The 102,994-nt window shown below is 45.3% G+C and overlaps 3 protein-coding genes across 5 annotated transcripts; 2 read left to right on the top strand and 1 right to left on the bottom strand.

Moving 5' to 3' along the window:
- Positions 1 to 2,265: 2,265 nt before the first annotated feature.
- Positions 2,266 to 41,865, bottom strand: LOC146195746 (uncharacterized). Its single transcript, XM_084597896.1, has 11 exons — positions 41,640 to 41,865; positions 41,476 to 41,567; positions 41,281 to 41,390; positions 31,084 to 31,270; positions 26,937 to 27,041; positions 24,999 to 25,075; positions 18,988 to 19,101; positions 9,993 to 10,095; positions 7,656 to 7,824; positions 7,382 to 7,473; positions 2,266 to 2,616 (listed from the first exon to the last, which is right to left on the bottom strand). Exons 1-11 carry the CDS (start codon positions 41,680 to 41,682, stop codon positions 2,464 to 2,466), a joined length of 1,245 nt encoding a protein of 414 aa, XP_084454022.1. The 5' UTR covers positions 41,683 to 41,865; the 3' UTR covers positions 2,266 to 2,463.
- Positions 41,866 to 44,403: 2,538 nt separating this feature from the next.
- Positions 44,404 to 55,370, top strand: LOC146195745 (meiotic nuclear division protein 1 homolog). 3 transcript variants are annotated; one of them, XM_084597893.1, is made up of 6 exons: positions 44,404 to 44,513; positions 44,691 to 44,756; positions 45,085 to 45,258; positions 46,180 to 46,287; positions 47,732 to 47,891; positions 55,243 to 55,370. In XM_084597893.1, the coding sequence occupies exons 1-6, from the start codon at positions 44,511 to 44,513 to the stop codon at positions 55,344 to 55,346; spliced, it is 615 nt and encodes a 204-aa protein (XP_084454019.1). In that variant the 5' UTR covers positions 44,404 to 44,510; the 3' UTR covers positions 55,347 to 55,370. The 3 variants fall into 3 exon arrangements, with proteins under 3 accessions (XP_084454019.1, XP_084454020.1, XP_084454021.1); XM_084597894.1 differs by lacking the exon at positions 55,243 to 55,370 and adding an exon at positions 50,758 to 51,770; XM_084597895.1 differs by lacking the exon at positions 44,691 to 44,756 and having other exon boundaries at positions 44,410 to 44,513.
- A 2,361-nt stretch (positions 55,371 to 57,731) lies between these two features.
- On the top strand, positions 57,732 to 63,483 carry LOC146195744 (X-box-binding protein 1-like). The gene is made up of 5 exons (XM_084597892.1): positions 57,732 to 58,108; positions 59,006 to 59,102; positions 60,135 to 60,305; positions 61,484 to 61,788; positions 63,273 to 63,483. Exons 1-5 carry the CDS (start codon positions 57,909 to 57,911, stop codon positions 63,346 to 63,348), a joined length of 849 nt encoding a protein of 282 aa, XP_084454018.1. The 5' UTR covers positions 57,732 to 57,908; the 3' UTR covers positions 63,349 to 63,483.
- The last annotated feature ends 39,511 nt before the right edge of the window (positions 63,484 to 102,994 follow it).

Here is a 102,994-nt window from a genome sequence, read left to right as displayed (position 1 = left end):
CATGTAAAACAGGTGCTATTTTCCTTTGTGTGCCTCGTGGCGCAACCAACCACACCACAGCTTGCAGGAATTTTGAGAATGACGTCCGAAAACACAGCAAGCGCCGCGCATCTAATGAAAACGACCCGAGCTTCTGCCTACACCACGAAAGTCACTGCTGTCGCTAGCGCCGCCGTATCTCCACTGCGTCACGGGCGCATCTCTTGTCCGACTCACCGGGAGAATGTTTTTGCAGAACGTCGATGCGCAATCACGTGACACATGGGTGCCGTACGCGTATCTCGCGGAGTCTTCAGTTTGTTTTGTCCACGCCATGGCTCCTCCTCCAACAGTCTTCTCCCCTCCCCCATGGCTTCAAGCAGTAAACAGAATTTTCCTCCCCCGAGGGAATGCGTGAGCGCAGATTTTGTGCGTTCACAGTCTTTTGCTTTCTTTCTCTTTCTTCCGCTAGTCTGGCGGGGTTAGAGCTGGTATTCGAAGCAACGCAGGGACTTCGAGTCGCGAGTCCGCTTCTTCGCAGCGCGCTGCAGGGATTGCGAGTTTGCTTCCTCACTGCAATGAAAACGTGCAAGAGTACTGACCTTATGTGGGGCCTCAAATATATTGAGTACCTGCGCATCGAGTTATGTGCACACACGCGCGCCCACACACATGCAGTTTTTTAGTGGCAAAAAGCAAATAATTAACTTTACAGCATCTTGCGCATAAACGCGTTGATGTTTGAAATTAAGCTGTGAAATTATACAAGATGTTACTTAGCTTACGGATATGTCACTACATACATATATGCTCCGCAACAATATATATATATATATATAACTGTGCTCCGTCGATGGAATCGAAAAGCTAGGTGCCGGTGTGCTGTCAGCGCACGTTAAAGAACCCCAGGTGGTGCAAAATTTCGAAACCCTCCACTACGGTGTCTCATATACTGAGTAGCTTTCAGACATCACACCCTACAAACCATTTCAGCCCGTTCCAACTTTGTTTGTGCCACAGGCCAAACAGTGAAGATGCACGCGGCTGCCTACACCTCCGGGTCTCCGATAAATACCCGTGACGCCGTACTCTCAATTCGCAGCGTTCTGTTCTGTTCTTCCCGTCGCCAGCCTTCCTAATATAAGACAACTGTGACGACGCATTTCCCATGCAGCTGCTTGCATCCGGGAGAGAGAAAATTTTATTTTCGGGAGTAGTGTTACTAGCCAAGTTGCCGTTAGCTGGTGGCTTGCGGCGACTTCTTCAGCGCGATTTACAGCGCCCAATTGTATATCGGGGCTCGCGTTGCGCAGCACTTCCAGGTTTCAAGAGAGGGAGCTTCTATGAGAGCCTTGGGAGGTGGGTTCTCTGAGCAATCCCATAATATATGATTAAGGTCGGCTTTCTCTCTGCACCTATTGCAGGATGAGCTTATACTGTCCCGAAATGTGTGCGTAAACCGCAGGGTTGAAAAGGAGTTCATTTGTAGTTTCCTCCAGACAATTTCTAGTTGTCTTGTTAGTGATTTGTGTGGTGGTGGGTATACTGTCCTAGAGAGTTTGAAGTGTTTTGTAAGGTCGCTGTATGTGAGCAATCCTTCCATTTAGAGTTCCCCAGCATTAGGTTTCACCACTGGACTGACAAAACCTCGAGCGTGTTGATGAGCAGCCTCATTGCCTCGGTTCCCTGAGTGGGTGGGCGTCCATACGAGTTCTATCTCTCTGCCCAGCCTGATATCCGGGAGCTCCTGCAATATCTCGTGGCACCTAGTGACAACTTACAGGAGGGATGCATCACGGAAGCTTGTAGCCGCTCGTCGGGATTTTGACTGCGGAGCGGAGTTTACAGTGATGCCTCATTCACTCCAACCAAACTGCAGGGTGACAGTTCTCCATATACAAGATGCCATGCTACCGTCGTAATATATATAATCCCCCCCTCACACAATGCTCCCTCCTTAGAGCCTGTGAGGTGATATGAATAGTTAATATACTTTAAAGCATGAAATGCTTTTAGCTCCTATTGTGACCTTGAGGTGATGTCGAGCCAGAATGAGAGCCAATATATGGGCACTAAACGAGATTTAACGAGATGAGTTCTCCACTCTATAAGGCATGGAGCCTGATGGCAGAAGAGGTAGAAAGCGTCTTGGGCAAAATCAACGCTTTGCAACTTATATGCTACAGCAGAACACTGCTTGACCCTGCCGACAATGCCATCAAGTGGAGGACATTTAACTACACATACCGTTAAAAGAATGTATAGCCAAACATTCACCACCATTGAGCTAACTGTTGCGAATTTTATTATAAACATATCCTACTGCACAAAACATGCTATTCACAATTAAAAAAGGCAGGGAGGGGAAAGGGGATGGCAGGAGGGCAAGGCACAAAGGCTGCAGGGACACAGGAAATGCGTCACGGCACTTGCTGTACTCTACACAACCCTTATAAAATGTCCTGCTATGAGCAAACGAGCTTGCTAGGGAAGCTGAAGTATTTCCATCAACTTTTGGCATTCGCTTTGGTGCTCTGGAGTCATTTGCTGCAGTTGTGCCAAGATGGCCAAGTTTCCCTTGAGGCTGTCTCTGAAGGCTGGCAGTGATGTGGAAAGCCTCTGCAACAGAGTGAGGACCTAGGAGGAGGAAAAAATCAAAATTGGCGTCGCAAACATTTTTTTGCCTACAAGGGATGCGATCATATCACTGCAAGCTCTTTTTATGACAAGTGCGACAGGACTTTGTAAACTGTTCTGCTTTCCAGACATTCAGCCCAAGGAAAGTCCCTTAAAGGATTACAGGCACCAAATATTTTGCTGCGCACATTGTTTTATGGAATAACAGTGCATATGAATTACGAATTATGACATGGAGTTCACCAACACCAGCTAAAGAATTCATAATCTAATTTTTTCTCCTGCAGTTTTGATTTTAGTTTCAGTCAGTGAATGACGGCAGCTACATCAGAGACTTATTTGGTCATGAAAAAAGCTGCTGCTATATATAAACGGTTGCTTATTAATTTTTTTTAATTTTTAACTTCACTGTTGCTGCTCGTTGCTGTCGTCTGATGCTGCAGTCATGTTTCTGTTCGGCCGAATAAAATGGGAAATGGACTCTTAACCTCAACAAAATGTCTGAAAGGGAACCCGCCGGGGTGGCGCAGTGGTAAGACGCCCGACTACTGTGCCGGAGTTCCCGGGTTCGAACCCGACCGCGGCGGCTGCGTTTCGATGGAGGCGAAACGAAGAGGCGTCGTGTGCTGTGCGATGTCAGCGCACGTTAAAGATCCCCAGGTGGTCGAAATTACTCCGTAGCCCTCCACTACGGCTCCTCTTTCTCTCTGTCCACTTTCATTCCCACCTTCCTCCCTTCCCTTACGGCGCGGTTCGGGTGTCCACAGAGCAAGTGTGACAGTTACTGCGCCTTTCCCTTCCTGTGAACCAATTTATTATTATTATTAACTTACTGCATACGACAAGGATGCTAGGATAGAACAATTCGCTCGCAAACTATTGATGCCAAAATCCAGCAGATGCCCATAAAAGCAAAATTGATGAGGAAAAAATATAAGATAGTAGAACAAAATGAGGACAGTTGGCCAGTTTCATAGAAAATGTAAAATAAAAATAAAAAATAAATAAATCAAAAAGTAAAAACATAAAAAACAACTAAAAAAGAAAACAAGCAAAATGTAAAAACAAAAGCTCCATATTGTCACCTAGCAGTTTTGGTTGGGAACAGGAGAATTTTATAGATAGTTTCTGGTTGGAAGAAGAATGCCAACAGTACAGAGCAATGGTCAGAGCAGAACTTGTGCTCTTTCAATACACAATCAAGCATGGCATATGAGCCTCGTGGGGAGCAGCGATGGCATTCCCCATTTCAACAAAGAAAAAATACGCCCACCCAATGTTTTGATAAAAAAAGAAAAACAAATTTAGTGCCACTAATTAGGTCCTGACAAAAAGTAAGGCTTCAACAAAATGATGTCATTGATCTTGGGTTGCTGCTGACAATGAGCAGTCCTGGAATGCCCATCTGTAAGAGCTCTGTAAGTAACATCGCTTAGCTGAAGCACTCTGTAAGGGCCAAAGTAGCTTCAGCAGTTTGTCTGAAAGACCTCTACAACCCATGCACACATACTGTCTTCCAGTGCGGACATCACCACTCTGCGACAGTGACTGCAATGGCTAGTGTTGCAGGCGCAGTACAGTTAAATTTCGTTACAAGAGACACTGTTACAAAAGACACTCGGTTATAAGAGACATTTGAAAATCATTTGGTTGGTTTTCCTATGTCTGCCATGTTAACAACATTGCATACAAGAGACATGGTTACAAGATACACTTCGGATACTAAGGACAACTTTTGCAGGTCCCTGGAGTAAAATCTTCACTAGTTAGAAGACAAAACCCAGGTGTGCTCATGCAATGCAGCTGAAGCGTACCAACTCATACATGATGCACTTCAGATTGCCTTAGCTAAATTCTGCTCCATATCAGCATCCTTTTTGTTGCAATATCTTATCTCAGGAACTAAGAAGCAGCGCTTCCCGATGATCGGAAAGTCAAAACGACCTCGCTGTTTCAGCCACTGGCATCGCATTACTGTCACCTACGAAGCACATCAAAATGCATGAATGACATCCAGCATTTTTAAATCCTCGCTGTTAACATGTGATCACAAAATTAAAGCTCAGAATCCTCTTTCTCTTTGTGGACAATGCTTCTTGCAGCACAAAATTTCTTGTGCTCAAAGCCACCAAAGTTATTTTTTCTCTCCAAACTCCATACCCGACCTTCAACCAATAGACAAAAGCATTATGCACTCTGTCAAGTTGCTGTACAAAACAAGGTTGGTAGAACGTCTCTTGCTCGACAGGCAGCAAGACTGTACAATAGTAATTGATGCGAAGTTTGCTGTTCAGGTGATTTCAGGTGTCTGAAATGGCCTGAGAAGTGAAGCTGTGAAAAACTATTTAAGACAAGCAGGCTTTAAATGTAGTGACATGATGTAAGAGGGCCCATATATGGATACTGTGGAAAGCTTCCTTGAAGAAAAAGCTTGGGCGAGCATCCAAGAGACTGCTGAGGTATCAGAATCTTTTGAGGAACTCGTATCTGCAGAAGCTTACAGAGTGTGCAATTCTTACGCAAGTAAATCGCACATGTGCCATAGAGGATGACTACGAGGAAATTTCAGAGGAAAAGTGTCAGCATCTGAGGGTGACGAGCACGTGAGAGTGCTTCAAAGGTATTAGAGCATAAGGAAGACTTGCAAAGTGAAGTGCTTTACCTCCGAAATTTGGGAAAAAATACACTCTGCACTCACAAAAGTACATCAGTATAAATAACTTCTTTAATCTCTCCTGAACAATTTGCATATAAATATAAATTTATACGCAAATGTATATATAAATGCATTCATATGCATGCATATAAATGCATTCATATGCATGCATATAAATGCATTCACATGCATTTATATGTTGATGTGCAGTAAACTGATCAATACAGTGCTTTCAGAATTTTTGGTAACAAGAGACCTTGCTTACAAGACATCTTTTTCGGGTCCCTTGAGTGTCTCTTGTAATGAGGCTTAACTGTAGTATGTGATGCCTCATGCTCATACTATTAGGTGCGGCCTGTGCTTTATTGAGAGGCATACTTTGGGTAGTACACTATAATCCCTCCATACTGTAATACTGCTCAGACTAACAAATCTTTTGCTATTACAATTGTTGAAAATGGCTTGGCTCCAAGGGTGCTCTGAGCATATAGCGTTGGTTTAGAAATGAAACACATAGAAATACCTTCCATCCTGCTCTAATCGTCCCATTTTAAACTGAAAGCTTTACCAGCCACACTGATCGAAAAAGCCATCGGCAACGTTGCCATTTTCGTGGTTTGATGTGGGGAAAAGAGGTTGATGAACTATTTTAACACAAAAAGTAGCAAGCATAAAATGAGAAAACTATTCCAAAATTGTGTAGTCCAATCCCTTAGGAGCATGCTGCCATTAAAATTATTTCTTTGTCTGTTCTAGATGTGAAGGTATCCTCCTTGCAAACTAGCAAACCATCAAAAATTTGTGTTTTGAGAAAATGAGAAATACAGTAGAACCTTGCTGATACATTCCCAGTTCATACGTTTTCCCGTTTCACACACTGAAAATCGTGGGGTAGAACCTTGCCGATACATTCCCAGTTCATACGTTTTCCCGTTTCACACACTGAAAATCGTGGGCAACAAAACATCTCCCGTAGAGTTACACTATTTTTCTCCGGAATAGTATGTTCTCGAATAACATAATTTCATAATTACTACATCCAAAATTTCAACAAATTGCAATTGTACATTATGTTTTGTGATAAACCGGACACGTGCTAACTAGTGTTCGCGACATGAAAAACTGATCAGCGGTGCTCACCAGCAACAGTCGGTTTCCTGCAGTGCCTAACGTGCAAAGGGGCGACGCATCAAATAAAGCCAACGTACGAGATGAGGCACCCGTTCCCGCGGAAACATGACTTCGTGAGGAGAAACACAGTGGCTTCTTTGCGGTACCTCAGGGGCATAGGGGTGAGCCATTTGATAATTACAACTATTTGCTTGCATGCGAGCGGGCCGGGTCTGGGGGATGCAGCATGAGCAGCCGCCACGATGGCTACTCCATGTGTCATTGGTGTAACGGGCTGACGCATCCAGAAACAACCAAGGAAGCAATACCAGCTCGTCATTGCCTTCTACAAACAGGATTTAGTATTATTAAATCTCTTCCGTGCTTAGGACAACACAAATACGGACTGAATTCTGCGAGAGCTAAAAAAAGAGCTGTGAATAATGGGTGTCTAAAGTGCTAAGTACACTTCTATGCAATTTTATTAAAGTCCTTTATGCAACTCTCAATTCTTAACGCCATTGTATCAAACTCAGTAGCTAGATTTTTCATAATCAGGCAGTTCGGATCATACGTTTTCTAACAAAATTTTTTCCTGCAATTTTAAAAAAAAATGTATCAACAAGGTTTTACTGTAATGAATAGAGATTGGATTTATTCAGCTTGTTTGCACCTCATAAAGTGGAATGAATGGCCCAGGGAGTGAAAAAATGAGTAGGTATGTAGGATAATGGGCTGTAGACTTTCAAAATATCATCTTCAAAAAGTTGCCTTTTTTGCAATTTTTGACCCCTCAAGAGCCTTGTCATCTATGGAAGACCAAATGTGACCACAGTGCAAATGGCCATGGAGACAGTGCAGCATAATTTGCTCCAACAAATTAAAAGCAGTGCATTTTGCAACCTGTACAGGCGCTATCAGAACCAACAAATATAGCAGCCCTGACCACATGGGGGGTGGGTTAGTTAATGAAACCCGTACTGGGAGTGAGTAGCACACCTGAGACACACAGGCAGCTCCAGGGGTGAGCAGAGGAACAATGCCACTGATGGCAGCAGAGACGTCGGTCAGGTCGTGCGAGGCCAAGACACCTGAGAAAAATAGAAAGCGACGCAAGTTCTGCTTAAATCCAACGTCAAGCAGCATGCGTATACAACGCACTGCAGTCAGGAAGATCAGTGACGCAGCAGAGTGCCCCCAAAAATGCTTCCCTTTCTCAGGACTACAGCACAATGTTGCGTGACCTGATCTCGCGACTTAAGTGACTACTCACCCGAGAGGCACTGCATGAGCCAGAGGGCCTCCCTGCGCAGGTGAAGAAAAGGGGCGTTCAGCAGGCTGCCCAAGGTGGTAGTTATGCCCGGTGTTCTGCCCACCGTCACCGCCAGCGTCTGCCACCGACAGCTCCAGTCAGCCAGGCACACCACAAGGGACGTCAGGGCCTGCAACAGGACAGTGCATGCGTCAACCTGCGCAGTCATTTAAATTTTGACCTTCTCCGAAAGTTTGCTCTTCTGTTGTAGGATCTTGACGATGGGAGTTTCCCGGGGTCGCCATCACGCACTACCTCTTACCGCTAGCAATGCAAACTGCATGACTGGAAATCGTGGCGTCGGCCCTAACCCAAATTCTCTGTCATGCTGCTTGTTCCCCTTCCTGCTCTTCTTTGGCTACTGATGCCAAGGCAATGGAGAGAGTGCTGCTATTAGAATGCCATCTGTAGTGGAGTAGGAGCGTGTTCGGAACAACCAGTTTTGTAAATTGTTAAAAATTTACTTCGGCCAGGGGAGTTATGACTTAATTTAATCCTAAAATTCGAGTCAACTGTGCTTGTGTTGTCAAAATTGTACGCTTTGCTACAATTAAGTCTCCACTAAAGCTTCAAACTGAGATCATACCTAGAAGTTCAAACATCCACAATATTACATTCCAAATTGTTCAAGCATTCACTCCTGAAAAAAACAATCAACGAAAGGGTGCTCATTCTTATTACAAAACTAGCAGGTTTCCGACGGTACACAAATTTGATCCATCAACAGGCCATTACTCTGCTCAGGCATCACATAAAGGAAGTGTAGCACCTAGGTGCTACACTTTTTTCAGAGATTTGAAAGATTCTTGAAAGATTTTTTTCAAACATTTTCTGCGGTGGAAAATCACTGAAATTGTATAGAGAGAGATAAGGGAAAAAAATGCCTGAGATAACATCAAGCCAACACTGCCATTGCAAAAAAATATGCAAGGAAAAACAGATGAAGTAAAATATGCAAATATAAAACAAAATGCAAGGTTCTTCACACATCCTCATCTTCAGCTTAGTCCTGCTTCGCTTTATAGAAGCATCACCGATCTCAAAATGTGTTGCATACTGACTTAAAGAGTTGACTCTAGTTAACTGAAATCCTGCTTAAGTTGTTTTGGTTTGGTTTGGTTTAGGGGTTTTAACGCCCCAAAGCAACTTAGGCTATGAGAGACGTCGTAGCGGAGGGCTCTGGAAATTTCGACCATCTGGGGTGCTTTAGCGTGCACTGACATGGCACAGCACATGGGTGCCTTGCTTTTCACCTCCATCGAAAATTATGAAGAGAACAATTAATAATTGGCTTACAGGAAAGGAAAGGAGCAGTATCTATCACACTTTTTTCATGGACACCTGAACTGCTTTTTAAGGGCAGGAAGGAAGGTGGGAATGGAAGCGGAAAGAGAGAACGAGATGCATATGGAGGGCTAGAGAAAAATTTTGACCACCTGGGTATCTTTAATTTGCACCAAAATTGTACAGCATACTAATACCCTCTTCGTTTCACTTCCATCAAAACACAGCTACCGGCAGACGGGTTCGAGTCCACCCACGGTGGGGGATGAAGAGAAGGTATATAATGAATTTAGGTTTATTACAGTACAATTCTATTTTTCCAATTCATTTTGATTTTTGTCATTCATTTGTGTGCCTGGGTGACACCTGTGACAGCTAGCAATAGTATGGGGGAACAAAACAAAATGAAGGAAACAGAAAATTAGAATGAAATCAAAAAATAATTAAATCATTATATACACCCTCTCACTCTGCTTGGATAATGAGGGGCCATATCATTGCACTCACAAGTCATAAATATGGCTTGCATAGCAAAAATGGTCACAAATTGCATTGCACTTGAAATGTGCCTGTCAGGGAAGTGTGCTCTGCAATGGCTAACAAATAGCTTCTCATAACTATGTAGGCATGCCTAATCAGGGGAAATTATATTTTATAGGCTCATAAGTCTATATCGACTGCCCTTTCACTCTGTGGCAAAGCTTTCCACTGCAGCGTGGTTGAAGGTTGCCATTTCCATTTTTGCTGTGTATTGCTGGCACCAAAAGACTTATGCGATGACATCCATCAGCTCTTTACAAGTGGAAACACCCAGGCAAAAGCACTCCCAAGACATATTTTTACCGAAAACTCAGACAGCAATGGCTGAATATGCCGGCAAACCAACCACTTTTGCAGTGAAACAAACCACATGGCCTACGTGCTTGTGCTGATCCGTCATAGATTAGCTATCGATACTGTCACAGCATAGCGCCAATTTCATAAAAGTCGTCAAAATGGACAAAGTCCACTTACTGGGGCGTTTTCCTTTGGCGCTGCACTGTACAGAACCATCCTGTTTGCCACCAGATGGCACAGTCTCCCTGTGAGTTCCAGGTTTTCAGACTGCATGACGCCACTGAGAAGAAAAACAAGAAATAAAGACGAATAAGCCTTTGCCATTGCAATGTACCTACTACGCAATTTGTGTCGTGAAAGAGTGAATGAGAGGAGCACTCAAAGGCAGAGAGACGCACGAGTCCAGTGTCTGCACTTTACTCTTCTAAATGTTTTTCGTTCTAGAACCGTGGCATATTCATGGAATGCCAGAAGGCTGACTCTTGTGACGAAACCTGCACACAGACAGCTATAGAGAATATTACACAAGAGCAGTAATTAAATTTTCATGCAAACCATACAAATATGAGTCTTACATACAAGCAACGATGTAAAGTGTTCATCATACATGTTATTTCATCATCAGTGAACTCAACTTACTGAGACTAGCACATCAACAATTCAAGGAGAAATTGCCAAACTGGGTGCTTTAGTGAATCACATTGCTTCTCTTGTAGGTACTCGACTTTCCAACAAATCTCCTTGGCAAAAGAGCCCAGACTGCACAGCAAAATCACGCCTTTTCTCCCTACTTAGAGGATCTAGACCTAGCTATAGTTATTATTTTCCTTTCAGCATATAGCTAACTTGTTTTTTTTAAGGCACGTTTCCAACATCAAAATCCTTTTAATGTAACGAAGTCAAAGAAAGAACAGCTTCTTTAACTACAATGAATTGCTTAGGTGTGACTCACTCTAAGAAGCTTCCCTAGATGGCTTAAAGGGCAACTCCGGTGGTTTTTTGACATTCGAATATTCAATTAAAAATTTTACTGTAGATTCTCCTTTCCGTCCTGACGCATTCTACAAAATTTGGGCGCCGTACGATAATCCGTTCGCGCGCAACACGGCTTTAAAATATGCTGTTTTCATGGCTTAAATTGAGACTATTTCTGCCGGCAACACTGATTTTCTGACGTCACAAACAGTATACCAGCGTTACTGTCCACTTCCCGCATGATTATGAAATTTTGATACCTATATTGAACTACCTCAGACATTTTATGCAATGCTTCATGATTTCCATGCTTTATTTTCACCATCCAACGCAAGTACGAGTGTTTCTTTAATACTGAGTGTGACGTCACCATTTCGTCACCTGGGACGTAATTTCTGGCCGTGAAAGCAGTTTCGGTTTCGATTTGCTGTTCATTCTTTTTAAAAATACTTCTAATTGGAATTTCGAAAAACGGTTTTTTATGTTCGAGTCAGGACGTGCCGAGGATTTTAATTCAACCAAAAACACAGAATGATGAAAAAACCACCGGAGTTGACCTTTAAGCTGCTCCTGTGACGAAGTGAAAAATCAGCCCGTGAGCAGTGTGTGAAGGTGCCGTTGTGCAGCCAAACTATTGGTGGAGTGAAAACAGATACACAGTCTCCACCCTTTGCCTTTCCTTTTATTGCCCAGAAAACCAGTTTTCAAGTATAGCTATTCGTTTTGTTCACTAAGGCTTACGTGCAACTGCACATATTTCTCGATAAAAGTGACGGCTTGTGACCAGCTTTTTTTCCCCTTCCACAAAAATGCATAGCGTACAACTCATCAATACTGATGATGACGATGCATATTATCCCGTGGTGGTGACAATGGCGAAATAAACAGATGATGAGAAATATTGCACTTAGATGAACTCTTTATTCGGCTGACTTGCGTCCGCAAAAGAACTAAGCAATTCAACAGTGGCCATAACGAAAAACGTGCTCATCAGTCAGTCATCAGAGTGAGAAAGCCTGTTGCTGGCGGTAGTGCTCAATTTAAAGTCTGCGCAGAAACATTTCGATAAACCAGAATGGACACTGGGAAAGTCTGGAATAACATGGAAACTGTTGTTGTTGCCTGCAGCCCCTCCAGAATAATCTTGGTGCATCTCGCGCTACAAAGAAAATAATAAAGGGCCATTTTGCGACACTGAGCATAAAAAAACAGAGAGCATAAAACCGCTCTGTGCACTGCAATCACAATGGCAGGGTCGTATGCCGGCGGCTGTTGAAAACAACAAATGAAGATTTGTAACCTTCGCGGTGCAGTGCTTTGATGGGTGCTCCTCTCAAACGCTCAGGCTCGTGGTACAACATTGAGCCTTGAATGAGCCTGATCAGGCTTTGAGCCTTGAATGAAATTTCGTTACACTGAAAGCCCAACGAAATTTATTTCATTACAGAGGGGCTAAAAATACATCGTGTGCTATGTACTCGAAGTTGCAGAAACTGAACTACTTCGTTACACCGGGGATTTCATTAAATTGAAGTTCGTTACATCAAGGTTGTGCTGTGCCAACTGTGCACAAGAAGGTAACAAAAAAATTTATATTAACAAAAGCTGCCACAAGCATTACAGTAGATCTTTGTTAATTCGAAGACACTTAAACCACAAAAAATGTTTGAATGAACCAGGCTTTAGAATAAACCAAAAATAATGCAGCAAAAAAATAAACAAACAAAGAAAGAGCCCAAACAGACAATTCTGTTGCAGGAATGAATTACTTTTAGTGGACAAACTCTGTGACTAGTGTATAATGCTACATAAAATCGACCCCACAACTTGCATCACTTGCTGACCAAGGAAGTTGACTTCAAACATAACTAAGACGACATACAGTAGTGAGCTTTATGAAAGGGAAATATGAGCGCACGTCAGACAGCCTTGTCCTGAACGAGTGACGAAGCGTGCCGGCGGCTATGGAAATAAGTGGAGAGAGTGGTGTAGTTCCATCTGCTGTCTGCACCCCCTTGCACTATGAGGAATTGTTAACACTTGCCTTGCTAGCAAAAAAACCGAGCAGCAGTGTGCTGCCACAGCATCTGGTATCACCGCTCGCTTAGTGCGAACAAGAATAGAGCTGATTGCGGTGAAAGGAAGCACTTTTTTTTTTATGCTGGTTAATAAAAAAGAAACAAAGAGCAGCGATTCGCCACTCGCTGTAGCCCCTTAAAGACGAAGAAAGCTCTACAATTAGGATTCATTCATTATCAGGCACACTGGGCATCTTTAAAATCTAAATTTGCTTTAGTAGTCAAGAATCTGGCATTCCGTGTGCCACATTATTCCGAGGCAATTGCTAGCGTATAAAAGAAATGGACGTCTTCACAGCATCAGACAAAAGAAGTAAATGCAGATAAAACCACTCAACACTTTGCCATTTTCAAGAGTTTTCATGTGCAATTCTTTGTTTCTTTTTCATTTGCAAGCGTCAAATCAACATGGTTCCTTTTTTCACTATCAGCCGTTGTCTTGATTTTGAGCGAAGTAAGCCAACAGCACAACATTATACTGATTTTCAGCTGCCGATGCAAAAGTTCCGTGTAGTGCATGGAGTGGGGTCAGCAGACGGAATAGCATTTCCAATGCTGCTGTTTCACCAGGGTATACCATCATCATCATCATGAGCCTGACTATACCCACTGCAGGGCAAAGGCCTCTCCCATATTACTCCACTTAACCCGGTTCTGTGCTAGCTGCATCCACTTGACCCCTGCGAACTTCTTAACCTCATCCGCCCACCTAACTTTCTGCCGACCCCTGCTACGCTTTCCTTCCCTTGGAATCCAGTTTGTTACCCTAAGCAACTATCGGTTATCCTCTCTTCGCACTACATGTCCTGCCCATGTCCATTTCTTCTTCTTAATTTCCACTAGAATGTCAGTAACTTGAGTTATTTCTCTGACCCACTCTGCACGCTTCCTATCTCTTAATGTTACCCCTACCATTTTCATTCCATAGCCCTCTGGATTGTCCTCAACTTAAGTAGAACTCTCTTGGTTAGCCTCCACGTTTCAGCCCCATAGGTGAGTACAGGTAAAATGCAACTGTTGAATACTTTTCTCTTGAGCGATACCGGTAAGCTGCTAGTCATAATCTGTGAGTGCTTGCCAAATGCGCTCCATCCCAATCTTATTCTTCTTATTTCCTTTTCATGGTCCGGATCTGCGGTTACTACCTGTCCTAAGTAGACATATTCGCCTACTACTTCCAGTACTTCGCTACCTAATGTAAACTGCTGTTCCTTCCCGAGGCTGTTGAACATTACCTAAGTCTTTTGCATATTGATTTTCAAGCCTACCTTTCTACTTTTCCTGTCTAGGTCATCAATCATTATTTGCAGTTCATCCCCCGAGTTGCTTAGCAAGGCAATGTCATCAGCAAATCTCAGATTACTGAGGTATTCTCCATCTACCCTTATCTCTAACTGCTCCCATTCCAAGTCTCTGAATACTTCCTCTAAGCAAGGTGGGGAGATTGTGTCTCCTTGCCTAACACCTTTCTTTATGCAGAACTATGGTTGCTGTGCAGCCACTATATATATCTTCCAGCACTTTCACGTACAGCTCGTCTACCCCCTGATTTCGCAATGCCTGCATCACCGCCGAGGTTTCAACTGAGTCAAATGCTTTTTCATAATCAACGAATGCTATGTATAAGGGCTGGTTATATTCCGAGCATTTTTCTATCACCTGATGGATGGTATGGATATGATCAATAGTAGAGTACCGTTTCCGAAATCCTGCTTGATCCTTTGCTTGATTGCAGTCTAAGGTTGTCCTGATTCTATTAGCGATTACCTTAGTAAATATCTTATACGTAACAGACAGTAAGCTGATTGGTCTGTAATCTTTAAGGTCCTTAGAGTCCCCTTTCTTATGAACGAGGATAATGTTTGCATTCTTCCATGGTTCCGGTACCGTCGATACACCAGGCACTGCGTATACAGGGTGGCCAGTTTTTCTAGCACAATATCACCCCCATCCTTCAGAAAATCTGCAGTTATCTTATCCTCTCCAGCTGAATCCCCCTTTTCATAGTTTCTAGTGCTTTCTTGACCTCGTCCTTTGTCACTGGTGGAACGTCTGACTGTTTTTCTCTACCGCCAATCTCATTACGGTCCTGACTACTTTGGCTACTGTAGAAATCTGTATAGAACTCCTCGGCTACTTTGACTATCTTGTCCATATTCGTGATGACGTTGCCCGCTTTGTCCCCTATCGCATACATCTGGTCTTTTTGTTGCCTATGCCGAATTTCTTCTTATCCGCTTTAAGGCTTCCCCCGTTCTTCACAGTATGCTCAATTTTCTCCATGTTATACTTCCTTATATCGCCACCTTGCGCTTATTGATTAGCTTTGATATCTCGGCCAATTCGATCTGGTCTGTTGGATTGGAAGCTTTCATACTCTGGCGTTTCTTAATTAAATCTTTAGTCTCCTTAGACAGCTTACCGGTATCCTCTCTAACTATCCTACCGCCTACTTCTACCGCGCACTCAGTAATGATATCTCTGAAATTATTGTTCCTTGCTTCTACGGTAATGTCGCCATCCTTGGTTAGAGCTGAATACCTATTCTGTAGCGAGATCCTGAGCTCTTCTGCCCTCCCCCTCAACACTAATTCGTTGATGGGTTTCTTTCTTACTAATCTGTTGCGTTCCTTCTTCAGATTTAGGCTAATTCGGGACCTCACCATTCTGTGGTCACTGCATCGCATTTTCCCGATTACCTCTACATCTTGCATAATAACGGGGGTTGAACACATTATGAAATGGATTTCATTTTTAGTCTCCCCGTTAGGACTTTTCCATGTCCATTTCCGGTTCTTCCGTTTGCTGAAGAAGGTATTCATGATTCGTAAGTTATTGCGCTCTGCAAACTCAACTAGTAACTCCCCCCTGCTATTCCTAGAACCAATGCCATAGTCACCTACTGCCTTGTATCCTGCCTGCTTTTTCCCTACATTGGCATTGTAGTCGCCCATTAGTACAGTATACTGCGTCTTTACTTTTCTCATTGCCGATTCTACATCTTCGTAGAAGCTTTCAACTGCCTGGTCATCATAACTACGTGTAGGTGCATAGGCCCGTAGAACCTTCAGTTTATACCGCTTATTAAGCCTAATTACGATGCCTGCCACCCTCTCATTATTACTATAGAATTCATCTATATTACCCGCTATATACTTATTGACAAGGAAACCTACTCCTAGTTGTCGCCCCTCTGGTAAACCTCGATAACACAGTACATGCCCATTCTTCAGTACAGTATATGCCTCATTCGGCCTCCTAACCTAAGCCCTATGACATCCCATTTCATACCTTCTAGTTCCTCTAACAGCACTGCTAAACTAGCTTCACTAGCTAGGGTTCTAACATTAAACTTTGCCAGGGTCAGTTTCCAATGGCAGCCTGTCCAGCGGAGCCAGGCATTCTAAGCACCCCCTGATAGTTGCCCACTGCCTGGTCTCCTGACTGCTTTTTCCCTACCTTGGCATTGTAGTCGCCCATCAGTACAGTATGTGTTTTTACTTTCCTCATTGCAGATTCTATGTCTTCATAGAAGCTTTCTACTGCCTGGTGATCATGACTACATGTGGGAGCGTATACTTGTACAACCTTCAGCTTATACTGCTTATTTAGCCTATTTACGATGCCGGCTACCCTTTCATTAATGCTGTAGAATTCATTTATAATACCAGATATATCCTTATTGATAAGGAAATGTACTCCTAGTTCTCATCTCTCTAGTAAACCTTGAAAACACAGTACATTCCCTTCTTTCAGTACAGTATATTCCTCATCCGGCCTCCTAACCTCACTAAGCCCTATGACATTCCATTGCATACTCTTGAGTTCATCTAACAACGCTGCTAAACTAGCTTCACTAGCTAGGGTTCTAGCATTAAACGTTGCCAGGGTCAGTTTCCAATGGCGGCCTGTCCAGCGGAGCCAGGAATTCTTAGCACCCCCTGCTGCGTCACAGGTCTGACCGCCGCCGTGGTCAGTTGTTCCGCAGCCGCTGGTGACTGAAGGCCGGGGTTTTGTGGAGCTTATCATGAGAGGTTGTGGCCAATTACTGCACCAGGGTGGCCAACTCCTGTTCTGGTGAGGGAGTGCGTTGCCGGAAGTGTTCACCGGCATCAGGTCGCACCCCAAACCTGTTTATGCAATTCCATCAACACGCGGATTTTTTTTTTTTTTTTTTAATCCGGTGGAGAATTGCGCGGCACCGGGATTTGAAGCCCGGTCCTCTTGCATGCGAGGCGATGTTCTACCGCTACGCCACCGCTGCACCTTGCTATGCACCTGCATAGCAAGCCACTATTTTCAAAATCCCTGACTTCTCCAGGTTTTTCCTGACTACTTCAGGTCAAATTCCCTGAAGAGTGAAGACGCTCAAAAGTGTACCTGCTGATAATAATGAGCGAGCTGGCCGCTGCCGGTGTGGTTATTCCTGGTTTTTGTCGCGTGCTACTCTCACGCAGTGCTTCTGTATATTCTATTGAGTACCCACATCACGTGCGTATTGATTCTTTTATTGTGGCAGCTCAGCCATGCGCTGGTGTCAAAGTAACATATCGCACCTTGCCCTGCGGCGCGGCCACCGTGGCAGCTGCACGCTGATGAGACAGCACAAAAAAAAAAAAAAAAAGAGAAAAAAATCTACTTGCTCTGCGCCATCTTAAAATGAAAATGCACTGCAGAATATATCATGCGATTTTTCCAGACGTAGTGAAATTTTTTATGGTTTCCCTGACGTTTTTCCAGGTGCATAAAGTTTCCTTGACAATTCCCGGTTTTCCTGGTTGCTAGACACCCTGCACTAGTTCTGGACGAGGCAACCTACCATGTGCTCATGTGTTCCCTTTCACGACTGTACATACCCCGTCACCACACTCCACATTGTCTCTGCACCTTATTTTGTAGTTTCCTGCAAGATAGCATTGCAACGTGTGTGCAAATCAAAGCAATACACAAACACATAACAATGTTATGACCGTCACGAGGTCAGTGTTTGAAGACAATACTGGTCTAAAACAATGAAACAGCCCTTCATCATACCTTCCACACCACACTAGTATGCATCCTCAGTGACAAGAAGTGGCAAACCAAACTGCAAATGATTCTATAGTTTTGGATTCCTGTGCGGCGAGGCACACCCCACAGATGTCGAAAGCTTGCTCTCCCGATACCTATAGCTTGTCTGAGGAAGCAACTCCCGACACAAATGAGCTTTCGAAATTCGAATTTTCTTGAACCTTCGCTAGACCCAGCCATGACCACGGCTAGAATGGAGAGGACCTATGAGCACGCGCACACCAGACTCTAGTCTGGCCGTGCCTTGACAAAGTGGCGAGAGCACATTTAGACATTCACTCTGAAACCGGGATCCACAACTGCATAGAGGTGAATGACGCCTTTTCCGTGCTTCAGCAGCAAGCCGTACCAGAGTTTGATTTTTGTGATGGGAGTAATGGTGCTTTGCATACCAAGCATTAGCACTCTTCTGCTGCAGCGCCTCGCTGCTCCGAGATGCCATCACTTCTGTTTTACAGCAAAATCGAAATATGGCATTTCCGCATAGCACTCCAGATCTCAGAACTGACCAGGCGGATGAAAGCTGCTGTTATGAATTATCCAGTCAAATTTAAATTAGAAAACATGGGACTGCCGAAGATTTTAGATTTACCCAGGATTTCTAGTTAACAGAGTTATCGAGGTTTTACTGCAAGCTGCTCCAAGATCTAATAAAAATGTAGCAAGGCAAATGTGCCTAAATTGCAACAGACGCAGAAAAGTGCAAATCGAAATTAGCGCAAGCAGATTGCAGTGTTTCTAAGTCTTTGAAGACTCGAACTTATCATCCTTTTCGGGTACAGCACAGACAATTCTCAACTGCAGGTGTGCTCTGTATTCTGCTGCATATTATATACGTGCTCCACTTTGCAGAAAGCGCTTCATAATATGTATGCTCGCTTAAAATAATTTGGCAGCTGTGAGGAGCCATATTGTTAGAATGCACGTGCAGTGATTGCAATTGAAAAGACCATCCCACTCATGAGCATGCTGATGATCTCATCACTACAATGGTGTCAGAAGTGCTCCATTTACATGCAGTGAAACTTACAAGTTGCGTGGAATCTCACCTGCTGTACACATAAAAAACAATCCAGCCTAGCTGGGCGATGAAGTCTGGCTTTGCTGACTGCCGGTCAAACAAGGGAAGCAAATGCTCCAGGAGGCCCCGGTTGACTAGGTCTCTGCAAGCAGACAAAACACAGCCCCCTGATCAAGTTTACCAGTGTTTCTTTTTTTGTTTTGTTTTGTTTTGCCATTCATATTAACAGTTCTGATTCAGTGACAAAAAAATTTTTACACACAAAGAACTTTCTTGAAAGGGTCAGTGCCGTATATAATCAAGTAACTCACTTTTTCAAAATAAATTGACATCATATGAGGGGGAGGGTTCAATAAGCAGTTTTTTTTTTTATGAGAGTCCACCAATCCTCAATAAAAACCTTATTCATGAAACGAACAGGCTCTTTCTCTCTTTCCCCTTTCACTCCCATCTTCTTCCCTTTCCTTACTGCTCAGTTCAGGTGTCGACAGAGCAAGTGTGACAGATACTGAGCCTTTCCTTTTATTTGAACCAATTATTATTATTATTTTTATCACAAGTTCCAACGATTTCTGATTTCGTGGCAGTGGATGGTGCCCGCCCCAGTCCCAGCGTCGTAAAGCCAAACATATTGAATACTGGGCTTGCGCAACTGGGCGCCGAGAAAGCTGCCACCGGCAATTCTGTCAAGGCCGCTGGCACTCTACCAATTACCCCCCCCCCCCCCCCTCTCCTGACCGCAAGAGCTAAAGTGAAAAGATACAACACCATGATGATATCACTATGCAGCATCATGATACACTTCCGAGGGATGTGTTGTGAACTGCAACGATGATGGCGCGAAACTGAGGGAGAACGTGCTAATGATTAAATCCTTCTAATTTTTTAAATTCTAAGCAACAAAAGTGGGGAGGCTGGGTTCACAATGCGAGTGGGTTCATTACGAGAGTAAAATGCAACAGTACCTCCTTTTCACAAATTCCACATTTATTCATACCCGTGTCATACGAGCAAGCAAAAACTCTTTCACCTCAGCGGTCTTTTAGCGAGTTGAAAGACCTGTATTCAAAAGGAGTTGCATAGCAGACACACGGCGCTGGCGATCTCTATTTAGCGTTTCCTATCCAGGATGCTATCGAAAGCGTGGCGCAAGATGTTCAAAACAAAACCGCTCAGAATAAGCTGACGCATTGAAACATATAAATCAAATATGCGTGTTATCAAACGCTGTTTATAGTATATTTAGCTGCAGTATGTTCACAAACGTTAATTTAAAGAAGATGGTGCCCATCCGCATTGGCGCTAAGCATTATCACATGATATCTTCCAAATACTTACGAGAGTGCTGTAGAGAAAGTGCATTATTGTGCCTAGTTAACCTTATGCAAAGCATAAAACTTTTTTTATAATGTGTAAACGTGACACAAAATGCACATTTGCTTCCTTTCTTTATTAAAAGGTAATCACTGCTGTCCACTGAGTTGGAGGCTACGCCTTTCCAGCTGTAACAGAGATCAGCGATCTCCGTTTCCGGAAAAGACCGCTTCTGGAAAGACAATTGAACTCTGTCGTGTGTCTGTGGATGAAATTCTTTTTGGGGAGGTGTCTTTTTATTCAAACGCCTTTACAGTACCTGTGTGACACGGGTATCAAAGCAATGGGACTGTTACCCATTTTCCCACCACGTTACACTGTGACATTCTCTTGCATTTTACTATAGTGGGTGTCCCAGGAGAGCCCATTGTGCCATCACATGGTCTGCAAATGCATGAGCACCCCCCATCTTTCTATCACCAACCCACACAAGCACTATGGGACCACTGTTCCTAACCATGCCAGGCCACCAGCTTCTGTCCATTGGCCATGTGCAGCAGATTGCAGGTAGTGGTGTTGGGCCTTCACTTTTGAAGTTCACCACTAAAGATATGAGTCCACTGTAGTAAACCTTCCTATCTTTCTCTATGCAAACATGTTTGAAACTTGATCATGAAATACACATAGAATATAGAATACGCAGACAGAATAGAAAATCCTGTCAGGAACAAAATGTCAGCTATTTTGGTTAATTTATTATCAGTTATTTTAGATATCATGCTAGTACTTAGCTTGGAAATTATTTGATATGTCACAGTTAACTCGTGGCCAGGACCAATGACCAACTTGTAGCTGCCGACAAGACAACGCCATACCAGTTTCTAAAATGATGGAAATTTCATTATCTGGAGTACTTTATAAAGCAGCTAGAGGGCAACAGTGCTGCTTTCTTTTAACATAGTCTGTTAAGGGCTGGTTTATATTACAGAGAGTTTGCTCACCACAATATGCACCTTCATTAATAAAAAGAAACACAAAACAAACCCCCCAATTTCAAATAACAGAGAGAAAAGAAAAAGCAAACTGAAATCAGAACTACCACGCATGGCTTTGCTAGCAGTTTCGGTGCGCATTACTGTGCTGCACCATAACCAAGTTGGCAACAAAACAAAAAAAGCATGTACGAAGACAGACTTAAAATCACTGCTTCTTTCTCAACATCTCTGAAAATGCGAGTGATAACCCTGTAGAGAGCTTCAGTATATGTGACTCAGTTTCACTTATGGCCTGCTGTCACAAGAAAGGCCGGATAATGACAATGCTTGGTGGGCACAGCCTATCACACTTTTTTTTTGTTATGCTTTAGCATTAGAACCCTATCTATCCACCTAAAGTCTCAGTAGGCAAGTGTCAAAATGGAGAGAAATTTCCCTCACCATCTTTAGAGAAGAGGGAACATGAAGAGAAAGTGGGAGGCAGGTGGAGGAGAGTAGCAATGGGGCACGGAGTGCTGCACTGCAAATGCTGGATTGGGCCGGGAGGTTGCAGCGGGGGTGCGGCGTGTCACATGGTGATGGATGGAGTGGATCACGCAACCCGATTCTGTGGTCAGAACCTGGAGCTGCGCCATAAGGGTTTCCCCTATTCGTGCAGCAACAGCAGCAGCAGCAGAATTGGGTTGCCTGATCCACTCTGTCAATTAGCATTACTAAACTAAACTACACTAAATACTAAAGCAACACCAACGCTAACACATTGATCATAATAGCTAAGCCACAATCACTCATAAATGGAAGATAACATGAATTTTCTGAGCCAGGGGTGTGCACGAAAAAAAAACAGCACGAAGGTGTGAAAATTGCCCAATGTTGCCATTTCAGGAAACTTGCAACGATAATGTTCATGCGCATCCAACAATGAGAGTGAAACATCTTCAGTGCACGTTAAACACTAGAGTTACAGTTCTTGAAAGCTTTGTCTAGAATTTTCCGCATGCTAGCACGTTGGCACAAGCAGCATATTTCAGAAACTTCACCTTCAGGAATGTTTGATGCAACAAAAGTGGTGGGGATGCTGTAGAAATGGAGAAGGGCAAATTATGCAACACTAGCAGTCGTCACCACTCAGGCATGTTGGCTTGCAAGTGAAGTCAAATTTCCCAAGGTAAAGCAGAGTTTTGGAATCAATTTATCTCATAAAATAAACTTGCTGGCAGCTGTCAGTAACTGCCTTAGTTTTCAAGTTGCGATCGGGTAGAACAGATGGCTGCAGGTTGTTGCAAAACACTTTAAAAATGCTTTTTGAAAAGCTCTCTGCATGTCTGTGCCCCTTACGAGTGGTATGCATGCAACATAAATGCTTTCGTTGCACTGTGCATCTGCGGACAGAGCTGCAGTCTTAAATGCTGATTCATGTTTCCATCTGTTTCGTTTGTGAATTACACATAATGTCCTTTTCGCAGAAGCACCATGCATTTTCGCTTATGCTGCTCTTGTACAAAACTAGAGAAGTAGTGCTTAAAACTTACGCTTGACCTCGTATTAAGTTACATACACTCATTCCAAGGCAGCAAATGACAAACTACAGAAGTTGACAGCTTGGCATCTGAGCTAAACGTAACAGCAGACTGACAAGAAATACATATGACCAGGCCATGTGGTTGGACTGAACTGCAGTTAGGTGAGTACCAGAGGTGTGTGGGTTATTATGCGCCATTCAGTAAGCGGGACTTGAACACAATTGCCTGCTGGCAGGTGACCGACTCAAAATGAGATAGCGGAGCTCACAGTAGAAGATTTGCGAGCATAACAGGATAGAAGTATCAAACAAAAACCAGAGGTCTTTCGGGTTGTAATTATTAGGAGCATGCGGTTTGGCCACCTCGCTGTCACCACGTATGTGAAAGTCCACTGGCAAAATTTAGCACGAGAGCCAAATCCAACAGTGTCCGAATGTCACCTGTCTCCAACATAACTAGCGGAGAACAAAAGCAAAGGGGACACTTTTGTACTGTTCTCCTGGCACCTAAAAGTCAATAATTTCAAAATTTAAATCCCGGGGTTTCACGTTCCAAAGCGACATTGAGTGACATTATGATGGATGCCATAGTGGAGGTCTCTGGATTAAGTTAGACCAATGAGATATCTTTAATAGTCGAACCCGGGTATATCGAACTCGAAGGGGATCGCGAAATAGTTCGATATATCGATAATTCGATATACAGAAATCGGCTTGTGACGGCACTTACGATGCGAAAAAACGATACCGTATTTGTCGCGTAATCAACCCACTCGTATAATGAACCCACCCTCCACTTTTGCACCCGAGAATTTGAAAAAAAAAAAAAAATGCGTTAAGGCTAGCTCGCTCACATGCAAGCGACGAGCGGCAGCGACAGAGCGAAAATTTTCAAACTTGTTGCAACTGCGTCCCTCTCTCCCCTCGAGCCACCGCGGCAGCTCAAAACAAGGTTTCTGTGTTGCATGTCGATGGCGCGCGTCAGTCCGTTTCGGCAGTCGCATCCACAGCTCACTGGCAGCGTGCCAAGATGCTGCGCAGCGATAACGTCAGGGCGCGTTTATCTTTTTATAGCTCCTGTGGTGGCGGGGAGCGAACTTGGCAGAGTGCCCGTGGTTCGATTTATCACGCCGCGCGCTTGGGACGGGCGTAACGATCGCAGCAGCTGACCGCGTGCTTTCGCTGATTCATACATGCAAGGATAAACGATAAAAAAAAAATAATAAAACAATCCGCAAAAAAAAAAAAAAAAAATCCCTGCCGCTTTTTAACGTCCGCAGCCGCCATATTTTACGCTACGCCGCGCGTACAGCCCAACGATAGGAAAGAATGACTCTCGCAAAAAAAAAAAAAAAAAAAAAAGAAAAAAGAAAAGGAAAGAAACAGAGAGCTGGCGCTGCTTAACATCCGCAGGCGCCATAGCCACGTCCGCCGCCGCGCCGCCGCCGCGCCGCCGCACGTAGCACGTAGAGGGTTCGCAACACACGCTGGAGAAAGCGTCCCACGGCTGTCTGAAAACGGGCTGAGCTGGCTTGGCGCATGCTTGCGCGTGCTGAAGGAGAGGGATAGCTCAGCAAAAGAATGGGCACACCCACGCACATGGCTTGCAAACGTCATGTGTTGGCGCGCGGGAAACAACTGCAGATGCGCGCGCCTTTGGGGAATGGGCGCGGCGCTGCCCAGACCAGCCGTCGCCGAACTGAACTGTCCCCTCTCATTCCTTCCGCGCGTGGCTTGAAAACGTCACGCGGCAAACGGCCAAGGGTAATGCGACCGTCTTTGGGGAAGGCACGCTTTCCAGTGCGTGGTGCGGAGTTCGATATATCGAACGACCGGTGAAATTGAGTTCGATATATGACGCGGCTTTCCTATACTTTTACATGGAATTTTCAAGGGGATATTTCGTGAGTTCGATATAACCAAAATTCGATATATCCGGGTTCGATATAACCGGGTTCGACTGTATAAGCTGACATCGCACAGCACATGGGTGTCTTGTGTTTTGCCTTTATTGATATACAATACGGCAATAAATTCCCATTACAAGACGATGCTCATGACATACCATGCAGGAACACTGCAGCAATAGAAAGACAGCAGCATTGTTTGTAGTGCATGGTTTAAAATTGGGTCTTAGGAAGGACACTTTCAAGAAAATGAAACAGCAGGGTTCTGCTGTATTGCAAAAAAAATTAACTGAAAGCTTACCGGGCAATGTCCGCAGAGTACTGAGCATAAGACTGAAGTGCAAATACAGCCATGTCGACGACCTGAGGGTGGACACTCTACAAGAAAGCATAGGAACAGAAAGGTTGCAATGACTTATATCTTGCCAAGAGGCAAAATAATGCATGACAAATGATCACCGCTTCAGTTTTCTGAATACACATGAAGCAGTGCATGACATCAACCATGCTGATCATGCCATTACCATGGTGACTGCATAAGTATGTCATCAACATTTAGCTGGAAAACATGTGAATGCTAAGGCTGCTGAAAAATGTATTATATAGCCATAGGGGCAAAAAGCTTGCACTGCTCGTTGTCCCTGTGAATAATATGTTGAGAACTTACGATGCTTAAAAATTTCTGTGATGCACACACTTATTACTGGCATACGATGTGATCTATAGTTAAATAGTTGCTGTTTTATGACACACAGCTTATAAACGAATCATGGATAAAGTGGTCAGCTTGGCAGGTACATGACTGTGAAGCTTGCAAGCTCGAACTTTTTAGACCTGTTAACACGAAAAGCAGAAAAGATCCCTGCCTACAGAAATAAACTGCTGACAGAAACAAGTGTATGTACAGTGCTAACAAACTGGACAGAAGAGAAGAATACAGAACACTGTCCTTTCCATCAGTATGCACCAAACAGCCCAACTTTGGCCTGTTGAAATCACAGCCGTCTCCGTCAATATCCACCAGCAAGCGCAATTCAACCCTCTAATTGAGACCAGGGGTTGTTAAAAATAGACAAATCTGCACAACAAAATTTCTCAACTGGCTGATATTTTCGCCAAAATTAAAAGAGACACTCATAACTTGACATGCATGGGGCTAAAACGGCCCAGCAGCACTGCGGTGCCCCCTTTTAACACTAGCTGCTTAATGTTTTTAAAAAGGCAGCTTCTCTCTCTACTCTTCCATGTTTTCTCAGCTATTTCCTGCCTTATACGGAATGCCAAAAATCCCAACCAGCTCCTGACACTAAGTGCACAGCACTCATCACTAAGCGGTTTGAGGATCTGCGTTGCATATGGAGTTTGATCCACAATACTGGCCAGTACTCACTGGTGATACAGTGAGCACGAACTTTCCCCTGGCCACGGTCCGTATTAAGGCAAAAGCCTTTAATGACTCACACTGTCGGCGTTTGTTCATCCGGTGACACTATAGCTGTCAATCAAATGACATCATGATGACATCATCAAAAAAATAAAAATCCCATCTCCACCGGGAATCGAACCTCCTTCCCTCGGATCCCTAGCAGAGCGCTTTAACCAAATTCATCATGCCCGGGATCCTGAAGCACACATCATAATTCTCCTTGTCTACTGTGAGGATAATAGTAGCAATGGTAATGATGCTGCAATTTAGTGATAATGAAAATGATGACATTAGCAATGAAAATAACGGTGCACTCAGTTGATAATGATAATGAGAGCAAACATGATGCACCGTGTGCACCAGCAACGCTTCAGCTTTTGCATTTCTGCAGTGTAGATTCGACAGTGCTCTAAGAATTTTTTTCGGGTGTCCGTTGTTAAACGTGTCGCTGTCTCCCTGACAACGAGTCGTCTGATCGTTGTTAACACCGGAACCGAGCGTCGCAACCACTTCTGGTTCCAATGCTTCCACCAACTGGATGACTCGAGGTTGGGGACACTGCGATACGTCTGATAATGATTCAAACTCAGAATATGCACATTGGCGCTCATTCTTTCTTTCTTTCTACATTCCTTCCTTGCTTGCTTGCTTGGAAAATGTCTCTGACCCCTATCTTGGGTAGCACACTGCTCTTTGCCCAACGCAGCCCTTGCTCCATGAAAATCAGTTACTATCATCCTCACATTCAGCCCATCTCGGTAAAATGAAAAAGAGGGTGGTGGAAGAAGACGGGAAATTCCGAGCCCAACTGACCTGGAGCGCCTTGACAAGGGCATGGCTCGCCCCTTGGCATTGCATCAGTTCTCGGCACTTGTCACAATCCATGGCCACGTTGGCCAGACACCAAGCCGACTGTTCCTGCACAAACGAAAGCCCAACAAATTGCAGAGCCACACAGGTCTAGAGAAACCTGTACTGAGCGCTGCCACCACATTTTTCAATGCGCAATGTCACAATATTTTTGTGTGACTTATACAACCGCACTCCGCGAGCCTTGCAATGCAATGACGGCATCGTTAATGTTGTTGGTGATTTATAGCAGTTCAATGCTGCACGATACCCACTACAGAAAGAGGTGACAAACTTTTGTGAAGAAGGGCCCTCCAGACAAAGTGTGCAAAGCGATGCACTTGACAAAGAAGGAAAAAAAAAAGTGTTTCTCACTTCGGCTTCATCTCAAATGAAGGTATCCAACGTGCAGATGTTCATCAGATACAATTACTGTAACGCAAACGGTTTTCTGCAGTATTTTTTTAGCCCCATTTGATAATTTGAGCTCTTTGGTTAATTAGGACATAATTTCCAGCCCACAGAAAGCCCAATTAATGAGAGTTTTCTGTATTCAGGAGCAATATGACAGCTTCACAGCTTCGTGCATGCCCTTCCTGAATAAAAAAATGGAACAGAATTTTGTAAAAATTTATTCTGCATTTTCAAGTAGTGTGTGTGCACTTCTGTGCAATTTTAGTTCTTTTTGCCTTACCATGTAATTATGGAATAAACAAGCCGGGTAATTTTTGCTACTTTTAAATTTTTCGTTCATCTTCACTGATCAGATATTAAACAAGAAGCCATTTCTTTTGCCCATACAGTCAAACCCGCATATATCGAACTTACAAAAAAAAAAAAAAAGGGAAGTAATGTGATAATTTGTAATTTGATATAAATCATTTAAAAAATTTGACAATTACAAACCACACCTCATTAGAAAGCGTTCTTTATTTGTTAAATACAAGTACCGCGGGAATATTAGCGCAAGAAATAGTCACCCATCTTCTTTTGGTTTTTAACATTGAAGGCATTACTTAGTATGCAGTGACTGAGAACAGCTGAGCCCACATCCTTCTATGCATGCACAGTAGCGGCAAACAACGCTCAGAGCATGAAGTGCATCGGAATATAACAGTGGGCCTGAATTCGTTGGCTCCTCGCAGTTACTGTCGCCAGAGCCAGATCAGCAACGATGTCTTCATCAGCGAGCTCTCCGGTAGTCGCAATACAGTCGTCGACTGAGACAAGTCTGTTGCTGTAGTCCCATCGCAAACGGCACCTGGGAACTCAAACAGCTGGCTAAACAGACCACGTGCGGTCGAAGCTTGGTTGACCCGTCGACAGAGGTGGCGGGTAACATTGACATTCGGGCTTTATTGACTTTTTCACCGTGGGCTTTCTCATCATGACGACAGGCCAGCGTTTGTTTGGAAGCATTTGCCAGAACAAAGTAGTCTCATCGACATTAAAAATATCATGGGGATGGTACCTTGTCGTAATGTCCCTCCAGTTTTCTTCAATACACTTGTGCATGCTGCCGACGCCCACCACCAAGCTTTCATTGATTACAGCACGGCCTATAATACTGTGATGCTCTTTGAAACGCTGCAGCCAACATGAGCCATCTTTGTTGGCTGAGCATGGTTTGTTGAGCATGAAAGCGAAATCCTTCCCTTTCTGTTCAATCACTGGGCCAGAACAGCAATGTCTTGCGACCTGACATCCACGAACCACTTATACACTGCTGCCTCCACGTCTTGATATGAAGCCGTCTGTACTTGTCGAGCACTGGTAGCAGCAGGGCTCTTGTCTGCCTTAGCCCTAATGTCTGCCTTATTTTTCAGTATCATACTCAGCGTGTTTCCAGGAATGTATATGCTGCGTGACATCCGACTTCTTTTCTCTGTGTCCAACCCTTCTGATAATCTCGAGCTTTGAGTATCAGCAGGTTCTGCCATTTCCCAGCAGCCATCTCTAACGGAGCGAACGAGTACTGCGCTTCCAAATCGCAATGAAGTGCACAATCTTTAAATGAGGCAGTTGGTGAGGCCATCGCACATAGGTGTATGTGGCTATGAGTGAACACGAGAGAAAAAGAGAACGGTCGAACCACTTTTGCTACGGGGTGGCCGTGTGGCAGTCTGAGGGAGCAAGAGAAGTGCAGCACAAGTGCAGTTGGATTAAACCCCTTTGCGAGAGGGGGGGGGGGGGTGCTAGCGAAGGTTGCCCGACCGCCACGTGAGAAAGCCAACTTCTGGGGCAGTTTTGCGTCGCCTGAAGTGCGATATATTGCGCGCGGCTGCTACGTTTGTTCTACTTATCCATACTTTTTGCTATGTATTCTCTCTGTAACATTATGGTGTTCATAAATTGTTTGATATACGGGCAATTTGATGTAAATGGGCTCAATATAGTTGGGTTTGACTGTATTCATATTCAATTTGTATTTGAAAATTTCGATATTCGCACACCCCTCAAGGCCTCAAAGCAACTCAGGATATGAGAGGGGCGTCATAGTGGAAGGCTATGAATTTGGACCATCTGGTGGTGTTTAGGGTGCACTTACATCACACAGCCCATGGGCACCTTTTGTATTTCACCTGTCGTGGCCAGGTTCGAATCATAGCGTTAGCCGCCGCTTGCTTTTTTTTGCCGGATGCAGCACCAATGCCAGATGCAGCACCAATAGTAGCCCTTGTAATTTAGCAAGCAGTCATGTCTCTCTGCACATTTTCTTCACAGGTACCCTGCGTGGGAGATGGGGTTAATCCCTTTTCCCAGTGGCGATCACTCGCATTAGCAATCCTGACATTGTTAAGCCACCACTCATTTCAAAATAAAAAGTGCTCACACCTGCCTGAGGCATTTGCATTGTAGGCAGAAAGGTTTCCTCGCATGTGTACAATATAGAAGCAAAATGGTCTATGACCGCCATCGTTTGCCCGCAAGCGCTCGCTTACCGTTGGAGGCTACCTTCAGGTAGGAGCCGGCCCGTGCGTAAGCGTGCACTAACATTGGCAGCTTTCGGAGAAGTCAGTCATGATTACCTGCAAAGGGCATCATGACGCCTTTTTGACAGAGGACACGGTGTTACCGAAAACGGCAACTCATCCCTGTCTCTTCCACGAAGGTTTTGATGAACCTGGACGGTAAGTGAATCGCCCTTCACACACAACGTTCAAAGTTTGGGGACGACAAACATCCTGTTTACTGTGTATTCACCGCCACCCTCACAACAATGGCTTTGTGGCTTCTCCCTGTGACTCTTTCCTTGTTTTTGTTGAGGGCTGATGAGCGGGAGCAAAACAGGTTTCAGGAATTTCATGAACAACAAGAGTGTGAAGAGGGGTGGCGGCATGGGGGATGAAAGTGGGAAGGAAACCCATGATGGGAGGAGAGAGTAATGTTTCATTTTCTTTTTGACGGCTGTTTTATCAGTGGGACCCTGGGTTCGAGGCTGAGCCCAACCCACAGGGTGTGGAGAGGGGTGGCGGCATGGGGGATGAAAGTGGGAAGCAAACCCATGATGGGAGGAGAGAGTAATGTTTCATTTTCTTTTTGACGGCTGTTTTATCAGTGGGACCCTGGGTTCGAGGCTGAGCCCAACCCACAGGGTATGACCGCCTCACATGACCTTTTTTTGATCAGCTGACTGACACATGGGCGGGGCCACTGAAGATGATTGCCCCTATTCCTTTGTCAATGAAAGGGCTAAAAATGAAACTGATCCAAGACATTTGTTTAGACCGAGGCTCCGCGCTCGGCAAATAAGTCTACAGTGCCTAGGCCTTAACTGAAATGCTCAGTCAAAAAGTAAGATACTGTAGGTAGATATATCTGTGCGAGACTGGATTATTTAGCTATTTGTCTGTGTGACTTCACTTCTGCAACTTGCAGTTTGTGCTGTTGTAAATACTGCGAATGTATTTCTGTCATCTACTGCACCATCACCTCCTGCTTCAACGCTGCTGAATAACCATGTTTGGAGAGGTCTTAACCTCTCAGAAAAAAGGGAAAAACCACCATAAAGTTATCCCTAGAATTCCGGCTCAGTAGCTGAGTGCCTAATCGCTGAGCTTCCATAGCAGGTGTTAGAGTGGTACGACTCTTGCATTTCCAGCTTGCTTACCTGGAGCATTGGGTTGCTTCCATTGAGGAAGGTGACCAGGTAGGGCCCAGCCGCACGCAGCACTCGGAAAGTGGCCTTGTGATTCCCACAGGACAGATTGGTCAGGCAGGCCAGGGCTTCCAGCTGGCATGACACTTCGGGGCTACGTACGGCTACGGAGAGCAGCTGCTCCAGGGCATGACAAGTCCTTGCCGACAAGAAAGAAAAAAAATGAAAAGCTAGGATGCAGTTACAGTTACGGGGCCCTGCTCTGCATGAATATGTAACTGGACAGGTGTTCACGGCAAGACTTGACCAAAGTGAGGGCTCACACAGGGTGTCCAAGCTATCTATAGCAAAGGGTTAAAAGATAAAACATTTTAGTTAGACTAGAGAAACCACTTGTATACAGCTGTCAGTGACCTGGCGCACCGGGGGGAATTTTGTAATTTACAATTAACTAATTAGTAATTAAGACAACTTTTCTAATTTAATAGCTATTGCATAAAGACGAAAATGAGATTTTCAAAGTTGGAGAGCAGCTTCTGAGATCCCCCCCTTCCATTTATTTCTGACAAAGAAAGCCTCGTGCGTATCATTTCTCCGAACTCTAAAGAAAGCCTGCAAAATAAAAAAAATATCACGTGACTGGTGCATTTGAACGTGGTCCGAGTGAAAGAAATCAGCTGTGGCCGTGGATCCATGGGGGTCGTTGCAGCGGCAGGCCTATATGTCTGCGATGGTTTCTGCATCTGCTTCAGGCAGTCGGCACACGTAACAAAGCGAGTTGCAGTGAGCTCACTGCACTCGCTGCAACCATCGCCAATATATCAGTCTCCTGCTAGAAATGGGCTGTCAAAGTCACGGCTACAGCTGATTTCGTTCATGCAAATCACAGTTGAGAGCACCACAATCGTGGTCTGCAAATGTGCCAGTCACATGATATTTTTTGTATTTCGCGGGCTTTTTTTAGAATTTGGAAAGACGATATACGTGACGCTTTCTTTGCAGGAAATAAATAGAACAGAGGTTTCAGAAAGTGCTCTCCAACTTTTCAAATCATGCTTATTGTCTAAAGGCAATAGTCAGCCAATTAAAAAATTATCTTAATTACTAATTTGTTAATTGCAAGATAACAAACTGGTGTGGTGCGCCAGATGGCTGGCAGCTGTATACAAGTGGTTTCTCTGGCCTACCTCAAATATTTTATTCCTTAAACCTTGGCTAAAATTAGCATGGACACTCAGTATAACCAAAGTAGTACGCCTCGTAAGTGGGTTTTCCTTTCCTTCTAATCTATTAATAATTAAGAGCAGCACCTGAAAACAAGTTCAGTGAACTAGCTTTAATTAAGCACTATTAATCAGAATGAAATTAATTAGAACATTTTGAGTAAGCTAGCAGAGCGCAGACTGGGCAAACAAGATCATCTTTACAGTATATAACAGCCATGTGCATTGGAAAAGCAAAGACCTACTCATGCTCTCTTGAATGCCTCATCCACTTCTTCCGCTGTTGCTGGACCAGACACCCAAGCATCACTTCGACTAACAAATGTAATATTTCTGATAGTATCTGGCCACCTGCCTGCGGCATAGTTTGTTTTCTTATGTGAAACTGTAACTTCAAATTCTAAAGTTAAAGCTCAGCTACTTTGGTCATCTGATGAGAAGAGAGGAGTCGCTGGAGAAAGATTTGATGTTGGGAAAGGTTGAGGGTCACTGGAGAAGGGGTAGTCAGCGAACACGATGGTTAGATGGCATCCTCGAGGCGCTGCAGATGAAATTATGTGATGTTAGGAAGATAGTGAGAGACCAGAAAGCGTGGCGTGATATGGTCCATAGGTTAACGAAGAGTCGGACACGATTGAACTGAACTGAACTTCAGCATCTGTTTAGTCCACCTGGATTTTAATAAGGCCTATGAATACTATAACTTTTTTAACTTTATTTATCATTTTTCTTTTCTGCATTAGAGCTCTGTTGTTTTCTAGCTGTAACACTGCCTTAGTTGCAACTAAAGCTTCATGGCAAATCTGCTGCTCTGACACTGCCATACTGTGCAGCTTCACTCTTTTGAAAGTAATGCTCGAAGCAGAACAAGGTATGCTAATGCAATGCACCACCTGCTGGTTACAAGCAAGAATTCAGCAAAGAGCCAGTTAAGAGAGCAATGACTGTCACTGGCGCAACTTTGTCCCAATTCATTGTGAAGATGAAAAAGACACCAGCTGCTGCAGCCATAACAAAACTATCAATGAGCTCTGCAAAATTTTTTTGCAGGAGTATGTTTCTTGAACGATGTCTCACATCTACCAGAACGAATGTAATTTTCAATCAGAGAGGAATCAGCCCCTCAACCCCCTATTCCAATATTTTCCGTCTTAATTACTCAGACTACACCAACTATCATCATCAGCCGGACTATACCCACTGCAGAGAGAAGCCCTCTCCCATTTTCCTCCAATTAACCCGGTCCTGTGCTAGCTGCATCTACTTGACCCCTGTGAATTTCTTAATCTCATCCACCTGCCTAATTCCTGACCCCCCCCCCCCCCCCTGCTACGCTTACCTTCCCATGGAATCCCATTAGTTATCCTTAGAGACCATCGATTATTCTCTCTGCGAACTACACGTCCTGCCTGAGCCCATTTCTTTTTCTTAATTTTGAGCAGAATGTCAGTAACTTGAGTTATTTTTCTGACCCACTCAACACGCTTCCTATCTCTCAATGTTATACCTACCACTTTCAGTTCCATAGCCATCTACGTTGTCCTCAACTTAAGTAGAACCCTCTTGGTTAGCCTCCATGTTTCAGCCCATAAGTAAGCTGCTAGTCATAATGTTTGAGTACTTTCCAAATGCGCTCCATCCCAATCTTATTCTCCTTGTCATTTCCCTTTCATTGTACGAATCTGTGATTAGTACCTGTCCTAAGTAGACATATTCGCCTACCACTTCCAATGCTTCACTACCTATTTTAAACTGCTGTTCCTTCCCGAGGCTGTTGAACATTACCTTAGTCTTTTGCATACTGATTTTCAAGCCTACCTTTCTACTTTTCCTGTCTAGGTCCTCAATCATTCTTTGCAGATCATTGCCACAGTTATTCAGCAAAGCAACCTCATCAGTAAATCGCAGATTACTAAGGCATTCTCCATCTATCCTTATCCCTAACTGCTCCCATTCCAAGTCTCTGAATACTTCCTCTAAGCAAGCTGTGATTAGTACTGGGGAGATTATGTCTCCTTGCCTAACACCTTTCTTAATTGGAATTTTATCACTTTCTTTATGCAGAGCCATGTTTGCAGTGAAGCCACTATAGATATTTTCCAGTACTTTCACATATGGCTCACCTACACCCTGATCTCGCAATGCCTGCATGACCGCCTAGGTTTCTACTGAGTCAAATGCTTTCTTGTAGTCAATGAATGCTATGTATAGGGGCTGATTATATTCCGAGCACATTTCTATCATCTGGTTTATAATGTGGATATGATCGACAGTAGAGTACACTTTCCGAAATCCTGCTTGATCCTTTGGTTGATTAAAGTTGTCCTGATCCTATTAGTGATTACCTTGGTAAATACCTTGTACGTAACTGATAGTAAGCTGATTGGTCTGTAATTCTTCAAGTCCTTAGTGTCCGCTTTCTTATGAATTAAGATAATGTTAGTGTTCTTCCCCGATTACAGTACTTTTGATGTCATCAGGCATTGCGTATACAGGGTGGCCAGTTTTTCTAGCAAGATATCCCCTCCGTCCTTCAACAAATCTGTAATTATCTGATCCTCCCCAGCTGCTTTCCCCCTTTTCATAGCTTCTAATGCTTTCTTAACCTTGTCTTTTGTTACTGGTTGAACGTCTGATTGCTCTTCATTACAGTCAATTTCATTCTTGTCCTGACTACTATGGCTACTGTAGAGGTCCGTATAGAACTCCCCAGCTACTTTCTATGTTAGTAATGACATTCCCCCCTTTGTCCCTCATTGCACACATCTGGTTTTCACCTATGCTTAATTTCCTCTTTACCGCTTTCAGGCTACGACCGTACTTTAGAGCATGGCCAATTTTCCCATGTTATATTTCCTTACTTAGGCCACCTTGCGCCTATTGATTAGCTTTGATATCTCTGCTAATTCTATCTGGTCTGTTGGGTTGGAGGCTTTCATACTCTGGCGTTTCTTTATCAAATCTTTCGTCCCCTTAGACAGTTTACCGGTATCCTCTCTATCAATTCTACCACCTACTTTACCACACACTCGGTAATGATGTCTCTGAAATTATTCATTGATTCTAGACTAAGGTCGGCTTCCTCAGTTAGCACTGAGTATCTATTCTGCAGCGGGAGCCTGAATTCTTCTAATTTTACCCTTACCGTTAATTCATTGATCGACTTCTCCCTCACTAATCTGTTCTGTTCCCTCTTCAAATCCAGATTAATCGAGACCTTATCATCCTGTGGTCACAGCATCACACCTTTCCGATTACGTCTAGATCCTGCATAATGCTGGGGTTAGAACATAGTATGAAATCAATTTCTTTTTTAGTATCCCCGTCGGGGTTTTTCCATGTCCACTTCCGGTTCTTCCATTTGATGAAGAAGGTATTCATGACTCGCAAGTTATTGCGTTCAGCAAACTCAACTAGTAACTCCCCCCTGCTATTTCTTAATCCGATGCCATAGTTGCCCACATGCCCACAGGACATGTAGTGCGAAGAGAGGATAACCGATGGTCGCTGAGGGTAACAAACTGGATTCCAAGGGAAGGAAAGCGTAGCAGGGGGCGGCAGAAAGTTAGGTGGGCGGATGAGATTAAGAAGTTTGCAGGGGTCAAGTGGATGCAGCTAGCACAGAGCTGGGTTAAGTGGAGAAATATGGGAGAGGCCTTCGCCCTGCAGTGGGTATAATCAGGCTGATGATGATGATAGTTGCCCACTGCCTGGTCTCCTGACTGCTTTTTCCCTACCTTGGCATTGAAGTCGCCCATCAGTACAGTATGTGTTTTTACTTTCCTCATTGCAGATTCTATGTCTTCATAGAAGCTTTCTACTGCCTGGTGATCATGACTACATGTAGGAGCGTATACTTGTACAACCCTCAGCTTATACTGCTTATTTAGCCTAATTACGATGCCGGCTACCCTTTCATTAATGCTGTAGAATTCATTTATAATACCAGATATATCCTTATTGATAAGAAAATGTACTCCTAGTTCTCATCTCTCTAGTAAACCTTGAAAACACAGTACATTCCCTTCTTTCAGTACAGTATATTCCTCATCCGGCCTCCCAACTTCACTAAGCCCTATGACATTCCATTGCATACTCTTGAGTTCCTCTAACAACGCTGCTAAATTAGTCTCACTAGCTAGGGCTCTAGCATTAAACATTACCAGGGTCAGTTTTACAATGGCAGCCTGCCCATGGAGCCAGATATTTTTAGCAAACCCCGCTGCGTCACAGGTCTGACCGCCGCCGAGGTCAGTTGCTCCGCAGCCGCTGGTGACTGAGTGCCGAGGCTTTGCAGGACTGGTCATATAGTTATTGTATTGTTTTATAGTCCTACAAAACAATGACTATATGACCTGTTATAACTTGCATCCCCTATGTTGTGCTCTTCTGCATACAAACAGTCATCAGGCCATACCATTAGCACTGTTATTGCATGCGTAAGTGAACAGAAAATTTTTTATTGATAGTTGATTACCACCCTAAATTCTAACAATTTCACAGAACATTAGGGGTTCTTTTATTCTCTCAATTCTTAACAGAACACCACTATGGCCATAGCACCAGAAATTTGAGACTACATTTACACAAGGTTTGAATTTTGGAAAGATCCCTTTTGAAGCACGGTTACATATGGTGCAAAATCTCTGCTTGGTTCAGGAATCAGACATTGATTGTGAACAAGCCACTTTTAGAAACTTTCTCAATAATGTGTGCATCTTTCTCACGCTCATTAACTTTAATGTATAAACCTTTTCCATGTGCCTGAGGAGAAAGAGAATAGGAAAGCCAGGTTATGTTAGTTTGAGCCCTCCAACAGCACCTATTAGCAATTACTCTAGTGACATAGCCAAGTGTTCAGGTTGAAAAATCGGAGCATAGACACTTTTGGAACCTGCTGACAGGTTGCAAGTAATGATGTCACATCAAAACCAATGCATAGATGCGCATTGCATTCTTCGACCAAGTGGTGTAGGCTCCTTCCAGAGGGGCAGGAGGTACTAGGTTATATTCCCAGTGTCAACCGTCGATTTTTCAATGGGTACAAGTTTGTCCTCGGCCCGGATCAATCTGGGGAATAATGCTTGGGAAAACGGTATTTCACTAAACCGCTGCTTTGACGGGTCAGTGTGTTGCTATGCTGTCATACAACATAAGCCTTCACGATGCATTTAAACAAGCTGAGCCTTTTTGGAGCACTACTTCAAAGTATGTTGATAGGCTAGCAGATGCTAGGCCCCATCATCGGCTCTGCTTAGGTACACACTGCCTTCTTTTCATCATAAAGCCCAAAAAGATTACCCATACTAATGGAAGAGAAATTTCTGTAATGCCTAATACTACCGAATAAATTAGAGCTGTGGCTGTCACTTGTCTTTATAATCATTGCAACATGACTTCTGTGCCTTTTCTCGGAATTTATTCAAGGTTTGCAACCTGTGAAAGGCAAACAATGTCATAGCACCTGATGAACTCAGATTTCAGTTGATACTGCTTCTCAACCATGACTGCTTTAAAGCATGAGAATTAGGCCATGCACTGTCTAGTCTTAACAGAAAGACACCTACGTGCATCCAGCGGTAAAAGAATTAGGGAACAGATAAGAAGTTCTGAAAAGAACAGATTTCTGAGAAAATGCTAAGGAGACGCTTGGTACAGTGCCACCAGTATCGTGAACCTGCACTCATGGGGCTACCTTCAAAGTGCTTCCTTTTCTCCTACAAAAAGCCCAGTGGACATGGCCAAGCAGAGGTAGGCAACTTGATTATTGATATGTTTCAGAACATTTGTAGCGAATGCCATGGGCAACATGCTGAGACTTTTTAATTTTTAAACTCTATGGTGAACAAACCGAGATTTGCCTAAGCACATGAAGACAAGAATCAGCTTTCTCAGCAGGGAAAGCTGATTCCCTGTGCTTTTTTCGAATAAACTTCAGTTGTTAGTCAGCGCTTGTCCGTTATTCTCCCTTCTCTGTTTGTCCCAAGTAGCCGCGCTGTTTTTTGATCTTGCAATGCACCAACTAGCTCAGATTTCCGTTCTTCTTCTCAGCAGGGAGTACTTCATTACTGTATTCACATCGAGCTACCGGGAAATAAGGTGTAAGTTAACCGTTGTGTGCTGTTATTATTAGAACTTGGGCAAATTAGCCTCTCCCCAGTCAGTCTGTCATGATGGTTTGCTGTGGGCTCTCGCCAATTTTTTGGGGCAGCAGTGTCCTATGTGAAAAATTCCTCAAAGCGATGACGCCCCGAAAGGAAGCTGACAAAGGGCTGAATCAGTTGTGTACCTCTATAATATTCGCAAAATCTTCGAAGAATGGCCCTTCTATACAAGGCATTTGCCTGGTAATGTGAAGTAATGAAGACCCTACTATCAAAGAGAAGCTTCACATACGAGATCAGTCTGTGACCCTGCTAAAGACATACTGCCAGTAGGCAAGTGAAGGGTGAACAGCCTATTGAGCATAACAAATGAGGACCGAAGAACGTAGCTCGGAACATTTTCACAGAATTTTGCGAGCTGCTTAAACATGTTGCTTAAAAGACCCAGTGGAACACCTACTATATGATTTTAAATTCAAAGGTGACTCCTAGATCAAAACACAATTTGTTGACCTCTGTGGAAAACAATTTGTGGAATTCATGCTCTATGAACAGATCTACTGGCTCATTGCGCGAAACTTGAGCAACTTGACGGTTTAGCCGGACCTCCAAACTTGTTGCTACAAAGCGACCATGCAGTCTTCATTGCTCTGTTGTTCTGGGAACAACATGCCCGCAATTAGCCAGTATTGTCTTGGGCGTCTTTTAATATCTCAAGTGGCAATGCTGAACGAGCACGCCTTCAATTGGGTGTTGTCAACAGACTGGTAACGTAGCCAAGTAATTAGGTCAGTAAACCTACTACTACAACCGTGTGTAACATACGCATCAATGAGGTAAAAATAAAAATTGTGCTCAATGCACCTACTGAGTCTTTTCAAATACTAAGAAATTTTTTGCACCGATAACCACAGCTTTTAGCATTTGCACTGTAGAGCTTTTTAAAAACACAACTTTTGCCCAAATGAAATAACCACTGAAGAGCACCTGACGATTTTTCTCACCAAAACGTTCATGTGCTGTAGCATTGCCTCCTCTATAGCTGTAGTTATAATATGCTCTGTCATGGATACTTGATTGCTCAATAATACACACAGAATCAGAATTTTCCAAAATGACAAAACAACTGAGAAAAAGAAAGCTCAATTACAAAGGCAATACAGTTGTCCATCATTTTTCGAATGTCATCACAATGCATTCTTCAAAAGTAGAAAATGAATCGAACTGATTATTCATAAGAATATTCAATTCGACTTGTGGTGTGCAAAATGAAAACAGTAAAGTGCTGCAAATGGAACTTCATTACAGCACTATAACTCATGCAGTTATAAGTACAAGATATAAGCACAAGACAATTGCCAAGCAATGCAATACTGCTAATATGCCCAAGAGTGTTGCTGCAGCATTCAACCTTCTTGATAAACTACATGCAGCAACATGCTTAAGATGGTCAGAGTTGGTACCAGTTTTGGAACAGCCATCGAGGAAAATTATGACACTTCTTCATACCAATCAGTTGTGAGATTATTTGAGCACTTGACAAATATAATAGAGTAATTAATTCAGTGAGTCAAACAGGAGGGTATCTCATTCACTTTTAGAAAATTTCAAATATTCGCAGCTTCTCAATTAAGACCAAGCCACTTGCTGTCCCTTCTTGAAATGAGTGACGAGCGCTTGATGAGATGCTTGACCCGACTCGTGTGATACAGAAATATAGCCACACCAATATGTGACTTCTGGGACATCAAGAATTAAAGTCTTGCATATACACAGGACCAAGCATCTCTAATGTGGCCCTTTTCTTCATCCTTCAAGTAGATAATTAAATATTCTAGCTGATCTTATACAAGAGTATGTATTTGTTACACCTTACAGTATCACATGTATATCAGGGGTTAACAAAGTGCATGTTTATCTTCCAAAGCATTAAATTTGTTTTTTTCTACACACACCCACACCGGCAGTGCCTCACTGACATTGGCCTAGAAGCTCTGGGCTTTGCGCAAAGTATACATAACATCATAATAAGGATGAAAATGAGAGCTGGCTGGGTGCTTTCGGGAAGAAGAGGATCTATTTGGTTTATGGGGTTTGGCCTACCTAAGCGACTCAGGCTATGTGAGGCCGAAGTAAGGGACTCTGGAAATTTTTACGACCTGGGGTTCCTTAACATGCACTGATGTCGCACAGCACATAGGCACTGTGCTGTCGCCGCAGCCGGGATTCGATCTCGCATTCTTGGCCACGGTAGTCGAGCGCCCTAACCACTGCACCACCGCGGTGAGGCCGAGAAGAAACGGTTTCCAAATGGAATGAGAGGAGGGCGCATGCTTGCAGCTGCAGATGCCTTCATAGGTTCATGCGTGATTTCTGTTCATCATTCAAAAAGAGATGAAATTAGGGGGTGTCACAACTAAGAGACTGCAGAAGTAAAAATGGTTTTCTTTCTCTTTTTTTTTTTCTCCATCAGCACATAAAATGACAGTACCTCGAAGAGGATGCAATGTACCTAGACGTGAGCCGTATTTGTTTAACTGTTCAAATGTTCGCCGGCATTGCTGCCACATGCAAAGGACGGTGTGGACTTACACATTACTCCATGTTTTTAGTCACACAGAGGCTAATCGTAGGCGGAGCTTTTTTTTTTTTTTCGAACTTTAGCAAGTGAAACTTAGTGAGCATATCAGATAGAGACTCGATTTCGAATAGCACGGAAACATCAAGTTGCATAAAAGTGAGGCAAGTGCGTTTTTCGTCATAAGCTTATGTATGCGGGGTAACCATGCAAGAGGTTGCAGTCCTGTGAGATTCCTACCCACTCGTCATGCCCAGAAAGAGGCAAACGAAGCATAAAAATCCGATAAATAGCGGTGTCTCACTTGAAAAAGCTACTGATGTACTCGTCACCAGAGGCCAGAGCATTCTTCAGCTTCCTGAAGTACTGCTTGTTGTTCCTTTCCTTTCTCAAGTTCTTCAGAAGCGCTTCGAACTGAAATGACAGTAAAATGTGACGAGTCTAGCACTCTAACAACATGCCGAAGCAATCCACGACTGCGCTGTCATTTTATGCCTACCTCTTCGACAGATGGCAGCTCCACATCCCGAGCAGCAGGCATTAGAGCTCGCCTATCATCGACGAGCTTCTTCCGCCGCTCCCTCTGTTCATCTACGAGCGAAAATAAATGCGCAGTGAAACTTGAGCCAACGGCAGTACAAAATAAAGGCCCTAGCAACGCACCCGCCTGCTGACTCCTCAAAGCCTCTCGTACTTCGTCGACCATGACGTCTACTTGTAAGAGTCACCGTTGGCTATAACACTGCAGTAGAATCTTTGACTGCACGCACACTAACGCTCTAAGCCAAGGAGAGATACGCCCGGTGTTTCTTGATGACACACATTGATTTCCGACAAGTCCTATGAAGAATCGACGGCATGAGCGCCGCCATTTTTCAACAACAAAGGACATCGGCTTTGACTTTATTTGGCTTGAAAAACGTTTTGTGACCTGACATGAGTAATCATTTTAATTTTATTAAATTTTGATTTTGGTGAATTAAATCTTGCTGCTAAACACAAAGCATGGTTTCTTGATTTCATTTAAAAATATTCAAATCAGAAGTATACCAAGTAGCATACGTTCGCCGGTCGCCTTGGCTTCAGCGCATCTATGGTGGCTAGAAGGGAGAGGTGGCGCGACCGCTCATTCCGCCGCTTGGAGAAAACGCGCCTTCGATTCATGCCGCCGCCACTGGTCGCCGCTGTGGCGCTGCTGTCAGCTCTTCGATGCATTCTCTCCGGCACCGGCGCACGCCGGCGCGTTCGTTCTTGTTTGCCTGTAGATGCTGCCTGAGCTGTGGTGCTATTTTTCAACCGGCTTTGCCCTAGCTCAGGTTATCCTGTTTTGTTTGGTGCCTATGAAGTTTTTCTTGCCGAGGTTCTAGTGCGAGTATGTAGTACATGTGCGTACTTTTCTGTTTCTCTTGCGTTTAGAAACCCCCCGCTAAAAAAAAAAGAAAGAAAAAAGTGAAAGAATCGTTGTTAGGCAAAATTACCTTCAATTGCTAAACAAAAAAAAATAATGAAAGCATCGTTGTCAGGCAAACGGCCAGTCAATTGTTAAAAAAATTAATGAAAGCATTGTTGTCAGGCAAAAGGCCAGTCAACTGTTAAAAAAAAAATTAATGAGAGCATCGTTGTCAGGCAAAATGCCAGTGAATTGCTAAAACAATTAATGAAAGCATTGTTGTCAGGCAAAAGGCCAGTCAATTGTTAAAAAAAATTAATGAGAGCATCGTTGTCAGGCAAAAGGCCAGTGAATTGCTAAAAAAAATTAATGAAAGCATTGTTGTCAGGCAAAAGGCCAGTCAATTGCTAAAACAAATTAATGAAAGCACGGTTGTCAGGCAAAATGCCAATCAATTACTAAAAAAAATGAAAGCATCATTGTCAGGCAAAAGGCTAGTCAATTGCTAAAAAAAATTAGTGACAGCATCATCCATGGCCAGCTTCTTATGTGGGAGACCTGAGTGAGGCAAATGAAGTTTTCAAAGACTGTGGCATCGAACACACATCTGTCATCACTCAGGCCAGTGATCCAAGGCTGAAATTTTATATCGCTGGATATGTGGCGAAGAAATGCATTGCTGGCACAAAATGTGAAGACTGATGCAGACAACTCCTCAGTCTCAAGAACGGAACTGAGCGTGTCTTAATTACCAGTTGAAAGTCAACGCTCGTTGTGTCGTCTTCTAATCTTGTACTCCCGTCCAGTTCCGCGCTGTTACCTCAAGATGCGTAACCAACATGCCAAAGCTGCTATTGTAGTTAATTACCAGTGCAGTTGACAGAGGCGGTCTTGTGTTTCCATCAAATCTAAACGCCCCTGTGACATCCCTTGAAAACACCTTTACGCGCTGTTTTAGTGCACGTGAAATCCGAAGAGACAGCCTTATTGACTTGGTATCCATTCTCCAAATGACCAAACTGCAGCTGGTTGGTTGTCACGGACATATTAAATTTGTGACAAACAAAGTGATCAAGTTCTATGTTCTTAGCAGACTACACCTGAAGACGCAGAATTCATTTTCAAAAGAAAGGCAAGGAAGAATGAAACTGTTGAAACTGAGGTGGGTTGTTTAATGTTGTGAGCAGTTATGTCTGGAAATTGTGTTTATTCTACCTGTATTACATGTATATTTGAGGCCCAGCAACCTCAACATTGTGAAATTTCACTTTTCTTTCCAGCATTCTTGCCCTTAAGTGCAATGAACAAAACTTTGCTTATCCATGAGAGTTTTTTGTGAAAACTGCAATTTGTTCCTTCTGTACTTAAATACCGTTTCACATCGCGTGTTGCACGTTCTGGCTATCATCTGGCTAAAAATTGCACTTTCTCACTTTAGACGCACCGGAAATTCGCAGACAACAAAGAATACAAATTAGCCTGGTGCCTGCGTACTGTGCGACGTAACCGCACGTTAAATAATCGCATGTCATCTGCATTCTCTGTAATCTTCGACTGCAACGCCCCTCAGCCCGAGTCGCTTTGGCTTTTTTAAAGCTCACAATACCAAACCAAAATAATTAGCTTTATAACTTCGACCACTGTGCACATCGGGAAATGGTATGTAATGCATCTTCAGACCAAAACTTCGTCATTTAAGCAGCATTTAGTAGCGCGACAAGCAAAACAACCGGCACAGCCGCATCGCCCGCTTTCACGGTGCCAAACAGCCAATGTCACTCCTGACTTGCTTATTTTGCTTACCTGGTTAAAATATTTCAAGTGGTAACAATAATTTTAACATTTTGTTGGTATGACTGCGCTGCAACCGCAGCAAAGTTTACCCCAGCCACGGCCGGTCTCGAGGGAGACCGGCCGTGCCCCAGCGCGAGCCGAGCACGCATCGAAGTGCTGAGAGCAGCGCCACCTACGAGAGGCATGAAATGTAGGAGCGGCGCTCGCGGCCCGCTCGCGTCACCTAACCTTTCTAGCCACCATAGCGCATCAGTTGTTCAGTGGCTTCGCTCAGTCTTGCCCGGCAAATTTGCATGTGGGGCGGTTATTTCAGGTCATTTTAGACAAATTTGCCATACAATCTGGGAGAAATGGTGAGAACTTGTGCTTTGTAAGATTATAGTGCCTGCAATTCAAATTGCAATTTGAATTATGACTGCGAAAATGCGATTGTGTCGTGCGTATGACAATCACTGCACTGGGAAACTCGTGCTTCCACGCACGTTTCGCTTTAGCAATCGTAACACTATAATGCTTATTTCTTTTTCCAGTCCAAGAGGAAAGGCGTGAGCGCCGAAGAAAAACGGCAGCGGATGTTGCAAGTTTTCTATGAAAAGGTGCACGTCTCACTAATGCCCAAGTTTCGCGAATGGAATTTCCGAAACCGAGTACATTTGTGGCAAGATAGTTTCAATTATTGTATAAGTTACAGTGTCACAGCAACTGCACTTTAAGACTTAGCTTTTTCGTTTGGTTGTCTGCGCACTTTGTGCAGTGAAATATTGATGTCTTCATACAACACGCATGTTTTAATATGTGACCGAAATCACGCACGCTGCAGAAATTTGGACACGTTGCGCAGTGTTTCTTTTCTCCAGTACTGATTTTATTTTCTCCTGAGCTATTTAACACATCTGCATTTCTACAACCACTGTGCATTTGCAGAAGGATGTATTCCAGTTGAAAGACCTCGAAAAGATTGGACCCAAGGAGAAAGGCGTCATTGCGCAGGCAGTCAAAGACGTAGTCCAGTCGTTAGTAGATGACGGTCTCGTGGACTCTGAGAAGATTGGCACATCAGTTTACTTCTGGTCTTTTCCGAGCAAAGCTGTCAGCACGGTGAGTCCGGTAGCACCTGGTGTGAACTAGAGCTCACATGCATGTTTTCTTGTGACTGGGAATGCACCAAAGAATGGACAAGAATTGGCTGTAATGTGACGTCTATACATATAAACTTTGGTCCGTTATAAATATGATTGGCTCCTTCTGATTTAAGTCTTTCATATGTAATAGTAGGCCTTTTTTTTGTCCTTATAAGATATTTTTTTATTTTCCACTTGAGAGAGGATGTCGTATATTTCAGTGCTTTTGGATACCCATGTGATATCTTTCCTTAAGTATTGGTACAAAAGTTCTGGGAACAAACAAAAATGCTCATTACTATTTGGGTGGGATGTTAATCATAATATTTTCATATAAGAACAGTCATGGAAAAGATAGTTTGTTCAGCTCTTACAGTGGTAGCCCACATAGTTGCTACAAGATATTAGACCCCATAAACCAAACCAGAACTTGTTGTAAAGTTGACTCATTGTGTTACTGAAATTTAGGTTTGTTTTATAATAACATCCTTTCTGCTATAACACGTTTAGTAACTGAGTAAATAGCCATACCTTTAATATGTGGACTCATGGCTGTTGCAATTTGTCATGGTGACTTGCAAAAATGTAGCCATCGATGAGATCAGTCCGTTAGAGTTAAAGCAAATTCCACTAAGGTCACTGGTATGCTGGCCTCATGTTAGTGGTTTTCTTTCCCTTATTAGCATTCAGCTGAAACACTCTTGTTTGGTAGGGGTGAGAATAACAGGGACATATCACTGGTAATTCTAGGATAGCTTTTTCCATCATTTGTGAGGACGGAAGAGTTAAGCTAGCAAATTAGAAAAGGCTCCACTTTATCCAGGGTAGGTACTGTGAATTTGCAGTTGTGCTTGTAAGAGTGTTTGCTTCTTACGAGTCATGTAAAATTTGCTTCCAGAGAAAGCGCAAAATAGATGATTTGAAGTCTAAAGTGGAGGATGTCCAGAAGAAGCTCAAGTCTGTTGAAAACCAGCTTGCAAAAGCTCAAGTAGGAAGGGAGGATTCGGTAAGCAGCGTCACCAAATTGACTAATACACTACCTTACCTTTGCAGCAATGCGTGGTGTTGGCTAATACCAGAGCAATTTTTCTCCGACCTATGTTGGTTAGCATTTCATGTGCATTTTGAAATGTGTCTTTGTACTAGATATGCTTTAGTTAAGGCGAGCTTATACTCTGATGGCCTCCTATAGTCAAAACAATCCAACACAGCAGGATGGCTGTGGCTGGAGTTGCACATGTGTAGATTACACAGGATGTCTGACACACCATCATGTGTAAATGTGGTTTTAGTGAAGCTCTGCTTAGTGATGTTTTGCTAAAGGCTGCTTTTATTTACAAACATGGAGGTGACCTAACTTGAGGAGATCTTGCAAGCCTGCCTTTGTGCAAAGGCTGAGGCATGAAAAAGTGACATATTATGTAATACCGCTCATGTCATACCTCGTGGGTCTTTAAGGTAAATAAATGAAATTAATGACATATGAAAGTTCACAGGAGCAGGGCACTCAAAGTCGATAGATCATTCATTTTATTTTCTTTTAGTGCTTCAGTCTTCACAAGGCATTGAACTATCTAGCCCGTTGTATTATATCGGAAGGCAACTTGTGTCATAAGTCATTGTAGAACTCAAAAGAGGTGGCTTTAGCATCGCCTACTTGTTTCTGAAAAGCTAAATATATAGGTTACTAGAGGTGCAATTCTCTGCATTTTGTGAAAATTTGTGCTTAAAAATTAAAAAAAAAAAAGTCTTCAACAAGCACTTTAGTATTGTCAAAATGCTAGTGCTGGGGTTCCTAGGGAGGAGCATTGAGTGGTTTGGGTCTGCTCATTTTGACACCATTTCTGGTAAGGGTCCGTTAAGCCAGTATGGTTAAGTGAACCTAAAAAAACGAAATTACCTATAATGACTATCTGTCTTTTGTTTGCAGCTAGGCATTGATGTTGTCATATAGCATGCATTCTCTCTTTGTATTTTGTAAACAGGTAAGACCTCTCAAGCATAGGCAAATGCTCTGACTCTGACGAAAGTTGTACTTTTGCAACATGTAGCCATGATTGAAATTCAAATTCACTTTGATATTCCTGTAACATAGGCATTGGTATTTGTCTTGGAAAAGGCTGCTTGAGACCGGCCCAGATGCACTTCAGTAAATAGACCTTGATCTGTTGCTTCATTCGTTCAGTTTTGCTTCTGTTCCTACTTTGTGGTAATATCGAATCATGAGCGCATTTGTGACATCATTATCTCATTTTCTCATTCTGAACACAGGTTACTGCGATAAGTAGCAGGAGATGTGTCCTATGCTCACCTTATGGTTGTGGAGACTGTGGAACTTTCCACAAACCAGTCGCACCTTACCTTGTTAGGAAATCTCGCAAGATCAGTCTTCTGTGACCAACCTTTGAGGCTGACATTCTTGGTTATTCTCGTTGTCTCTCCTTGCCAAGTCTGAGCGAGAGAAGCTGATTGCCCAGCTGAGTGAACTGAAGCAGAGCAGAGACGAGCTCTCGGCTGAGTTGGAGAAGCACAGGGACTGCGATCCAGAGGTCTTGGAGGAGATTAAGAAGCAGACAGTTGTCGCAAAGGATGCTGCAAACCGGTGGACAGGTTAGTAATATAGGCCACCAGTGTGCCTCGCTGTGAGGACAGATTGAAGTTGGTTCGTATCCGTATCATGTGTCACTAATTACAAATAGACCACTGGAGGTGCAGAAAAATAGAGTGCAGGCATCACCACCACTAATTGATTTCACCAGAAAACTGTGATGCCAGCGAGACCTTTTTGATGCGTAAAGCTCAGCCGAGGCTGTACTTCCATTAACTTCCAAATGGTAATCACAGAGCCGTTTTTGGTTGATATTACAAGATTTTATTGAGTGGTAGAAATAAAAAAAATATTTGTTTCATTTTTAAATCCAATTTTCTAAGAAATGAATGCATGTTGGCTGCCAGGCAAACACCGGTGCGCCTATAAAGAGCCATACAATTATTTTTTGTCAGAAACAAGAAATTTCACGGAGCTCAAGAACACCATTTAAAGCAAACATCACTGGAGCCACCAGCACCCTTTTCCAACACCGGTAGAAGGGCCCTTGCTATTGCTGTTTTGCTTTTACAACTATATAACATGCTACTGCTGCCCAAGACAGAAATAAGTTCAGCATAACCTGGTTGACCTTCTTTTCCTGGGAAAAGCTTCCTTCTCTTACAGAATGTAGTTGAATGCTTTGTGGTCTCGCATAATTTTGCACTCATTCATCAGTTTCCACAGGCACGTGCAGTGGCCCCCTTAATGCACATGGAAGACACAAATTTGTCCCTCATGCTTCTCTTCTATCCAGAAGGCAAGAATGGCTGGTACTATCATAAACTGACTTCCATTTTGGGAGAGGCTTGTACACACTTTTTTCCATATTTTTTCTTTCCCCTGACATATGACATATGGCTGTTTCACTTCTCTTAGTGTTTCTTCACCTTTTGATTTTAGTGGCACATTCATAGGAACTAACTGCTGTGTTAGGTGTGATCGGTTATAACTCTTGCAAAATTGGAGTCGGGTGGCCCTGCCTTCACTGAATGCTGTGGTAGTTCGAAAGAGTAATAAACAGGAATGCATGGTTTGCCTGTAAACCAGTTATCTTCTGCAACAAAATATGCAAGGGCATATTTCATTCAGTAGCAGTGATGGTCATGGTGCCTCACAGGCTCACATATTATGACAGCAAATAAGCTATGCTATGAGCTGTTACAATGATTAGAGCTCGTTTGGAGGTATGCGCGCGAGGGAGGCCCAAGAAATGTCACAGAAATTCATTGTGGTAGTTCACGCATGCATTCTCTCACTGCATTGTTAGTTAGCAAGCCATTGCTCGCTAGACTTCGAGACGATTGCTTTTACAGGTTCAAGACCAGACGTTAATCCAGGCGATTCCATTTTTATGGTGCAAAGCACTTTCGTATGTCTCTGTCAGCTAGCTCTTCTTGGCATCCAGCTGAGAACAGCGGTGCAAAAGCTGGAAAATATTCACAGGCCTTCATTTGATAATTATTGCTATGCACTATGTGTTGGATAGTAAAGGCAAAGATTTTGCGGGGAACGAAAATGTTCGTATCAGTTATAGCAGTAATGTATGGAGGATCTCTGATAGATGACAGTGACTGTGTTTACAACTTTAGTTGCATTGTGTGAAACCGAGAGCATGGCATGGCCTTTGCAGTCTTACTACATGAAATGAGTGGAATCAGTCAAGAAATTATGAATAACAGTTTGAACGAAATGGATTTTAAACCTGTTCTAATGGAACACTAGTGGAATACAATGGTAGTCCAATTAACAAGTCTTGTTCCAATTTCGTGTCAAGTTGGATCAGTCTTTGCCTACTGGAAAGCTTAACTGGCCTCGCATGTTTATTCCTATTGAAGCCCATTCATACCTCCCATGTGTCAAATGAGTCTTGCCAATTGTGTTCAATTAGTCTGTCCATCTGAACACTATGCATCCAGTGAACATTGGAAACTTGTCAACTTTTTGATGGTTTATACATTTTGGGGGTGTGTACAAGTGATACTTACAGTTTGTGTTGAAGAAAGACCTTTTTGTGGGATTTAATTGTTTACTTTTGCATATTTGACAAACATCGCATAACTAACATGACTCCCATAGTAAGCGGAATCAGCAGCTGAGCATATTGAACTGTATTCATAACTTGTGCTATTTCTCCTTCAAAATTGAATGCAATAACTGTATTCAGTGGGCAAGAGTACCATGAATGTGGTATACATGAAGAAAAAGCAAGTTGTTATGTGAATTTATTGCACTGTCTCTTTGCACGTGATGCATGTTTGTTTGGCTTTTTTTCCACAAGAGTGCGTAATTTTCTTAATTTGAATTTCCTTGTAACATTTTAGCGCAAGGCAGCAGATTTTCTTCCTTTTGTACTTTAATATGCACAAATATTTATCACATGGTGTATTTTTCGGAAATTAGTTGGGGATTACATTTTGTGAATACCTCTTAAATGCAATAATTGCCTTTGATCCATTTGAGTCCTTTTTGTTTTACTATAGGTTACATTGTAGTCTGAAGTGTCGTAGTAGTGAATATTGTACGACAAACACTGGAAAAAAAATAAGCAATAATGACAGCTTCTGTCTGGCAGTTCTTACTTTTCGCTCTGGTCACCGCCATGCGACGATGCCTTCAATACATTGCGCCGCATCCTCACGGCACTGCCTATCCTATGTCACTTTGACCCGATGGCCCCTACTGAAATACAGATCGACGCCAGTGGTGTCGGTCTCGGCGCTGTACTCGCTGAGTGGAAATCTGGATTTGCTGAATATGTTGTCGCCTATGCAAGCCGAACGCTCACGAAGGCGGAGTCATATATCTCGGTCACTGAAAAAAAGTGTTTGGCAATAGTTTGGGCTCTGACCAAATTCTGCCCTTACCTCTACGGCCACCCTCTTGAAGGTGTGACGGACCACCATGCGCTGTGCAGGTGTTCCTCCTTGAAAGACCCATCCGGCCGTCTTGCCAAGTGGAGCTCTTCGTCTACTGGAATTTGATGTCAACATAGTCTCTGGCCACTAGCATCAAGACGCCGATGTCCTTTTTTGATGCCCCCTACAAGCTGACATCGCCAGCCTTTCCACCTCGGATGCTTCACCAATGTTACTTCACATCAGTGATATGCCTTCTGCACAGTGGAGTCGCTTCTCTTATTGATCTCCTCTCCAATTCATTGGCTGCTTCTCAGTCACGTGCGCTTCGCCGCCAAGCATCACACTTCGCCATTCGCGACAATCTTCTTTATCGCCGCAACTACAGTGCTGATGGTCGCAAATGGTTGCTAGTCATTCGCCACCACCTACGCTCGCAAGTCTGCGACTGCTTCCATGCTGACCCACAATGCGGCCATGTGGGAGTGTTCAAGACATACCATCAGCTACGCTTACGATACTACTGGAGGAGCATGTACAACTTCGTCCTCAAATACGTTCGCTCATGCCTCGCCTGTCAAAGTCTGAAGGCCTCTCCTCATCGTTCTGCTGGAAGTTGCAGCCGTTGCCTTGCCCACCACGCCCCTTTGATCGCGTCGGTATTGATTTATACTGCCCACTCCCATACACTGCCACTGGACCACCTGACAAGATATGCTGAAACTGCTGCCCTTCCATCTTCCACAGCATCTGACGTAGCTTTATTCATTTTGCAGCGATTCATCCTTTGCCACGGCTCACCTCATGAACTATTCTGTGACAGAGGACATGTCTTTTTATCTGATGTTGTTAAAACTCTATTGAACAAGTGCCACATAACTCATCGAACCTCTACAACCTATCATCCGTAGACTAACAGACTCACCGAACGCTTTAACTGTACCCTTGGCGACATGCTAAGTACGTCTCCTCTGACCACTCTGACTGGGATCTCCTTCCATATGTAACGTACGCATACAATAAATACTGCTACTCAGTCAGCTACCGGTTTCTCTCCGTTCTATCTTCTTTACGACAGTCATCCTTCTGCTTCATTACATACCATTCTTCCATACCAACCAGATGCATTTGAGTATACCCCTGCTTCTGAAGCTGCCCGACACGCAGAGAAGTGTCGCCAAATGGCCGGTCTCTAACGACTGAAACCCACTTCCACCAGAAATCCTGCAATGACAACCGTCGGACACCGTCGCAATTCTCTTCTGGCAGTTTTGTGTGGCTCTGGATTCCATCCGGTACTCCGGGACTATCCTCTAAATTTATTTCCAAGTACCACGGCCCCTATTGTGTCCTGGAGTGCATCTCTCCTGTCAATACATTGTGGAACCCCTGACGCCCTCACCTGATCTCCGCCGACGCAGCTGTGAAACTGTCCACACCCGGCGCCTTAAGCAACACTACAACCTTGCCATCTTGCCTACGCCGTAAGTCACCAGGGTAACTCCTCTTTTCCACGGGGGCCCTTGTAAAGATGAAGATTTACACACAAAGGTGAAGTTGAAGATTCCGTGTGCTGTTGCCAATGACCGCTATCGGTGTGTGCGCTAGACTGTTCCTGCTGTGCTTCTAGGTCGAGTAGCAGTACCTCTAATAAAACCCCATCCTAAATCATTTATGTATGTGTACTTCGTCTCACAAGATGTTTGCAACGCAGCGAAAGGCAGAGGTACTCCGGTCCAATCTGGATCACGCACACTACAATAGGCAATTGTGCCCCTACCCGCCTCTTGCCCCTCAAATTGGTGGGGGTGCCAGTAGGAGCACAATTCCCTATTATAGTGCGCAGAGGCGAGAGGCACTTAGTAGCACAATTGCAAGGGCTCCTCTGGCTTTCTCAATGCTGCAGATATCTTGTGAGACAAAGTATAGTATGCATAGGGGATGGACTGAATGCCTTAACTCTCTAGCTGGCCTTCAGGAAGTCGTGCATTATCGAAGGCAGTAGTTATTGTTGCATCCACAACTGTAACACTAGTTAATTTATTTTTGGATGCCTTAATAGTTCCGAGATGCATTTGTGTGGTTGTCATTTAGAGTATTTGGGTGCACTTAAGCTTCGTGTTTAAGGGAATGATGTGCAGCGATAATGGCTCCCGGCTGCAGTTCCTCTCGTGGATCATGTAATATTCGGTTCGCCACTCGTATAATTGCTAATCCCTTAATGCAGGCCTGTATTGTCTCGCACCCTGATCAACATATAGCCGCAAGCTACGACATTATGTGAAATGCCATCTGACAGACACAAAGCCTCACTTGTTGAACCCAGGTGTGTTAACCTGCTCATGTGGACTATATAAGTTGTATGTCTGACTTATGGTCCAATAGTTCGCGCGGGTTCGATTCCACCTGACCCTCTCATCTGAAAGGAGCTGCCGTAGCTGCTGCTGCTGCCTTGGCCATGTGATCTCACCGACCAATCAGCATGGCCGGCCATGTCGCTTACCAACTACCAACCGCCAGACATGTGCTCATGATCTTGCGCTCACAAAGCCAACTGCATATTTTTTGGAGACTTTAACGAGTCCGCATTAAAAATTTTTCCTGGCTTATGTTAATTTACTGCTCCCTAGTGATTGTGGTTTTATTTTTGACAGATAGCTGTAACAAACTTGCAGTTTTTTTTTTCTTTGCCTCATGCCTTTTAATGCTGTGTGACGAAAGTGTCTGTGTAGTTCCTGTGCTGTTATTTCTGGTGAAATTCAAATTATTTATGCGTTATCACGAGAGGATCGTCCGCTCAGCCAAAGAGCCTTTCTCTGTGCATTCCCTTCGACCTTGCAATCAAAATTTAAAGAACACTGCAGAATCTGCATTGGAGTAGTACAAAAGCACGAATACTGCTGTTGGTTGCTCCTGGTTGTTTCTACTTGCATTATTGTTTACCCATTTTAGTCTTTGGTACTTTCAAATAGCATGCCAATCCCTTCTTATGCCCCTTTTTGGCCCTACTTCTGGTTGCGTGATGTCACATCATCGACGTCGCATTAATTCACTTCTTGTTTGCCCATTTTAGTCTTTGGTACTTTCAAATTGCGCACCAATCCCTTTCTATGCCCTTTTTCGGCTCTACTTCCGGTTGCGTGACGTCGCATCCTTGACGTCACCTTAACTGACTGATTTAATTAACACTTTAGTATTTGATACATTCAAATGTGGTGCCAAGCCATTGGCTAAGACCATTTTCGCCTTTACTTTAACATTTTTTGCCTCTAATTAATTAGCTTATAGGCCTTATTATTTTTTAGACACAACATTATCACCCTCTATCAATTGACACTACTCATTAACCTCTACCACTCCTCAGTTACAATTGCTGCACATACGATTTTGCATGTTGTGCTTGTAATTAATTACCTAATTAACTTAGCCTAATTGTTTTTTCGAACACAACATTACGTCATCCTCTATCGTTTGACACCATTCGTTAACCTTTACTACTTCTCAATTACAACTGCTGTGGACAACTTTTACATTTTTGCCTGTAAATAATTACCCAATTAACTTATTGCTCTAATTACTTTTCCGGCAACAACATTACGTCACCCACTATCGATTGAGTGGTGTCAATAGATAGAGGTTAATTTAATCTCTATCTCTTCTCAGTTACTCAACTGCTGCGGACACGATTTTGCTGACGCGGCCTGCGGACGCGATATGCGGACGCGGTTTGTGGACAGAAATCTGTGAAAATAGCGAAGTAATGCTTTTGCATTAATAAACATTGTCTCTGACTGCTCCGCGACAGGGTTTCTATCCCGCGGTGACGCGAACAAGGCCAGCCTCGCTCTCGTTTACCATTGCTCGAGAACACCGTGCGTTCGCCGCAGCTGGCGAACGCGCTGTGCACTGCACGTCCTCTTGTAGGTTTTTACGAGGAAAACAGCAGTAACCTAAAGCAAAGTGAAATGAGACGCACGTTAATGTGGCCGTCGCAATTTTGCCACGCATTCATGTGCCAGAGCCAAGGAGGCAGCCATGCGACGGTGTTGCAATATATGGGATGCAGCTATTTGGCGTCTGTTAATGCAGCTGGATGGAGCTAGGGCATGTGCCTTCGATTTTTCGGTTGAGTGCCCTCGACCACGGAAGAAACGGCAGTACGCTTCACGCTCGCGGTTGCTAGTAGGCCGACGCGGAACTGTCATTTAATATATCAGCCACGCAAGAAGGAACTTCGTTGCCCGTGGGTTTTTACAGAGAAGAAGGAAATAGAGAGAGAGAAGAAACTGACCTTGCTACAGACATATAGGCGTTGATAAAATAATCGTGCTTGAGCGTTTTGTTTTATTTTTCTGCGGAGAGCGTGCGCTGAAATATGTCGATATGTACCGATCGAGCGTGGCTGCGACTTACGGCATAAGCGTTTTGCGAGTGTTGTCTATCTATTACATAATTCAAAACCGTGTTGCACATATATATGGCTGGATAACGGTGCGAAAATTTACTTTCGTTTCAGATAACATCTTTGCTATCAAGTCCTGGGTCAAGAACAAGTTCTTCATTGAAGAGGCTGTGTTGAACAAGCAGTTCAATATTCCTGAAGAGCTGGACTATATTTAAATATATTTAAGTTTTATATTAATAGCACAATAGCATTCTGGTCGACATAGTTTCCGGCTAGAGTACTTCAAAACCCAACGTTTCTGCTCGGTACAAGGCAGTTTTGTCGACTGACCCCCCTGAAACAGCTGTTGCATCAGCCATTACATGACCCGGAAATAAACGTTCTGCCTTAAAAAAAAGACAAAAAAAAAATGTTTTCTGTTGGGTGTGTTTGTAGCTGGCATCGGCTGATTGGTGCTGTTATCGATTATATAACGATAAGACCTGTACTTCGAAGCCAAAATGCAGGCCATCGAAAATGAGCTTGCGCGCACGGTGCTTGCGCCTTGCTTGCGCGCTGCTGACATGGTAGAAGAACAAATGGTAGCGTAACTCCCATAGAAGCCTGCGTGTCGACTCTGAGCGAGGCTTTAGTCTCCCAGCGCCCCCTGCGAACTGTGAGGCACAACAATCACGTGACGTTGCTTGTGACGTCACAGGGACGTGCTTTTGGCGGGGAATTTGATCGTCTTTTTACTTTTGAACGAAAAACAAGGCCAACAACGACGGAGGCAGAACGATGCTCGGATAAGGCAGAAAAATGGACACCGTAACTGTTCAGCCAACTTGACATGGATTTCTACAGTCAAGTTTTACGTTAACTGAAATGTTACGGCATCTTTAACCACCTTATCATAGCATCGTTCTGCCTCCGTCGTCGTTAGCCTAGTCTTTCGTCGCGCGTCATGTAAACGCATTCTGGGGCTTATTTCTTCGGGCACATTTGTGAACAAGGGCCTTCAAGTGAATTCGGCAAGCACATGGATAGAATCACATGGCTTGAGGCATTTCACTAAGGGCATAAATGAGTGAAGCTGTGCTGCATAGAAAGCCAGGCTTTATTAATTCACGATTACTTACATAGACGCTTCACGACAATGAAATCTTTAAGTGTGGGAAAGCGACCACCGCTCATTCACGTTCTTCATGAAGTCCTCGTGATAACAAAATATCCTCAGCGTAGGTCTCCTAACGAGACGCGGTGCGATTATAAAAGGGCAAAAAATCTTGCTAACAAACAAAGTACATATCAGTGTCAAAGAACAACAAAAACAAACGAACGGAATAACTAACGCTAGCGCTAGAACGCCAACCTGTAAGAGCTTAGGTAAGCAATTCAAATTGGGATTACTAGTATTTAGAAGCTAATGCGTCTGAGAAGTCAAAATATCTACGATATAGCTTTGCTCCAATAAATCTCGCCCTGTTCATGATTCCATTATTTTACTCGCGCTTCATTTGCCACTGAGAGGAGTCAATGTGAGGTTACAAATTTACAACTTATGCATTTAACATGTTCATGAGAAAGATCCCATTGACAATAGGAACATCACTGTAATAACAGCTAAAGCACGTTCAGCGAACGTTGGTGCGGTAATAGGACGCAACAAGCAAAACACGCAGCAAAGGGAGCGGAACGGAAGGTTTTGAGCAATGCGACACGCGTCTTGGGGGCAATAAAATCTCACCTTCACCGCTCAATTAAAACATGCAGCGATACGCCGCTCATGCAGACGTGTATCCGTAAAACAAGCCACCACTTTTGCGACGTGCCTGGGAGGCAGAGCTGAGCCGCCGAGCTGTGACGCAGCATTGTCCCATCGTCCGGAAATGCGCACATGCAGCGGCAATCAGTTTCTCATCGAGCACAGACAGTCTTAGCCTTGCTGTAAAGCTCTACCACAACTAGCATAATAAAATACTGACTGTTTGTTACAGATAACCCACTCTGTACGCAGCGCGCAACGATGAACGTTGAACCGGGGCCCATCCCGCGCATAAAAAAAGCTTTGGTCTGAGCCATATCTGAGCTTTGGGCAACTACGCAGCGGATAATAAGTGGCCGAGAGAGGCCGTTAGAAACAAGTTAAAATATTATTAAAAATGTGACACGTTTTTTTCTTACGCAAGAAACAAAAACTGCATTCATTCCTGAGCGAGAATATTATGTTTACTTTCTAGTTCTTTGGAGTTCTGGCAGATCTTATTTTCTGTGCGCTAGTAATTTGCCTCACAGTTCGCAGGAGCCCTCATCATCGAGTTGATGCCGCTGGCAGTAGGCAGCTGCACGCGCTTTCTTCCAAGTTGCGCGACCAGTTGTACATTGACCTTGCTGCTGACAGCTATCTACAAAATTGCGTCAGGACGTAAAAAGAGCCGCCACCTCCGCGTCCCTCGGAGCGTGGCAAGCCAACACGAGAGGGCGTTGGGCAAGCACGGTGGCAAGGGAGTGGGGCGTCGCGTAAACAGCTGGCGACCTCATGACATCATCCCTGTGCGGTGGCCAATCAGAAGGCGCGTGTGGAGTCCCGCTGGTCCAATCCCGCAGCGCCACGATCCCCCAGGTTTTCTGGCAGTTCGTTCTCGTCAGTCGAGCGGTATGGTACTGTGGGGCTGCCACTGGTTTTGGCGTAGTTTCGGCTATGCAGCGATTTGGTATGCTTCCTAGCTCGCAGTGATGCCTCATTGAGGTGTGTTCGTTCCCGACCCGCTAACGTAGCTTACCCTCTCCCGCAAAACATGGGTGTTCCTAAGAGAATCGTGATCACGGCAGTTCGCGATCGTTCATCGGAAAAAGCAGCGGCGATTATTGCACCCCGAGACTGGCACGTCAAGACCGAGATGGAAGTCACCGTAGCGGAGCCCGTTGTCACCGGACCCCCCGTCAGGAAGAGGCAGCGTCTCGATCACCTGACGAGGGAGGAAAAGATCATGAGAAGGTAAGGCCGTGTTTCGCACTTCGTTTCGATGGCGTCGGGGATAGCACGGGATTCTCGCAGAGAAAACAAAACCGGTTACGCTTTCGTCTGTTTAGAGCGAAAGCTGCCTCGACTGCCTCTCGCATTCGCTTTCACGCGCGGTGTTCTAGGTTTTTCCGCACGTCTATGCGATAAGACCTGTGAAGCCTCGCTTACACGCTGGCCACTTTTGCCGCTTGCCACGTCGACAGGCGTTGGTTGACTCCATGACGGCTTGATTTATGACGTCGAGCGACATTTGTTTGCTTTTGCTGCCGTATGGCCGTATCTATGGCGACGGAGTTGATTGCGTCAGCCGGTTTCCGCCGCCGGCTGTTTCCTTTGCGCTGCGCGAGCTTTGTTCGATACCGTGTTCGATACCTTGCCGAGCCGGGGGTTTGACGCTGCGTTTCAAAATAAAATTATTTTGTTGTGCATTCATTGATTTGTTTTGTATGCCGTATTGCTAAATAATTTGACAAATATTTTTAAGCCGTTTGTTGGTGGCTGTTGCATATGCTTTGAAGTTATTGCTAAAGTGAACAGTTACTATTGCGGGCAAAATATGGCACTTAATACAGTCGCTTTTGTAAAAAATGCCAGGTATGGCCGGCAGCGCTCCTTAATGTTGCTGTAACTTGATTCTCTGGCTTTGATTTTGCTATGATGCTGTAGTAATTCTCTTTCCCTTGTGGTCTTTGAGATGGCAGTCGCTTTTGTAAAAAATGCCAGATATGGCCGGCAGCGCTCCTTAATGTTGCTGTAACTTGATTCTCTGGCTTTGATTTTGCTATGATGCTGTAGTAATTCTCTTCCCCTTGTGGTCTTTAAGAGATGGGGTTCTTAAATTTTCAATGATGGTGATTTGGCTGCTCTCAGGAAACTGAAGAACCGTGTGGCAGCGCAGAGCGCCCGAGACAGGAAAAAGGCTCGGATGGATGAACTCGAAGAGCAGGTCACTCAGCTCCAGGCAGATGTGAGTAAAATTGTGGGCATTTTCCACATTCACCATTCGAAAGCCCTTACTAGAGGTGGCTTCCTTCATGCACTTTGATGTCTTAATATGTGCCAGTTGTGGACATCATTTGGGCAGCTTTCTGCACTGCAGAGTAAGCTTAGTTACCTGTTATTCTCCAGAAACACTCACGCAGCAGTCATGCTGTAAAGGCACTACTTGTACAAAGAATATATTCTTATTGCTACATGACCTGGCAAGTTTTCAGCATTGTATCTTTGTTGTTGAAGAAAGCTAAAATGCATACAGTATGATTTGCAAGACTTTTGCGATGCAGTTACGGGGATGACTGTGGGTATAGAGCAGTGGTAGAGAATTGTTGTTATGCAGTAACTGTACTTCCAAGCGAGAAAAGGAAGTGACATTTGACATGTCTAACATGCATGGCCTCTATACTTCATTTCATACATGGGGTGCAACACTGCCAGGGTCAGTGCCTGCATCCACAATAAAAAATAGTGGCTGGCTTGTGATAAGCGGGAAATATTAAATGCTTTGCATGCAGGCTCAGTACAGTGCAGTTGTCATCAGCTTTATAAAAAGCAGTTGTATATCAGGCAACAACTGAAACCTAGAAATTTAACCACAAGCTAAACCACACCTAATTTTTTTTTCCATTGGATTGCATTTCATGTTTGCAGAGGAGTATAGGAGGGAAGGAAAGCGTAGCAGGGGGCGGCAGAAAGTTAGGTGGGCAGATGAGGTTAAGAAGTTCGCAGGGGTCAAGTGGATGCAGCTAGCACAGAACCGGGTTAATTGGAGAAATGGGAGAAGTTTTCACCCTACAGTGGGTATAGTCAGGCTGATGATGATAACCTGGTAAAATCGTGTCCATTGTAAATGCTCTGAACTGTTATAAAGGATTTTTTATGTGTAAGTATGATTGGTTTGTGCCAGTGTGACAGCCCTATGGGTAGACTGTCGCTTCCCACGTTTGTGTAAGTGCTGTGCAAAACACTGATATTGCTGCCTTGCATTGTTCTCGGTACCCAGAGGTTAGCCCTAAAAGAGGAGAACCGCCTCCTGCGCCAGCGGCTTGAGCAGAGCGAGAGAGAGAAGGAGGAACTCCTCAGGAGGCTGGAATCCAAAGCCGACTCTTCTATTCCCTCAACCATCACCACAACCACTACTCCACCCCATTTTGCACCAGTCATCAAATCCGAGGTGAGGGGCCGCTTTATTATGCATTTCAAAGCGAGGATTAGTGTCTCTAAAACGTAGGCTTTGTAACTAGGCTAGCGAATCGAGGGGTTTCATGTGTTCTTGGATCATCGTTTGGGTGACCAGGATTTTACATTGGAGATGGCTGGCGGCGGACATGCAATGGGCTTCCCAGATCATTCATGCATAAGCATTATATGGCTGTTTAGTAGGCGGGTTTAGCATGGGCATGACTTTGTCGCTCTAAAAAAACTAGTTGGTATATCGGAAAAAGATGGTACCATCGGATAGAGCGCTAAGAAAATATGTGCAAGGGACAAAATGGTTGATGTGGGTTATTACGCAATTAGTTAGAGCCAATTAAGTGTGTAATTTGGAGCAAACTTGGCCGCCCGCCAACTTCCGGTCGTGTGTCTCAGTGGAGAAATGCGAAAGTCTGGGCATTGCTGCTGCACACGGTACAAAGAGTGCCCCTTGTCGAACACAACCAGCGTTCCGTCTAACGAATCAAAGGTCACTGCCATTCTATAATTTGTTTACATGAAAAGAACTGTATAGTATCTGTCACCCGCGGTATCTCGCTGACACTTCTTGCGGACAACACAGAAGCACTCAGGCTTACGCATTTCTCCTGTACAGATTGTGCAGTGATCTCGTGAAATTTTTTTTGATGGCATAGCTGTTTAATGGGAATTGTTGATTGGTACTGCATAATAAGTGGGTATAATATTTAGACGGTCATAGTGCTGTAGGTAGACACGCTGAACATTTGGCTGCCTGCTACCGCAGCGTGCAGCAGGTGCTTTCATTGAGATCTAGATCAGGGGTCTCATTTCGAAATTTTCATAGTCCTCCACTACGGCGTCTTCATAGCCTGAGTTGCTTGGGACGTTAAGCCCCACAAAACAAACAATAATTTGTGGAAAGGACAGTTTTTTCTACTTTACATTGCTCCAGGTTCCCACACACACAAGAGGTAGCCTCATTACTTCTGGCCGTTGAAGGTGTACAATTGCTGCAAAGGTGCTTTCACGTTGATATGCAATTATGAGAGCCTTGGGCACACAGTGAGAGAGCATTTTTTTGTCTGTTGTGTGTAGTTATTCATCAAGATGCAGTGTGGTTCGCAGTGCTGTACTTTACTCTGGCATTTTCTTTTTTTCTATATTCACCTTATACAGCCATGTCCGTCGCCAGAGGCCGGAGCGAGCAGCGGTTCCATTGAGTATGCATCACTCATCAGTGGACCTCTGCAGCAGGACCAGGTCCCGCTGCTGGCTCTTGCTCTCTGGATGATGCAATTCGGCTTCTGGCAGCTGATGACGAGTGCGACGACCTCTTTGCCCTGCTCCAAGAGTGCAGTCAAAACCTGCTCGGAGAGATGCCCCTCGCAGAGGGCAACCCTGCTCTCCCTGTTCCTACTGCTGCTGCTCTTACAACAGCAGCATCAGCAACAGCACAGCCACCAGGAAGGCCCAAGAAGCCGGTGAGAGCACTTTGATCACACTTGTAGCGTACATTTATGTAGTTAGGTTAGTTAGGTGTGAAGGGTTGTGTTCAGGGAACATGCAATGAGAGTGTTTCTACCCATAATGATCTTGTGGGCATTATGTGGCTGTGAACAGCTTTGCTATATCTTAAGACACGGCCCGTATTGTCATACATACTGATGCCCTCCAGGTGACAACTTAGACGCGTTAGTAGTAGCCCAGAAATCTGCCAAAACATAGTCTAGCGGCTCGCATACCACATCTAATTCGTATTGAATGGATTCCGCGAGACCTTTTAAGTGTTCAAAGCCATGTGGATTCTGTGGACCCGCCTTTCCATTTCAACCTCGACATCCCAAACCTCATAAAATTGCACAGTGCTATCCTACTTTTAACAAGAAAAGAGCACTTTTGACGCCATACACGTGTTCTTATACCTCCGTGTATGGTAAGCCTCTCCCAAGGTCTAACCCATGCAAAGGCGGTGGTGTTTCGGAGGATTAGAGTTTTGGTGGACCTAACACCGGCAGTGATTCGAAAGTGGCCACAATTTCGGCATTTGTATCCGCACCCTTAGTGCCCAGTCTGCGAGTCCAGCAATATAACAGCTGATATCAATCACCTGCTATGGGAATGTCCAGCGCTGAAGCAGACGCAGATCCGGTACCTGGTGGCAGCTAGCCTCTCCCCCCATAATCCGTAGTCATGTGCCATTTGGACGCAGGGACCACATCATCGCTCACTCCTCGACTTCATTGCATCAGCTAACCTGTTTTCATTTATTTGACCACACCCTTCATCCATCATCACATTCTTTTTATGCCCTGAGGCAAGATTGCAAAAAAAATACACTGATAGTCAAACAAACAAGAATAGGGCCACAAGGGGCTTTTTAGGATATGTACAGTAATGTGACCTGAACGGCAAGCTAGTTGCAAGTTATCGGGGATAGGACTTCTACAGAAAGCGGACGGAAAGGCCACTCTCCGTCGGTGTGATCTCCACTCCTGCCCTCGAGCATCATATTAAGTGCTCTGCTAGATAATGGCAACTAAGCTAAAGCACATGACAGAAAATGAGGCACTATACAAGCTCAGCTACATTGTGTGGACAACTGGACACTAAAGCATGTAATTTTTTTTTACGCATACTTGTCATAAGGCATATTATAGAAACTCGTGTAACTTACAGCTCATCAGTCACCTAATTTTTGCATTGTTGGCATAATGATGGCCCCATTCAGTCAGCATTGACAGTGAGGAAATCTGCTGCATCAAGTGGAGTGTTGTCTTGGTATTTACTCTGCTATTGTTGCAGAGTGCTTGGCAGCACTATTTCCACAAGACGACTGTTGTCTCTATTTAACTGCCCTCGTTTAGCATTAGGGCCCGAAGCTTGTTGGGGCTCTTTCAAAATATTGGTTCTGTTTTCTGTGGCTCAAACTGGCAGTTGAGAAAAATATGCTCTGGTCTTCTTGCAGCTTGGTCGAGAACAGAGCTCCTCCTCACGTCTGGTGGGGGCCTCACCAGAGGAGCTGGACTCCATCAAAGAACTGATCCACTTCGACCACGTCTACTACAAGCAGGAGGACGGTGGCAATGCAGGCACAGCTGACATTGTCATGGAAGAGGTGCCAACAACTGTAGTAGCGGCAGCAGCGACAGCAGCTGCTATTCCACAAGACCTTCACTTCTCTGCTTCATCTCGCCGTGCCTCCGTGGCAACGACAGACCCGGCATCTCCTGCATCCGTAATTGAAGTCGAGGAAGATACTGTGGTCATCATCGACGACAGTTCTTCCCCAGCCCCAGGTGACAATTTGGCCCACCTCAACCTGCATTTCACGACCGCCGGGAGGAGTGACCTGCAGGGCCTCCCAGGGGAGACTCTGTCATTACCATCACCACCCGTGTCAACTTTCAGTATGGTCCCCAGTCCTTCGGCACTGAGCACGGAGACTGGCTACGAATCTGCTCTTTCTCCACTGAGCGACTGCAGCTTCAGAGAAGACAGCCTTTTCGATGACTCCCCTTGGAAGGACCCCCTGTCGGAACTTTTCCCAGCGTTGGTGTGAAAAACAAAAACAAACTGGCAAAGACTGTGCGTGTGGAGGGTGGTAGGGCAGGCAGTGCCTCTCGTGCCTCCCTCTTTGTGCGCCTTCCTAATTTATAGACTTTCGGTGGAAAGCAAAAGCTGTATATAATGTAATATATTCCGGTAAAGTTATCTTTTTGCAGTAACCGGTGCTGCTGCTACTACTGCGGTTTGTTGGTGCTCTTGTGTAATAATTAAAGCTGTCTTGCATATGCTTGTTATCCAGACGTGGCTGTTCCTTTGTTGCTTCCAAACTACCACCTGCAGGTGTGCATGCAGCCAGCCTTTACTTGAAGTATACATGAAGTATACATGCCTTTAGAATATACATGCACTGAAGACATGCAGTACTGAACCAGCTGCCCTTTCATGCATTGTTAGTTTCTGGTAGAAATTTGCATTTAAGGTGTGACGGTTTTACCACTATTCTATAGGCATGCGTAACAGTGGTGCTCACAGCAACAGACACCTTGCTTACAGAAGATCAGAAAACCCATTCTAGGATGGAAACAGTAAAATTTGTAACATGATTACTGTGTTTGGGACGGGGGTGGTGGGGGGGGGAGTGTACAGCTGAATCACACATGCAAGTACCTGAAGTGTCCATAAAAGCGTGTTCACGTAATGTCGGCTACTCTGTCACACTGCTTCAACACGATCTGTCCGGAAGTAGGTCTTGTCATTGTTGTGCTAGTCACGTTGAGTTTTGTCTGCATTCGCCACGACTGCACCATGCTGTCGCTCAGTCGCGCAAGCATATTTTGATCCTTATACACTTGCAATTCAGTCTTTGGCTCACACGTGCAAAAACCTTAACCTTGCTGGCGTTCGTTAATGTGACAGCACTGCTTAGACACTTAATTCGTGCATTAGGGGCTCGAAAATTGGTGACGATCAATGCATACAGTACCATCTGCTCCCTTCGAACGGTGAGCCAAAGAATTCTTTTGTCTGTTGTTTGTAGCCTGCCTAAATTTACCTGCAGCGTACTCTGTCTACAATTTGATCAATATTAGTGGTCGAATTTTCTCAGACTGCCAGCCCTAGTTTTTGTGCTTGTGCTCGACGAATTTGTGCTTGCACAGAACTTTTAAGTATACGACTGCAATATCGAAGCGCATTGTTAAGTCACTGACAGTTGCCTTGCAGGGTTTAATGACATACTGCTGTGTGCTGCGTTGCTGCTCAGACGCCATGGGAAAAGCAAGATTTCAGAAATCTCGTTTCTCGAAATCCCGGCGGACATTCCAGAGGGATAACTAGGTGCCGAATACAACCTCAAATTATTCAAAAGTGTGTAGCCTGCACTTCAGGGAAACCGACTTTGCTGAGGGCAAACGGCGCCGCCTCAAGAAAGATGTAGTGCCCTCCTTGTTTCCAGAATACCCTTCGTACATGAAGCCAAGACAGTTACAGCAAAGGAATACGAAAGCATCCGGAAAAGGGCATTTCCGAAAATCAACAAAAAGGAACCTCAGCCGGCTACAAAGTGGCAGAAGTTCCAGGACGGCATAAATGCAGAAATGTCGGAGGACAGTTGTCAAGAGGCCAGCCCGTCTTATCGAGAAAGAGATGAACAGGCCAAACCTGAAAATGGAAAGGACCCACAGGAGACTCAAAATAGCACACATGCGAATGTTTCACACCGAGCAACACAAGTGAATGTTGGAGTGTCCAGCTTACTTGCAACAGAAAGGGCAAGATGGAAACGCAGAGAAAGGTGTCTGAAAAAAGGGTTGAAAGGCTTGGATGCACTGTACACCACTACAAAACAGCTTGAAAAATTGAAAGATAGCGATTTTGGTGATCTGCTGTACATTCGTCAGCAGACAGAAGAGAAGAATATTTCAGCTCTTTTTTTTAAGGAATCAAATTGTTAACTTTCACCACAAAAAAACCAACTTTGACTGAAGACAGTGCGCCATTGACTGTGCTGCGCCACCTGTCCACAAAAGCTTAGGAGCATGCAAGGAGGGAGGTGCTGCTCAAGCTACCTAGTAGAAGTACCCTTCTGAATTACCTTGGGAGCAGCTCGACTGAGACAGGTGTCAAGCATTTAGTGCAAGCGAGACTGAAGGCTGAATTAGGGAAGCTTGATGCACCCCAATCTAGTACCTGCTTACTGATAGATGAGATGCAGATAAAGCCCAAGCTTCTATACAACAAGCAGGGGGATTGCTTGGTTGGTCAAGTTGATTAGGGCATAGCAATTTCACCTGACGGTGAGCTTGTTTTGGCAAACTCCTTGCTATGCTTTGTCATAAATGGGTTCAGCACTACTAATGAGATTCCTGTTGTATACTTTTTTACGCAAGGTCTAAGCAGCTCTCGGCTATCAAAGTTGGGTCTCTATGTGATGAAAAAAATGGAATTAGGCTTCCAAATAGTGTGCCTGGTGACAGATAACTACAAAATGAACATAAGTGCTATGAAAGAGCTCCGTGGTGAGGTTTTGACCTATAGAATCCAACACCCATGCAATCCCACCTGAGAACTTTTTAATAATGAAAAATGTGCAGTCCCAGTTTTTGTCACGAGACCTCGGCAAAGCTTGTAAGGTGTCTTCTTCCCACCTAAAAAGGCGCTATGAAATGCAAAAAACATGGCTGGCCAAGCCAATGAGGAACTTGAGCAGGAAACACGTCTACCCCAATAATATTGAAAAGATGAACGTTAAGAGGGCAGTGGAGGTATTTGCTTCCGATGTTACTTCAGCACTAGAAGTTCTCGTGAAGCAAGCGGGCCTTCGTTGCCATCTCGCTTTTGCTGCTGCAGGCCCGACGATAACCTTCATGCGAAATGTATATCGATAGTTCATTTTGCATGATACAAGCAACACTGTGCAACATGTCCAGCAACGCTTTCCTGATGTGAGGCACTACGACAGCCTAGATGATGATCACCTTGAGTGGCTAGAAATTATGTTTCCCTTGTACATGGAGGAGTTGAAGAGCAATGCATCATCTCCTAGTGGATTCCTTACGGCTGAAATGTATGAAGCACTCCTGCTCACGACATACTCTACTGTTCATTGCGTCTGCTACCTCTTCTCACTAGAGAAAATTTCGGTTTTATATCAATAAGGAATTTTAGCCGTAATTTCCATCAAATCATTTTTTGGGACATTGAGGTGGTCGGTGGGTTGCAGTGACCAGCTGGATGTCCGTTCTGTGATCTCAGTGCTAGAAAAAGTTCTGAAGATGGGCATCGCAGCTGTGTTACTGGACAGTAACATTCCTTACGCTGAAGAGACTGGACCATCCTAGGGTGTTTTACTCAAAACTCAGGTGTCGAGAAGCTCAGCTGAGCTTCCAAAGCAAGCTGTAAATGTACTGGACCATCTAAAACAGCCAAATGTGGCAAAGTGGATGTCCTTTCTGTGATCTCGGTGCTAGAAAAAGTTCTGAAGATGGGCATCGCAGCTGTGTTACTGGACAGTAACATTCCTTGCGCTGAAGAGACTGGACCATCCGAGGGTGTTTTACTCAAAACTCAGGTGTCGAGAAGCTCAGCTGAGCTTCCAAAGCAAGCTGTAAATGTACTGGACCATCTAAAACAGCCAAATGTGGCAAAGTTTGCAACATGGCAAGTGTCAGCAACAGTTTATATGGGTGGATATTGCCCGTGTTGTTAAGGAGCATATGCAATGTGATTACTGCAATGCAATCATCACCAAACCTTTGACTAAGCAGCCACTTCAGATGCTCACTTTTCACCAGGACAGGGGTGGACTGTTATACCCTTCAGATACCCTGCTTCATGTCCTATAGACCCTGCAGATATTTGTCCAGATAACACTTAAGAAATGCCGAGCGCTTCACAAACCACTGCAAACGATAGATGCAGCTGTACCAGCTGTTTCTAAGTCAGGCCTCCTTCACTGCCCAAACAGCAAGCACCATGCACCATGATGAAGCTAAGTTGGTGTGCTCAAGATTTATAAAGCCGCTGCTCGTTAACTATGCTTTTGCAGCCACTGATAAGAGAAGGGTGACATTTACAAAACTTCCAGAAGCCACTGTCAAGGAAGTATGTGAAGTTGTAAATTGACGCTTCAGAGTGTTTCTTTTCAACGCTGGGAATAATTTTTTTTTTCCTTGTTCTGTTTGGATGTAAAAACAAGTTTTTTTTTTTTTTTGCTTGGCTTATTGTGGCTTGCGGGGTTTAACGTCCCAAAGCAACTCAGGCTATGAGAGACGCCGTAGTGGAGGACTCTGGAAATTTCGACCACCTGAGGTTCTTTACCGTGCACTGAGCACAGCACACGGGCGCCTTGCTTTTCGCCTCCATCGAAAAGCGGCCGCCGAGGCCGGGATTCGATCCCGCGCGTCTTTGGGAACAATAGTTTTATAGCGCAGCTCTTTGGCGCCCGTTCCTGGGTTTCGCGGCGGCGTCGGCGTTGTCCCTCGTAACCAGCTCCACTTTCACTCCCACCTTCCTTCGTTCCCTTACGGCGCGGTTGCTCTGTCCACAGAAAACGAGTGAGACAGATACTGCGCCTTTCCATTCATGTGAACCAATTATGAAAGGCACGCTTCACAGCTCAAGTAGACTTTCACTCTCACCTTCGTTCCTCCCCTTACGGCGCGATTCAGGTGTCCACAGAAACAAGTGACCAACACTTCGCCTTTACATTCGTGTGAAACAATTATGAAAGGCACGCTTCACAGCTCAAGTGGAAGACGCGACCACAAATGGTGCACACTGCAAAGATAATTCATGAATAATGGGTTCCGCCAGGGGGCGCCGAGGAGTGAAGACGCTGCCACGTCGAGCTCTGCTGTTAATGGCCTTTTTCGGCAGCTTTTGGGTGCACCCAGCAACATCTCACTTCGGACCGATTTTCGGAAGTCCCGAGGATCAAGTGGAACCAACTCTCTAAAAGGTGGGACCACCAATTTGGTCTTTACGATACTTTGAAGTTCGGAGCAACAACGCCGCCAAGTTAAGCCTAGCGTCCGAGCCTAGCGTCCGGCCTAGCCGCCCTCGAGGGAAGACCCTCGGAGCGTGGACGGCATGGACTGGCAGGGCGAGGAAAATCAGAGCTACCAGCCGAACTCTGACACTATAGTAAGGACGGAAATATGGAGGCGGTTGAGGCCTTAGAAGAAAATTCATGGTTCCGCCGACAAGGAGGCAGATATGTGAAGGAATGCGACGCAGCGTCCCAAGCGAAGAAGGAGGCACCCGTGAAGGGGAGCGAAGGGACCGAGGCCGCCAAATCGCGGCAAAAAGCGATAGGAAGGTCACTCGCCGAGAGATCCGTAGGCACGGTCAGATTGAAAATACCGAAGGAGATGTTCGGCGTAGTGCTGCGACCGCACGGCGGCGCCGATCAGCTGACAAGGAAAGCGGGACCGAAGCTGCGCCAGGTCCTGGTTACGGCTGCAGGCCTCAACCTGAACGGGGAAGACAGATTCATCGCCAACCCGAAGAATCAGTCCCTACTAATTATGACCCCGGAGCTCGGCAGGGCGAAGCGGTACGAGCAAATTACGACCATAAAAATCGGGCCAGTTGAGATAGACGCAACTGCTCACGCGGCCATGCCGGAGGGCGGCAAGGGCGTCATATACGACGTTCCACTGGACGTCACGGAGGAGGAAATTCGGCAGGGACTCAGAGATAACCCTGGCTACATTGGAGCGAGGAGGCTCGGGAAAAAGTCTAAAACCGTGCTCATCATTTTCGAAGAACAAGAAGTCCCGCGAGAGGTGTGGTTCAACGGATTGCTATACCGGTGCAACCTCTACAAAAAGAAATTCGATGTGTGCTACGCATGCGGCAACCTAGGACATCGGTCGGACGTCTGCCCGGACCCCACCAGCCCTCGACGCCGAGGGTGCAGAATGCTTAATCCACCGGAGGGGCACGAACAAAATTGCGAGCCGCAATGCCTACTGTGCGGCGGCTGCCCACCCCCTGGGGCACAACCGCTGCAGAAGCATGTACCGGACCCCGCACAATCTCAAAGTCCGACAAGCAGAGAAAGAAGCCACCCAGGCTCAAAACAAGCAGCAAGAGCCAACGAAAACCCGGGGCAGATCGAGAGGAAGAGGCGACGCCGTGGGCACAACGGGCCGTGCGAGAGACTCCAGCGCCACCAGAGATGAGCCCAGATCCAAGAGCAAGAACAGGGGGCCGCCACAACCACCGCCACCCAAGGACGACAAGAACCACTGGCCGAAGCCCGGGGAGACGCCGGCCGGACAAGCAAAGACGAATGAAGAAGTTAACGCAGGCGGTAAGTCGGTCAGCTTCGCTAGCGGGGTCTCCAAAGAAAAAAGCTTGGAACTTTCGGAATTACAACAGACTCAAGCCGAGCATAGCAAAGAAATCAGAATCATTAAAGAAGACATCAAAGAGATTAAAGAAACCGTCAAATCTCTAGTCGAGGTAATTAAAGAGTTAAAAGAGGCAAAAGCTACACCTGCACCGGCACCTCCGATGCTCAGGCCGCCCGTCATACGGGGCCCCGGTGGGGCAAGCGAGAGCAATTGTGGCAGGGACAGTGACGACTCAGATGAAATGAATATCGATCAGGCTGGACCCGCGAAACGTAAATCAGACGACACTAGTGTAATTGGACAAGCCAGAAAGCACGTGGCTTTTAGAAAATTAGTCAAGGATGAAATCATAGACTTCGAATTGAACCAGAATAAGAAACTTGAGGCGAGATTTGGAGTGCTAGAAAAGATGCTTCAAGCCCTTTGCAACGCATCGGGTATACAATATCAAAATCATAATGGATCCCAAAACGTCTAAAATTTGGCAATGGAATTGCCGGTCGTTGTCAATGAAGCGATGGCTCTTGCAACAGTACGTAGCTAGCCAGAACACACAGCCTTTGGCAATGGCTCTGCAGGAAACTCGAGGTGTATGGAAGCTTTCGGGGTACAAAAGCTACGATAGCGGGAAGGGAAGTAAAACACAGGTCGTGACGTACGTCAAAAACAACGTCGCCGTCGTCCAGCACGAAGTAGGTAACAGGGAGACCGAAACGGTCTTTGTGGAAATCCTGACCGGTACAAAGAACAGAGGCAGCATATTTCTACTCAATGTGTACAGCTCCCCGAAGTGCACGAAGGCGAGGTTTGGCCCGATATTTAAGAGAGCGATTAGCCTGGCAGGTAAGAACCCACTAATAATAGCCGGCGATTTTAATGCCAGGCATCAAGAATGGGGTTACACGACCAGCAGCCCGAAGGGTCAAACGCTGTTGGAAGATATCACTGAGTCAAACCTCTACATCGCTAACGACATTAGATGCCCGACGAGGGTGGGCAACAGTGTGTCAGTGGACACAAACCCGGACTTGACTCTCTGCCATAGAACTGGCATAGTCAAGTGGACGAACAAGCATCAGGATCTAGGTAGCGACCCCTACGTGCTAGAGGTAGAACTAAGTAGGAAAGTGAGCGTTAAGCGCGCTGTGTGTCGGACGGAAACCCAAGTGGATTGGGATAAATTCAGACAGATCAGAGAACGGGAAGAAATTGGAGATATAGAGTGCATTCAAAATTGGGCCGCCAAATTAATTACCCATGTCAACGAGGTCACCGAAGAAATTAAAGGCGAAGCTCTGCCTGAGGCGATGGATAGCAGGCTATTCAGCATGTTCAAAAAGAAAGAAGAGCTAACGAAGAAGCTCAAAAAGCAAAAGTGGAACCGCAATCTCAGAAGAGAGATAACCAGACACAACGTCGAAATAGAAAAATACGCCCGGAAACTCGAGTCGCAACGTTGGGATAACAAATGCGACGAGATGGAGGGCACCATGAATGGGGCCAAGACGTGGCAACTGCTCAGGTTCCTGATAGACCCGACTAAGTCCAAAACGGTCGCCAATATAGAACAGGTCAAGGCGAGGTATACCTTTAAGGGTACGGACAAACAGCGCATTGACAAGCTCAAGTCCATGTATGTAGCTCCCCCCGCCACAGCGCATTACAGATATTACAACGGACCGGCGAACAGCGAGCTTGACGCATCCATAACAGTGGCAAAAGTCAGAGCGGAGCTGCACGGCCTAAAAAGACGCTCGGCCCCCGGGCCGGACCTCGTTAATAACAAGATGCTCGCAAATCTGGACGACGAATCGATCAATGCCCTAACCAAATATTTAAATCAGGTGTGGGAGAGTGGTCAAGTACCCCAAGAATGGAAGAGGGCTAAGATCACCCTAATCCACAAGCAGGGAAAACCACCGGGCTTGGAGAATCTCCGCCCAATATCACTAACATCCTGCGTAGGCAAACTACTTGAGAAAGTTATTCAGAGGAGGCTAACCAAATACACCGAAGAGAATGATGCGTGGCCGGCTGAATTGGTCGAATTCAGGCCCGGCCTTTGTACGCAAGATACCATGCTCAGACTACATAACGATGTTGTCAGAGACTTCAGGAAAAAAAATACGAAAGCTATTCTAGGCTTAGACCTTAAGAAAGCTTTTGACAACGTCAGTCACGACGCCATTCTCGACGGGCTCGCTGAGCTTAGAGTAGGCGAAAGAACCTACAACTACATTAGATCATTCCTGCGAGACAGGACGGCGATCATCAGCTTTCAGGGCTTATGTTCGGAGGAGTTCCCGCTGGGTAACAGAGGCACTCCGCAGGGGGCTGTGCTCTCACCTTTCCTTTTTAACATCGTAACGAGGAAGCTCCCCAGTAAGCTTGGCCATCTCGATGACTTAAAACTAAGCATCTACGCGGACGATGTGACCGTCTGGATGTGCAAAGGGAACGACTCGTACATCACATCCAGGCTCCAAGAGGCAGCAAATATAATCAGCTATCACGCAGAGGACGTAGGTCTATGCTGTTCGCCAGAAAAATCGGAGCTCCTGGTAATGACCAGCAGTAGTGGGAAGATAACTCCAGATATCAAAATTAAAGTCAACGGAAACGAAGTCCGGAAAGTAGATGAAATTAGAATATTAGGTATGATTATCAACCGCAGGGGTAGTAACAAAAGCCTGATTAAGAAATTTAAAGATCAGGCGGAGCTCGTAGTCAGAGTATTTAAGAAGACGTCCAACAGAAGGAGTGGTCTCACGGAGGCTAGTAGACTCAGACTCATACAAGCTTTTGTCACGAGCAGAATGTGCTACGCGACTCCATTCCTAAATATCAACAAGACCGAAGAACACAAATTAAACACCATAATTATGAGATGCACGAAGTGCGCTCTAGGACTCCCCATAACTACTTCTAACGACATTCTAGAGAAAATGGGGTTGCATAATGAGTGGAAAGAGCTGGCTCCGGCGGTCAGGCTGTCCCAGAGAGAGCGACTCGCAGGAACGGCGGCGGGTAGGCAAATCCTCGATTGGGTAAACCTACTAGCGCCCGGTGAAGGCGAAAGTGTCAGAGAAAGCATAGATCGAGAAATCAGAAAGCATCTATACGTCTCGCCCATACCGAATAACATGCACCCCGTACACGACGAGGGGAGGAGGAAAAGCAGAGCTAAGCACCTCGCTAACAAATTGGACAAACTCCCGCCGGGATCGGTCGCCTACACCGATGCAGCGATCGGGAAAGAAGGCGACGTAACCTCGGTCGCCCTATTGGACACTGGGATCGCCATAGGAATAGAAAGAAATCGAGATCTACCGCCGGTAGAGGCGGAGGAGATTGCAATAGCCATTGCCATTGCACGACCAGGCGTGAAACACGTCATCAGCGATAGCAAAGCGGCGGTTAGAAATTTTAGCAAGGGTAGAGTCAGCAATCGTGCTGCAAAACTTCTGAACGAGTCGTCTCTCGCCGAAAGCGTGACCATAATATGGACCCCGCCGGTCTCGCCGGCAACGAGGCTGCCCACATGCTCGCCCGCTCCTCGCTACCTCGGGGTGCTGCGGACGCCTCCACAACATCTAAAACCAAAGAATGTATAGGTACCTTTAGGGATGTAACCGACAACTTGAAGAAAGACCGGAGGATATATCCACCACCGGTTAGATCCCTGAGTAAAAAGGAATCGTACAACTGGAGAAGACTCCAAGGTCGAAATTTCTTTTCGCCCCTGTGGAGGAGTTGGACGGGTGCCAGAGGGCGGAAGAGGGACGGTGCAGAAACCGAAATTTGTAAATTTGGCGGCCACGTGGCAACATTAGATCATATAATATGGAGATGCGTTCGTGCCCCAGGGCGCAACGCGATTAAAACTAGCGATGAATGGGAGACCACGCTAAGAAGCTCCGACGAAAAAACACAGCGATCCGCCGTCCGCCTGGCGGCCGAGGCTGAAGACCTCTTCTCCTAGACGAGGCCGGGTGTCCTCTGGCCGCGGTGTGACAGACTGCCTCCCCGGATGCCTGCGTGCGGACACGTAGGTGGCTGCTGCACCATATTCGGCGGAAATAAATGTTCTTCCTCCTCCTCCTCATGAATAATGCGAGCGCCCACACCGAACTGCAGGGTAACATGTGCAGTAAGCGAGAATTCACACACTCACAGAGAAAAGCATCATATTTTGATGTAGCTTGCTTATACACACCTAGTTCACCACGGTAAAAAAAAAAAAAAAAAAAAAAAACCGCTTTTCAAGATATGTCTCGAATGGCATCGTTCCAGCATTAAGCTCTTTGGCGCCTATTCCTGGGTTTCGCGTCGCCGTCGCCATTGTCCCTCGTAACCAGTTGTCTGTAATTGTACATATATGTCGCTCGAATTAGTTGCCTAAATCTATAGAAAAGCTGAAACAGCTGACGAGCTGCGCTCAAATTTCGCATTAGAAAGTACCGTAATCGTCGTCATTTTTTTTTTTCTGTCTAATGTGCACGCAGTGTTTAGTTAGGTACCTAAAACTTAGGGGGACGCTCAAGCTTTAGAGAGGACGCCGATATAGCGCCTCTAACACCGCCTTTATTGTTTTTCGCGGAATGAAAATTTTCATTCTGCACTTTAACATGTTCGAACCCCCTTTTTAATATTTTCATTTTTTTTTTCATTTCTTAATTCATAAATGTTCGCTCCGTGATCCGGCAAGCACAGAAAAACTAGAGAAGGAAATGGTTGGTTTTATGTCCAGCTATAGGACCGGCGTGCAGTCGATCCCATGGAATGCGAAGGAGATCGTGAACATTTGTTTCTGTGGGCACCTAAACCGCGCTGTAAGGGTAGGGAAAGAAGGTGGTGATGAAAGCGGACAGAGAGAAAGGGGTGCCGTAGTGGAGGGCTCCGGAGTAATTTCGACCACCTGGGGATCTTTGACGCTGACATCGCACAGCACACGGACGCCACTTCGTTTCGCCTCCATCGAAACGCAGCCGCCGAGGTCAGGTTCGAACCCGGGAAGATCCCCAGATGGTCGAAACTGCGTAGCCCTCCACTACGGCTCCTCTTTCTCTCTTTCCATTTCATTCCCACCTTCCTCCCTTCCCTTACGGCGCTGTTCGGGTGTCCACAGAGCAAGTGTGACAGTTACTGCGCCTTTCCCTTCCTGTGAACCGTTATTATTATTATTATCTTTAACGTGTCTGACATTGGCAACGGCCGTAGTGACAGGCTGATGGGGCTGGGACAGGTAAGTCGCCGCTTGCGGCGGGGGCTAGCCTGTTCGAATTTTTATATGTTGTAGGCCGTCATTGCACCCGCCACCGCTTCGGTGGTGGACGACGGCTGTTGTTGCGGCGCGCGTCTTTCTCTTCCTCTTCTTTTTTCTCTTCTGTCTGCACGAGGCAGCGGAGGTGGCTCAGCTACAGAGCCAGTAGCAGGCCCCTGCATTTTCTTTTCCTTCTTCCTACAGCCACAACACGTCTGACATTGCACAGCACACCGACGCCACTTCGGTTCGCCTCCATCAAAAACGCAGCCGCCGCGGTCGGGATCGAACCCGGGTGCTCCGGCATAGTAGTCGGGCGTCTTAGCATTGCACCACCCCGGCGGGGCAACAGTGCACCCACGCAAGCAGCGTGCTTCCTGCAGTAATGTGTTGCTCGCGACATAGTCGTAACCCGCCTTTGGTGCGATGACCCATGCACGAGGCTTATGCGCGCACACTCACGTGCCGAGCGTACCTTGCGCTAAGCTATGGTGTCTAGCCATAGCTAAGCGTCGAAAAGAGGGAGGATGATGATAAGCTATTTATTTACTCCCAAAGAAGGGGAACCAGTGGAAAGACTGGTTGCACTGCTTGGAGAAGGTCAGCACGGATCCCTTAGGACTCTGCGGCCTCCAATGCGCGCAAAATGAGCTGGCGCGCAAAATGAGCATTATAAGCAACGACCGCACGGATTCCTCAAGTTTGAGGTACGTCCAGCACGTCTTTCGCTCTCTGTTGTGTCCCATCAAACTGCCGGAGCAGATAAAGGAAATCCTTCACTTATTCACGCGACCTCTGGTCAATTCATTTCAAAATTGTAAATATTGTTTTGCAAGGCGCAGTTTGGTAAAAGAAGACGAAGGCGCACCTCGATTCCCCGTCAGTTTACTCGAAATAACAGAACCGACTTCGTGATTTGCCCCGATTTAAAGAACCTTTTTTCGATAAATGAAGGTGAAAAGGGTATTTTTTGGTTTGGTGCATAAAAAACGCGCAAAAATTAATTGATTGCGAGCCAACGGTAGCATTGAGGAGCGCCTTCGTCTTCTTTTACCAAACTGCGCCTTGCAAAACAATATTTACAATTTTGAAATGAATTGACCAGAGGTCGCGTGAATAAGTGAAGGATTTCCTTTATCTGCTCCGGCAGTTTGATGGGACACAACAGAGGGCGAAAGACGTGCTGGACGTACCTCAAACTTGAGGAATCCGTGCGGTTGTTGCTTATAATGCGCACGCAATTAGGTTGCTTGGAGATGAATTCCCAGTCTCCTGGGGCTTTGGTAAATCGAGAGCTTTGCTAAATTGGAAGTTTTGTTAAATCGGATTTCGTTGTATCGATTTCGACGGAGTTCGACGCAGCCGCTGACGACCCACGGATTTTTTTTTTTCGGCAGGGGGTACTAACGCTCTCACGTTAAAACTGGCGGACAGTTAGACTCCACAAAAGATTCTTCATGCGGATCATTGCTTGAGAACATGCGCTCTGCCATTAGCTTAATCTCTAATTCCATTCATTTGCGCCTGTAATCATGCCGCACATGCTCATTATTAGCTCACCGTCGTAACTGCTACCATATTATTTCAAATAGCTCCTAGACAGCACAGCCATTGATTGGCGCTGTGTTGGCAATGTCCGGCCCAACATATAGCCAATGATTTGCCAACATAGCGCTAATACTGGGCCGATAGTGTGTACCGCCTGGGTCTCGACACAGATACAAAGTCTCGCTTAACTAAACTCAAAAGCCTGAGTGGCCCAGGTGTAGCGTACATGTCTGCCTTGTGATCCACAAATTCCGAAGGATTCGATTTCCATCTCTAAGGAGAACCTCGAGTTTGGAGCATGCAGCCATGACACGTGCATTGGTCACCTCACACTATTCGCCGACCAATCAGTATCAACTATGTGACTTGCCAACTACCAACTCCCAGAACCATGCCGTCATTTTTCGCTCACAACCCCCCTGGCAACAATCTATTTTCTGCTGAACCTAACGCTGTCGCATGAAAACACAATTTGTCGTCGATACCTTCAGTGAGTACAGAGAGCAGATAATAAATTACCTGCGGATAAAAACTGTGGCTTAATAAGGTGGTAAGTACGATTTATATTGTGAAAAAATCTAGCATTGCCTCGTCGTGGAGCGCACGCGGAAGTTTCTAGAAATTGAATGAAGAGATAAGTAAATATTTTAATTTCGTTCACTACTGTAATTTCACTGACGCAGTTGCGAAACGGTTTACGATCAATTGCGCTGTACGAATGCCTAATCAGCCGCTCTGAACGGGCAACACTGCAGTCCATGCTCCCATTCTATAGCCCGCTACGGCCAAGGTTGACGTATACAGCTTGATGCTGCTCGAGCTTCGATGGAGTGGATGCATTTGTAGAGTGCACGGCTTTCTCTCTTCTAAGACCCCAATTATTCCAGCTTTCAGAACGATAGCACATGTTGAAGTGACATTTTAATAAATTGCAGTTCTAGCCTTGACATATGCGCAGCTCAGAGTTCTTCGTATTTTCCATCACACAGATGTTGAAACTTAACGAGGCACTTCTGCTGAACGCAGAATATTTAGGGATCTAGTCATACTTTCTTGCTAAAGGTTGAAAAGAATTCACCCTTGATCGAATAGTTGGTTATGTGTATACCTAACGGTAATGCGTAACTTGTTCTGGCTCCCTTTACCCAATCTCTGGCATTTTCTTTATCGGATGGTTAAGCCGTGATTAAAACAGGGCTAATATGACATTTCGTATCCGGAAATGATTTAAATTGAACGTTTTTTTTTCTTTACACGAGCATCGTGACTGTCATGTGCTTCGAAATACATTCTTCTCTTTTGCCGCAGCATATTATATTGAGCCATTAAGTACGACAGACAATTATTTATTGGTTCGCCTGCTAGCTTTTATGCGATGAATGTTCGCCTAATTAATGAGACCGCATAATGTTCTAACTTCCACTTGCGCCAGCAAATGTTACGTCATTGTCCGGTAATGAAGGTGAAATGCTCAATGTCTCAAAGCGTCGCATGTGTCGCTCTTCGTCAGCTCATTTCGGTTCGCGGTTCCAAATCCAACTAATGTGCCCGTCTTCTACACGTGGGTGAAAATGGCGGCCCTTGGCCGAGAAATGTTGGGACGTATCATTTGGCAGAAACACCTTGTTAGCTGAAAGAAATATGAGGCCGCTTGGATTAAAATGTGCCTCGCACAAAATAGTATGGTTGGTTGTATCTAGCAGAGGTGGGTTTGTAGGTGTGCCTTAGAGGTGCCGATTGTTGTTGGTGATGGTGCGACGAAGGGTGGGGGGGGGGGGGGGGGGCGCACCGGAAACATTTTAATGTAGGACTTCAGCTGCACGGAAGGAGCTAATTATGGGTATCAGGTCACGAGGGAGTTGAAGGAAACGAACGCGCACACTCTTCGGCTCGAGCTTTTCTTCCCCAGAATCCTTCTACGTCCACCCTTGCTATTTAGGCTCCCACTCTCCGTTAACATATTCAGAGATATTACATCATTTGCGCCTTGAAAGGCAGACGTTCCCGAAGCCCGCTAAGGGTTTTAGTAAATTAGAAGAGTGTCACCTTCGAAGGTAACAAACTATGTCATTTAATAATCCAGCAACACTTCACGCCATTGAGCCCGAGTCCTTTTCGGCGCAGTGCAAATTTTGTCGCCAGAAGGCAAAAATGGTGAATTCCAATCGCAGAGCAGGAGCACTTCCAGAGCAACGTTTTCTGCTCCTTTCGGAGCAATTGTCTTCCAAACGCAGATCCGGAACACGGATCGCGTCTTCCAAACGCAGAACGGGAGAAATTGCCGAGCAAGGGTCGCTCCGCGGAGCAGTCAAAACTGCTCCGCCGAAATCGGGGAAACCGACCGGAAGTTCGCGTGACGTGACTTTCCGAGCGACGCTTGCGCATGCGCTAGCTAGCGCATTCATTTCCGGTGGCTCGCCGCGTTGGCTTCTGGTCTCCGCAACGCGCCGCTCCATAGCAGACGATCAGTATTTGCCGCCGCCATGGATGGTGATTCGCGTCGCGCTCTTGCGCTCGCTTTGCTTGAGGACAGCGAGTCGGCGAGCAGCAGTTCCGACTCATCTGTCGAAGAATCAAGAATCAACTATTTATATGTCCATCGTCCGTGTAAACTCAAAGCCGCGCACGTTACAGCTCAGCTCTGGAAGACTGCAAACATTCGGTACGTGAACCGAAGTTTTCTTCCATACTAAAGAAAGTGCTGAAGGAGTCTTTCCGTGTGTGTCCGCGCTCGGCTCTTCGAGCAAGGAGGATATAATTGCGTAAACGGCTGGTGTAACCTCCATATCAAAGGGAAGAAAGGCTGCAGGCTTGCAAAGCAGACGACGCGAGCGCTCGAAAAGCGCGGGCAAGTGCAAGGAATGATGGGTACTTTATCCGTCTCCGTTTGCTCGCGAGCGCCACGTACTTGCTCCGGCCAGAGCAAGAGTATACGAAACGCAGAGTCTGGGAGCGTGCTCTCCGCCGGATTGAGGCGTTCTGTGATGGAGCGTGCGCGCTGCTCCAGTTCTGCGATTGGAATTCGCCATTATACCATATGGAATGGGCTTGTCAACAGAATACCAGTATTGACATAATAAATCAGCAAACGTGGGAAGGCTATGAGGCGGCCCTGTCCAGCTCGGACCTCAAGGAACAACGAGCCCTCGTCGAAAGAGCACGGGCAGCGGCTTTTATCAACGGCATCCGACCAGCCTAATAAATGTATTCATCATCATCATTGGCGCCTCCTTATTTTGCACCTCCTCGCCTTGATCCCGCCGCCGATACTTGGCTGGAATTTGGACTAAGCTGAACAACACGACCGAAATTGATGTGATGCTGCACGAATTGCACGGCAAGAGGAAAGAAAAGCTGACAGCTAGAGCGCAGTATGGATGTTAAGTCGTCATTCGGAAACGCTTTCGTGATAGTGAGTAATAAGCTGATCGTAAAGGAAAATGAGAACGTTTTCACTTTTTTTTTTTGTGGACACCTATACTGCGTCTTGAGGAAAGGGACAAAGTATAAAAAAAGGAAGAGAGAAAGTAGGGCCGTTTTAGCGGGAACCAAAGTACTTTCAACCACTTGTGTATTTCTAAGGGCACTAGGACATCGCACAGCGACGGACGTCTTTCTTGCCTTTCGCTCTACCGAAACGCGACAGCCAGACCCGGGATAGAACTTGGTTCCTTGTTAACTGAGTAGCTGGACTTGTAATTTGGAACTTGGGAACTGAGTAGCCGCACTTTGTAATTACTGAACAAAACGTTGTCGAAGGTAACACTGTTATATTGCTGTGTAACCATGGATTATACCAAGAGCACCTGTAAAGAAAGTAGTTAAGCGCTTGGTGACTCCATTCGCCTCCAATGCCACCAAAGCCCAGCGTCAACTGATTGGCATGCAATGTGGATGAGTCGACGCTGAGGTCTCAGCTTCAGCGGCATGCACTGCAAAGCCGCCATACCGGCTCATGTTGTGCTCGCTTTCTAATCTACACCAAGTGCTGGGCGTTGACCGGATTCTCCGCTTTCTCGAAACGCATGCTCAGCATTAGTGTCTGTTGCCGTCGAGAGGTGATGGGCGCTGAACGAGCCATGTTGCAGGATTAGTGGATGAAAAAAAGACGAAAAGGCTCGCGCTAGCAGGCGCCGATCAATGGGCAACCCTTTCTCGAACCAAATTTTCGCCATTTGCTTCCTTTCCCCACCGCGCGCATGCTCTCCTTGGACGCACCCTACTTGGATGCCAGTGACCGGATGTATCAAGGGGTTCTACTTGGACGTGAGCGCACGTCTTGAAGCACTCTAACCGGTGGTATCTCATGTGGCCTTGTGAAGCCGCATAACTTGCCGACAAATCAGAGTTCTTGCCAGATGCAGACTTGCCATTTTTCGCTATAAATCTCGACAATGCTTTCGCTGGGATTTCCGGAAAACGCGAGCTTTATATGCTGACGCGTTGTTATAAATTTGGTTCCAGGATTCAATCAATCTGCAACAACGAAACCTCAGCAGGCTTACATACGCTGCCTCTTTGTGTGTCCTTTCTTGCTTTGTCAGATGGAAGGGAGGGTGCACCAAGTGCAGTCCTCCTGTGAGGGTACAAACCTCAACCAGCGACCATCGCTGTGGCTGGTGACCTTGGCTTTCCTTATATAACCAACTTCACTGGTCCAATCCCGGTAGTGGTGTAAGTGTTTCTATCATCGAAACACATAATTATTGTCCATATGCAGTGCGATATCATTACAATTTGAAGCCATGGAGGTCCCTGACACCGTATACGAGTCACTTCTGGGCGCTGAATGTCACAGATTACAATTAGCCTTACACTCTATCCTTTGGAGAGCGGGATCGCCGAAGCATTCACAAAGAGTCACAATTAGTGCACTTTTCCTGCGATCATAACCACGATTTTAATTTTCCTTTATTAGTCATCCTTCCACGGGGACTTTATTGTTACAATTAGGCAATCGGTACTGCCAGGATCGAAACTGAGCGTTGATATTTCACAGTTGAATTCCGGAATCGGCCAGCCGCTTCAGTTGTAGTTGGTGATGAAAAAAATGTTCAACCTCAAACAGCAGTATTCCAGTAAAAATCCCTTTAATGAAAAAGGCGGAATGAAATTTAAGCTCGGTGTTCTTTCCTTTCTTCTCTTTCTGCGCAGCCATTCTTTTTGGTGCAAATCTACTTGACCAATATGGTACGTAGTTGACACGGAGACACCGGACGATGCACTAGTGGAACAGATAAAGGTAAACTTTATAAAACTGTACTTTCAAGTAGAGGCCCTGCTCTATATACAATTCGCCATTTTGTTCAAATTGTTACGTGTTCAGTAGGGCGATGCTAGATTACGTATGCACACAGGCAGGTTCTGCATTCTGATGAAAACGAGAAAAAAAAATAGCGAAAAAAATTGCCTTTCATCTACTGCTATATATTGGCGCCAAGTATGAAATACGACGATGCTCCAGGAACCGAGCAGCTTCGGTGCATTTCTCGATGCGGACGCCTCGAGTCAGTGAGGGTGAGGGAAATATGTTGCGGTGCATGTCTCAGTGTATCATGACATATTTGCAGTTGGACACTCTGCAGTAGCTACGCATGGAGAGGCTGAGCGAGTTTGCGAGACGCGAGGAGCGTTACATAATAAGGAAATGATGAGCTTGCCTGCATACCTGAGCAAAACTCACACGTGCCAAGCAAACGTGTACCATGTACATGCCACATACATTACTTTATTAAAAAGAAGCTGTAATTTTGCTTGCTTTTTCCATAGTGGGAGGGCTGTTAACTTCATTCACGTTGAAGTGGATGCATAGCGCTGGCCAAACCTAGGCAGATGCACTGCTTGTATTCTTCAGGTTGTTGTACTAACCAACCATCCAGAGAGATAATTCGAAATACATTGCGGTGTTCTCTGAAATTCCTCGTCTCGCGCAAATCAACCGCTTAAGTTAGCAGACGGCGATTATTGCGTTCAGAAACAACCGCGTTGAAATATGCTTTCTTTATGAGAGGAAAACGTTTGCAACTGCAAGGCAGCTAGTGCTCTCGTGCGGCTGTAATTTTGCATCTTCATGATTAATCCTATGAAAGGTTACGCAGCTGAAAAGTAGCCTTATGACGTCGTTCCAATGCCTTCTAAAATTAAGACAAGATTCTCTCATCTTACTTTAACACCCAGGGTCAGTGACTACCAAACTGCTGTGAGGCTAACTCCTGTCCTTTATGGCAATGGCGGCACATCCATTACGTCATGAAACGTGATTTTGACATTATCGTATTCTGTTTGTGCATGACCTATTTCACACTATACAACATCAGCCGATCAGTCTTCAGGAAGCGACCCTTGCCAGTAGGCAGTTCATTTCTCTTAAGCCATAACACAAGCAAACGTGCTTTCATTTCTGCCATTTTTACCTTCGGTTTCCCTCCACCATTCATTATATTTATCATCCAGGCATCATAAATGGCTGTGCTAAAAATCCGTTTTCAAGGCCACGTCGTTTTTACGTCACTTCACACAAAACCATTTCGACAGCTCGCAATTTCGCGCCACACAAATTTGAAACGCGACTATTCAGAGAAACAATACAGCGCCGAACGGCGGCCATTTGTGTCGGGAATAGGGCCCCATTACAGAAGAGTATATACATAAGACAGAGCGACTTCGTTTCCAATAACAAAGACTGGGTCAAAACTATAAGCGCAGCTCCTTGAGAGCTCGCAGCTCTTTAATTGCTTCTTTAAAGCCGAGGCCTGTCTGTTGCCTCTCCGACAATCGTGGCGCGACGCGTAATCGGATCTGAAATTTAAAATTTCCCGAAATTTTGGTTTGGTTTGGTTTGTGGGTTTAACGTCCCGAAACGACTCAGGCTATGAGAGACGCCGTAGTGGAGGGAGGACTCCGGAAATTTCGACCACCTGAGGTTCCTTAACGTGCACTGACATCGTACAGCACATGGGCTCCTTACTTTTCGCCTCCATCGAAAAGCGGCCGCAGCCGGGATTCGATCCCGCATCCTTAGGCAGAGTAGTTGAGCGGCCTTACCACTGCGCATCACCATGGAGGGGCGAATTTCCAGAAATAAGATGGAGAGTGCACAAACCATGCAGCACGCGCGACTCTGTCCCTTTCTTCCTCAGTGTGCCCTTGTTCGTGCAAATTTTCCTGAAACTTCTGTTTCCGCGCCCAGCGTCGTCAAGGGTGCGAGGAGAGAGGAGGAACAGGTCCGTGCTCTGAGGCGTAGACGCAGGCGGTTCTGCCTTCTCTCCCATTCCTTAAAGTTCTCGGGTCCTCTCACCATTTCTCTTCATTTTGGCACTCATACGCCTCCCGGATATGCTGCTTGAAATTCAGAACTTGCACCACGCGTTCTACGCTGATGATATTACCCTCTGGACCAATAAAGATAACGAGGACGAAATCGAGGAAACCCTTCAATTGGCAGTTGACCAGTTAGAAAGTTACGCCGCACAAGCAGGGCTCGCGTGCTCACAGCCTAAATATGAACTCCTCGTCACTCGAGGTAAGGCGAGATGTAGGAGGGTACATCAAGATCGCATTCCCACTATTGTCGGTGTTAATGGACAACCCGTACCAGAAGTCCAGGCACAGAGGGTATTGGGCCTGTACATCCGGAGTCATGGCAAGAATGCTGAGACCATCCACAGGATTCCTGCCACTGTACACCAGACAATACGTCTACTTAAACACATTGTTAATTGGAGACGGGGCATGGGAGAGAAGGACCTGTGGAGACTAGTGCAGGCCATTTTGCTTAGCCGCTTCACCTACTCCATGCCCTACCTACACCTTTATGCCACAGAGAAGACCAAGCTGGAGTGCCTCGTTAGACAAGCATTCTAAACGACACTGCTTCCTCACTGCACATCTACAGAAATATTTATTCAACTCGCTATTCACAACATATTCGAGGAACCTTGCGCGCCCCACATCACCACCCAGATGGCGCGGCTCACGAAAGCAAAAACAGGCAGTACTATTGTCGGCACACTGGATGCAAACGCAGAGCCCGAAATAGATGAACCAAAATCATACTCGTAACAATCTGGAAACGGCTCACCAATAAACCCCTATACCAAAAACATACATCCTATGCACTACAATGGTAGAAGGACGGCCAAGAGCTCTGGCTCTCCATCAGAATTATAAGCAGCAGCATGGTGTCATCTAAGTCGATGCCGCTGGGTACTTAGCTCCCAACAGAGTATTTGCAGTGGCAGGGGTTTCGGGAACACACGTCAGAGCGCCGTCAGCCTCCGTCTGTGTACGCACACCTGCAATGGCTGAGACGGCAGCCATCGCTTTAGAGATTACAAAGTCACAAGCATCATTATGATCAGCAACTGCAAGACTGCCATACACAGTTTCGCCCAGGGTAAGATTGCATTATCCACTTTCAAAATCCTTGAAAAGATCGGCTTCCCAGGTATGGAAATTGAATTGATTTAGGTGCCGGCACACTCTGGCAGCCCTGGAAACCAGACGGCCCACCAGACAGCCAGAGGTCCAGTCGGCCGAGCGGTGACAACCTCTGCCCTAGGGACAGCCAAGGATAGCCTTATCTCATTTCATGACTTAACCCACCACTCCCTGCCTTGCACGAAGGAAGTTTCCGCCCCCGGACAAGAAGCTTAGTAAGAGCACCAAATCACCTGAAGGAGACTCCAAACTCCTTCCCTTACCCGGTAGTTCTCTTCCGAATGTTCCCAAGCCAATTTTCTCCCGATTGTACTCTGTAAGATGAGAGAGCTGTCCTCGACCACATACTTTGGGGATGCAAGGAAGCCCCCCCCTTATTCTCAGAATTAGGGAAAATCCCCTACCAGACGACTGGGAGACCCTGCTGCGCAGCTCGGACCCGGACATATAACACCGGACCCTCAAGCTCACCCATGAGGTCATCAGTACGCTTGACCTGCTGGTTATCTAGTAGGGCAAGGTAATCCGGTCCTCAAAACTACCCGGCTAAATGAAGGCTTTCTCTCTCTCTCTCTGCCATGGTCTGTCGATAGTCGACCTGGCGCCCTGGGCTACGGGGGCGCAGGAGCGTTGCGCCGCGGGCGAAAGTGCCTATTCGATCGCGCGGCTTGCGGGGGGCTTCTCCATTATAAAATGGTTGTAAAATGACCACCACGGCCTTACAGGCGGTCTTTGTCCAAAGGCAGTGTTCGTCTTGTGCTCAAGCAGAGGGCTTTGTCGGGCTGGTTGGTTCATGTTGAAATAAAGGAAGAAACAGCCCAAACAGACGGGACGCGTACAAAGGCGAGACAGACACATGAGCTGAAACACATGAGCTCATGTGTCATGTCTCGCCTTTCTACACGTCCCGTCTGTTTGAGCTGTTTCTTCCTTTCGTTTTGTGCACGGGTAAAAATTGACGAGTAATCACATGGTACCTTCATTTTTATACAGCACATCGCTTTGAATTTTTTTTCTTCAAAATGACGTTCCGAGCAGCAGCTGCTCACGTCCTCTGCCTCCTCTTCCGCGGGCGTGTAAATGTGCACGCGCTGTCCTTGACACGTGCTCAATGGTGAAACATCTGCGTGCGACCTACGTAGACACGCCATTGTTACATTCTTAGTACATGCGCGCCCTATACGGTCCGCGAAGAATGGCAGCATCTGTGTTCCGCCTATAATGATGCATAACTACATTGCCAGAACAGGCAGAATTGTCTCGGTTTCTACAAATAAAGCGGCTACATTCGCTTGCGTCAATCAGTCACTTGTCATATCTGGTTTGGTTTGGTTTGTGGGGTTTAACGTCCCAAAGCAACTCAGGCTATGAGAGACACCGTAGTGGAGGACTCCGGAAATATCGACCACCAGGGGTTCTTTAACGTGCACTAACATCGCACAGCACACGGGCGCCTTGCTTTTCCCTTCCATAGAACAGCTGCCGCTGAGGCCGGGATTCGATCCCGCGTCTTTGCGAACAGTAGTCGAGCGCCGTAACCACTGCGCTCAGCCGTGCTCTCATTTTTTTTTTTTTTCAACACGAATATATAGGCAAGTCAGTAGGAATACATCGCGAACAAGAGCGCAACAACACGGACAATGGAGAGAATAAAGACAGAATAGACGCTTCAACTTCTTAACTACAGGAATGAAAGTGCAATTTATTTAAAATATAGAAAACGAGAAAAATGCAAACATTCCCACAAAGTATTAAAAATTTAAAGAAAATTAAAAACTTGTCGATAATTATGTTACTTCCTAAAGCGACATTTGGACGCAGCTCATCGAATTTTTTTTCAGCGTTTTGATAGGTTGAGGCAAAGAATTCAAGCAAGACATGTATGTACAATTACAGAAAACGTGTTAATTTTCACACATATTCCTCACCAACTATTTCCTCTTCTGCGACTTTCCTTTCCTGTAAACCACTTAACTGGCTCTAACTGTGTTTCGATGGAGGCGAAACGAAGAGGCGCCCATGTGCTGTGCGATGCCAGTGCACGTTAAAAGTCCCAGGTGGTCGAAATTACTACGCCCCGCCGGGGTGTTGCAGTGGTAAGACTCCCGACTACTGTGCTGGAGTTCCCAGTTTCGAACCCGACCTCGGCGGCTTCGTTTCGATGGAGGCGAAACGAAGTGGCGTCCGTGTGCTGTGCGATGTCAGCGCACGTTAAAGATCCCCAGGTGGTCGAACACCGTAGCCCTCCACTACAGCTCCTCTTTCTCTCTTTCCACTTTCATTCCCACGTTCCTCTCTTCCCTTACGGCGCGGCTCAGGTGTCCATAGAAAGTGTGACAGGTATGGCGCCCTTCCCTTCCTGTGAATCAATTATTATTATTTTTATTATTAAATAACTACGGATCCCTCCACTACGGCACCCCTTTCACTCTTTCCGCTTTCACTCCCATATCTTCTTCCCTTCCTTTAGTGCGCGGTTAAGGTTTCCACAGAACAGATGTGACAGGCATTGCACCTTTCTTTTTTGTGAACCAGTTGGTATTGTTATTGATTCTAATGAATTACCTAATTAAACCACATTAACCATTTTGTCACTTACAGGTCTTTTAACGTTCTATCCTAAGGTAACATTTTTTTTTTCACTTTTGCAGCGCCGAAAAAGTCATACCCACGCGAACCTCGCCTCTGCTGCGGAGCTGGTTACGATAAAACCACTGGAGCGGGAAAAAACCGCAACCGCCGAAGGCGCGGCCGCCATATTTGTTCTACCTCAGCCGGCGCGCCCGTGGCTGCACATGTTTCTGGCAGCTTCGGAATCTGAGGGGCGCTCTGAATGAGCGCATTTATTCAAATTTTCAGGCCAAAGGTTTAAGAAATCATGCTTCGATTGTAAGGAAAGAAATAAAAGGCAGAACTCGGCTTCTGAACGAATAAAATAGTTTGTGAAATGAAAGAGTGTAACCAAGGTTGTGACTAAATGCATCGACTGTATGCATTTTATGGATGAAAGTAATATCCGAGCAGGTAAGGAAATTATCTCGGGCTGGGGAACATGCATGAACTAAAGATTTAGCGTGCACGTAATCAATTTTGGTGCTGTGGGTTTTGACAAGAATAGAGCTTTCTGCTATCGTTAAATCCGCATGCCACGCTTGAAAATTACGTAATGTACATTACGCTCTTAAAATCTATGAACGCTGTTGGTGAGATCATAGCATAAATGCTGATAGCCCATATATTTCATACAACTTCCGTTTCCTTCATTTGATTATTGTGTTGCGATATAGAGGAGATAAAGAAGAGAATAATGAGGAAATGGTCAATTGTAATTTTGTTACTCTTACAAGAACGTACATTCTGTGTGTGTGTTATTTGTAAAGCAGAAGTAAGTCATACAAATAAAAATAAATTATTGCAAAAACTCTGCAAGTTTATCTCGCAATATTTTTGCAGCAGCTGTTCGCATTCCGACGCTCTTAGAGGTTTTCAGTCCTGCCTCGTTAATATGAACGCTTTGGTTTCCAACCAAAACTGTCCATAAAGTGAGCCATCCATAATAACGAGTCGTGAATAAAAACGAATAGGATTTTATTCAGTGTTCAGTGGACTCAAAATTTGACAGAACACCGGCATTTTTGAGTGCATTATCCTAGTCATTGTTGTCTTCGAAAAATTGTAGTGCAGTCTAAGTGACTCGCGCACCATGACAAGTGTGGTGGGCTTTGTTTGATCGAACTGTCCAGCACGAATTCCTCACTGGCCGATGAATCAGCGTTCGATGCTCTACTCACCACCACTCCAAAATGGTCTCGTCACTGACTAAAGTAGCCGCCAAGTAGCTGCTTGAGATTCTCTTGAGGCGAGGAAACAGCCGAGCTGTCATACTACCCCCTTCTGCATGAATCCGTCGACTCGAAATGCCATGTCTGCTCTTAAAACTTGTCAGCCATCCTCTTGAGTAGTCACGCCTAGACAGAGTGTAGAATAACTTTTATCAGTAAACATCACCCTGTTTTACTGAACAAAACCTTCCGTAAGTCACCACAGCTAAAACCTATTAAGACGGAGGATAAGGAACAGTAGGTATCCATTAATGTTGCCGAAACAACGAGCCTTCTTTTGAAGCATTTCGTCGCTCACAACAGCACCATTCGCGCTACCACGCTATCAAGGCTGACTCCATTTCTTCGAACTGCGCTGGGCGCTGTCAGACTGTGACTGACGCTGTGATGCCCACGTTGAGCCATTTATCGGAGTCCTGTAGTATCGATGCTACCGTCGACGTGGCGAGGCTGATGCTTAGTTTAACTTGGGCCCAGTCCCTCACTGCTTGGATTGACTGAGATGGATTTTGCTACTTGTATTCAGAGATTGCTTGCTTCGCGCCTACGTTCAGCTCTGTTCTTTTGCGTTTTAACTCCCGCCATGCAAAAAGCCAGACTCAAGTTGAGGGTTACAGGCTACTGATGCTTTTCACTGTTTTGCTTAGTTAACCTTTTTGCCTTTCCGTTCTGCTGATTCTCTCTTTTTTGCCTTGCACTGTTTCCGTAAGGAAACGAGGGAGTCAAGTTGACAAGCTGCTATGCAGAAGGCTATCGAAATCCCGTCTTCCTGGTGCCGTTTCTATTGTTCCTATGAAACAAACACTGCAAGCTGAAGTAAAGTTTATAACGACGGCTGGTCGACTACGAAGAGCTCAGACCTTGTCAAGGCCGCATCGTTGACTCAAAGCGAAGCCGACATGCGGACCGCCTGGGGCACAAAATGTGGTAGTTCGGCAGCGCAACAGAGACGAAAACCAGGAACATGAGAGGGAAGCGCGTACAGGACGGGACGCCCGGTTCTGGTTGCGTGCTCGTCGCCTTTCTTTTGTCACTCTACTTTGAGAGCGTGTCTTAACTCTGACCGAAAAGCGTTAACGGCTTTTTGTGCTTTGGGAAAGAAAACTTCAGTTCCCGCCATCACTTTATGCACTTGTCGTTCTTACGCTTTTACCGGCCTCTCTGTTCACGTTCAGCAGAATTTATTGCAACCACATGTTGCTGTTTTCCCGACTGCGGCCTCTCGTTGCGGCACTTCCGTTGCACCCAGAAATCTCCTGGTTCCCCCCTTTCGGGCTCTTTCTTACATAGCTGAACCTCGTGTAGGTTCGCGGGCGGCGCGTCCTTCTTTAACTTACGTTCGGACTTTTTTTTTCTTTTTTTAATCGATATATATTGCCTCAGGGCATCAGTAGGGTATGAGATGAAGGATGAATAAATGAATCAAAAAAGGTTGGCTGATTTTATGAAGTCCAGAAGTGAGCGATGATGAGGTCCCTGCGTCCAAGTGACTTATGAAGCAGGATTGGTTGCTGAAAGGCCAGCTATGCTCAGGTGCTAGATTCGCGTTGGTTTTAGTGCTGGGCAGACCCACAGCAAGTGGCGGATGTCGGCCTCAATATCTTCGTTTTTACAGATCGGGCACCCTGGGCGGGGATATAAGTGCTGGAAGTATGACCACGTCCTAGTGACAGCTGGTGTAAGGACAACACCGACCCGGATCCTCCTAAGCGCAACCTCGTCTCCACGGGTGAGACCGCGGGGAAGGGATATCGCACACGGAGGGATAAGTGCACGTGTGCGGCGCCGGAGGTGATCCTTTCTTGACAAAAGGAGGGTATCGTCCACTTCGAGGAGCCGTGGGATTGATGCGTCTTGGTTCACGAGGCGGGTTGCTAAGTCAGCTTGACTTTGGGAAGGCAGCAGATCCCGTGGGACCCATTCAATGCGTATCGACTGTGGGATGCGCGCCGCAAGCTAGTGGATGTCTTGGCAAATTTTAGGGCAGCGGCTGACACGTCGGAGCAGACGTACTGCTTGAAATGCGTCAGTGCGGATGACAACGTGTGCTGTACGGAGCATGGTTATGGAAGCCACGGAGCAGAGTGCCTCCTGAACTGCCACGAACTCAGCAAAGAAAGATGTAAGTGGTTCCGAAAGCTGAAACGTAGTGGTCTGATTCAGGCTAGGTCTCCGTGGACAGTAGATTGCCCACCTCTGCTTTTTTCAAGCACTGTCCATATTAACGGGACAAAATACATGAGCTAAAGTGGGCAGTGTGTATTCTTCCCCTGTCCATTGCCCAGACAGCGAGTTTCCATATTAACGAGGCATAAAAACATTGAAAAAGTTTCGTCCTCAAAAAAAAAAAAAAACTGTCCATAATTCGGGTAGTCTATATTAACGCGGCACGACTGTATTTAAGACATAAATTCAGCAAACTGAGGGGTTATATTTCGTCTACATAATGAAACAAAGTTATAAATTGTGCTAAATGCAGACCATCTAGGAAAGCGTACGTCACGCGGCCGGTGAGCAGGAGGTAAAAAAGAGATACAATTATAAACAATGGCCTGAAAGCTTATCACATTCTGGGAAAAGGGGTGCAACCAGCAACCGCTCCCACCTTCGCGTGAATTATAGCCATTACGGGAGGTCGCTATTTAAAACGTGAGATACAGAGTGCTGTTAGCTCCTTATATTTCGAAGAATTACAACTGTCGAGTGCTCAGCGGCATCGTGCACGGAGAACACGAAGAATTTTGCGGAAGAGAACAAAGTATCTCAAAACAGGAACCTGCGCCGCAATTCAATCACGAGAAAGTACAACGTTGTTATGAAATGTCTGATATTATTTCCAAAATTGCCTTGATGTTCTTGCTGTATAAGTGCGCTTATTGCCCATCAAGACAAGCCTTTCTCGGATGTTATATTTTGAGATGAGGCACGCAATTATGTTTAATGGTTACGACACACAGAGCCCCATGAAATTTTTATCATCTTGACTTTATAACATTCTTTTATTCACATGCAGAGCGCTAGGAAGATCAATGTATATTCAAACACTTGGCTCGCAGGGCCATGGGTGAAAAATAAGACGTGGGTGAAAATGTATACTGTGTAGCCAAATAGCACGTCTGCTGCCATTCATACCGCTCAGAATGGCAGAAAGGGCCTTCCCGGATTTCTGGTTGTTGCTGAAACCCAAAGCGCAGCAACCGGGCATACTTGTGCATTTACAGTTCTTTTCCCTGATTTTGCAAATCACTAAGAGCGAGAGGATACGTTCTAGCGCATGCCGCACAAGCCGTCTTCCTACTGGAGCACGGATGCGAAGCTGACGGAACATTTAAGGCGACACGAGACCACGTAACCGCGGGGAACCAGTCTGTAGGTCACGAGGGACAGCGGCGATGCCTCGAAACGCAGGAACGGGCGTGAAGGAGCTGCGTTCTAACACACTGAGAGCACTGGGGAATCTGCACTGAAGAAATGCGAAAGCCTAAGCGTCGCTGGTGCACACGGTGTATCACGTTTGCTCCTATTATCATTATCAACTAAATGCCCCGTCATTATCATTGCCAATGTCATCATTGTCAAAATCACTAATTGCGGCGTCATTGTCATCGCTACTATCATCTTCACGGTAGACAGGGAGCTAGAATTATGACGTACATATCATGATCCCGGGCGTGTCGCAGATGGTTAAAGTGGTCGGCTGGGGATTCGAGGGATAGAGGTTCGACTCCCGATGGAGATAGGATTTATCTATTCATTTACTTATAGAGCTGGTAACGAGGGACAACGCCAAAAGTGACGCCGCGAAACGCAAGAAATCATCGACCATTATAAATTGGGACGTAGACTTGTAGTCCTGCCAGATGTTAGCCTAAATAATAGAGAAGCTGTCGCGTGGAGGCGGCTACAAACTAACACCTTCATGAACCCGGCCTGGGCTTTTCACGCGCTACCAGACCTTAAGGACAATGATCAGTGCAAACACTGTGGGGCGAGAGGGACCATCGATCACATAATTTGGGAGTGCCCACAATCCCCAGGAATAGGATTAAATATAACAAGTAGCGAAGACTGGGATACCGTGCTGGGAAGCGCGGACCCTGCGATCCAGCACCGCACCGTCCATCTGGCGGAAGAGGCCGCAACAAGCCAAGGCCTACCTGCCAGCCTCTAAACCGCGGGCGCACGACTCCCCGTATTCCCCGGCACGCGTGCCGGGGGCGGGAAAGAGGACGCTAATTTCCGACAGAAATAAAAGTTGTGCAACCAACCAACTAACTGGCGCCAAGAAGCTGCGCTGTAAAAAAAAAAAAAAAAAAAAAAAAAGATTACACCTAAAGAAGAAACCTTGCATACACGATGCGAACTAGCACTAACCTGTCCAGCACACAAACACTCGTGTCCACCACACAACACGCTCTTCACAACGGACAAGCATTCAGTCCACATCTTCGTGATGTCAGTCGATATAAGCAGCCTTTATATAAAAAAAAATTCCTTCTGTGACAACACCGCAGACAAGCGACGGACGCAGGTGTCACCATGATTCCCTAGATAAAAAGACTCATAAATTCTTGTGCTGTGTGCTCTTGTTAGCTATGTTTTTTTCTTTTTTTCTCTTCGATGCACTTGTAACTGACCGAGTACACAAGTTCCCGCTGTTTGGACAATGGTGAAACTGCCATCGTCGTATTTTTCTCCTGCCAAACATTGCGTATTTATTGATAGTAACAAAATATAAATATTATAATGGGTACATATGACGTGATAGCGGTAATGATTCCCGTCTGCGGCCCCTGGTGCGGTTTCTCTTTCGCGTACATGTAGTTTCTGCTCGATTAATTACCGTTCCTTTAATTAATCCCTAAAAAGTTTTTAGCATGCCGCCCTTTGCTATTGCGTTATCCAGCTACCGGTCGTAAGCGACCCACGCGATGCAGATATGAACCCGTGCTTTAACCAAGCCGTATGACCGTGCCTGCATGGCCTATAGGAGTACAGAGTGCCTTCCTCAACATCCAAGAGCTGTGGGAAGACGATTCCTATCCCACCTTTTAATCCACCTCAAATGAGCTCCCCGTGTTGGCAGCTCTTCCCAACTTTGTGAAAGCGTGTGGTCTCGTGACGTCACATAAGCCACCGACCAATCAGTGCTCGGTCACGCCACCTGCCAGCTGCCACCTGCCGTAGTCACGTCCATGATTTTCAGCTCACAACTCGAAGCCGGATTTTCAACAGAACGCCGCCTTTCGGCGGAATGGGAATTCTGCGGAATGCGACCGCGAAATAACGAACAAATACACCCACTCACTGAGAATCTTTTTTTCATCTGTGTAAAAGTTCGTCCTATTGGAAAAGCGTTAGGGTTTCTTTCCCTTTTATTATTCGTATATCGACACATACATCGTGGGAATAAACTATAATTTTTCAGGGCGCTATTTAGCGCTGTGTTGACGTGATTATGGTTCGTAAAATATGGCGTCTCAGTGGAGGGCTAGGGTTGAATTCACACTAATCCTGAGGACAGAGAGCAGCGGAAAGGGGGCTGGCGATGTGCGCCTGAAAGGCGGCAAATAAAAGCGGGGAAGGGACGCTACTACATCGTCCCTCATAACCTGAGTCTATTTCGAGCCTTGAATCCCATAAAAAAAACAAACAAACAAACTGGACTGAAGCTATTGAATTGAGCTATTATACACTTATTTAAAAGAAAGAGTCACGTTCTACACTCCGGCACAAAACCAATGCATATATGCGCTGGGTGATTTTTTTTTCATCGCAAAAGCTGCCCTGGAAAATGACGATTGGCATGTGGGCGTTGCCTTTAACATGACTCTGTTCATTTAGGTGTAGAGGTAAATAACAAGGGCCTATCAGTCTATGTAACACGACTCATAAACTAAGGTTTGATTGATTTCACTAGACGGATTGATTTTATCTATTAATTTTTTTATTTTGCTTCCCCAAATTTAAGGATTGATGGCCCCAAAACTTCACTAATTTCAGAGCGTTTCTTTTCATTCGCGATGTCGTCGGTGACCGCGGCATGTAACGAAGTGCAAATATAGAAATGCTGCTCTCCACGACTGACCATCCCTCATGTAATGTCCCATACCCGGGGCATTTCCTAAACAGATATAACAGAGGAAAGGAAGGTGGGAGAGAATAGACAAATGATTGGAGGCGACGGATAGTTGACATTTATTCGGAGACCCCACCTTAGCCTCTTATAGCCTAAGAGCTGTTTTCGGACGTTGTCCCTCACATACCTTACCTATATATCGATATGTGTTGAGGCATTAGAGTTTTGTGACATATCAACTTGGTTTTGTGACGACACGGCACTTATACACCGCGCTTAGGTTTGATTTCGACAGACAAGCGGCCCGAGTACATAGAACCTTGATTTCTATAGCACGGGCAGTGCGCGGCATATCATAGTTCACTCACCTGTGAAGAATGCCGGTGCTTTTCTTGGCCATCTTTGAAGATAATGTTATTCTCAGGTCAATCCGCCTGCGTTATTTCCAAGGCAGTGAAATGTCACAAGAGCGCGCTGCCCACGGTAGCAGTGATAGCGCTGCTGTCGGTCGCACTTGCAGCTGACCGTGGCAGAATGCAGCTTCAAAATAATGCCACCTGACGGTTTGAGGTAGCGCTTGAAAGACGAAGAGGTTGCAGACTCTCGCGCGCTTCGGCTAGCTATAGGACGGTGGACTCTTGAATCTGTGTCTTTGTGTTACCGTTTCCCGTGAACTCCTGTCTTGACTGCGTGTCTCTGCCCCTGTTGCCGATTCCCATAAATACCTGTCTTCGTGACAATATTAAGCGGCAGCCATGTGCTTGCCGCTACCTAACGCATCGCTCATAGTCTAATTTCGCTCGTTGGTCTCTGAGCGCCCGTGTTCGATATCAGTTCGCAATATTTCGCGCTTCTTAACCTTTTAATGTGCTGAATTTTCGACACGCCCCATCTAGAACCTGAAAGGAGGATGTAGACGTTTCGGTATTAAACGACGTAAAGGAAAATAAAATTTTCAACCAGCTTTAGGCAATTGCAAGCTGTTTTGAATGTTGCTAGAAAAAGAAAAAAGCAAAAAGCAAAACCCGAATCGCCGTGTTAGCTGCGACCTCGAGGATAACGATAATCGGAGCCAAGGCTCCGGCAGAGCAGGCCTCATTCAAACTAAATTGACATTTAGCTTTTTCACTGCAAGCTGGCATGTTTTTCATAGTGAAAAACCGCGCGGGAAAACGAGACGAATGAAGAAATACACAACATAGCGCTTGCGTTTTGTCTTTCTTCGTTTGTTTTGTTTTCCCGCGCTGTTTTTCACTATAAATCAATGCCAAGTCGACCAAATCGCAGCCTTAATTGGCATGTTTTTGTACTGATACAAAATTAATTATCTGCCTGTTTGGCAGTCTCTCAGCTTGTTGTTTTCTTTCCTGAAATAATTTAACAACTACAGAAAAGTGCTCATTATCACGCAAAACCACCTGCCCACGCGAATGTCCCAATTCGTGCAGGAACTCTTCTTTCTGAAAGGCCGACCTTTCCGCATTTCCTTTTCATTAAATACCTTCATTTCTCTCTCGCTTTTCTCTGTGAAGCATTTGGACAAGATAACTATATATCTGAGGAGGAGGTGCTTCGGTTGCGCTTAATTCATTGTTAACATGAATTACTGGTGGGCCCTCTGCTATACTCTCTACCACTCTCGGTGCACGTTTCATTAGTCGGATATATAACCTGAACTTATAGCAGCCGCACCACAGAATTTATCCGTGCATGGAGAAAGGTAGTCCTTTGTTTAATGTTTACTTTTCCAAACAAAAAGTTCTAACATATGAATTTATAAACCTAAGGATTTTGATATCTTTGGCCTTTTTGAAGAATACTAAACATTAAAAATTTGATTTCTTATACCATATGGTTGGTGGGTGAAGTAATACAGGACGCCGCACATCATGGTGCATTGTTAGCAGCTGCTTCTATTTGAGTTTTTGTCCTATTAAAGGGCACGTGAAAAACTATTTACTAATACTGGAAAACTAACGCTAGTAATAAGTATCCCATATGTCCTCTCTTGAATGCAAAATCTTTTAATCTAGATCACTAACACCGAAAAAATCGGCGATCGAAAATGAAGCTCTTAATCTCCTCCCTCAACTCAATTCACGCCAGCGCGGAAGAAAAAAAAAAAAAAGAGAAGAGAACAGTTCGCGACGGCGCCCCACCCCTCTCCGTTTCGTCCGCCTGACTTAGGAGAGTACAATGAGTGGGCGCCCCCAGCAAGCCCGATGACGTCACTTGTGACGTTTGTGGCTTACCCGAGGTAATGCGCCGCCGCAACCGGTTGGAAGCGGTCGATAGGGGTATCTAAAAATCATTTGTAAATTATAGGTTCCTCGCAAAGCTTTAATATGTGGCTTGAATACACGCAAAGACGCAAATACTCGCAAAGGTTTTCTTCCACTGGACTATTGGAGAAAGTATCGTTTCAGGGGCATTTTAAGGCAAGAAAATCGTTTATAGGCTCTGCGCTTTGAACAGATGTGGGCGCCCTGTTAAGCTAGCGGTGAACAACCTCACGAAATGGTCCGCTAGATATAAATTTAAGTTTAATGAGCGAGAGACAGTTGATGCCCTTTCGGGGAAGCAACGGGATGCTCGACTCGACGTCAACGTGAATTAAGTCTTAAAGTACAATATCTAAACGTAAAAAAAAAAAAGAATAGCACAAATGCCTCGCGGCACTAAGACGTCTTCCTTCATTCGGCACACTGAAGAACCTCTAAATTAGATGCTGAAGTGTTCCAACGTAATAAAGCTTTTTGCAGCCTGAAATTTAGGCCATTTTCCAGGAAAGAGGTTTTGATCGTAATTTTGTTTTGCGAACTGTTTGGCATCATGATAACAATTAATATATCCGCAGACCTTCCCTCAGCCAGCTTCTACGTTTTTGCATTTAATTCTTGAAAACATGCGCCACAGGTGTTAATAGCAACCTGACTTATTTGTTGTGCGTAGAGGACGAACTTCGGAAGAAAAAAATCAGTAATGTCGGAAATTGTATCATTTATATCGACAGTCTCATAAAGAGTATCGTATCTTACAAGATTTTGCAGTTGCCTCAAAATTAATTTTGAAAAAGAAAAAAATGTCGAGGTTCGACTATCCTTGAACCATGTCGAGAGCGTTTGCCATAGCCGGCGCCATATGGCTCAATTCCGCACTTGGAAGCTTCTCGGCAACAGGCTAGTGTGCCTATTGGTTGTTTGATGGTCTAAGCAGCCTGTCTAGCACGGCTGCGGTCTCTGTCTTTATCGAGAGTGGCTTTCTCTGCGCAACACGCCGCCTGGTGGATTCGCTCGACACTACGCTCGCGGTCTCGGCCGCATTCGCCCATATGTGACGGCGTATTTATCTAAGTTAATTGTAGGAGCGATGCAGATGAAACTTCAAGAAGACAGCGATGTTCACTACAACAGCGTGGGTGTTTCAGTTCGAACTTGAAGAAAATGCATTGCTGCACAGTGCGCAAGTGCGTTGTAGCTTTCCACGCTGCATCATCGGCTGTGGCGAGAGCAGAGTGCTCTGGTGAGTCGTGCCTGGGTGAGAGAAGCTGATTTGTTTGTTCTGGCACGCGTTCGAAACCCAGCCGCGGCAATATATTTTCAGTTTCATTACAGCAAAGGTCACGTCCTGCATGCTGTTGCTATGCGGTGAATTCGCACTGTTGCCGGAGGGACCGCAATTGTTTACACATTGCGGAATAACGTGACCTTCACGAACGTGAGCAGTATAACTAACGAGCTGATTAGTTTTCAGTGGAACTTATAGCTAATCAAAGCAATTTTAAATGCAAATTGTTGCTACGCGTTTAAAACATAGACCATTCCCATGAACGTGTGCTCATTACCTTAGAGCATCCCGGATTTCCCTCACAATTACAAAATGTCCTATATAATCCTCGATTTGTCTTTTAGTCTTGCTGAGCTGATAAACTGATAACTTATAAAGACTGCGTGCTTAGCTTGCTGAACAGCTCACCATTATTCTCCGTTCAGTTCAGTTCAGTCGTTCAGCCGTGTCCGACTCTTCGTGACCCTATGGACCATGTCACGCCACGCTTTCCGGTCTCTCACTATCTTCCTAACATCACATAACTTCATCTGCAGTGCCTCGAGGATGCCATCTAACCATCGCGTTCGCTGCCTACCCCTTCTCCGGCGACCCTCAACCTTTCCCAACATCAAATCTTTCTCCAGCGACTCCTCTCTTTTCATCAGATGACCAAAGTAGCTGAGCTTTAACTTTAAAATTTGACCCTCCAATGAGCAGTCAGGGTTTATGGTCGACAATATCGACTGATTTGATCTTCTGGCAGTCCAAGGAACTCTCAAGAGTCTTCGCCAGCACCACAATTCAAACGCGTCAATTCTTCGGCGGTCAGCCTTTTTCACAGTCCAACTCTCGCATCCATACATCACAACTGGAAATACCATAGCACGAGTTATACGGATCTTGGTTGGCAGACTAATGTCTCTGCTCTTTACTAGGCGGTCAAGGCTAACCATTGCTCTCTTTCCCAGAAGCAGGCGTCTCCTAATTTCATGGCTGCAGTCTCCTTCCGAGGTAATCTTGGAGCCCAAGAAGAGAAAATCTGTCACAGCTTCCACTTCTTGTCCATTGATGCTCCAGGACTTGATAGGGCAAGACGCCATGATCTTTGTCTTTTTAAAGTTCAGTTTAAGCCCAAACTTCTCACTCTATTCTTGTACGCGCATCAGAAGTCTTTTGAGTTCCACTTCACTTTCTGCCATTAAAGTGGTATCATCCTCATATCTAAGGTTGTTGATACGTTTTCCAGCAATCTTCACTCCAGCTGAAGAATCGTCCAGACCGGCCTTCCTCATGATGCACTCTGCATATAGGTTAAATAGGCAGGGCGACAGTATGCAGCCTTGCCTCACCCCTTTCTCAATCGGAAACCAATCAGTAAGACCATGCCCAGTTCTGACGGTGGCCTCTTGCCCTTCATACAGGTTCCTGAGGAGACAGATGAGGTGAATTGGAACTCCCATCTTTAGGAGAGCTTGCCACAATCTGCTGTGATCTACGCAGTCAAACGCTTTCGCATAATCAATAAAGCAGAAGTAGATGGGTTTCTGGAACTCTCTTGCTTTTTCCATGATCCAGCGAAGGTTAGCAATTTGGTCTCTAGTTCCTCTGCCCTTGCGAAACCCAGCTTGCACGTCCGGAAGCTCCCGATCCACATACTGCTGCAGCCTACCTTGGAGGATTTTCAACATCACCTTGCTAGCATGCGAAATAAGCGCGATCGTGCGGTAGTTGGAACAATCTTTGGCACTGCCTTTCTTTGGAATGAGGATGTAAACTGACCTCCTCCAATCCTGTGGCCACTGCAGGGTTGTCCAAATCTTCTGACATAATGTATGCAGAATGTGAACAGCGTCATGGTTGAGGTTTTGAAGCAACTCAGCTGGAATGCCATCAATTCCGCTAGCTTTGTTCTTAGCAAGGCTGGCAAAGGCCCATTCAACTTCACTCTTCAGGATGCCCGGCTCGAGATCAGTAATCACAACCGTCTTTTTTGGGTTTGCGAATTCGGGTCCTTCTTGTACAGTTCTTCTGTGTATTCCTGCCACCTCTTCTTTATCTCTGAGGCTTCAGTGAGGTCCTTGCATTGTTTGTCCTTTATCACGCCCAGCTTAGCACAGAAGCTTCATTTGATATCTTTGATTGTCTTATACAGAGCTCTTGTGTTCCTTAATTGGCTGTTGTCCTCAACTGCTTGGCACTGTATGTTCAGGAAGGCATTCTTATCTCTCCTTGCTATTTTCTGAAAATCCGTATTGAGAACCTTGTATCTTTCTCTTTCCCCCATAACTTTTGCCATCCTCCTTTCCTCCGCTATTTGCAAAGCCTCTTCAGATAACCAGTTTGCTTTCTTGCATTTCTTTTGCTTTGGAACTACCTTAGTAGCAACTTCTTGTATTATATCACGAACATCAGTCCACATCTCTTCGGGCTCTCTGTCTTCTAGATCTAATTCTTGAAATCGATTCCTCACTTCCACAGCATATTCTAATGGAATTTGATCCAGATCATACCTGAAAGGCCTTCTAGTTTTCTGCGTTTTCCTCAATCGAAGCTTAATTTCGGCAACAAGAAGCTGATGATCGGTGCCACAATCGGCCCCAGGCCTTGTTTTTACTGCTTGTATAGCGCTTCTCCATCTGTGCCGGCAAAGAATAAAATCGATCTGATTCCTGTACAGACCGTCCGGTGAAGTCCATGTGTACAGGCGCCTCTTGTGCTGTTGAAAATAAGTATTCGCTATGGTCAGGTTGTTTTCTTGACAAAACTCTACTAGCCTCTGCCCAGCTTCATTTGGCTCGCCAAGACCGAACTTGCCTATAATTCCGGATATTTCTTTACTCCCGACCTTAGCATTCCAGTCTCCTATGAGAAAAACGACGTCTGATGATGGGGTGCGGTCTAAAAGGCATTGTAGGTCCGCATAAAATCTCTCAACGTCAGCTTCTTCAGCAGCAGTGGTCGGTGCATAGACTTGGATAACTGTTACGTTGAAAGGATGACCTTGGATCCGAAGTGAAATCAATCGGTCGTTTTTGGGGTTGTACCCTAGCACTGCTTTGCCCATTCTTCTGTTTACTATGAGAGCGACCCCATTCCTTCTCTTGGATTCGTGCCCACAAAAAAAGACATAATGGTCGCCGGAGTTAAATTCTCCCATTCCGGTCCACTTGAGCTCGCTGATACCCAAGATATCAATGTTCAATCTGTCCATTTCTCGCTTGACGACATCCAGTTTACCTTGCGTCATAGATCTTACATTCCATGTTGCTATGTGATATATCTCCTTGCAACATCGGACTTTCCGGTCGCTTCCCGACACATCCACAACTGAGCGTCCTTTTGGCTTTAGCCCAGCCGCTTCATTCGTCCTGGAGCTACTAGGAATCGCCCTTTGTTCATCCCCAGTAACATGTGAGACGCCTTCCAACCTGGGGGGCTCATCTTCCGGCGCCATATCATTAATGGTATTGTGACTGGCCATAGGGTTTTCTTGGCAGGAAATACTGGAGTGGGTTGCCATTACCTTCTCCAGTGAATCACATTTTGTCAGAACTCTCTGCCGTGACCTGTCTATCTTGGGTGGCCCTACACAGCAGTGCTCACGACTTCATCGAGTTTCGCAAGCCCCTCCGCCACGACAAGGCAGTGATCCATGAAGGGGATTATTCTCCGTGGAATGTTCGATTGGAAACGGGACAGCCACAAGTTATTTTCATGTGACACAGCCTGTGAAGTTAGGTTCCAATTAGGAAGAGCTTTCATCACAAGCCTATTTCGATAACTTATTGGAAGAATCTGACTGCTGGTCGCAGCTGTGGCGAATGCTACATATGCCTTAAAGTGTGCTCTCAAAGAAACCTCATCTTGACGGGACGCTTTAGTAGGTAGTGTGGTCGACTATTGAGGCGGGTAACCCGGTTTATATACCGGCCACAGCGGCCGCGTTTCGATGGAGGCGAAACGCGAGATGCCAGTGTACTGTGAAACTAGCGGTTGTGGTGTCTGTGTTCTACCTTCGTCCCTGTGATCTACGCTAGAGCTATGTCTGCTGAATGGAAACACGAACTGGCCCAGCTTTTCCCGTTAAATGCTGCGCTAGTG

The sequence above is a fragment of the Amblyomma maculatum genome, chromosome 3, assembly GCF_055883805.1.
Source record: "Amblyomma maculatum isolate TAMU_Amacu chromosome 3, ASM5588380v1, whole genome shotgun sequence".
Classification (NCBI taxonomy): Eukaryota; Metazoa; Arthropoda; class Arachnida; order Ixodida; family Ixodidae; genus Amblyomma; species Amblyomma maculatum.
Note: the sequence above shows the minus strand (reverse complement) of the source record. Positions and strands in the feature narration are given on the sequence as shown.

What these genes read in the sequence shown, in the direction of transcription:
- LOC146195746 (XM_084597896.1), bottom strand. Translation starts at nt 41,682, where the DNA reads ATGGTCGACGAAGTACGAGAGGCTTTGAGGAGTCAGCAGGCGG. An exon ending in CGCCAAAGGAAAACGCCCCA is followed by an intron (nt 7,825 to 9,992) that starts GTAAGTGGACTT and finishes GTCCTGTTGCAG; the next exon opens with GCCCTGACGTCCCTTGTGGT. An exon ending in GCTCATGCAGTGCCTCTCGG is followed by an intron (nt 7,474 to 7,655) that starts GTGAGTAGTCAC and finishes TATTTTTCTCAG; the next exon opens with GTGTCTTGGCCTCGCACGAC.
- LOC146195744 (XM_084597892.1), top strand. Translation starts at nt 57,909, where the DNA reads ATGGGTGTTCCTAAGAGAATCGTGATCACGGCAGTTCGCGATCGTTCA. An exon ending in TCACTCAGCTCCAGGCAGAT is followed by an intron (nt 59,103 to 60,134) that starts GTGAGTAAAATT and finishes CTCGGTACCCAG; the next exon opens with AGGTTAGCCCTAAAAGAGGA. An exon ending in CACCAGTCATCAAATCCGAG is followed by an intron (nt 60,306 to 61,483) that starts GTGAGGGGCCGC and finishes CACCTTATACAG; the next exon opens with CCATGTCCGTCGCCAGAGGC.
- LOC146195745 (XM_084597893.1), top strand. An exon ending in TGCAAGTTTTCTATGAAAAG is followed by an intron (nt 44,757 to 45,084) that starts GTGCACGTCTCA and finishes GTGCATTTGCAG; the next exon opens with AAGGATGTATTCCAGTTGAA. An exon ending in CGAGCAAAGCTGTCAGCACG is followed by an intron (nt 45,259 to 46,179) that starts GTGAGTCCGGTA and finishes ATTTGCTTCCAG; the next exon opens with AGAAAGCGCAAAATAGATGA.